The sequence below is a fragment of the Cajanus cajan genome, chromosome 9 (assembly GCF_000230855.2).
Source record: "Cajanus cajan strain Asha chromosome 9, NIPB_CcT2T_4, whole genome shotgun sequence".
Classification (NCBI taxonomy): Eukaryota; Viridiplantae; Streptophyta; class Magnoliopsida; order Fabales; family Fabaceae; genus Cajanus; species Cajanus cajan.
This window is the reverse complement of record NC_138525.1, coordinates 51434110-51535799: the sequence shown is the minus strand read 5'-3', so window position 1 is coordinate 51535799 and position 101690 is coordinate 51434110. Positions and strand designations below refer to the sequence as shown.

At 31.4% G+C, this 101690-nt stretch overlaps 5 protein-coding genes and 1 pseudogene across 10 annotated transcripts; 3 read left to right on the top strand and 3 right to left on the bottom strand.

Annotated features, from left to right (window-relative positions):
• Positions 1-2975: 2975 nt before the first annotated feature.
• LOC109816066 (putative wall-associated receptor kinase-like 16 pseudogene) lies at positions 2976-7025 on the bottom strand (annotated as a pseudogene).
• Positions 7026-18047: 11022 nt separating this feature from the next.
• Positions 18048-22071, top strand: LOC109816078 (two-component response regulator ORR3). 2 transcript variants are annotated; one of them, XM_020380945.3, is made up of 5 exons: positions 18048-18575; positions 18732-18829; positions 20057-20134; positions 21298-21371; positions 21741-22071. In XM_020380945.3, exons 1-5 carry the CDS (start codon positions 18446-18448, stop codon positions 21973-21975), a joined length of 615 nt encoding a protein of 204 aa, XP_020236534.1. In that variant the 5' UTR covers positions 18048-18445; the 3' UTR covers positions 21976-22071. The 2 variants fall into 2 exon arrangements, with proteins under 2 accessions (XP_020236534.1, XP_020236536.1); XM_020380947.3 differs by having other exon boundaries at positions 18056-18575; positions 21304-21371.
• Positions 22072-22265: 194 nt separating this feature from the next.
• Positions 22266-28019, bottom strand: LOC109816077 (protein disulfide-isomerase). 3 transcript variants are annotated; one of them, XM_020380942.3, is made up of 11 exons: positions 27769-28019; positions 26565-26595; positions 26192-26479; positions 25922-26110; positions 25709-25834; positions 24968-25105; positions 24758-24877; positions 24460-24577; positions 23198-23310; positions 22757-22950; positions 22266-22616 (listed from the first exon to the last, which is right to left on the bottom strand). In XM_020380942.3, exons 1-10 carry the CDS (start codon positions 27924-27926, stop codon positions 22762-22764), a joined length of 1470 nt encoding a protein of 489 aa, XP_020236531.1. In that variant the 5' UTR covers positions 27927-28019; the 3' UTR covers positions 22266-22616; positions 22757-22761. The 3 variants fall into 3 exon arrangements, with proteins under 3 accessions (XP_020236531.1, XP_020236532.1, XP_020236533.1); XM_020380943.3 differs by having other exon boundaries at positions 27763-27889; XM_020380944.3 differs by lacking the exon at positions 27769-28019 and adding an exon at positions 26728-26750.
• Positions 28020-32641: 4622 nt separating this feature from the next.
• On the top strand, positions 32642-53812 carry ALDH3H1 (aldehyde dehydrogenase 3H1). Of its 2 annotated transcripts, none has more exons than XM_029274923.2 (10): positions 32642-32881; positions 49209-49277; positions 49359-49455; positions 49581-49787; positions 51755-51870; positions 51973-52077; positions 52155-52327; positions 52432-52522; positions 52864-53013; positions 53426-53812. In XM_029274923.2, the coding sequence occupies exons 1-10, from the start codon at positions 32657-32659 to the stop codon at positions 53657-53659; spliced, it is 1467 nt and encodes a 488-aa protein (XP_029130756.1). In that variant the 5' UTR covers positions 32642-32656; the 3' UTR covers positions 53660-53812. The 2 variants fall into 2 exon arrangements, with proteins under 2 accessions (XP_029130756.1, XP_020236515.1); XM_020380926.3 differs by lacking the exon at positions 32642-32881 and adding an exon at positions 46596-46975.
• Positions 53813-60267: 6455 nt separating this feature from the next.
• LOC109816057 (aspartic proteinase Asp1) lies at positions 60268-63816 on the top strand. Its single transcript, XM_020380922.3, has 9 exons — positions 60268-60626; positions 61205-61322; positions 61421-61647; positions 62136-62366; positions 62468-62606; positions 62716-62910; positions 62993-63065; positions 63163-63241; positions 63329-63816. The coding sequence occupies exons 1-9, from the start codon at positions 60433-60435 to the stop codon at positions 63432-63434; spliced, it is 1362 nt and encodes a 453-aa protein (XP_020236511.1). The 5' UTR covers positions 60268-60432; the 3' UTR covers positions 63435-63816.
• On the bottom strand, positions 63436-89672 carry LOC109816056 (P-loop containing nucleoside triphosphate hydrolases superfamily protein). 2 transcript variants are annotated; one of them, XR_002241233.3, is made up of 26 exons: positions 89319-89672; positions 89133-89230; positions 87453-87542; positions 85440-85492; positions 84766-84831; positions 84641-84694; positions 83958-84017; positions 82986-83064; positions 82651-82718; positions 79299-79361; positions 79075-79179; positions 71778-71882; positions 71572-71679; positions 71286-71432; positions 70895-71077; positions 70532-70702; positions 70002-70238; positions 69743-69883; positions 69537-69653; positions 66539-66589; positions 66381-66428; positions 66067-66309; positions 65185-65913; positions 64256-64345; positions 63866-63936; positions 63436-63781 (listed from the first exon to the last, which is right to left on the bottom strand). XR_002241233.3 is itself a non-coding variant. In XM_020380920.3 (26 exons), the coding sequence occupies exons 1-25, from the start codon at positions 89549-89551 to the stop codon at positions 63916-63918; spliced, it is 3360 nt and encodes a 1119-aa protein (XP_020236509.1). In that variant the 5' UTR covers positions 89552-89672; the 3' UTR covers positions 63436-63781; positions 63870-63915. The 2 variants fall into 2 exon arrangements, 1 of the variants encoding a protein (XP_020236509.1); XM_020380920.3 differs by having other exon boundaries at positions 63870-63936.
• Positions 89673-101690: the final 12018 nt, after the last annotated feature.

Here is a 101690-nt window from a genome sequence, read left to right as displayed (position 1 = left end):
TAAGACGGATTGACTTATAAGCTAAATTTAGAGCAACTCCTTTGTAGTAAAGTCTTGTTCTCTCTGCTTCATTTTCTATTGTGCTTGTCATCTGGAGCATTATGTGGAGATAGTCTTCATGCAAAAGCTGTGGAATATGAGGGTTAGGTCTTCTCTTCTCTTGCTTTTCTTTTCCCTTATGAATTGAAGGATGATTCACTTGGAGTTGGCAATAATGATATATCGTAACACTTAACATTTATCCGTGTTGTGAAAATCGGATCAGATCGGTCAATTGGATTGGGAATGGTGCCCACCCAAAATGGTTTATTCATCTGATTGGGAAAGTAGTTGAGCCGTTCCATTTTTGTGAAAAACAGGTGAACCGGTTTGGGTTGCATTCACATTAAAAATGAAAACAATGTTGACAATAGTGTTATAAAATCTAAAATGGTTTCATGGTTTAGTGTATGGGTGAGCATTGAGAGGGTTCGGACGAGTTTGGGTCCGCTTTGCCCAACCCGAACTCTATATGACAACATTGCTCGAGTACAAGGCCATGTGTATTCCACTTCCATGATTCCACTCTTTGTAGCTACACACGTATAAGGTCATGATTCTACTTATATTTCCCGCATTGTCTACAAGCCTATAACCACTTCGTCATAGTTTTAGTATTATACTGCATTAGCCCAAGCCCCTGTATTTATAATATGTATGGCCGTTCGGTTTTGGTTTGTGTACAAAACAATGTTTTCAGAACCGAAGTCTTCCATTTGTAACAGTAAAAAATCGATTTTCTTAGCCCGTTAATCCAATTATCCGACCAAAACTGTCCAATAACGTGATTTGCATTATTGGGTTAAGCGGGTTCATGCGGGTCACAGGTTTATGCTCACCCCTAGTTTAGTGGTCAAACTGGAGGTTGATTTGTTGAACTGGTTAAATTGTCTACATTAAAAATGAAAAAAATAATATAGTTACCACAATTTAAAAAAAAATAAAAAAAAATTATATATGTATAATATATTTCTAACACATAACATACAAAAACATAGTGATAATTGGACTCTATTTTAATGTGGAGGGACGAGATTTGATTTTTACAATATTGGTTGTCAGTGGATTCCACATTAAGATAGAACCCAATTACTACTTTGTTAGACAACTTTTGAATGTTATGTGTTACAAATATATCATAAACATACAATTTTGTGGTTTGACTAACTAGTTCATTTCAGTTTTTACATCATTGGTTGTCAGTGGGACTTGAATCTCGTCCTTTCACATTAAGATAGAGCCCAATTACTATTAGTCAACTTTTGTATGTTATGTGTTACAAAATATATTACACATAGAATTTTGTTTCTATTTTTTTATTTATCTTATTATATTAACTATATATTTTTTTCATATTTTAATATAGACCAAATTGATCGGTCGTAACCCTCCAATTTGACCACTAAACTATCAAATCACTGTCTAGACCAGTTTGATGATTGGTTCATTGATTTATTCTTTACCATGCATCATGCCAAAATAATGTGCATTTCCTCCTACCCACCTTTCTATGTAGTGTATGTGAAAATTAGGGGTGAGCATCAGTCGGCTTCAGAGTAAGAAAAAGCTTCATCTGATGCAAGTTGAGTAACAATTTTTCTGGATTGACCTCGACCGTTTGATCCTTTGGTTTAGGTGGGTTTCTTATGCAGCATATTATGGGTTCATCGGTTGGGTATTATAAGGTTGATGTTTCTAGAACCTTAAAAGCTCCATTAATGTCGCCAAGAGGAAACCTTTAAAGGTTTGTAATTGCAGAAATAGACAATACAATGCCCTAATCTATATTTTGGCCCACTCTATTAAAATGCCTTGGTAACGGTTGTTTGGATTTGTTGGAGATTGGTGGTTTGAGTGGCTATAAATTTGGAGCGGGGTAGGGGAAGAGTGGAGAGCTGGTGGAAAGTTGTTGGCATTGAGAAAGGATGAAGGGATGAGTTAGAATTTGGGAATGGGTTACTAATGCTACAGAGGGAAGGGATGCATGCAACTTTGTGGTAGAGAAAAGGGACAAAGGAGATAAGCAATGATTGGGAAATAAAAAATTAACACTGGAACAAAATTATAAATTAGCACATTGTTCAATACAAATATACTACTCCATATAACAAAACATACTGCAACACATTACTTAATGTAGTTGATTGAAATATTGAATTACTATTATAAAATTTAAACATAAAAAGACTTCTTCAGTCGGGTACGGGTTGTCACGGTTTTTATTTTTCTAACTCACCCATATGACATTACCCATTCTAAATCGTTTTTTTTTTTTTTTTTTTTACTTCATTCAACTCGAGTTCCAAAATCGATCGTCTAAAAATCTTTTTCTGAATTCAGATAACACATGTTGCAAATGAATTCAGAGATATTGATCACCCCTAGTAAAAATCGTTTTAATTGTAAAATAAGGCCTTCCTTTTCCAAAATATTAATATATACTCATTATTGGAACATCTTTTATCCATCTTTTCCTATTTTCTTCCTACTCTCTCATACTTATATTTTAACATCATATACCACAATGATTATTTCTCCCTCTTTATTTGCCATGGCCATTTCCTTAGTAACACACAATGTTAAATGCCGACAATATTTTTTTGTCCCTAATCCTTCCTTCTTTTCTTCCAACTGCAAGCAAACTCATGCCACCTGGTGCATTTAATAGTACCCTCACCCTCACCCCCATAATACCATTTCGAAGTCTTGAAGAAGAAATAATACCTTTTGGAAGTCTGGAAGAAGAAAATAAATAAGATTGAGAGAGAACCTATGAAGTCTTAAAGTAGGAAGTTAGAAGTGTACATATTAAGATATGAAAATGAACTTAATTGCACAAATGAATGAATGCAAATTGACCATAAAACAAGTAAATTAATGATATAATAATACAGGAAAGATAAACGCTACAAACTCAAATAGGAAGTTTATTAGGTTTATTTAAACATATAACATGTTATCATGCCATAATCAACGTGCAACATGAAGACAATCCGTACTTGGCCCATTATATTGTCATACCAAGAACTTCCATCGCTACTGCTATTGCCATGCAAGCATTGTGACTCCTCCAAATCAAGGTTTGTATCAGTCGATGGGTGCTTCCCTCTTACCCATATCTCCTCAAGCTCCATTTCCACTTCCTTCATGCTAGGCCTCTTTTCTGCTTTAAGTTTCAAGCACTTGCTTGCAAGAATAGCAACTTCATTTATCTCTTTCTTATTTTCTTTAGTCATAAGACCAAATTCAAGAATTTTAAACAACCTTTTGTTTTGCAAGTTAGAAAGAAAAAGCATGGCAAGATTTCTTTCATCTTCTGACCATTGAAATGAAAGTGCTTTTTGTCCTGTTAGTAGCTCTGCAAGCACTACTCCAAAACTATAAACATCACTTTTCTGAGTTAATCGACTTGTTTGCATATACTCTGGGTCTAAGTAACCTAAAGTTCCTTGTACCAATGTGGCTAACTCTGCTTGGTCAACTGGAACTAATCTTGAAGCTCCAAAATCAGATACCTTGGCAGTATAATTGTCATCCAATAGAATGTTAGCACTTTTGACATCTCTGTGGATAATAGATGTGCAAGCATCTGAATGCAAATATGATAAAGCTTTTGCTGTCTCTTTGGCTATTCTTAGGCGACACTTCCAAGGTACAATACTTGCCTTATTTTCATCATGCAAATGATGATAAAGGGTACCATTGTTAACAAATTCATAGACCAATAACGGGACTTCAGTGTCTAAACAACAACCTATGAGTTTTACCACATTCCTATGATTGATTTGGGACAGAATAACCACCTCATTAATAAATTGCTCAACTTGGCCCTGGTCCACTATTTTGGACATTTTTATAGCCACAACCTTGTTATTTGCAAGGATTCCTTTGAAAACTGTACCATAACCTCCTTTGCCAATTATTAAACTTTCATCATAATTGTTTGTGGCCTTGTTTAGCTCTTCTGCTGTAAAAATTTGTGCAATTTGGGGGTTGTCTTGTTGTGTAGAGAGTCGTTGTTGCAAAATGAAACCACCATATATTTTGCCGAAAGAATTTTTCTCTTTGTTTAATAAGTTTCCTTTTATGATACATTAAGTATAGCCAGGAAAGCAAGAGCAGAGCTATGAAAGCTGTACATACACCTGCATTTAAGTATATATGGATGAAATATATCAAAGAATTGCACAATTCAATAATCTACTTATATTGAGTAATCATTTCTTGAAAACAAGACATCCTTTATACTAATTTCCTTAACATTCTTTCTGCTCGACTTGCAGGCTTTTACATTAACTCAACAATCTTACTTTTGATCTTAAATCAGTGATCCCAATTAAAGGAACTTTTAGTTTTCTAAATTATATTCAATCAATATTATATGCACACTGGAAAAATAAATGGGTCAACTTGAAATGTTGTAATTAGCATAAGATCATACTTAAACATCAATTTAAAAGATTTAATTTAATCCTTTATAACTTGTGGTCTATATTGGGTTGTCTAGTAATAAGTCAAGTAATCCATTTTGTTAGATTTAAATAAAATATTCTTTCATCAATTTATATCTTTTTATAAACTTATATTTTTCACTTCCTATATCTATAAACACATACATAACATGCAACATTTTTAGTTGTTCTTATACGTAGTAACCGGAAACCTTGGTAACTTACCAATAGCAAACTTGGTTAGAGTACTTTTCCTCTGGATTGGCTAGCATCCTTTGTCGAAGTTTCCATCTCCATTTAGTCCAGGAAGACAAAAGCACTCATAAGATCCATTGGTGTTGCGACAATGATTTTCTGTTATGCAAGTATGACTTTTTGTTTTACATTCATCAATATCTGCAAATTAGATGATCATAAAAATAATACTATCCTTTAAATAACAAAATTAACGAAGGAAATATTGCTTTGGATCATAGTTTACTAAATATGAAATCTAATATGAAATCTATAAACACATACATAACATGCAACATTTTTAGTTGTTCTTATACGTAGTAACCGGAAACCTTGGTAACTTACCAATAGCAAACTTGGTTAGAGTACTTTTCCTCTGGATTGGCTAGCATCCTTTGTCGAAGTTTCCATCTCCATTTAGTCCAGGAAGACAAAAGCACTCATAAGATCCATTGGTGTTGCGACAATGATTTTCTGTTATGCAAGTATGACTTTTTGTTTTACATTCATCAATATCTGCAAATTAGATGATCATAAAAATAATACTATCCTTTAAATAACAAAATTAACGAAGGAAATATTGCTTTGGATCATAGTTTACTAAATATGAAATCTAATAATACTAGTCACCAAAATTTTCTATTTCAGTGGCGTAGCTAGTGTGTCTTCTTAACCACCATGAGTAGGCATTATATCACTATTATTCACTTCAAAATAAAACAATAATAAAACATCGGTCGTGTATATATTTTTTAAAATCTTGCTAGTCATTTTTTGCTTAATGGAAAAATAAATGACATATTTGGTAAAACAAGAGTGTTAGAGATAATATAAAACCATTTACTCGTTCGGAGTTGTTAGACCGTGAGGTATAAAGTATGAGAGATAGACTTGTCCATTGCCAATGCTCTAAATCCACGGACTCAAGAAATTATCCTCTTAGATATCATGTAATATGATTAAGGTTTAAATATATTTTTAGTCTCTTAAATTTAAGATAAATTTATTTTAGTCCCTCAAATTTAAAATTGTTAGTTTTAATCTCTATAATTTTCAAAAATCTTGTTTTAGTATTTCAGATCACTAATAACATATCTAAAAATAAAAAATTAAGACGGTTGTACAATATCAACTGAATTTAATATGATGTTTTTACTATCAGATACAATAATAGATAGATTTTATGCAATAATGTTTAATAAATTTTTTAACAAAATTTGGATATAAAGATTAAAATAACATTTTTTTTGAAATTATATAGACTAAAAATAATAATTTTAAATTTGAGGGATTAAAAACAAATTTATCCTAAATTTGAGGGACTCAAAACATATTTAAACCTATAATTAAATTACATTGCGGTCAATAAAGGTAGATTTTTATTTTGTCTTCTTTAACTTTTTTTTAATCTTTTTTATTCTTGTTAAAAAAATCATTTTAGTTATTGACATTTAAGATTTTTTATTAAGTGATAACTCGAATCAAGATTGATAGAGATTGGAGAAGTAATCTTATATTGTTTAAATGATAGAAACTAGAATGGAAAAAAATTCAATATATATGAAAGACCTGGTGAAATTAGAAAGTAAAATAAAAAATAAAAATATAAGACGACCAAATTGATAATATTTATATATTATAAGAATTAAAGAATCATTTAAAACAATATAAAATCATTAATATGTCTTTGCCATGTAACACAGTTTTATTATTAATTAAAATTTATTAAAAATTATTAGAAATATTTATAAAATATTTATAAAATATTTATAAATATTTAAATTTATTAAAAATTTATTAAAAATTTATTAAAAATCATTAGAAATATTTATAAAATAACATGTAAAAATGGATGAAAATTTGTAATTTTTAAGGGAGACTATTTAAAAGAATTATGTTAGAAAGCATATGGAATATGGATAGCATTTGTGAAATTCAAAATAAGGAGATGCACAGGTTAATTAGTGGTTGATAAAATTCATTATTACCTTGGCAACCATTGGGATGGTATGGGTTTCCATCATAACCCTTATTGCATCTGCAGCGATATCCATAACTGATGCCATTGTCGTCACAATAGCTATTGCTCCTGCAAACACTTTTTCCTGACCCATTCTGGAAATCCTCACATTGGTTTCTTCCAACAGTCCAATCAACAACCATAGGGATCGTTTGAAAGGGAAGCTTCTCTAAATGATCGATGCTAAAGTTGTAGGAGCCATGTTTGGCCACAAAGGAATGTGTACAAATTCCTACGGTGGGAGACCTAAACCTAAACGCTTCAATGGATATATTCTTCATTTATGGAGGAATATCCACTTCACAACACCCTATCCCCAAACACCGTCCATGGGTTGCAATATCATAAGGGAATTGTGTGCATCTTGTAAAGCACCCGGTTGAGTATTCTACGCCATTGTAAAAGCTATTGAGAGATAGCCATAAGAGTCACAACCAACACTTATGAACTTGTTTTGTGTGGTGGAAATGGTAAAACCTGGAGTGCTAGCTAAGAGTGGGAATGTTGGACTTGTTTTTAGATTCATCACTGCAAAGTACTTTTGAGACATAAAACGACAAGTCCATGTGGCCATTTATGGTTATGTCTAGAACTAGAATTAATGTTACTACCGATATATAAAGCGTTGTCTTGGCATGCATTTAAGTTCCAATTTCTCCTCCAAGAAACAGTTCTTACCAGTTTTATAAGAAGTGCCTACACCGAATGGATATGGAATTGAAGCGTTTCCACACGTGTCCATGCAGCCATGCAGGGCCGTGTCACGTGCGGTTGCTTCTACGTGTACCAATGACAGCACCACCAGGGCCAGTTGCTTGTGCATGGGTTACTAGGAAAAATGATGATACATGGAAAGATTCATGTGAATGAGTAAATAATAAGAAGATTAAGAGAGCTTAAATAATGAAAGTTTTAAGTGAGGTTCATGCATGGGAGAAAACGTCGAGGTGTAAACTTTTATGTTAGGATGGCATGCAGTCAAACATCTACGTGCATTTCTATATTACGGGGAAACTATCGCCTTGTTCTTATGTGACTTGCTTTTATTTGCATGAAGGTTAATGATTATTTTAATTAGCATTTATAATAAAATGATGCAATTGTTGTCACGAAGTTGTAAAATGTCATTAGGGTTTCATATCGCGATTAACAGTTCCACTAAAAAAGATGAACTTTTATTGGATTGCAAATTATCATCATATATGATCGCATGTTTTGAACTTCTTAAAGTAATATATATTTTTTGAATAATCATAATATTGATATAAAGTAATAATTAATATCTATCAATGATATAAGTGTACATAAATTGAGTATTTTCTTCTTAATATAATTTATAATACTTATTTCAGGTTCAAAATTAGTATTTCACCTGTAAGTAACTTAATTAAAGAACAAAATGCACTGTTACTTGTGCTATTGATTCTTAAAACAATATTATCCCGAAGCATATATTGGTGCTTGGCTTGACGAGAACTTCCAGGATCCACATATATGATGACAATCGACACGCTTATACTTTAAAGGGATTAACTAGGCATTGGCTGGAAAACCTTCAAATTAGTTTGGTGCTAGCTAGCTTCAAGCGGCAAAGATGATTCTGCCGAGCAAAATCAAGAGAAATTAATGTGCCACCATAAGACAAAATGAGACACAAATTTTGTGCGAAAATTAAATGATTGTTGGGACTTGGGTGAAAGGGGATTTGATTTTCTGACGTGCTCTTCTTCTAGAGAGTTCAACATATTATTAGGCCCAGAATATAAATTTTAAAGTGAGATGTTTATAAAATCAATAATATTATCTTTTAATAAAAATAAAAATATGATAGAGACGAGTCTTGAAAAATAATTATATTCTTATATATTTTAGAAATAGACCTTCTAAAGTGAATTTTTAAGACAAAAAGTAACTTTTAAATTATAGAACATTGAAGAATTATATAAATATTAATACAAAATATTTTTTTTTGAAAGGTCTAAAGTGAAGACTTTGTTAATCTACTCCTTGAGTCGATCCTATACTCTTCCTCACTTGAAACTAGAAGTCGAACTCGATGTAGTATGTGTAGTGGGAGAAGTGCTCTCCACTACCACGATTGAGAAACAAGAGACTAGTGATGGCCGTTAAATCTAATAGGTTGGCGATTATTATGTATAGCTTGAAATGATTCCATATATAGCTAATTTAAATCATTCATCAAATTAATGATTTAGTTAATATTAATCATCTATAGTGAGAGGTTTGTATTGCTTGTATTCTAATATAAATAAGTGTATAAGATTATAACAATTCAATTAAAGTAAGAGAGTGAAGGCAATCCTTAGAGAGCATTGTGATGAGAGATAAAGAATTCATATTGAAGTTTCTTTTTTTGTAATTTTGTTCTTTTCTTGATATTAGATATTCTTCTTAGTATTAACTATCTTTCATATAATTATATTTCTATGTCAAATATGATTTTACCATAACAATGGTTTTTGAGCTTTTGAAAAAAAAAATATCTAGCCCATCAAGAAAAAAATTAACTCACTAACATTCTTAGAAATGAGAATGGGACTTTAGAACCTAACTAAATCTGATTAATGGGTCTTTGAGATGAAAATTGTTAATAACTTATATATACTATATTTTAATTATATTACTAGTTGATATGAGATATTCAACACATCACCCTATGCCAAGGATTAAAAATCTTAAACATGAAGTTTATAAGATGAAAAATTTGTGGTTAGTTTAATAACAATACAATGGCAGGTGATCCCATTGGACCAACACTAATTATTAGCTAGGATAGTACCATCTTAGAATGTGAACTTAGAATCTGATTCAACCTTATAAAAATGTTTAGTTTTTTTCTTTAATAACTATATTATTGATACAAAATATTTATCAACTTTATCGGTGATTAATCTCTATTGAGAAATCTCACCAAGCCATATATAATGAGATTTTCTTACAATTATGTATATTTGGACCAAACTCAACCTTGCAAAAATAGTTTGTAAAAAATAAAGATTGTTTTCCATTTATATACTCTATTTAGTTAAATCACTAGTTGATGTAAGACATTCAACAAATGCTCATTACCTTGAAGATCTGACATTTCAAACGTGATTTTGGTTGATAGCCTAACGCTACATTTATAATTTAGTCAACGAGAATATGTTATAAATTTAAAAGCTCAAATAAATTGTAACTTCCATATGGAGATGAGAAAATAATTTATTTATTGATGCTACTATATATGTATTTGGAGGCAAACATATATTCCACGCATGTGCCTTTCGAGGCTGATCTTGGTTTACTTTACATCTTTTGCTTTTATTATAAGTCTCTAAGTTAGGAGTTAGGACCTCAAAATTAGCATGTGTGTCTTTCCTCCTATGGGATAATTCAACTCTGGTGGGTTTCGTCAAATTAAGTTTCAAACACAAGATCTTCAAAGGATCATGCGTAACTTAATAAAGTAGATCGATCGATTTGTCCCTCCATAGAGTGGGGCTTACCGATTTGAAATAAAGTAAGGAATGGCATGCACGATTGTCATCAATTAGGCGATGATGTTATTTTCCCATTATCTAAATTTCAATGTTAAATTACCAAAACAAGACGATTATTAGTTAGGCAAAGAACAATGTCAGTAGTTTTCGTGACAGTAGAAAAATTAGGTATTGAATTTGATTTTTCTATTTGCATCCTGAAGAACTTATTTTAATGGTCACTTCTATAACAAATATTTGTAATCAAAATGAATGTACATGATAATAATATTTATATATATGTATGTTAATGTGTCATAGGTTTAGTAGGTTAGATATTAACTAGTCATACCACACTACACGTACAACTCCTCAAGCACTAAGCTCAAGAGATGAAAGGTGGTCAATTGCGAGAAGACTATGATGATATCTATAATGGTCCTTTCAAGAGTCACGTTTACTAGACATATATATCATCAATATGATTGAGGATGATGTAGGAAGAGTGGTGGTCGTAAACATTCGAGAGATCTTAGTGTTTGAGTCCCCATCTCATCGAGAAGGTTCAGATTCAGACAATGGGCAAGTTCCTGTTAACTTTATTTTATACTCGAAGAGTAACAAAGGTGATTGTAGCAAATGTATTTCTACCTGTTTGTTTTACTTGTATCCTTTTGTCTTTACAATTAATTAAAATGTCTTAATTATTTTTTACTAATATCTTAACTTCGATAGTTGTTTAGATGATGTTAGAAAGCAAAAAGATGTTCCTCTATCGATCCTTAAACCTGATTTGTTTCCTCTTCGGTGTTTGGTGTAGTGGTAATGACTATTAGAGAGAACTTTGGATAGATACAGTTGGATTGCTATGTCATAAGTAGGAGCACTACCATCCCTTTTATATATGCCCAAGGGATGTTATTTTCTTTGATTGATTTACATTAATAATGTGGATTGGTTTTACATTATTTCAAGTATTTAAATGCTTTTTATTATTTTAGTTGGGATTATTATTAGTTATCTGAATAGGTTAATATATATGTTTATACATGAATCTACAAATACTTCAAGAGAAAGCAACATCAATTCTTATTTGAATGATTTAAGAGATTTAATTAGTGTTCCATTGATTATGAAAAATAAGCAAAGTTTTATTACTAATACACCATGCAAAACTTTTATGATGACAAAAAAGATGTATACTCTTAAATTTGAGGTTGGTTATGAAGCTAGATGTTATTAGAATTTTAGAATGAAAAATGATGTGTTTATGAATTTTTGTGATGCTTTAAGGAGTATTGGAAATTCGAGAGCAAAATTTTTTTTAGAGAAAGTAATTGCAATGTTTTGTCATGGTGTCTCATATCTTGCGCCATTGAGTTGTTGTTGAACGTTTTAAACACTCTTTGCATACTGTAAGCTATTACTTTAGAAGCGTTCTAAGAGCACATTGCAAGTTAGGCACAACATTTATTTGCCAAAAAAATCGCAAATGCACATCCTTAAGTTTTAAATGTAGAATTGTATTGGAGCTATTGATGAAACACGTGTATCTACTTGGGCTCATGCTTTTTATCAAACTATTTTTTGCGGAAGAAAAATTCTTGCAACACAATGTTTTCGTGGTGTGTGATTTTGATATGCTATTCTCTTTTTTTAGTTTTGGTTGGGAATAGATAACAAATGATGTAAGAGGAATTTTAGACGCTTTAACTCTTGAAAATAATTCTCCAAAGCCCTATATTGAGGTAATTTGTTTTTAATATTAATATATCTCTCTTTAACTTTTATGAGTTATTAAATAAGTGCATTATTTAATTTATAAATCAATTTTAGTTTATTGACTTTAAATTTCTAAATATTCTTAGTTATCTTGTTTTTTCTTTCTATGATCAAAGGTGATAAAGGATAGCGACAAATTAAATTAAAATTATTCAACTATTGACATTCTTCATTGAAGAATTTCATTGAAAGATGTTTTAGAATATTAAAAGCAAGATTTTTTATTCTGAAGTTGATGTCAAATTATTCTATTAGGAAACAAAGTGCATGTTTGAATTCGCGTCCGTAGTCTACGTTTTGACAAATTTGACACAAAAGCAAGAAATGATTGTTTCTTGTTTTCACTTTTTTTACACTAGTCGAGTCCAGTAAACGTGAATCCAAACACACGCAAAGATTACTTCCTATTATTTGTTGCATTATACATAATTATATTAAAATGAAACTAGATAGATATATATACACTTTTTGACCAATATACTTGGGAAGAAATAATTATGGATGATCAAGATTTAAGGGTAGATTATGAAAGTATTAATATTAATGATATTCAAGTTATTGAAATGACACAAGTTCAAGAAATTATAGCAAATTATATGTGAAAAGTTAGCATATATATATAGGTCATGAAAAAAATGTTATGGTTATTTTTTTTTAAAGACAAATGATATTGATTATATTTGTATTTATTTTGTGAGTTTTTAAATATAGTGTTAGTTATATTTATATTTATATTTACATTTATTTACTTTTGAAAATAAAAAATTTAATGATTTTATTGAAAATAGTTAAATGAAACACGTTTTTAACATTTTTATTTTCTAAAATAGAAAATAAAAATTCAAATCAAACATATTTTTTAAACTTCAATATTTAAAGATAAAAATAAAGAATGAAAAAAAATATTTTCTGAAACAAAAAATGCCTTAGCTTTTCTACCATAAAATCTGTCATGAAGTTTTTGTAACTCAATAGAGTTATAATGGAAAATCTTTTTTGATGTATGTTTTCTCTTGTGGGTTTATATTATGCCAATCACATACTTTTTCTATTTTGAGAGACATATGGCATATATTTATGATATGCTTAAATATTTTTAAATTTTTTTAAATTTAGAATAAATATGTTTTTTTCTTCAAATATAAATTTAATTTTTGTAATTTAAAAAATAAAATTTATTTTAATCTCTCAAGATCAATAGTAGTATCATTAATATGGACAAATTGAACTAGCTAATTGTAAAATATTAACCATGTGCGATTTTTTTTTAAAATATATAGATTTACTAACAATATTTGAATAGAGAAACTAAAATATATAATTTTTTAAATTAAAAATTAATTTAAAATTTGAGAGATAAAAATAAAATTATTTCATATTTAAGAGATTAGACCTGTATTTAAATCTATATCTTATTATGAATTGTATTTGGTTTATGAATAAAGAAAATAAAATAAAACGAAAGAAAGTGAGTAGAATATAAGATAATTATTTAATTGCTTGATTGCAAGAAAAAGAAAGAACAATTAAAAAAAAACATAAATGACCCTAATGAAAAAATCGCGTATAATAATTTTGTTTGTATGTGATATAATTATGAAGGTTATAATATAATTTATATTTTTTACTATCGTTTTTGTTTCTCCAAATCGGAGAAAATCAATTTTAGATGGGACCCACGGTGTTTTTTTTTCTTTTTCTTTTTCCTTCCTCTCCCATTTTCATATGTACTAAAAGAAAGGAATTTTATTGTAAAAACGAGGATTTTGTTTCAAAAAAATATTATTTAGTATCTTATCCAGTACTATGATTTTTATTTGAATTATGATTTTATTTGATATACAATTTTTTTTATTAATGCAAAAAAATTTACATATATTTTTATAATAAATTAACTTAAGAGTTTTATTAAAATTAAATTATTTTATGATTATAATTATTAGTGTTAGGTACTAACAAACAATTGTTTAAAAAAAATTATATATCTAACTTAACCTCACAAAATTGATTTAGACAAAGATTGTTTTCTTACTTATATATATCATATTGGTCATATCATTAGTTGATGTAAGATCTTCGACACACTTTTTCCACATTAAAAATTAGATATTTTGAGAGTAAAGTTACTAAATTACATATTTACGGATGATTCAATAACGATTTGATAATAAGTGATTTGATAAGTATAAGAATAATCAATAATCACTAAAATAAATTTTAGTATTATTTTAAGAAATTGAATAGTAAACTTAACCTCAAAAAATCATCTTATATTATAAAATTATTTCTAGCTTATATACATTATATTAATTATATTACTAATCAATATAAAATATCTAACAATGTTGTTTAAGATAATATATAGACTAATAAGTTACTTATTAAAGTCAAACTATGTTTTCAAAAAGATTGTTTGATAGAAGATACGAGACACACAAAGAGGGCCCAAATAAAACATATTTTACCTTCATTTTTTTTCATATAATGAAATTGGGTTTAACCTAAGATAAAAATAGAATAAAATAGATTACATAGTTTGACCATGGCAAAGTAAAAAAGAAAAGGTAAGTACTAAGTGACGTTAACAAAAAGAGAGGAGAGAAACGTGGGAAAAAGAAGGTAATGAAGAAAAAAAGGGTTGATTATGTGATCAAACGGTTCATGAACAAAGCCTTGTGTTGAGTCCCACTGCCAGACCATATGATTAGATTTAGACATGGAAGGAGAAAACACGTTGCAGACAACAATTGGGTGTGAAAGAAAGAGGTTTTGAACAAAGGGAGTGACACCTATAAAGTTTGAAGAAAACCCCTTGATGGGAACAGATTCGCAATTCACATGAGATCTATTCTAGATCACTAGGGAAAGAGGACCCCGCAAAGATTATATTGTTTGGACCCACTTAAGATTTCAAATATTTACTCCTATTATGGTCCCAACCATTGCCTTTCTTTCTTCCTACTTTACTCCTATGGATTAATACTAGCTACTTCACCATCAATTTTTCAAACCATTTGCATATTTTTCTTTTTAATGACTAGAAAGTATAATTCTCCCATATCTCTCACTTTATATTTAGTGAAGAAGAATCAAACTTTATCTATTCTTGATAATTCAATTACATGTTTTTTAATTTTTTATGCATGAGAATACAACTCAATATAGAGATAGTTTATAACAATTTACACACTTTGTTCAACCAACTAAACTGAATCCTCTTAATCAATTATAAACTAGTAAACAATGTAAATTGATTGATGAATTATTAATTTAATTTTTTCTTACATGTATATTGATGACAATAAAAATCAAACTTGAATAATAATAGATGTATTTGACTTATATTAATAAAAAAGAATATTTTCAAATATTTCAAATAAACTCGAATACAAATTGATATATAAGATAGAATAAAATACTCCACAATTTTTTTTTATTGCTCAAATTTGATAATTACTTGAGAAGAGTTAAGCACTCTAGCACAATTGTATTTGTCTAATAAGTGTGATAACAATTTATTTAAGGTAACTTGATAATAGATTACTAATTTATTAACTAAATTTATTCCATTTTATTAATTTAATTTATATATACAAAACATTTTTTATCGGTAATATTTTTTTTTCTAGTTATCTAAGATGATATTTTTGAGAAAAACTATTATAGTAGTTAAACACAATATTCACAACAAATATTTTTTATCAAAAGAAATTTCTTTAGAGTTGAATATATATGACTACTATGAGTAATAAGATTATGCTTCTCATTAATGGAGTTAGGTTGTGATAATTTGAACTCGAATTGATTAATTAAATTTAAATAACTTTACATTATTATCGATCCATCCATTATGTGATATATACTAAAAAATTATTCAAAATAAAATTATCATGAAATAAAATATTTATGAAAGAAATGAAACCTATATATAGATGGATATATTTTTAGTAAGTGATGTATTTAAATCACTTTTTTTTTTCATAAGTTAAGATATGTTGTTTTTCAATTTTTGAAGAAGTTAAATAATTTTTTTAAATAGTTAAAGTGCATAAAATTCATTTTAATTTTGTTTTATTTTATTTTATAAAGTGTGTATTAAAAAGTTTATTTAAATAAAAACATAGCGTGTCTTTGATGGGTTGTATGAGTAGAACTAAGAACCTTATTCCGAAACAAAAAGGAAGGATTAATAAGGACAATAATTTGTTGGCTTTTTTATAAGTCATAAAAGTTGAAGTAACACATTGACCATAAAATCGTTGGCTTCAGTCTTATTAGGCGATAGATGTCAACATTGCGTCCAATTTCAGGTAAGCACAATACCATAACCATATCCCTTTTAGTGATACCCGCGTGATCTTTTTTCAAATTAACATCTTCTTAATTATTCACCTTCTCCTAATTTTAGATGCCAACTAGTTACCTATTACTATATTAGATTACATGAATTAATTAAAATATATATATATTATCAACTTACAACACTTAAAAAACTGTATTTACTGTATTTAAGTTTTGTTGTTATTATGATAATCAAGGGAAACATGACAACAACAAATTTTAGTAAAATATTTGGTTCAAACAATTAGTCAATGGGGTGATCTATAAGTAAAGGACTAAATTATATTATAAGACCTTATTTAAATTAGGATTTTGTGCAACTTGCTTTTTCAATTCATGTCCATATTAGGCACTATCAATTAGTTGTTCAAAATCATACATTTTGTTAGTATTGAGCTCAATAAATTCGCATAGACGGGTATGAAGTCACACCCATTTTGTTTAATAGTATTGAGCTTATTGTATCTTTTCAAATTTTACTATTAATAATAGAAATTTTGGTTAGTACTGAATAGAGCATTCCTGATTATGCTATGTTCAAGTAATTATAATATCATTCATTTTATGCTTATCAAAAAATTAAACATAATAAAGATTTAAAATTAGTTGTTCATAATGACAATAGTTACAGGTACTAGTGAAAAAAATATCTCTAAATAAATTTTTTAATTACATTAAAATGGATTAGAATATGATACATATCTATTTCATTTCTAATGCCTAGCTATCAGAGTCCGACTTTTTCCCTACATATAGAAGGCTCTATAGCATGTGATACATATACAGAAAATCAATAATTTCTTCATGTTTACATCATTGTGATAAGAAAGCCATCATATATATTGAAAAAAAGATCACCTATTCCTAGCGAAATATATACTAAGCTAAAGTATCTGTTACTTGTTAGTTGGAGGACAGTCTTCCCAACCTATGCATGCTTTAAGATTTAAAAAACTAATGCATGTGATAGCAGTGAGTATTAAAAAACATGGAATTTTAAAGTGAAGATAGAAATAATTTGTTAAGACAAAGGAAGAAACGAATCATGCTGCACGTTTATGCATAATAAATAAATTTTTTATAACATCTTCCTTTTAATTTTTTTTTTTAATTTTCTCTTTATATGAAAAAATATTGAATGCTATTTATATCTTTAATACATTAAATAAATTTATTTTTCTATCTAATACTTTCTTTACAAAGTAGTAAGACTTTTGGGTGTACATATAATATCCATAATAATGTTCGAGTAAGATAAAATCATTTAAAAAAAATCATGCACATAATGCACTATTGTCATCTAATTATAAATTATTATAAATGATAAATTTATTAACTTTTATAATTACTAGCTTAAAAATTATACAAACAATATACAACACTAAGTCCAAACAATTCAAATTAATTAAATATCTACACACTCAATTAGATAAAACCATATATATGTAGGAAAAATTGCATAAATATATAACATTTACTCATAATAAATAGTTGTAACAAATTTGTTAATTATAATTATTACTTCTAAAAACTGTTTTAATCAATTAGTGAATCTTCTTATTCAACACACAATCCAATAAATTAAAATACAATTGAGGAAATTGAGGTGAAAAGAAAAGCACTTTAATGAGGTAATAAGAAAGAAGGGTTGCCTTAATTTTCAAAGTCTTTGATAAGTATAGACCAATATAATCCTATCCACACCCAAAATCAACCCTTTTTCCACCATGATGATGATGGAATGGGAACAAAGATCTTGGCTTTTTCCCCCTTAGCAATCAAATAAAATCCAATTGAAAGTGGAAAGAGAGAGAAAGTTAAGATTGGTAGTTGTATTAATGTGGTAGAGAATCTAGGGTCAAGATCATAGCATGAAGCACACATAAGCTTGTTTCTGTGCCTTCACAGTAGTTTTTCCTCTCATGCATTCACTTTAGTAGAAAAAGCTAAAGACAATTACATGCCACCTCTCATTCTCTTTCACCACGTTTCTCTCTCTCACGCACACACATGGTTGGTAATGATAAATATAAAACGAGTTTTCTAGTAGAAAAGAGTTGAGGGATAAAAAGATAGTTTATCTGAACACTACTGAGATGGAGCTTGTGAATAATAGCCAAAAGCTAAAACAGCAGCACCAACAGCATTTTCATGTTTTGGTGGTAGATGATAGTGTCATAGACAGGAAGCTTTTGGAGAGGCTCCTAAGAGATTCTTCATGCAAAGGTAGGTAGTAACCATGTTCTGTATTATGGTTTTGGCCTTAATTAATTGGAACATTATTAGTCTCTTCTCAATTCTTGCCATTTTGTGTCTAATTAATTAAATATTCAATTTATGATAGTATATATGTGGTTTTGGCTTGTTATATATATGAAGCAGCTACCTTCGTGGATTCTGGAGACAAGGCTTTGAAATATCTTGGCCTGCTTGGTGATAATGCTTCCTCAACTTCTAATTCAGAGTCATTGCAACAGAACGTAATAATCTTCTTTTTCCTTCACTTCTTCTTGTTCTTCTCTTTATTGTTGGGTTTTTTTTTAATGAGGTTATTTACTACATTTGACATTTGAGCTGATTTATTACTTATTAGTTTTAGGCTTGTAGAACAGGGTTAGTCTTTTGTTAAAAAGAAGAATATGCATAAGTTTATAATAAATTTTAATATTAATGTGATCATTATAGAAATGAATGAAAAATAATTTTACATAAATTTGTATGAGACATTTTCTTTTAACACTTTTATTAATGTTTTTTTTATTATTATTAGTTGAAAATCACTTATTTATGTGTCTCATTACTAAATTAGGAGAGAGACTTTTTAAATGAAATACCAGACTTACAATATTTATAATTTTTAATAAATTTTGATCAATAACAAAAAATATATTAGAAAGAGAGAAATGTGTTAGAAAGAGAATACTTATTTACAAAAGTTGCTAACATTAGTCGTGTTTACGAGAGAGAAAACATAGAAATGATTATAAATAACATATCAAATTAATTACGCAAGATACATCATCTTAAATATAAAGTGACTTTATAGTATTAAATATTTCTCTTTCATCGTCATCTTATATTCATTTTAGATCTCTTATATATTTCATTGATTAAGAGTTCTTTTGAATAATAATTAAAAATAAAATTATGAGAGTGAAAATTTAAAGTAGACAATATTTATATTAATATGGAGTTCTGTGTGTAAATACTTTCTAAATAACATGATAAAAATAAAATATAACTCACTCATCAAGATATAAATATATTTTCTCACAGATAAATACTATAAGATACCCTTACACTTACATTGACAGTAGAAATTGAACTTGTATATAAATACTATAACATAACCTCACACTTACATTGACAGTAGAAATTGAACTTGTATCATTTTGGGATATGAGTAAAAAAACTTCTTGAAAAATGCGTTAAAAACTTAGGATATACAAGTCATTTGATAAAAAACATATGCATTTCTATCTAACGTGGTACTCTCGTGGCAGTTTGATTCAGCATAATTTTCTTTACTAGAAGCGTATCAACTATATATACTATTCTCTTTTCATGAAATGTCTCTTTTGCTGACCCATCATGGGCATTTTTTCTCCCAAGCTACATTCTGATGCTATCTAGTTTTAGTAGAAGTATAATATCTTGGATAATAATTCTATCTATAAACATGTGATGTTGAATCTTTTGAATTACAGGGAATCAAAGTGAATTTGATCATGACAGACTACTGCATGCCAGGAATGAGTGGCTATGATTTACTAAAACGAATCAAGGTCAAAATTCAGTTCTCATTCCCCTTCCCTTCCCCCGTGAATCATTCATCATGTTTTTCACTAACGTGCAGAATGCCTAGGACCCGTTTTTTAATTAAACGGGTACAACAAAAAAGATTAATTGTTTTGATTTTTTTTTCTGCTAATATATGTTAGAAAAAATTTAAACCTCACATTGACTTTAAAGAGTATATAATTAGAAAATAATCTTCATTTTATGAACTGATTTTATAACAATGAATTAGGTCTATAACTCTTATTCTAAAATGTTATTAGAATTATTTTAGTTTCACCAAAAGGTTTATTTAGTTCCTTTTAACTTAAATTATATGTTATTTTTAGTTAATTAAGTTTTTAAATTTTTAACAATTAGGTAAATTTGGTTCATTTGTCAATTTTTTCATCTAATATCCCTAATTCTCATTTTTTTATCTAAATATTTGGATATTTATGATGAAGTTTTTTTACAAGGTAGTAATGATGAATTTAAGATATGAAATAATTAATTTTAAAGCTTCAGAGTAAAAAGCTTCAGAGTAAAAAAAAATAATAACTTAAAGGTTGGAAAAGAATTGTAACATGTAATTAATTAGAGTTTTTCTTATCAATTCTAATATTAGTTTTTTTTACAGGAATTTTAGAGTTTGAAGATGCGAAAAGAATATATATTTTTATTTTAGATGAAATTTGAATTTTAATGAGTAAATTTTGAGTAATCAAAAAAATGTTTAAAATAATTTAACATTTAATTTATAAATATTTAAGTAAAAACAAATATAAAAATAAAAAATAATCAAAATATAAAATTTATTTAATTTTAAAATTCTAAAAAAATAACTAAATATTTTAAAAAATAAAACGCAAATAATTCAAATAAAAAAGACTACAAATACAATTAACCTATAATCGGACAAGTTTTGTTTTTTAACCTTGGTATATCAAACAAACTTTATATATCTGTACCAAAAAAAAAACAAATTTATATATGGTAAAAACTTGATATTTAAGACTAGGCAGGCTGGAATTTTCAGCAACACGAAAGATAAAGAAAAGGGGAAAGATCAGATTTGAGGATCAAAGTTTACTTTTTCTTTTTTCTTTTCTTTATTTATTTGTTCTTTTTGTTTTCCTTTTTTTTCTTCTTTTGTTGACATTTGTTACAGCTGCAGGGATCTTCTTGGAAAGATGTACCTGTCGTCATAATGTCATCAGAAAACGTACCATCGAGAATCACCATGTAAGTTTTTCTTTTTTTAAACATTCTATATCCTTGCCAATAGTCGAAAGACAACATCTAATATAAAAAAACAACAATCTTTAAATAATGTTGTTACAATCTTCTAAAAATAAATAATATTCAAAAATATGTTTTCAAAACTCCAAAAAAAGAAAAATGAATATATGACATTCTCAAGTTCATATTTCATGAAATAATTTTTTAATCCAAGTAACAAAACAATTCTCATTGTTGATAAGAAATATGAATATTTTTTTTATTTGTCTATCACATCATTTATTATTTTTTTTAAAAAAATATTTTTCTTAATTATACAAATTGTTGTAAATAAATTGTTTATTTTACCATACTGAGCATGCTTTTGGACAGGTGCTTGGAAGGAGGGGCAGAGGAGTTTCTATTGAAGCCTCTTCAGCAATCAGATTTGAAAAAGCTTCAGCCATGCTTTCTGAAATCCTTTGAACAACAATCTGCTGACAGATCCGTAGCTTCTCACAATGACAATGATAACGAACGAACGGCATTGTCTCCGGAACATGGTTTTAAATTGCAGTTTGTATCTACAATTGCAACTACAATATTACGATTTTGGAACTCTCTATAATTGCAACACAATTATATTTGTAATTGCATCAAGTACATCTTCCAGAAATACACAGTTACTATAACCACACAATTTAAAATTGTGCTCCTCATTAAACCGTGTTCGGTTTCAGCAATTTTCCTCATTAAACCACAAATTTCCCAAGACACTGTAAATCACAGCATAAAACAGTTTGTTTTAGCATTTAAATCAAGTTGTTGAGGCATACGATCACTAAGCTTTGCCAAACACGGCCCAATTATTGCAAGAAGCAGAAGCGGGTAAACAGAGAGCAACTAAGCACGGTTAGATAATCATATTCATGCATGCCTCCTTTGACCAGAAGAAATCAACACATATTGAGAACAATTCACAAGGATATCAAAGAGATATGGAAAATTCATTGGTGATCTAAAGGATCTACTGGTTTAACAAGGATTAAAGGAATTTACAGCCACAATTTTTTATTGTCAAGCTAACACTACCCCAAGGAAAAAAAATCTACTTAATTCAGACAGAAAACGTATAAATGATAACAAAACTGAAAGGATAAAAGATAAGCAAAGAAACTAAGATCCTTAATTTAAACCTACGAAGATATGAAGATCCTACACATAACTTAGCGTGTGTATAAATATCCTCAGAGAGGAACAGCTGCATCCCTGCAAAAAGGGAAGACATTAAGACAACTAAATCAAAATGTGAATGAGGAACTATGGAAGACAGGTTTTATGGTAGGTTATAACTTATAAGCCAAACAAATGAGAAATGGAAGATGAACTAATGATATACACATATTTACCTTATTCAAAGCTCATCTTTTACTTGTTCTTGCTGATCCAGTTTATCTCGGTTCTTTTCAACAAAATCTATAATGTCTTCCTTCGTCCTATTTCCATCATACTGTGATATCTTTCCACTTGATGACCTGAAGTACATAGTTGGATAACCTTGTACATCAAAAGTCTCCCTTGGTATATCATTGGCAGTTGCATCCTGGGAAGGAGGTGCATGAAATAGTTTAGTAAAAATTATTATAAAAAAAGAATTATATTTCAACAAAGTTTATTTCTATAAAACCTGTATGCTATATTAGTTATTGTTGGAATGTTGGGTGGTTATTAGTGTATGAAATCCTTTTCCATTGTTCTGTGATTAAGCTACTTAAACAGTAGTGAAAGGTGATTGATTAAAATAAATATACGAAAAATCCTAAAAGATAATATAAAGATACGTTTCTTACCAGTTTTGCAATAAAAACATCAGGGTCACTTTGATATGAAACAGCAACTTCCTCTAATATCGGAGCCAACGTTTTGCAATGACCGCACCAAGGAGCATAAAACTCCAGCAAAACTGCAAGGTGTTTGATACAATACTTAACAAATTCATTCTCAATTGTTAACACACGAGAAAAACGAGATACAATAATTTAGATGTACAATACTACAATCTACACAATCATGGATACATAAATGGTATCAGACGGACATGTTCCACAAACTAAGCATGTGTTTGACTTCGCGTTTTATATGTAATGATTTTTGCATCAAAGAAGAAAAAGACACAGAAGCTTACATATCTTAGCATCTGGTTGACACGGATCAATTCATTTTAAACGCATGTCTAAACATGCAATAAAGAAAATAGTAATTTCAGCAGTTTATTTTTCAACACAAACATATGTCACAGAGAAACCAAGCAATTTAAATTATCAATTCTTTAAGAACTATAGAAACCTTGTATTACATTAACAGGAAATGTTGTAAGCCACTGTCAAATCCAGCTTCAGACAGTCGAGGAATTCCACTTTTAGATGAAAGCTTTTAAATTTTAATCACAAGTAGATAGAAGTTTGGTTAACACAATCTTGAATCCACCAGAGATCCAAGTGTAACAAAAAACGCCACAGTACTAATTCTTTAACAACGTAAATCCTCTAGATTGATAGCGGTATTAATCATTATATCATTCTAGCATATTAACCATTCTATTTTGCCAAAATCTTTAGTTTTAGTAAGGAACAGTCAAATCAGTTTATATTAAATTTTTTATTTCAAAGACCAGAGTTTTTCCTTTTATGTTAATAGAATAACTAGGGAAAAAATGAGTTGAAAAAAGATCATTACTTTAACCTTGAAATGTCCAAGTAACAGTTTTTTTTATGCAATATTAAATATTAGGAAATTGATCAGAGTAATAGTAATGCTTTGAATAAGATTTTACACACAAAATGTCACACAAGGCCTTTTACATTTTTCTTTAAAAAATATAAATACTATTAAAATAGTGTGCAAATATTTGTGTTTATCTCCAGCTTTTAATTTTGTGAATTATGTTTTCTTTCATATTCCCGCTTTTCCTTTTCCTTTGTTTTTTCCAGTCACATTTCCTTTAATTGGAAAGACTTCTTTGCAGTCAACCAATGTTAAAGAGAAAGGAAAATTTGAATGGTTCTATTATGTTGCAAACGTAGTTATCAATCCTGGATAGTAAAGAGTATACCATTTGTCCCTGAGTTGAAAACAATGTCATGAAGACTGTCTGCAACTACCACTTTAACAGGTTCATTGTTAACTTCAGGAATAGGTTCAGACTTCTTATATGGTTCAACATTTCCATCCTGAAATTATACAGAGAAATAGTTTGATTTGATGAAAAACAAACTGAAAGAAAAATAACATCAAGGATACAATTATTTTAAAATTAAAGATATTACTATACCTCCTAACTACTAAAAATAAAGATACCACCAAATTAAAGTTAGGCCAAAGATATATATTAATAATTGAATGAGCATCACCTTGTATGCCTTCAACCAAGTTGCAATATGATCAGGTTCCAAATTAGTTTTCAGAAACTTCTTCCCATCATTATGTTGAATGACGATTAAAGGCACTTGGTTTTCCTTAAGACCAAAATACTGCCAGGACAAGCCAAATTCATGATGTCAAATATTGATATATGCAGAGAATAAATATAGAATCAGAGTGCAAACTCTTTTGATGCAAACCTGGAATGCACCTTGACTAGCCTCAATGTCTCCCACTAGAAAGCTTATGTCATGTTGTCTATATTGCTCGGCAGATTCACGGTATTTTAATTTGAGAGAATCAGCAGTGTCAGCAGTGAAGTTGATGAACATCATTGCCTAACAATTTCAAAATATGAATTTAGAATTCTAGAACACTAGAGAACTAAAGAACTAGTTAAAATTATCTTCATCTAAAGTAGCTAGTGAAAATAGAAAATCTAAATAAATATACATATAATTGTTGCAATGGAAAAAGTGCATTAACAAAAAAGAAAAAATGAATTCTATCATGAATTGTAAAACAATATGTATATGTATAAACGTGGGATGGCAGAGTAAACTAAAACCAATCCTATTTTTCAAGAGTGATGGTCTAAACCTACATACATTACACTTGAAATAGATAATGAAATAAGTATTTGCCCACGAAAATTTGGATGTTATTGAATTCATAAATTTTTCCAATCCAACATGATAATAAATGTGGATATAAAATAGGGGTGAGATGAACAAAAGCAAAAGAGAATAATAAATATTTAGAAACAGGGGTAAATGTCATGAAAACAAGCAAATTATGGAAAAGTAGAAGGTAATCCACAGGAATGATAATAATAGAAGGGGGAACTCGGTAACAATATGAAACACTGCTACAATATAAAATTAAGAAGAATCCTCTAGCTTAATATTGAACAAATAAAATAGTGCTGGAAAGCATATTACCTTCACATGTGGATTGTCAAAGAATTTGACAACAAAGGGGTGATTGCTTGGGTCATTGTTAAAGACAGTCACAACGGGGACACTAGATTCTTCAACAAATTTCTCTAAAGCTTCGAAATGGAAATCCTACAAGCATCAAACAGTTATCCACAGCCAAATGAGAAACACACTAAACTACATAAAAGAAATTTATCTGCATAAATCAACAATTACCCGGAAGTCAACGAAAAGTTCATCAAATGGCTTGAATAATCTAACTATTGGCCCAGCCACTGATGATTCTCCACGTGGAAGGTGTTTGGCATCCAAGGTGTGACTAAAATCATATTCAGAACGCAATTTCTCTGCCAATGCAATAAAGTTCTCAAACTCCTCCCCAGAAAATTTTGGGAAAACCCCAACCTGATAATGTTGGAAAATAAGATTTTAGGCCGATACAAATCAAAGCTAAACATAAAAGCATGATGATGGAAGATCACTTACAATAACAACTTTATTTTCGCCAATCAAAACTTTAGCATCATCAGCAGATTTAATTTCTGTTGTTGCAGGACCACTTTGCTTCTTCAAATAGTCAACAATGCCGTCTGCTTCACGGGGACCTTTGTAATCTTGAACAACCTTGCCCCCATTTCTCAGAATCTTAATGGTTGGAAATCCCTGAACCTGAAATTCGTTTGCAATTTCTCTGTTCTTTTCTTCATTGGCATCAACTTTAGCCAAAAGAACCGGAGGATCATGGCTACTCAAGATAGAAGCAGCTTTCTCATACTGCAGGAATAAAATATAATAGAAAATCAGCATTCACATATGTTACCAGGTGAACTTAACAAAAATAAAATCTGAAAAACACTACCTCTGGAGCAAGCTTCATACAGTGGCCACACCTAGAAAGAGAAGAAAACGAAAATGAATTATATATCAAGAGTTATGAGTAAAGAGAAAGAAAATTGTTAAAACACAGTTTCAGTGAATAGATAGCCCAGAATATTTAGTTCAATGACTGTGAGCTCAGTTACCCCTCTCACAAATTTCTTGTTAGAAATATATTACTAGCATTTCTTGTTTAGTTATCCTCTTACAAATTTTTCTACTACTTTATAAAGAAAGTGCCAAATAAAAAATAAAAAAGTAAATACATTTTAATGTGTTGAAGATGAAGAACACGCTCAATAAGACTGAAAAAAGCTTCTTCGAATATAAATTAGAAGTATTTTTGAAAAAATTATTAAAAAAACTTTTAATTTCTAGTAAAAAAGCCTTTTCAAAAGCTCTTTTAAATTTATAGCGAAACATGTCTATGAAAAAGATAAGAAGGATCAGTGAGAATATTTTGCAAACTAATGTAAAATTATTCCTTCTCATTAGAAAATCCAAATAATCTTGTGCAGCACTAAATTAAGTAAAATGTCAGTCTTCTTAGGCACATCCCAAAGATTTTTTCAAGTTAGCCAGATATAAGCTTAGAAGTATTTTTAAAAATTATTATTAAAAAATATTTTTATTTTAAATATAAAAATTCTCAAAAATACATCTAATTTGAATTTAAACAATTTTCATAAATCCCAAGCGTGTGGTTCAGTGGTAGGGGTTTATTCACGCTTAAGCAAAGTCAGGGATTCAAATCCTGCATTGTGTATGCAACCGCGTTAAATCTTAGGAGCGATGGATACTCCAGGAAACGAAAAAAAAAACAATTTCTATAACTTAAAATTTTTTAAATTATTTAAATACAATTTAAAACACTTTCCAAAAAATTTCTAGAAAAATAACTTTCAAAAATATTTAAATTTATATAAAAAAAAAAACTTTAATTATTCAGGTAATCATGCAGCATAAATTTAAACAGAGGTTTTGTATCATCCCATAGTGTTCCCATGCATGGCAAGGTGGGGTCCACCACAGCATATTCATCTTTTTTCCATACTCGTGGATCCCGATGTTCAATTATAAGGAATAGTTACTCTAATTTAAAAAAGAAAACAATAGTTGAGATCTGGAATACGAATGCGGTTGATGAAGAATGCGAAAAAAAGAAAAAGGTAGGTAGATACCATTACCAAGGTGCGTAGAACTCGACGACGATGAAGTTGTGTTTGGTGACGGTGTTGGAGAAGTTGGAGCGGTCCAAAGTGAGCACGAACTCCTTTTGTGCGGAGATCGACGCGAAGAGAGAAAGAAGGAATAGGAAGAAAATGGAAAGCATATTATCCGCCATTGATTTGATACACCAAACACTCAACTGTGAAGCGCTCGCAACTCAGTTAGCGGAATATGGCATTGGCAATGCATGTGACTCATCCAAACTCACGTTTTTGTCCCTTTTCTTATATTTATTTTCAATTATTTGTCTGAATAAAGGTGTGTTGATAAATTATAACCTTAAAGTTGGAAGAAAAAAAAAACCATCTAAAAAAAATTATGAATTTAACGGAATAATTTATAAATTATTTTTTTATCAGATTTTGAAAATATATGTTTTAGCTTGTATATATAAATATATATTTTATGATATTCTAATATTTTGTTTTATTTTATTTATTTATAATTGTGAAATTATCACGTGTATGTATATTTATATTAATTAGAATAATTGTTTGTTTTGCAAAGTGTTTTACATTGCTCATTTTCTCTCACACAGTTATTTTCATTTAAAAGTTCTCTCATCTCATCGAAGAAATATACTTTACGTTTTTAACATCTATCTAAAAATGTATTTTATGTTTTTCATATTAAATGAAGGATGAGTTATCTAATAAACGGTAATTGAATATATAAAATATATATATATGTTTTAATTTTAAAATTTAAATATTATCTCTTTACATTATCTTTATATTTACTTTAATGTTTTTTAACTTTATATTTTTATTTCAATATTTCTTTTAAAAATTATTAGTAGTTAAAAATACTTTATATCTAGATATAAATTATTTATTATAAATATAGAATATAATTTAAGTTTAAAAAAATTATTTATTACAAATTTTAGTTATAAAAAATAAATAACTATCAATTATGTTGTACAAGCTAAAATATTAAATATGTTTATTTATGAAAAAATATATATTTAAAAAAATATTTTTGTAGCTATTTGATTAAAGATATATAGATATAATTATCAAGTTGTGTAAATTTATTTTTAATAACTTATAATACTATTATCTTTAAGAAAGAAACCAATCAAGTGATCCACTCACTTGCAAGTACATCACCATCATATGCTATTTAATTTTATTCCAAAATGTGTTGTTTCTTTTATTATGAATGAAATGTCTTAAGTTTGTTTCCTTAAAAAGATATTTATATTACTATTAACTATATAATAACTTATAAATGAGATGTTTAATATTTTTATTATATTTATTTTTGTAATAATGTACTTTGAGTCAATAATTCTCTTAGCTAGTTTATGTTCTATATATGTTTTAGGTGAGTTAGAGAATCCCAAAATATGAACCCTTTCTTCTTATTCTTTTTTTAGTTTCAGGAAAGTCTTCGAGTTGGGTTGTTAGGGGTTGGATTCTACTTCAAACTTCTAGAGCTAATGATCTATGGTGTAGTGCGAAGCTTCATGAAGCTCGACTATTTTATTCTTCCTTCCTCTTCTTCATTTTTGGTGGTTTGGAGTCAAGGTAAAGGAAATTTGGAGCATTTTGTTGTTAGATTATTGTGTTGCATGTTGTTGTGCTTACACCAATAATGAGTTCATGTGTTGAATTTTTGAATTACATGATGAAGTTGTTAGGTTAAGGTGTTGTGAGAAGCATGTGAAGTGAATTTGACGATCTTGAATGATCCTTGTTGCATGTTGTGTTTCTGGTTGGAAATAAGTGTAAAATGTTGTATATTGTGGATTTGATTGTTGCATGCTTGGTTTGGCTAAATTTCAAGTCTTAGAGTGCAATTTTCGTAATCTACAAGTGTAGAATCTAAAGTTATGTTAGGTGTGCCTTTAAACGAGGGTCTCTATTATGCTCACACTAGGTGCAAGATTGGTGGTGCCGGGTGTGAGGAGAAAGACTTGCCTCAGGTTGAAGTGGCATCAGACATGAGGTGAGAAAATTGACTTTGCCTAAATTGCCACTGAACGTGAGGAGAAAGAATCACCTCAGATTGGCATAAGGTTAAGTGTGAAATTTTGCCACACCAGGCTTAAGGTCCTAGGGGTTCCCTACCTTAGTCATGCTAGGCACGGGTTGAGTGGTGTCGGGTGTGAGTGAGGCAAAGGACTCCTTGCCTCAATGATGTCGAGGCCAAAGTATGTTGCACCGGGCATAGATTACATTATGAATACTTGTTTCTTGATGAATTGTATGGTGAACATGGATAGAATTGTTAAGTCTATTACATGTTGTATATTGTATGATGATGATAGTTCTATATATATTGATTTGGGATAATATATGTAGATGTTTGTATGGTTGAATTGTAGTTAAGCATTTGTATGTTATACTTGATTGAGATGTTGAGCATTGATATGCTATTCTGAATGAGTTGATAAACATTGGTATGTTGTAATGTAATGGTTTGATTTGATCTCTATATGCATTGACCTGGGTAATGTATATAGATTATGTATGTTGAGGTGTTGATGTTAAGAATGTTATGGGCATTAAAACATGTTGATTGGCTTAGGACTGGAGGAGAGGTGTTGTTTTTGAAAGTTGAAGATCTCATATAGAGAATCTTGTTATGACGCTTTAAGAGGTCATTCGTTGAAAACCCTTCTTAAATAGGTGTAAAACTATTGGAGTAGATTTTATTGAGTCTTCTCTAGGTCTTTAGTTAATATTTGAGTAAAGTATAAATTCGATGGATACAACTCTTAATTGATTACTGGAAAGGTTGCATGGTACCTTGAGAATAGTCAATGGGGTAATTCCATATGTGACTTGATAATGTATGTTAAGGTCATGGTACACCTATATCTAGCTATACTAGCCTTGATGGTGGAATCAGCCTTTTCTAGTGTAAGTGGTGACACTTGAGAAATCAAAGGAGGGATTGTTATCCCATTTTAATTGTCAATCTAGCGGGTGCATTGGACATGAAAACAATCAGGTTAGTATAATATGGTCAAGTCACTTAGACTACTAAGGTGTTTTAGGAGATTTTCATAGGTGAATGCATGACGATGCATTAATTGTTGTGTGTGCATGTAATGTGGTGTGAGTTGATTGTTGTTCATATACACTGGATGAATATCATGTTGTATGGTATGATTGTAGTGAATGTGTTTGAATTGCTTGGTGTTTAGCTTTCAAACATGTTGATTGCTTTGTTGAATTGGTGACTGTTGTGAACCATGAGGTGTTTATAGTTGATTTATAATGGATGTTGATAGTAGCATGGATTTTTTTTTTTATACTTGTATATTTTTGAAATCTAACTTACTCTTGTATGTTTTTCTTGTGGTTGGAACAATGATAATCATGATTTTTATGGAAGTAGGATAGGATGAGCTGGAGTTGAGCTGTTAAAGGCTTCTACTAGGTCATGTTGTTGGTGATATAGTCTTTGATTACTTTTGTTGGTCTGTATAGACGTTGCTTGACTGAAAACTTAGAATTTTATTTATTTGGTACTTATCAAATTACTATACATATCCTTGTATAGTTGTTTTAGTTGTATTTACACACACACACACACACACATATATATATATATATATATGTCATAGTGTACATATTTTGATATTGTGAGTATATAATTCTAAGTGGTTTGTTGTCTTTCTACTGCTAGTAGTAGATGTTTCATAAGTGTGATGACCATGACAAGTCATTACAATAATATAGCTTATTATTTATGAATGAAACTTGGGGTGTAAGTGAGTTAGATTTGGGTGGATCTATTACTCGATCTGATCAAAATTCAACAGATCATATTAGGTTGATTTGTGCATTTTTTTTTTTAAATTTAACCCAACTTGATCACAAATAAGTTTGTGTTGGATTGAGTCAATTAAGTCAATATAATTAAATTTATTTGTTTTTATGAAAATTTAAATATGGTAGAATAAATGTAAATCATTTAACATCTTGCTCCAAATGTAATAATATCAACACATAAATAAGGATACAAACTAAATTTCAACTCAAACTACTAACATTAATACAAAGTAAATATATTGTATTATTACAACGCTATCAACCCAAAAACAAAAAACTTGTTATTAAATAATAGTGATAATGAGTATTGTCATCAATAAGTGACCATCTAAATACTAACTTATTATTATTATTATTATTGTCGGGTCGAATAAAAACACAAAACACATTATCTAACTTGTAAAATATCAACTTTTGATGAGATCAAATCAAGTAAAATCAAACTTAATACTAAAAAGATCTAACCTAAATTCATTAAATCAATTTGGATCGATTCATGAATTATTCATACCCATAATTAGATTGAGTAAATGAGTTAAAAACAATTCACATTAAACCAATTTTTGTAAAATTGAGTAGAAACCATAGTAATTACGATGTGACCAATGACTACTTGAATATATAACGAGTAATGCTACACAAGCCGAAACTTATTCCAAATTATCATCCGAATTATTAAAATATTATTATCTTTTAATAAATTTATTATAAAATAATTATTTAATTTAATATTTTATCATTTAAATCAATTTTTTAATAATTCGGAAGAAATTTGGGCGTCTTCTTTGGGAGAGTGCAGCATTTTCCATATATAATATAGAGAGAGCGCACAGACAATTCCAAGAAGGAATCTGAACGGCAAAAGCAGAGTATATGAGACAATAGACACAGCACCCTCCGTCGGACCACACTATTATAAGCTGAATAATTATAAAGTATTACAATAGTATTTTCTAATAAGAAAATAATGATTTTGTCATTGCATATATGTCTAGACTGAATGCTAGGTTGGTGAAATAGAAGAGTTGTTCTGTGTGGTCCAAGTTGATCGTGCATCATGGCGTCTACCACGAAGAACAAAAGAGTGTTTGATTGGGAAGAAGCTTCAGCTATGGTTAAGGAACTGAGGAGAACCTATGATTGTGGCAAGACTCGGAGCTACGAATGGAGAAGTTCCCAGGTGAAGGCCCTTCTCAAATTAGCCCAAGAGAAGGAGAAAGAGATCGTTCAAGCTCTTCACGCAGACCTATCTAAGTCCGAAACCGAAGCCTTTGTGCAAGAGGTACTCATTCTCACTCTCCAAATCAAGATGAAAATGATAGATTGAAAAGAATAATATATTAACAAAATTTTGTAAAAATGCTATTGTTTAATTTTAAATAAAAAAAATACTCATTGAATAAAATATTCACCGAAGAACATGGTTGATTAAAAATGAATCTCTTTTTCAATTAATTTTTTTTAATATATAATATTTTAACTTGAAACCCTAAACCCAATTCTAAATTTGAGACTTTGCTTCAAAAATCGAGTTCAATTTCAATCGGAAATAGAGCCGTCAAAACTTGTATGTTAACCTAGTCTACAATGAATTTGGGCTGAATTGGGCTGAATAATTTTTTTCCCAATTTAGTAAGGTTGATGATATATACACCTCCTTTTTTTCTATAAGTACACTTCCTTTTAAAAAAAATAATTAAAATTTTAATTAATTTTACACCTATAACATTTTATTTAGTACCTTTTTCACATATTTTTCCTTTTTTTTATTTTAATTTTTATATGTACCCCTTTACCTTTCTTTCATCCCACCTATTTTGTTAATATGTGAAAATTGAAAGAGAACAAAAAGTGTGAAAAAAAGAAAGTAGCAAATTAAAAGTTGAAAGTACAAAATTAGAAAAATTAAAAAAAAAAATTACAATATTTTATAATTTTTTTAAAAAAAATAAAGGAGGTGTACTTGTAAAAAAAATAGAAGTGTATATATATATCATGAGCATTTTAGTAATGAGAAAACATGGTCAGGCCAGCCTAGATTGGCCCAAGGGTCTACTTATTTTGTTATTTCATACATTTGTATAATTTCAATAATTTCGAGACATTTAGGCTTGTATTATGAAGCATCCAATTATATATTAATACATTAATTAATTGACAGTAGAAAATCCAATAATATATATATTTATCGTGCGAAAATTTTAAAACTGATCATTTCAAATTAACATGTCAATACTAGATAGATTTAATAAGAAAAATATGACAAGACTTTATGAGTTATATTATATCAATATTTTAACATATATATTTCAGTGATTAAATATTTATTATATAATTATAATTTATAATAAATTATATATAAATAAAAATATTTAAATATATAAATTATATTTAAAATTAGTATAAATAAATATTTTTAACATATATATTAGATTTTAGATAAATAAATTTTTTTTAATAATTGGAATGACTTGACACATCGCTACACTTTCTAGTTCAACAATTATAACGATGAAAAATACAAATTTAACTAACTAGGATTATCATGCATGTATGCATGTATGTATGTATAGGAGAAATAATTAACTGCAACTAAATGTTCCTCAATGGAACTATAACATGAATCATGTGCATATATACATATATACAACAATCCAACCGAAAACAAACCCTAGTTGTTGATCAAGTAACAACTAAAACTAGTTACATTAGAGTAGCTGAAAATAGACATCACCACCCTCCAACATGGTCTTATGAAGTGCTCAACCTCTAGTCTATTCTTGTCCTAATTGCATAACAAGTATGATTATCATAATCCAATTACAAGGAAAATGTAAAGATAAACTTACAAAAGACAACATAACATGTGCAAAAGTACGGTACAAATATACCATCAACACTTATAGAATCAACACAACAACTCCAATTATCAAGTTTCAACATGTCAACACAACATATAAATCACACAATCAAACTCATAATGTTTTCAACTTAAACAACAAAACAATATCTCAACTTACAACACAAATGTACAACTGATCAACATATCATCTTAGTATATGAACATCATGAACTTATCAACACATTATATGCACAATATAACAACTCTATGCGTTGTCACACATTCAACAAATAGATATCGTACCACACAACTAAGAAGTCTAAGTGGCTTGACTTAATCGAATCAACTTAACAACACGATCTTTTTGGGCTTGCAAGATCAACAATAAATTTGGATAAAAATTCGCAATACAACATGATTTCTCAGATTTTGCCAGTTAAACTAGGAAAGATCAGTATTCTTGTTATGGATAGAATAGCTTGGGTGTAAGTCTACCACAAAGTTAGCATACATAACTAAGCCTATATGGATTAGTCTATTGACTACCTTCTAAATATTACGTCTCTTCTAGTACTTAGTTAGGAATTTTAACTCTCGACCTTATACCTTACTCAATTGGTCACTTCATACACATATGACTCGACCTTGCCCCAATACAGATTGGTCGCTTCATGATTAGTATGGCTCGACTTAACCTCCATACACTATCAACTAAGGACTTAAAGGAGATTCAATACTCCACTTCAAGAGTCAACTACTCAAAAAAGGTTTTTTCAACAATTAGACACTTAGAGCACTACAACACGGTATCCCCACAATGGGATATTCACCTTTTAAAATAACATCTCTTCTTTAGTCTTAAGTCAATCAACATAACTCAATTACATGCATCAAACATTCACCACATAGCTACTTTTAACACTACTCTTCATACAACTCTACTACAATTCAACTATCATCAACTTACAAATTAAGCAACTTAAATATCAACATACATGACCCTAGATCAATGCATAAGGAATTAAAGTCATATAACAACATAATTCATGAGTAATTCAACCTACTAATATATTATTCAATCCACTTTAGCTCGTTGTTATTGAGGCAAAGAGCCTTTAACTTGCTCAAGCAAAGTGCAAATCCACCCACGCTTAACGTGAATGAGGCAAATAGCCCCTATGTCAATCATGTCTAACACTACTAAACTCACGTTCGATCTCATTCAGGTAAAGAACCTTTTCTTGACTTACACTCGGTGTCATTCAACCTGTGCCCAACATCGCCTATGTAGAGAGTTATTGTCTTGATCATGCCTAATGTCACTCAAACTGGGACCCGATGTCACAAAGGCAAAGAGCTCTCAAGGTAACCATGTCTGATGCCCTTCAACCTATGTTCGATGTGACCAAGTTGGAGAGTTCTCCTCTAACCCACGCCTAACGCTACCAATCTCGTGTTCGACATCAATGATATAGAGAGCCTATAGCCTATATCAGACCTGACACCATGAAGTTGAGCATGGCATAATGGTGATTGATGATCTTGGCAGAATCATGATTTTGGCCCAATTCACTTGAAACTTAGAAATTTCTAACAAGCAACAAGTAATATACCCAATTACAACCTACTCATCTCAAATTTATCGAGATAAGCAACATGCAACCACTGTATAGTTCGAATTTAATGATTCTTCTACAAGACACCAAGATGCATATTTTAAGCGAGGATTCAATAAAAAAATTCAATATAGAAAATCCAAGAGCTTCCCCTACCTTCGATCTTTTTCAATTCATCCAAGAGTTTCCAGACATTTACCAAAAATTTGGACATGATGTCAAAATTTAGATGTTGATCTAAAAAAATCTATATTATTAATTGATTCTAATTAAATGTTTGGTTAACCTAGCTAATAGAAGTTGGAACTCCCTTCATTTATCATGTCCCTTCCCATTGAATTGAATGCCCCATGAACCATGGCATGAAATGGAGATTCTTCTAAATCCTGCAAGTGAAGGCCAACCATTGCTTCTAATGACACAGACCAAAGAGGTGAAGGTCGCTTTTGTGATAACGATAATCAGAAACTTTAATGGTGTTCAGAGAATTTAGATATAGCTTCTTAAATATCATAAATACACTTTTATCCTCATAATTTACATTATTCTCTTATTAAATGAATCATTGATTATTTGAGATGAAATTTCAATTATATAATTAGAGAATTACAAAATAATACCCACAATTTTTTACTTTTTTATTTTTAAATTAATTTTAATATTTTAAAAAGTTTATTAGTTAAAATTAATTTCATATCATAATATAAACTATTTATCATAAAATTAAAATATAATTTATACAGTTAAAATATTTATTTATTACAAATTTTAATTTTAATGTAATTTTTATATGTAAAGTGTATTTCTTTATCATAATTTTTCGTTATATAAAATAAGAAGTTATCTTATACATTTTACATGATAAAATACTACTATATATACATTAGAATAATTATATTGAATAATAGAGCATTTTCAACTGTTATTTTTCGACGATAATATTTTTAAGAATTTCTTTTAACTTCTTAATTTTTTTTATATTATTTCATTTTCTAAATTGAATTATATTTTTAAAATAAATTATTAATAGTTAAAAAATGATTTTATATGAGATCATAGTATAAATTATTTATCACATATATAAAATACAATTCAAATGTTAATTTTTTACTATATATTTTAAATATTAATTATAATATAATTTATATATTTGAAAACATTTATTTATATACAATTTTAATTATATATAATAAAGTTGATTATATGCATCGGACAAGTTTACATATTTTAATCTTGTCAAGAATATTTCTTAATAGAGATTTATTATAGTGTTTTGACTTTGACTTGGCCAAACAAATGTTTAAAATTACAATTTTACATACACGTTGTTTCAATTTAATTTTATATAATTGACTTTTATGTTAAATTCACTTGTATAATTAATTCTTCTATATGTTTTAAATGATATTTTGAATATAGTTGTTTTAAATATATGTAAAATATATTAATGAATAACATCGAGTGTTTGCTTAAAAAGCGTTTTAAAACTGTAAATATTTATGTTTGGGTATGAATTATACTTTATTAAAAAAAATTCATTCATAAAATTCAAATATAAAACTTAATTAATTAAAGATCGTCTGTCAATTTTTTTTTTTTAAAGACTAAGTTTAACATCATTGGTACGAACAATTTAGTAGTATTTATATTACTTGTTTTGATGTCTGTTTTAAAAACCCTTTTCAAGGTTTTTATTTTTTATCTTCTTATCTCGTTCTTTTTTCTTTTCTTTTCATATGACTTAAAAATTTAGCAACGTTATTTTACTCTTCTAAGTTCTAACTGCTTATTCAAGATTCCACCTTATTCGAAACTCCTTAAAATACCAATGTATTTCTCAAATTATTATTACATTTAAAAACCCAAAGCATTAATAATCTCCTTCCTTCTCACATTGTGAGCATTACAGGAGAAGCAAGTTCTAAATTTTCTCATTGCTAACTCTTTGGCTAAAACTATAGTACAAGAAATATACAGTATAGTGGTTTTGAATATTCTCCCTACTAACCTTGACAAATATAAATCATCTAAAAAACAAAAATGAGAGACTCGTGGTCCTCCTCTAGTAATAAAGATCGCCTACTAGAATCCACGATATCACCTATGAGATTCATCATTTGAGATAATCATCCTAAACAAAGAATAAATAAATATATCCTTGCCTCACACCAATCTTGAAAGAGTAAGGTATCAAGCCCTTCACCATTTCATAAAAGATGTAATGATACAACTTGATTCTTACATTATATATAATATAATAACTAGTAGTGAAAAATATCTAATTTAAGACTATAAATGTATAAATATTATAACCTATATTATATTATAAGTATATAAGAAAAATCAACTAAATTAGATGCAATATAAATACAGTAATCTAGTAATGTAACTTATACATATTAAGTTGTTAGTCAAGCAACTATAATGTCTATACAAAACTATCGCCACAGGGTAATCAACAAAATGTCTTCTAGCTCTTATGCCACTGGGTAGCATCCATAACAACTCTCCAATCCTATCATTATCTTACTCTCATACCACATATAATCATCGCAGTCCACACCACATAAAAACATGTAAGGGTAAGCTAGAGTAAGAAGAAATAGCATAAATACATCACAGAAACATCACATCATCATTTCATCTTGAACAACACAGCAACATAATAACACATAACACAACACAAATTAGCACAATGCAACTCTAAATCAACACAACATCACAAATCATCTTAACTCAACATAGCATATAAACAACATAATCAATTCAATACATCATATGCTCAACATAGCAATTATATACGTCATCATGCATTTCAATTAGGAGATCTCATATAACATAGGGTGAATAGTTTAAGTGGTTTGATCCTACCAAATCGATAACACAGGGTGATCTTTTTGGGTTTGCTAGATCAACAACAAATTGAATATAATTCCACAACATAACAACTCAGTTTCTCGAATGTCGCCACTTAAACAATGAAGTATAATACTAATGTCATGATAAAATAATTGGATACGGGCCTACCACGGTATTAGCTAGTTTAACTAGACCTCTTATGGAATTAGTTCACCAACTATCCTTTAAATACTACAACCTTCTAATATTCGATTAGGAACTAAGTTCGCAACTTCATACTTTATTTAGTTGGTCACTTGTAATTAGTATAGCTCGACCTGACCTTTATACTATGATCGCTTCATACACATATGCCTCGACCTTGCTTACACACGGTACCACCAAAGTCCTAGAGGAGAACAACACAACATCCACTTCAAGAGTCAACTTCCCAATAAGGATTTTTTTAATAAATTGGACTCTTGGAGCACCACAACACAATATCCGCATAATGAGATATGCAACTTTCGAAAACATCTCCTCTAATTCTAAGTGATCAACACAGTTCAACAACACAACAACGCATTATATTTTCAATATAACAACAAAATCAACACACATCTTTGCAACTCATATCTCAATATCACAACTCTTTTTCAACTCTATAATCAACTAACATCTCAACAACACATGATGCATTCCACCCACTACACATCCAACATACAACATGGTCAACACCCAACTCACATTGCATATCTAGTATTCATCTAACAACTCATAACACAATCATCTTATACTATGTCATCTCTACAACTGATGCTTCATTTTGTCATATAACAATTCAAATCAACAAGAAAATGACACTTCATCAACCATACCATCAAGTTTTACTTCAACAACTCACGTCCAGTGCACTCACCTTGTGCATGGTGTCATCCAAGCAAGGAGTTCTCCACCTCACACACACCTAGTTTTACACAACCTGCGCATGGCGTAGCTAAGGTAGAGGTCCTTGGGATAAGGGTGGGTATACAAATCAGTCCGGCCATTTAAGACTCAGCCCGTGAAGTTTGCATTTTTAACGGGTCAAATAAGTTCGACTTGTGAAATAAATAAATTATTTTTTGTGGTCCATATTTGGCCCACAAAGCCCATAGACAAACGAGTCAGTATGCAGACCCAATTATTTTTTATTTTTTTAATAAATATTGAAAAAATCAATGAGCTTTATTTCTTCTGTTTTAACCTATGAAAACATGAAGGAAAAAATACATAAAAAATTGATATAAATATATTTGTAACAACATCAAATATTGTCAATAATAAATCAAATTATTGAAAAGCAAAGTTTATGTATACTAACAAAAATATCAAAGTTATGAAAGGAGGGGTGCAAGTTGGGAATGCCCAACACAAAGAAGAGGAAGTAAGGAATGCACAAAAAGAATATTAGGTTTTTAACTTTTCACATTTACACATAAAAAATTAGCAATATTGTTTTAATATCTATGGAATAAAACGCACAACAATAGCATTATTATTCTTACATGGGTTACTTGTAGGGTTCGTAGACTAAGTCTACAAAGTCCATGGACTTTGCAGGTCAGGCTAGAAACTTTGTTATACTTGTATGGATTTTAAAAAATTGGCTCTATATTCGCATGGACTGCGGGCTAAACGAACCGGTCCATGGGCTTGAGTCCATATACACACCCCTACCCTAAGACTTCACGCTTGGCTTGGTAAAATACCATGCCCAGTCCCATCTTAGGCAAAAAGTCTATGCCCAAGTCTTGTTTGACATCGTCACCACGATGCCCAACAAAATCCAAATAAAGAGCTTTAGTTTAGCCATGCTGGGCGCCTCACAACACTAGGTCCGATGTCACCAAGTTAGAGAGCTCTCAAGGCTCCCACACTTGGCGCCATTCAACCATGTCCAAGGCAATTCCAACTTGAGACGAGTCTTTCTCCTTGCACCTGACACCACCAACCATGCGTCCAACGTGATCGAGACAAAGAGCCTTGAGTTAGAACAATGCTTGGCCCTTTGAAGGCACGCCCGATGCGAATCAAAATTATGCATATGCGAAACTTAATTTTGAACTATAACCTGAAATCCATAAAAATCTCCCACACATGCAACACAATACAACAAACATATACATCACAATCAACTAAAAAATGTACACAAACTCAAGATGCAACTACAAATCAACTCAATTCATCTCATTCTTCACAAGGAACCCAAAACCCCAACTTTCACCTCAACTTACTCAAATTTGACCCACATAGAGCCACGAATTGAAATGTTTTTGTGCAACATACAACAACACAGGCATCAACATCTCATCAACTTCACTAAAGCAAGAATCTAGATTTTTTTTTACCTCGAGTAACTCGGCTCTGAGGTAGAAGAAGAATGACCAGCTCCACAACAAATTCAACGATTTGATTTGAGGTTTCCTCCACCTTAATCACAACAATGCAACTTAGAAAATAATCAAGGAAAAAAAAAAGAAGAAGATTGGGAGAAAAATAGCTTATGAACTAGAGACCTACTCTCTAGAATCCTCTCTCTAAAAACTTGAGGGAAATGAGTTTATGAGACTATTTAAAACAAAAACCTTATATATTCTTCCATCTAGGGTCAAATTGGGTGTCTGTCCAAAGAAACCCCTCTCAACATCATTGAAACTCAAAAGAGATTCTCAAACCCCATGAACTCCTTCTACACAAACATCTCAACTTAGCATCATAATACAACTAGGAATAATATAATACTATCGTAACTCATGGTATTACAAAAGATGTGTTACAAATAATTTTTGTAAAAGTCTCTTTAAGCTCAATGTCTTCAAGAGATTTCTTTAAGGTGTGTTTTGTAGAGAATATAGAAATAGAAAAATATATATATAAAAAAGTGTAGAAGAAGAAAAATAAATAATAAGAAATAGAATAAAATTATTGAGATTATTTAGTTGAAGATAAATAAAAGAGAAATAAGTGAAAATTAACTTTTTAAAAGATTATTTAATTTTAAAATACGAAATAATAATAATAATAATAATAATAATAATAATAATAATAATAATAATAATAATAATCATAGGGGAGGTCAACTTAATTTTTTTTTTGACAAATTCTAGTATCACAACTATTATTAGCTCTTAAATAAATGACAAATAATTGATTAAATATTTTAATAATAAACTTAACTACTAATAACAGTAGTCTAAAGTCTAAACTATCTATTTAATAATCTACCTCAGAATTCATCCTTTATTGGTTTGAATACAAAAATGAAAAATAAAAACACTTTCTTACAAAGTGCAAAGTTTAGAATATAGATCCAAAACACAACGCTTGTAATTGTCCCCTCAATTGTTTAAGATAAAAGGATTGTTATATCCTCCAAAATAAAACATCCGAAACAGTTTTTGAATCTTTAAAATTTTGACACCTTTCCATAATTATATTATAAAATAATTATTTTATTTAATATTTTAAAACTTAAATTAATTTTTTATGATTTGAAATGACTTTTGGAGCTTCATTTTGGACGAAATAACGTTTCTTTTAAAATAAAAGTCATTCAATTTACTTGTGTTTTGTTTTATTTTTTTATTATAATATTAGTGAGAGTATTTTCTAACTTCGTTGGAATTATTATTATTTTTTTTGGATTTCAAGATCTTGAATATCTTCCTTAAGATTCTTTAACTTTGAGATTTGAAGATTATGTATATTATCAAACTAAATACTTATGTTTTATTTTAATAATCATTTAATATTTTTATATACAAACTAAATAATATATATAATTTTTTTTATAAAATAATTTAGAAGACTTTCTTTACTTTTTACTCCACCATAAATGTAAATTAATTTTTTAATAATAATAAATGCTTGTTAGTTTTAGACGTGTAAGCAATGTATGATTGACTATTAATTAATTAATGTTGTCTTTAAAAACCACAAATAAATAGAAATGTGTTTTCTTAAGAAAAAGGTAATCATCTGTAACTAGGGATGACAACGGAGCAGGGCGGGTACGGGTTTTATGATACTCATTCTCGTTCTCGCGATACAAATTCATTCCCTTATCCGTGTCCGTACTCGTTGGGTATGTGATTTTCATCCCCATTTTTGTTCCCGTCGGGTATCGGGTATACCCGTACCCATACCCGTAAAAAATTATTTTTATTTTTTTACAAAAAAATATAATATTTTTAAATTATTTTCCTATTATATTATAATCATAATTAGATTATTTCTTTATATCATATTTCAATCAAGAGATTTCTTAATAATTATACAACTATAAATATTTCACATTATAATAAATAATTACATATAATAAAATATTAAATTTTTTTAATATAATTAAATCAGGTACGGGTACCATTACGGGTACGTGGCAGGTATATATATACCCATACCCGTACCCGTATCCGGTTTAATTTATTGGGTTTTACCCATACCCATACCCGTACCCGGTCAAACCGAATATTTCCGGTCAAAATCGGGACGAGTTCTGGTATATCATACGGGTACGAATTTATTTACCATCCCTGTATGTAACCACACATGAGCCATCAAATACTGCATATAAATATCTAAATATTAAAGTTATCAAATTATGTAAGAACACATTATTAAATGCAGGCGTAAAATTTATTTATATGTTATATTAAAAACTCATAAAAGAGACTAGTCGTTTACCAAAAGGAGAAAGAGAAATGTTAAAAAGTATAAACATAGTTGTTAGCACAGTTTCTGTAATGTTCAATATATGTTGGGAATGACGTATATAGATGGCTTCTCATGGAAGCTTATAACTGCTTTTTGTTTATAACTAGGAGATATATTGTTTATAACTGCTTTTTGTTTTTAATTCTTTAAATAATTTTATTTTTAAATAATAAAAATAATGTTAGAAATTAACTACTCATGTAATTATTTAAATAAACCAATCATCTCTAATTACTCAAAATTTCAATTTTTTAACCATCTTCATTATTTAACTTCAATTTTAATTTGTTTTTAAATTTTTAAATAAAATATAGAAACACAAAATATCTCGACCTTATTAGTAGGAATGAAAATAAGCCATGTTTAAAATATACAAGCTGTGCCTTGTGTTACAAAATTAAAGTTTAAATCTAGTCTATTATCTATTATAAGCTTTATTATAGATTTATTCTAAGCTTTTTAATGTTTGACCTAACCTATTAATTTATTTATATTAATAATGTTAATTAGGTCAATAGATATCATTTTTAAAAAGTGAACAAATTTATTTTTAATATATAGTTTACTCAATTTTATTGAAATTCAAATTTTAAAAGAAATATAACAGAAAAAGTGAATCATTTTCTGTTGAAGGAACAATTCATGCATAGTAATGTATGTTGATGTACCTGCATATATCATAAGTTTATAAACTCATAATGAAAAAAATAGTTATATAAATTTTTTTTAAATATTAATAATTTGTTTTTACTTTATAAATTTATTTGTTTATTTATATTTTTAATATATGCATATTAATTTTTTATTATATTATATAAATAAAATTATTTTTATAATATAGTAATTTATTCAATATTATTAAGATTTAAGTTTTAAATAAAATATAGGAAAAAAAGTAAATCATTTTTTGTTAGAAGAATAATTCATACTTAGTCATGTATGTTAATATATATTCAAGTATAGGTTGTAAGTTTATAAATCTATAATTAAAAAAATAAAATTTTATAAAAAAAATATTTTTATATTGATCATTTAATTTTTTTATAAATTTATTTATTTATATTTTTAATATATATATATATATATTTTTTTTTTATATTATATTATATAATAAATAGACTAACCTATAAATATAATAAACTTTTTATAAGTTTAAACTTAACCTTTTTATATAAATATATTTTTAAAAAAAATTTAAATTTAAATTTTTTTAAAATAAGTCAAATAAGATCTGACTTTAAAGAGATAAGGTCATATATCCATGTTTAGAACTTGGTTTATACACATATCAACTAGTAACCTAATTTAAATATGTCATTTTATATATACTTATTGTTAGATATTTTTATCTTTTAGTTTTATTGATATTTACTCATGTTTTATTTAACTTTATTCATTTATGTTTTTCTCTCTTTTGTTTTATTTTTAGTTTTGAGAAAATATAGAAAAACACTTTGTATTTCTTTCTACTTGTATATATAAGAGAAATGTTATAAATATCTTTTTTAACATAATTCATTATTAATTAAATTTTATTGAATTAATTTTTAAAAATATTAAATGAGAAGTGAAATTTAAATTTATATTTTTTAATAAATTTTAGTCAATAACAAATAATGTGTTGTACCGTAAAAAAAAGTGTCAACAACAAATAATTTGTTTTTAATACAAAAAATTTAAATTTAAATTTAAATGTATTATTTATTTTTAATAAATAATGATGGTTGTAAGGAATTTAATTGATAATAAAAATTAATTAGCATTGAAGTTTTAAACAACTGAGTTTTTTTTCCTTAATTTTTGAGATAACACAATATTTTTTTTTTTTTGAAAGAAGATGACACTATATTTATCATGAAAAGGTTAATTCAATTTTTTTTAAAAAAATACAAGGTTCAAGTATTTTTATATATTAAAAGATTACATAACATGTTTATTATAACTAATAAATTAGAGGTGTTAGATACGTAAAATGATATTTAAAGAAACAAAAGTTCAACCAACAGTTTTCTTTTAAAATAATTAACAATTTATAAATTTTAATAATGAAATAAATATTAAATAATGATAAAATTAATAATGAAAAATAAATATACAAGAAACATTCTTATGATAAAGGACAAAAACTTTGATTTTATGTGTTTTACTACATTTTAAAAATAAAATCAAATATGAGTTAAAATTAAAAAAAAATCATTAAATAACCAAAATAATAATAACAATAAAGTCGTACAAGCAACTGGAGTAGGAGCACCAAACAATTCCAAAAGTCCAAACAACCCAAATGACGGAAACCAAACGTTAGCAGATTCGAAGGATGGGAGAATTTACAAGCAACTTTCTTCTCCTCCCACGCGCTTCCATCACTGCGTCAACAGCACTCTCCTCTTCTTGTAATCAACATATTTAAATATATTATTTATATTTTAAATTACAATAATAATTTACATTGATATAAAACCATGTTAAATTATTATTAATTAAAATAACAATGAAACTTAATTTAGAAAAATAGATAAAAGATGACACAAGTGTTAATAAAAATCAAATACACAAATAAAAATAAAAAAAAATGTTAGTTTGACATAATTATTTTACCTCATAATAATGATATATGAAATACACGTTTAGAACAGAGTGTTGATAATATTAGTTATGAATGAGTTTTGGTGGTTAAAGAGTAAATAGCAAAATGTCAAATTTAATCATCAGCATTTAGGAAAGCAAAGTAAACAGTAATCAAACTATCACTAAGCGTTGTCTTTTTATTGAAAAAGCACTTTGGTTTGGGTTCTAAAATGACAATCCAAACAAAGAATAAAATTTGTGAGAAGCACGTTAGTTCGTTATGAGTTTTTTTTTTTTTTTTTTGTTTCGGAGAGGATTAATAGTAATGACTAATCTCCTCGCTACTTTGAAGACATCTCGAAGGGGTGGGATAGTTAATTATGAGTTTCAGTGTCCTGAGTTAGCGAATCCAATGGCAGCTATAAAATGGGAAATATCGGCACTAACCAACGAACGATTTATCATTTCACCACTCAACTGAACTCTGCACCACATCCTCTTGTTGTCGGCCATGTCCACGTCGACAGACAAAACGACGTCGGAGGAGGAGAAGAGAGCGTTCGTGGACGCGGAAGCGGCGTCGCTGCTCGTGAAGGAGCTGCGCGGAACCTTCGCCTCCGGCAAAACGCGCGGTTACCAGTGGAGAGTGTCGCAGCTCAAAGCGCTCGCTAAACTCATCGTCGAACGAGAGCAAGAGATCGTCGACGCTCTCCGAAACGACATCGCCAAGCCGCCGCTCGAAACCGTCGCTTACGAGGTCTTGTCGTTTCTTCAGCAATCGCAGTTACTCGTTTGCGTTTTATTCATTTTTTAAATTTTAATTTTAGTTTTAATATTTTTGGTTTGACCTCGGTATTATTCCGAGAATCGTTCGCAGGTGAGTTTTGTGATGGGATTTGGAATATAGAGTTTGAGCTGTTCATTTATTAGGGTGACACAGAGTGACGAGTGTGACATATCAATAGTATATCATATCGTCGCCTCAGAAATTCTTTCTGAACAATGCTTATGTTATGTTAAGTTACTCTGTGTGTAAGTGTTGACGTGTTGTGTTGTGTTTTTTTCGGGATTTTAATTTTGCTAAAGGGGGTTTATTGGTTGGTTGGTGATTTGTGTCTGAGGACTGCGGTTTGAGTTTCTTTGTCTATGGTGTTGGAAACGTTGCCGTTTGGGGCATGGGATGTTTGGTGTGAGCATTAATGGCGTCTTACTTTTAGCGTGGGCCAGTGTTGTGGGCCTGGCAACTTTGCCTGTGAATCTAGGATAGGTGGCTTTGATTCTTCAATTCGTGGACTTTATTAACGGCAGCACTTATGGCTGATTATGGACAACCAACAAGGGACTATGAAAGAATGTATTTATTACATCAGAAATTTAGTATAAGTATTTATTGCGTTAGACATATACTAGGAGTATTTATTTGTTGGTTTGAGAAGCAACTTATGCAAAGTATCGAAATTCAGTACTGTGGATGATAAAATAAAGTTGTCCTAAAGGGAGATCTCACTAAAGATACTTAGTTATATTTTTTTTGTTGAAGATTAGTCATTGGTAAGATAAAATGGATGGATATACCCGTCCCAATAACATGGTGACATAAGAAAAAATAATTAAGTTGAGTTTATTAGACATACATTAGAGTGTTAAAGTTATCAAATTTATCATATATAATAATTTGTAATTAGATGAGTATATATACTATTATTTTGGGGCGAGGCCACAACTATTTTCCATGGGCTTGAGTGATTGGACTAAGATTATTATGGACAATGAAGTTCTCTTTGGAGTACATGTATTATTCATTCATAAATCATAATTGTTTTTCTCATAATAACTTTATTTTTAGTTGGTTAAGTTAACTTTTAGTTTATTGCCAATGCCGGTGCCACCAAATGTAGAGTAGTCGAAGTGTTTACTTAAACTACTGTAACAGGATATGTAGTTGCAGTGCACCTCGTCCTTGGTGCCTTCTGGTTTCTGCGTTTTTTTTTCTTAATATAAATTTTGTGTGTTTGTGGTGTGTTGTTTAGGTGGTGGTGCGGGTTTTGCCTTTTTAGTTGATCAGATGCATTTCCATCCTTTCATGAGGTTGACTAATAAGATTTCAGTTTAGCTGTGAGATGCCACTTGCTATTATGTATATAATGGAGTTACTAATGAACATTTCCACTAATTTAGTTCTTTTCAAGGACAGTTCTATTCACACATTGTGTGATTGTTTGAACAGGAAAATGTGTGCCAATTAGGATTAGCTAAACTGGTAAGATTGAAATGTATATTTATGCAAACGGTTCAAGAACCTATGTAAGCTGTCTGCTGAGACTTTTGGCATGCCTTGATCTAAAATAATGCATCCTCACATCCCAAACATACTTATTGGTGCCAAAAACACAAATGAAAATCTTTGTTTTTAGAGAAGAACCAGGGGTCTGGGTGTATTGCACCGTTCTGTTTTAAGTTATGCCAAATGTATGGCAGACAATTCATAATTATAGGTCTCCGAATTGCAATGATAATTTTTGTTGGGTATATGCATATTGAATTGATTATATCTAATTTGAAATTTTTGGACTTTGACTATTTAGTGCTGCTGAGTTCTTCCTAACCTGTTTCTAAAAATGTCTCTGCTTGTTTTTGAATGTTATTGAAGTGTATAAGGTTTTGTTGAGTCGATATGTCTGTGTATGGATTGGAGATCTCCGATCATGTGCAACCAGTGGTCCTGTGCATTCAGTTATTAATACCCCTTGGATAGGAAAAGACCTAAATCTATTTATCCAAGATACTGGAAATTTTATTACAGATTAATCTAAGACATAATATTCACTTCTAAGTAAACATTATAAGGACATGAATCTGATAATGTGGAATTAAAACCAAATTTTCTGACTATTTCTTATTAGGTTGTTGAAGGGTTGATATAATCAACAGAATGGTGTTAAGTATGATATTTTCCATCTTCTTGTAACTGGGGATAGTTTGTTATGCAGATTGCTATGTTGAAAAACTCATGTAAAGTCGCACTCAAGGAATTGAAACATTGGATGACCCCTGAAAAGGTATATTTTATGTGAATTTCTTTGCTGATTTTGTGTGACATTATTCTTTTGATTTATCTCATGAATTTCCCTTTATTGCAGGTCAAAACTTCAATCACTACTTTTCCTTCTTCAGCTGAAATTGTACCTGAACCACTGGGGGTTGTGTTAATCATCTCTGCATGGAACTACCCTTTTTGTATGTTAATATTTAATTTACCTTGTTTCATAAGCTTTTGAGCTGACATTTCGCCTTTTTGTTTCCTCCAAGCTGTATCTTGAAAATCCATAATGATGATAACATTACTTTATCTATCTTTCCAGTGTTGTCACTTGATCCAGTCATTGGAGCTATTGCAGCTGGTAATACTGTTGTTTTAAAACCATCAGAAATTGCTCCAGCCACATCATCACTGATGGTGAAACTGCTGGGAGACTACATGGACAACTCATGTATTAGAGTTGTTGAGGGAGCAGTTGATGAAACATCTGCATTACTGCAGCAAAAGTGGGACAAAATTTTCTATACAGGTTCTTGTTTGTTTCTCTTCTCTTGATGATTTAGAATCCTGTAATGAGTTTGGTTCTCTCATTGACTAAATTTTCCCTATAATTGGTCTTCTTTTATAGAGGCATGTTAGCTGTGTGACATGCTTTCTTCAACACTCATTATTTGGTGAAATCTATGTGAGTCTCACTAAATGATTTTTACCCCGCATGGATCTTACTAAATGAGTGTGTTGCAAGTATGTCTTTAGATAAGTTATTGTACATATGCAAATTTTGATATTCCTTTTGGATAATTCATCAAGTGCATTACTTCACCCAGAAAAAAGTAGAAGTATACAAAATATTTCTCATTCAAGTTATATTCGTATTTCCTAACTTAAGGATCACAACTAACCAAGTTATGTAAGCAGAATTTTCTGTTAGAATACCTAGTTTCATAAAATTTTGATTTTGTTTTTGGTCATGAAAGATGTCAGTTTAAGTATAACATTTGTTCTTTAAGCTCCTAAAAATTAACAGGTGTGCTACAAAAACTTGAATGTGTATTTTTTTATTTGTTAGCCATTGGATGGTTTGATACATGCTATTATCAATGATCATACATATCCAGTATTGCTTATTTCTATTACCTTAATATCTGTTGAAAACAAAACATGAAAAACAGGAGTGTATGATTAAGAACAAATAACAAATTGAAATAAAAAAATCTGCAACTTGACACATACAAAAGGAGCAAAAATTGAACTTCACATGTACAAAAGGAGCAAAAACATATATGATATATTTGAATTAAGAATTCAATTTTGCACACATTGAAAGTGTTTACTTCAAGTGCTTAAATATTAAAATTGACCAACCCTTGATTGGATAAACCAAATAACAAGTTATGACTAAACTAACAAGCAAATATTATTTGTTTGTACAACTTACTTTTTTTGAACATTAATAACTTTTAATCAAAACTTACAAGCAAAACAGAAAACTGCAGAAATTTTAAAATATTTAATTATGACAGTAGAAAAATCTCAACTGCCAATATGTCTGATAAGCATGAATGTTTATATTCCTCTAGTTTGGTGGAGAACAAGGGAAGTATTTCATTTTTTAAATCATTAATATAGAAGTGTTCAGATTATATTTGTAGGCTTCATAGGCACCTAATCTATATACTTCTAGAAAGCTGTTTCTTGAAATGCTTCTTTCTTTTCTGTTATTTGGAATAGAAAATACTTCATTCTAAATAATGATTGGAAAGATTGTTATAATTTAATGATCGCAGTACTGCTTGGAATTGGAATACATCTGAGATGGTACTGTTATTGGACATGAAATAGTAATAGTTGGCACAGATTACGATTTTGAGCAGTATATCTGCCTCTTGAAATATCTTTATAGAGGCATATGGCCATACACCTTGTTGAATCACATGATTCACATCATTTGTCAGGTTCTGGTATGCTATTTGCTTGGGAAAATAGCATAGGAATTTATTGACCAACATATTGAAGGTGTCTCAGTGGATGATAAAATAAATTGAAGTACGAAGCTTTTTAATAGCTGTATCTAATTGATACATATCTGGAAATTTGGATGAGAACATAGCTTATAAGTAGTATGGCTCTTGACAGTTCTCTAAATGCTGCAGGATAATTGATGATTAGAGATAGGTTAGTCTAGAGTCTCTTGACTCCTGAGCATTATTGTACTTTTAAGTAGAACAAGGAATAAGGTTATAGTCTTTATCCATGTTCAATGGTTGTGATGTGACCGAGTGCCCTTGTACTTGTTTTAGACTTTCAGTTGCATTGACTGTGCTTGCATCTGTGACATGCTGTTTAGACTATTGGTGTCAGTCCCATATAAGAAATCCAGTTTGCTATAAATATGCAAGGATCTGATGCTGGATTTTCTTTAATTTTTTGTTTTATTACAATGATACTTGGGTCTGATACTATCCTTTACTTAAATTGTAACTATTGGAATTTTAGGTAATGGACGAGTGGCACGCATTGTGATGGCTGCTGCTGCAAAACACCTTACACCAGTTGTGTTGGAGCTTGGAGGAAAATCTCCAGTTGTTGTTGATTCAAATATCAATTTAAAGGTATACTTTTGTCCTGTTTTATTTGTATCAATTACTTGCCATCACTTTGACCTCTTTGCATCTCACTTTTGACCTAAATTAATTTGAATTTGAATTGGCAAGGTAGCAACAAGACGAATAATTGCAGGAAAGTGGGGTTGTAATAATGGACAAGCTTGCATTTCTCCAGATTATATTATAACAACAAAAGACTATGCTCCCAAGTTGGTAATAATTTTTTCTTAAGTGTAATTAGAATTCTAAATTTGTCTGTTTGTTTAGTGTTTGGTGCCTCCTATTTCTAGGTCGATGCCCTAAAGGCTGAATTGGAGACATTTTATGGAAAGAACCCATTAGAATCAAAAGATTTGTCCCGTATTGTGAACTCCAACCATTTTGCCCGCTTGACAAAGCTCTTGGATGATGATAAGGTTTCTGGTAAGATTGTTTATGGAGGGAAAAAGGATGAAAGCAAATTGTAAGTTCTCTATATGCTTTCCGGGGTACTTTATTGATGAAGTATTGATTTAGTGAAATGCAATAGATCTTGACCCTAGCATTTCTTTTTCCTCAAAATTTCAGGAAGATTAGCCCCACTGTTCTATTGGATGTCCCACGGGATTCTTTGATCATGACTGAGGAGATATTTGGTCCTTTACTTCCCATCCTCACGGTAGGAGTTAAGACACAATTACAACGTAGTAACTGTTTTTGGGAGATTTTCTTCAAAATTTCGTTAGTTTCTTTGGTTGCTTGCTTTTACGGTAGTGAGTAGACGAGTAGTCTAATGAAAATATATAGGCCTAGTTTTTCACATGGTTCAGTAAACACTTGTTTTTGTCATGTCCACAAACCATCTAAATAAATAAATAGCTGGTAATATTCTGTCGACATTTAAAGAATTGAAGTCAATTGTTAAAATCAACCTGGAAAAGGTGATTGTAAAATGTTTATCAATAAATTAAAGCCACAGCCAATCAATCAGAATGCTTTATTTTCCCTTGCCTGTAACAGGTTGACAAACTCGAAGAAAGCTTTGACGTGATCAATTCAGGACCAAAGCCTCTCGCTGCATATATATTTACCACTAACAAGAAGCTCAAGGAGCAATTTGTTGGGACTATTTCAGCTGGCGGTTTGGTGGTTAATGACACTACTTTACATGTAATTTCTATGTCTACCCTTTAATCTCTGAGCATTTGTGTACTTCTCTGATTCTTATGTGCAAACAGAACAACAAGAATAGGTGATCACTAATCTGCTTCAAGACTAAAAATAAATTTGACTGAAAGCCATGTGACATTGTATTATTGTACAAGATTAAAGAAAATGACGTGAAAATAATTTCTTATAGTTTTTTCAGATTCCATTATCTATAGTAAGTAGCATCTTATAGATAAAATGTGTTCTTTGCATCCCCATGCATTTTCTTTTATTGGTTCATATCCAAATGAGTTTCTTCAGGTTAAATGTGGCTTTTCCGTCTACAGATGCTCACATTTTCATTTGTGGTTTTAAAATCTGAACACTCTTCATCTGTGTTTCTGTTTTCCGTTTGCTTTTTTGCCTGTCACAGCTTGCGGTTCATACTTTGCCATTTGGGGGAGTTGGTGAGAGTGGAGTGGGTTCATACCATGGGAAATTCTCATTTGATGCTTTTAGCCACAAAAAGGCAGTTCTTTATCGCAGTTTTATCGGTGATGCACCAATAAGGTACCCACCATACACAAATACAAAGATGAGATTGCTGAAAGCTCTCATTGGTGGTGGCATACTTGGTATTATTCGTGCCCTGTTTGGTTGGTCCTAGTCTTTAATTTTATTTAGATTGGAACCTTGATGCTATTAATACAGCTTTTATACTGGCTTCCTTGTATTTTTATGTCCAGTTGAATTTTTTATGTAATACTCATCAACCATGACTTGTTGTAGATGAAAGTAAATTACTTCTGTATTGCTATTCTTTTTCTTTTGCCATATGTTTTAAGATGCCATGCTATTACCGATATTACTCGTGTTGGTATGTTTCCAGCATGCCTGCCATTTAAAGAAATATGATTCATTGAGTATCATAGTTGTGTTGAATGTTGATCTCTCTTTGTAGCTAGTTTTGTAACGTCTTTTGAGAACGGCCTTAATTAGAACTAAAGTATGATATTTATTGGGGCCTTTCCTTTCTTTAGACAGGGTTTTATGATAAACCTGCAGGCTGCAGCAGTTAAAACAGGGTTACTTTGACAGTGCAAACGATTATGCGTAAGATACCGAGAGTTGAGACTCTGCAAATACAGTCCTCTGAAATGTATTTGACTGTTGCTCCAAGACTTATTAAAAGAGTTACTCACCAATAGGATAACATTCAACTAAATGAACTTGAAAATAATTTGAAATCTAATTTAATAATTAGCATAGATTAAATAAGTTGAACTTGAATTGAAAATTAAACTTTATAAATAAATGAGTTATATTTGAATTACATTTGATTTGACTTATTCGAAATCATGACTAGGCATATACACATATATTATATATATAATTAACTTTAGAAATTTATCTTGACTTCTCTTTTTTTATTTTTAATTTATCTTTTTATAATTTTAGTTTTAAATTAAATTTTAATACTCTTTTAAAAAAAATTGTGAATAATTAAAAACATTATATTATAGTATAATTAAAAACAACATTATGAATAATTAAAAACACACACACATATATATATATATATATTAATAGTTATTTTGAACAAGATTTTTTTAACTATTTTTCAATGAGTATTTTTAGTCGATTTTCTTTAACGGGAGTGATTTTAGAGATTTTTTTCAACTTCTAATCTAATCTCCTTCAAAAAAAATTTAAGTCTTGAATTTTAATTTTTTTTTTAAATATCAATAATTAAAAAAGCCTTGCATTAAAATATAATAGTTATCTTTTATATAGAAATTATTCTTTAACAGAGACATTTTTAGCTAATTTTCTTGGGGGCATTTTTATTTTTTTGCTAATTTTCTTGAATAAGGGTGTTTTAGAGATTTTTCTCAACTTCTCATTTATTTTAATTTTTTTTATTTTTAGTTTAAAATTGAATTCAATATTTTCTAAAGATTAAATATATTTTAAGTTTGTGTAAGTATATCTTTGTCTCGTTTTAGTCTTTAAAAATATTTTCATTTTTAAATCTTTTACATTTTCTTAGTATTCTTTTTTAATTTCTATCATCAACTCTATTTAATTTAGTGCTGACATAGCTAACAAAATAAAGAATATTAAGATAATTATGGCAAAAACTTAAATTAAGATAAATAGATTATTTTTAACTGCATAATTTAATTAAGTAATATGTTTATTATTTTATACAAATAAGATAATTACATATAATATAATATGATATAATTTTAATTTTAATGTATTTTATGAATTATGAATAGTGATTTTTCTACTCTCCTCGTTCAAATGCTGCACACATATAAGTAACGGTTTTTATTTTATATTCAGGCTCAAGTTGCAACTGAGAAAATAATACAAAGTAGAAAAATGTTTTTAAAGTTATAACAATATTATTAAGTATAAAATAAAATTTGAAAAAACTAACAACAGAAAAAAAAACGTTGTTTAAATCATAGTTTTAAAAACCGGACCGGTCATCGAACCGGTTAAGGTACTGGGTCAGTGGGTCAAAGGTTGAACTGGTGGGTCACTAGTTGAACCGCATGACTCGATTTTTATTTATTTTTATTAAAAAAATATTCATATTAAATATATTTTATACTTATAAATTTTAATAAATTCATATCTTATTTAAAATTTCAATTTTTCTATCTTATTTAAAATTATTTTTATTTTTATTTTGTAAAAAAATACATAAAAAAATTACATGTTAAACGGTATATTAATACAAATTAAAAATATAAATAATATGTACATATATAATATATTTGCAATTAATATCACAAAATAATATATGTAATATTTACATAGATATTGCATTATTAAATATATAATTTAAAATTAATAATATACTATAAAAGTTATTTAAGTTGTATATATTGCAAACAAATATATTAGAACAAGTAGTCATTATTATATTTAATAAGACTCCTTGCTTTTTCATTAAGAGATTCAACTTTCATTATTATTTTTGTGATTTATGGTCCCTTAAAAAAATTTAAAAAAAAAAGAAAAAAAAGTGGTTGAACCGGTTTGACCCACCGGTTCACCGGTTGAACCGGAAAATTGACCGGTTCAATCCGGTTTGAAACGGGTCGACTGCATAACCGATCCAACTTCAGATTCGGACCGGCTGGACCACCGGTTCTCGGTCCAACCGGTCCGACCGGCCGGGTCGGTCCGGGTTTTAAAACACTGGTTTAAATATAATATTCATTAATGTGAATCATAATGGTCAACTTCCATAGTATATTGTATGTGAAATAAGAACTAATTATCACAAAATATACCACATCAAAATGTAATTATATATAAGATAAAAAAATTGTAGTTGTACTTAATTCATAATCTCTACTATACTAGTCTTTTAGTCTTTCATACACCACATTGATATAGAATGTTTTAAGAATTTAGGCATGATATGTTTGTTAATTGTTGAATTGTGGAGGTATTGATGTTGGGAATGTTTTATGCATTTAGGTATGATTTGTTGATTAATTTAGGACTAAAAGAGATGGTGTTTTTTAAAGATGGATATCCCATTGTGAGGATGCCGGTATGGTATTCTACGTGCCTAGTTGTTAAAAATCCTTGTTGAGTTGTTAACTCTTGATGTAGATAGTTGAATCACCTCTCGAATTTTAGTCGATGCAATATGTGGGGTAGATCGAGGCATATTGACTATAAGTAACCAATGTGGATTTGTGTTTGGGAAAGGTTGAGACATACATGTATAAAATGACCAATCGAATAAGGTACAAGGTCAGGGGCTTAGTCCCTAATTGAGCACTAGAAGGGCGTAATATTTGGAGAATAGTCGGCGGATTAAATTCATAAGAGACTTAGTTATGCAAGCTAATGTTGTGGTAGACTCATACGCAAGTTGTTATACCTTAACAGGAATACTATACTTTTTAATTTAAGTGGCAACATCCGAGAAATCATGTTGTTATGAATTGGTATCCCAATTTGGATGTTGATCTAGCAAGTGTAAAAAAATCATGTTAGTTCAGTATGGTCAAGCCAATGAGACTACTCACCTTTGTTGTAAGAGATCTTTGGAGGTGAATACGTAACGACACATGTAGTTAAGGTGTTATGCATATGATGTGTTGCTTTTGGTTGTGGTGTTTTCATATGCTTTGTTGAGAATGTTGTTGAGAGGCATTGATGTGGTGAAATATGAATTTTCATATGTTGTTAAGTTGGTTATCTTCTAAGATGTTGAATGCCATCTTGAGGGATTTTGTTGTGGTGCTAAGTTGTAGACCATGGTGTGATCTCGTTGTATGGTTTACACGTTGATGTTTTTGATAGTATAGTTGTATTCTTTCTATACTTATTGTATGTTTATTCTTTTATAATTTAGTTTATCCTTGTATATTTTCTTAGTAATTGGACTATAATGATTATATTTATATGGGAGCAGGAAAAGGATAAATTGTAGGTGGAGTCTTATGTGGCCTTGTTGGTAATGGCAGAGTTGATTTTTTAAGGCTACTTTGACGTATCTGGTGTAGTTGAGTTGCTTGATCGACAACTTAGTATTAGTATTCAATACTGGATTATTGTACATATTTGATATACTTGTGTAGTTATTATATACCTTTAGTTGTTGTTTAAAATTTTACAATATATATTATTATACATATATCGCAATATTGTTTATATATTAATCCTAGGTAGATAGATGTTATTTTATTCTATTAGTAAAAATTGTTAAATGTAGGGACAATGACAGGTCATTGCAGTTACAATTTCATGGAAATAAGTTAGTTGTCACACATAAAGAATTGAAGAAACTCATGGTCACTTCATATAAATTTTTTAAAAATTGAATAAATTTCGTAATATGCTATCGATCAAGGATAGTAGGTAGCCCAACATTTTTTTCCCTTTTCCTTTTCACATAACCATTTCCAAAAGTCTAATTCTAGATCATATGGTTGATTAAATTCTTTTTCTAACTTTTCAACATGTTCTAACATAATATATGTTAAATTATTCCTAGTTGGAACATTTAGGCATATATTACTTTGACAACTAATCATTTAATCAGAATGCATTCTTTAAATTTCTTAAGTCTTTGAGGGAAAGGCCTAAAGTGCAACATTTCTAATTCTTTCAACAAACAAATTTTTTGTTCTTTTATGCCTTCATTTACACCAAATTTAGAATATGAACATAACACCTCGTGTAAATATTTTGCCACCACACACTAGTCCATCCCTTACATCTAACATTTTTTTGAAGGAGTGAAATTGCCCCATCATTTGAACTAACATTATCAATTCTCATAGTAAAGTCGTTTTCAATAGCATATTCTCTTAAGTATCTCTCAATTTCTCTTTCAATGGTTTCACCTTTATAATTTTTAATTTAGAAAAATTAAGCATTCTTTTTTGCAGTGATCAATGGAATGGACAATTAAACATGTGTAGGACAAATTTTGGTTTGAAGTCCAACAATCACTTATCACACAAACATGAGAGCTACTTGATTTCATCTTCAAAGGCTCTAGCATTTTCTTTTCATCTAAAAATAATTCCTTGTAATTGTGACCAAAGTTTTAAAATTCATATTGGACTCCCGAGTCTAACCAGGAACTAGACCTAGTACCAATTTGAGCCAACTATTGGATTGAATGTGTTTGTGTCCTGGTGATGACGTAATCAAACCAGTGAAAAATCGAGTTCAACCCTAGTATTTTTTTTTATCGAACCAAAAATGATTTGTCCAAGAGTTCCAAACCTACAAGCTTGTCACAAGTCCTCCTTTCAACTATTGCCAAAGCATGTTGTAAGAATTAAACCCTCAACCAAGAACTTTTATAAGGTTACCTAAACCACTCAACCACATAAATTTTTGTTTACATATATAACAAACATAATAATATATAACATATAATTAATTATATTTTATTTATAACAATTTATGTAGTTCAATTTATGACTCATCAATTCAACTAGTGACCTATTGACCTAATATCTCTACGAATCAATCATTAGTTCAAGTTTTAAAACATTGAGTGTGACCCTAAATGAACAATAAAGTTAGGCTTCAATCGACTAATCATTTTATGAAAATTGTAACCTTCCACAACAAATTAGGGGTGACAAAATGGCCCAACCTAACCCGTTTAGGCCTAGCCTGCTAGTGGCTCGCGAAAAATAGATCGGGTTGGGATAGGCTGGCCCGCCAATCAAAAATAGGTTGAAAATCTTGGTTTGTCTTGTCTAAAGACAGGCTGGCAAGCCAGCAAGCTAGCCCGCATTAAAAAAAACCTGGAAAAATGAGGTTTTACAAAATTCAAATTAGTTCAAGCTCTTAAAATTGAAAATGCATATTGTATGTCTGCTTAACAAATTCACATTACAAACTTAAAAATTACAACTTACAAGCAAATCAAATACAAATTAGAAATTACTAATAGTACTTCACAAATCAAACACAAAAACAATTACTCTTTAACATCTACTTCAAGAACATTAGATTCTTCCTTATAATAAGTTGTCTCCACTACTCTCATTATACATATAAAAAAAATATAAAAAAAAGTTGGCGGGCCAGTTTGTCCAGTCCCACCATTTGGCCCGAAGAGTTGACAAGTTAGGCAAGACAGGCCAAGCGAGCTAGCAAGGCGAGCCAAGCGGGTTGGCGGACCATAATGCTTGGCCTGGCCCATTATTTTTTGGTGGGCCCGCATGCCTTAACTCATTTTTCCATCCCTACAACAAACCCTTCTACCACTAGGAAGATTAGAATTTTTTTTAATAAATATGGAATAAGAGTTTAGAGAGATTAATGATTAAAGAGATTACAAGAACTTTAACGGCTAGAAATTAAAATGTGACACAAATAGATGAAGTAATAATATAATGTAATTATCTAAATATGAAAATATAAATAATATTTTGTTAAATTTCATAGATTGTAAACAATACTCTAACTACGAAGACTAAATTACAAAAAAAAAATCTAATTATATTGTTTTAAATTTAGAGACCTAATTAAAATTTTTCAAAAATTTAAGACCAAATAATACATTAAAACTAATTATTATATAAAACGGAAAATTACCATACATAATAATCTTATGACTAGATAATACATAGCCTATTAGTTACTAAAAAAATTACTATTTTTACATCTAAGAATAATGAGTTGAATAATATAAAAATAATAATTATTAGTTAAAATTAAAAAAAAAAATCATAAAGCATTAAATCACGTTGGTATCTGCCAACTGCCCCCCCGACCAAAACATGAGCCAGAAAATAGACACGCAGTGAATGCTCTATTTCAGTGTCCAAAACTTCTTCCCTTTTCATTTCTTTTTCTGTTTCATCACTTGTTAAGGTTTCAGTCACAACCTTTCCCACAATCATCATTGCAAACTTTTCCACCCTCTCATAAACTATGGATGTTAAAAGCAAAGCAATATCATTGCACTTGCCTTTGCTATTTCTTCTATTTTCTGCCATTTTCCCACTCTCTTTCTCAGCTTCCAATCAACCCCGCAACGCCAAGAAGCCCACCACCCCATCTTCTCATAATCATCGCCTTTCCTCCTCAGCTCTTTTCAAAGTTCAAGGAAATGTCTACCCTCTTGGGTATGTTGTTATTCTATCCTATGATTCTTTTGTTCCAACTTCTTCTTCATGGAGTATCAACTTGCTTATTCTTCATTTTTCTCTCAGTCCTTGTTTAGTATAAATGTGTAATCAAAGTTTTAATTTTTTTTGGATAACTTTGTTTTAGTTATACTGTTCGGTGTTGAGTTATGCTATTTTTCTGAATCATTTTTTCTGTCTCCTATATTTTAAAGAAGAAAAAAAATGGAATTCTGATTTTGATCAGTTCTTATAGAATTAGTTCCAGATCTAGTTTTCTGGGATTATTCATATCGCTTATGCCAAGTATCTGCTGTTTCATTTACCTACCATTCAATTTCTAATTTATCAAGAGAAAGAATAAAAAGTAGGTTTGACTCGCCCTTTTTAACTTTTTTATGTTCTGGGGGGTATTTCCTTTCACAAATTGGACCCCATCTCACACAATAGGTCACTTTTTGGAAAAAAAGAAAAAAAAAAAAAAAAGGAAAATTATAGTAGAATTTCTAAAGTGAAAATTTGGTTTAGTTTAAACTATACTGGTTCCATGAAAAATACCTGTATTCCTCTCTATGCAGACATTACACAGTGTCCCTCAACATTGGCTATCCCCCCAAGCTTTACGACCTTGACATTGACTCAGGTAGTGACCTCACTTGGGTTCAGTGTGATGCACCATGTAAAGGTTGCACCAAGGTATGCTAAAACTAAGATTAGGACTTTTTCTGAAGTATGAGCAGTAAAATTATTCTATCCTCAGAATTAGTTATTCTACCTGGTGACAATCTTTGCAGCCTCGTGATCAACTTTATAAACCCAATCACAACCTTGTGCAATGTGTGGACCAATTGTGTTCTGAAGTGCACTTATCAACAGACCATCATTGTGCTTCACCAGATGACCAATGTGACTATGAAGTTGAGTATGCAGATCATGGATCATCTCTGGGTGTGCTAGTCCGGGACTATGTTCCCCTTCAATTCACTAATGGCTCTGTGGTGCGCCCTAGGATAGCCTTTGGGTGAGCGTTTTGTTTCCATCCTCATGATTAACAGTGGTTGCATCTGTTATTTGTTTGGATATATATATCCAAAAGCACTTTTAGGTGGAAAAAATAAGGAAAATCAAAATAACATTTTCACAAGTTAAAGCTAACTTGTGCATAAGTTAAAAATAAGTTTTAATAGAAGTTAATAGTAATGAGCTTCAATAAATTAGCTTATGTATAAATTAATTTTAGTTAATAAAGAAGCTTATTTCATTTTTCTTTCCTATTTTTCTCTTTGAGAAGTATTTCTAGAGAAGTTACCCAACATGCTCTTATTGGTGAAGTTGTGATGGAAAAATATAAGAAAAAAAAATGATTGTGAAATGATGCTTTAGTATATAGGGAACCGGAGCAGTATTAATCTACACCTAAGAAAAGTTACCACGGCTTCAACTTGGAGCTAAAGTTTGCCATTCAGCTTTCTGAACAATTAAGAGTTGATTTGTCTGATGCATGGCTAGGTGTGGATATGATCAAAAGTATTCTGGTTTTACCTCCCCAACCACAGCAGGAGTCCTTGGCCTTGGCAATGGCAGAGCAAGCATTTTGTCTCAGCTTCATTCTTTGGGTCTGATCCGCAATGTGGTTGGCCACTGCTTAAGTGCACGAGGAGGAGGGTTTTTATTCTTTGGATATGATCTCATTCCCTCATCAGGAATAGTTTGGACACCCATGTTGCCTAGTTCTTCAGAGTAAGTTCAAATTGATGTTATTGCTCCTTCTGAGATGGTTCTGTTTCACATGTATTGGCACTCGTGAGAACTTGAAATTTTGCAAACAATCATTACTTCAGGAAACACTACAGCTTAGGACCAGCAGATCTGTATTTCAATGAAAAGGCTACTACTGTTAAGGGTCTTGAACTTATCTTCGACAGTGGGAGCTCTTACACATACTTCAACTCCCAAACCTATCAAATTATTGTTGACTTGGTAAGATGGAATCTGCAGAGTCTCAATTTTAGTAATCAATTTCATTGCTTATATGGCCTAGAGATTTAGCCTGCCATCTTCGGTTAATAATCCTTGATCCATAATTCAGGTAACTAATGATTTAAAGGGAAAACAGTTGAAAAGGGCAACCGAGGATCCATCACTTCCAATTTGTTGGAAGGGTGCAAAGTCTTTCAACTCTTTAAGTGATGTCAAGAAATATTTCAAGCCCCTAGCGTTGAGCTTCACAAACTCCAATAATTTGCAGATGCATCTACCACCAGAAGCTTATCTAATTATCACTGTGAGCACTTTTAAGACTGAACTTCTCTGCCTCAGTAGTGAAGGCAACAAATGAAATTGTCTAATATTCTGTCCTGTTCCAGAATCATGGTAATGTGTGCTTGGGGATTCTGGATGGCACTGAAGTAGGACTAGAAAATCTTAACATAATAGGAGGTAAGGCATGCCAAATCTCAACAGAGTGTAAACAATTCCACTTTTGTTTCTCTTTTATTTGATAATATGAAGGTAATACACTTTCTGTCGCTCTCAGACATCTCTTTACAAGATAAAATCGTGATATATGACAACGAGAAACAGCAGATTGGATGGGTTTCTTCAAATTGCGACAGGTTTCCCAAAAAATTTCTCTTAATTTCTTACATAATTGTGAATGCCACAAGTCTTACAAGGATTTTTTTTTTCTTGTTCATTAACAGTGTTAATAGTCATTTGGAAGGTGATTTTCCACACCCATACGCAGCCAATTTGGGTCTCTTTGGGGAACGTTGCCCAGCATCTTATGAAGTAACAGATGGTCAATGAATTATTGAGAAGTGGGTGCTCGGATGTACATTAGATAGCATATATAAAATTCCATATGGTACAACATATATATACATACATTTTTTTTTGGTCGCCTTACTACAATATTTTATGCTTCATAAGCTTCATTTTGTGAATTTGTAAATGGCAACTTCCAAACAATACAAGCTACAGTTACTGATCCTAGCTAGAGAAAAATTCTTGAAGTTGAAGGGCCTCAATTCCCGTCAGTAGCAAGTAGCTATTCACTAAACAAGCGGATAGGCCTTCAATGCTTCCATACACCATTACAAGGATGATTGAGAATGATTGTCAGTGTTTTGTTATGTTTACAAAATATACTGTACCTGCAATAATAGAGCATATTAAGTTAACACCTGAATTAGGAACATAGTTTCTGGATTGCAGTTTTATGAATTGATATTTGATACCAACTTCAAAAATCCCGAGTACAACACTCACAGCAGCCAACAGCATGATGTTACAAGTTTTGATTTGCATACTGCAAGTTGTAAAAGAAAGTTCATCAGTCATGACAGATTGGTCGCCAGAGATTAAGAAAATTTCTCAACATGAAGTAGGAAAATGAGGTTACTCTTTGTACAAGAAACGTTATTTTGGGTATTAGAAAGTTGCCAATTTTAAAACATATCTAGCAATAACTCATCCGAAATAGCATCTAAGACGGAGTTGATGTTTACTTTTCCAGAATATGAATGAACATAAAAGATGACCCTGGAATATGTATCAAAATTTTCAAGGGACACAAGCATTGACAATGCAAATTTACTGTTGAAAGGCAGGCAAGTGAGAAATATCACCTTTGCATGGCAAATCTTTGTTATTGCCTCAATATGAAGGTTTTGAAGTTCTTCAAGAGCCATGACATCCAGACCAGCGATATCTTCACCCTATTAAATAGTTAAAAGTGATATCATTTGCAATTCTTTCTCTTTGTGTAGAGAAATCAGAAAACCAAGCCTAGGCATATGTGATGCAAGAAACATGGCCACCTACGAAATTAACCCGTGCCATTTATAATTCCTACCCTCCAAAACAAAATTCTATTATGAGTGCAAATAGAAAATTGCAAACAGGGAAATCAGGTTTGAAAGACCAAGCAACTAGCACCTGTCTGTAACCATTCTCTATGGAATATAATCTTTCTAATTAAATCATACGGTTGAACAGTATCCTGAATTTCATTTTTCTAGTCTTCTTGATACCCTTTCGTTACTCCTGCCGGCCATTGTCTTTAAAAATCCAGATATTAAAGCATTTATGTTTTTCACTTTTTAAATTCCTGTTTTCCTTAATTCAATGTCTACATTCCCAACATATATACGAAGAATCTCAGCCGCAATTGAATTTGAGGTCAATTCTTTCATACCCGTATGTAGTTGTGCTCGTAGTCTCATTTATCCTCATTGAAAAGTTTATCCACATTTTTTACCAGTTATCGTTGTCAGAAATTACTTTTTGTAAAAATTATAGACTTATCGAACTTGCTATTTAGTTAATCATATTATATTCATGAGAGTACATCTCAATGATCTTCCCTTTCCAGTCTACCTAATCTCAATTTTCTCTTTCTTCATCATCTCTCCTGAAACAGTCTCCAAAACTCATTTTCTCACCCTTGATCTTAGTGCAAAGTCAACCAGAATTTAATCAATGCAGATTATGAGCATGATTCATATTACCATGAAACATAGATGAAATATTTAATTTGATAATGAGAATGGCATACCTTCAATATAGAAATATGACTTTCAAGTTCTTTGCATCTTCTTCTTTCTCTTTGATAATTAGCCCTCAGTTCTTCTAATGCAATCATATCTTCCATGCTTCCTAAAATTTCATCCTCTTTGCATTGTTTTCTACGAGAGTAGCCATTAGTTGTTGGAAGTCCATTTTTAACCTTGGTTTGTACATCATTAGCCATATGAACTGTTGACTTATCCTCACCATTAATGCCATGCTTTCTCATCTTGGCTACCAACATCTGCATGTTTGTAAGCTCATATTCCAAATCTTGTTTTTGGTGTTTTATTTCATCTAGTGTCCTTCTCAGGTCAGCTATTTCAACTTTCATAGATAGAGCTGCTTCTAATGCAGCTTCTTTTTGGAATCTAGCATTAAGGTCCTTCTGCAACTCCTCAATACGAACTTCATTCCCCAGCTTTTTCGATTGCGCATCTCGTTGAAAACTATTATTTATATTTTGTGAAGACGTTGGAGAAAAGCTGGATTTGCAAGAGGCCACTTTTGCAGCTGCCAGATCACCAGTCAGTTCTGCATTTTCATAAGTAAGTTTAGTCACTTCTTCAGCCAGGTTTCGGAGTTCAACTGCTGCAGCTGCTGCCAACTCTTTTGCATATGAAGCTTCTTCTGCAAGTTTATGACTTTGAATTTCAAGCCCGTCTTTCTCTTCCACCAATCTCGCATTCTCTTGCCTTAAATTATCTATTTCAGCTGCCTGCACAATTTAATATTAAAAAAGAAAATCACTTCTACTGAAACACAAACAATCAAAAACATCTAGGAATCAGTTCTCATGATTATCTATTATGCCAATAGTTTGAGTTTCCTCCAGCAGAAAGTGCCACAGAGAGAAAGAGAGAGATATAACCTGCATAAGAATTTGAGAATTTATATTTGGATCACTACTTCCTTGCTTCGGATGCGCTTCAGAGACTGTTGCATTCAAGTTTTTGACTGACCGTGCTTCATCGGTCTTTCCCAACACATCCCTAGAATAGCCAGTCTCACTAGCAGCAACGTGCTGAAAATTAGTTGAGGTTTTATCCAACAACAAATTTATCTGTTTCTTTAGTGAAATAATTGTCTCTTGCATCTCAACATTCTCTGAATTCTGTAGAAGTTTAGCAAATGTCAGGAATAGCAACAATTCCCCTTAAAAGGTCATACAATTGCATAATATACCTTCAATTGCAGTTGCTCTTGAAGTATCCTGTTATCTGCAGACTTGATCTTGAATGCTCAATTAACATGATAGAACATCTTAGTATAATACTCAGATTTATAATAGCTAAACGCAATTTAAACCATCCTAAAACTATCAAGAGGATAAGACAACGAACCTCAAGTTCAAAAATCTTTTCATTGAGTTCAGTGGTAAGCTTGGATAGAGCCTACATCAGAAATTAAGTAAAGGTAGGTTGAAGCTTAGAAATAAAATATACCCCAATTTTTATTTTAGCAAAAAAAAAGGAAGTTTGTTAATACATTGCTATATATAAACTATCATTAACAACCATGCAAAAGGAGAAGTCATCACTATTGAAAACTCTAAAAAAACCTTGGGTACGATAGGCTTTATTTTTTAGGAAAAATTGCATTGACCTCCCCTGAGGTCTTTTTAAATGACACACAGTTCCTTTAATCTTTAAGAGAATACTAACTTCTCTCATTTATTTATCTAAGTGATTCATAGAACTCCTTATATAAAATAACACTATTTGTGCATTATTAAAAGTTATTAATGCAAGTGCCAACAATTGAATGAGACTCGATCTCTTACTCAATTTTAACTCCCAAATTATATCATAAATATCATACTTATTGTGATTTAAAAAATATACCAACTTTAAAAAAAATTTATAAAAAAGACAGCATTGTATGTAATTCAAAAATGAATGATAGATGCATATATAATTGGCAGAATATAAATTAACTTTTTTTTTCTCTCTCATTTTGACTAATGATATTATTGTAAAGGAAATGAGTGGTTTTGAAAAATTAGAGGGAAAGTGTGTGTCATTTAAACAGACTTTAGGGAAAGTGAGTACAATTTTTCCTATTTTTTACCCAAAAAAAAAGTGGGGAAGGATTTCTCTACTAGGGAAAAGACAATTAATTATAGGTCCTCGTTTGTTGAGCTTAGGACCCTGCACTAGAAACTCAAACAGAAGCGGTACCAACTGGGTTAATGACCGTGGGCAACTACAGAAATTTCTATCAAAATTTATTAGTCTAGTAACACCCTCTCTGTTGCCTGCTTCAATTACCTGGGTGCAATCTGCTAGAATATATGAAAATATCTTATAATAGATTATGCTCAAGGATTAATTTCCCTATTTCCTCTTTATCTTAGAATTGGTTGCCATATTTCCTTTTCTTATCTTGATTTGTTTCCCTGACTAGCTACCATTATGATTAGTTTAAATAACTAAGTAAGGGTCAGCGTTATAGCATTCTAGGTTTTATGAAGAAATAAATACATTAACATAGAATCCATCCGTTAACAGATAGCAGCATTGTCAATAGCACGCTTTAGCAGCGTAGAGATGTGTACAAGCCCCTGGATGCTATATGCACATCCATAGCATTACACTTCACTGTAGCATTTCTGGAAACCACAATAGCAGCCAAAATAGCTGCATTTCACGAAGATATAACACCACTATGCTGATGGTGTCCAAAATCCAGAATGGCCTCCAATATTAATGCTAGGGGGGCATTTTATAGAGATAATTTTGGGTTAAAAAAGGGTTTCAGCTTCTAGAAAACCCTTGCAAAGTTCATAACAATCATGCCTCACTTGTCTCCTCTCCTACCTTGCAACTACTGCACGACCCATCAAACAGCTTTTATAACTTGTCTCCTCTCAATCTCAGTTTTTTTTCTCTTGTAATCTTGTTCCCGTTGTTCTCTTATTCTCATCAATCTGTGTCTTCCATGTTTTTGTCTCTCCAGGTTTTTTTCTTCTATTTTCTCCTGTTTTTGTTCCATCAGTCTGCGTTCTCTGTTTATTGTCTCTCTAGTCTAAGTCTTTAAGGTCCTTTTTTGGTAATCTATCTCCCAAAGACCCAAACTGCATTTACTCCTTTTTTCTCTCTATCTCCCAAAGACCCAAACTGCATTTACTCCTTTTTTCTCTCTTTCGTTAAACATGGTATCCCTTGTTACTATTTACTTGTATGCGTAAGAGCTGAGACCTATAACTCGTTATTGTTAATTATGAACATGTTAAGATTTTTTAGCATTGTTTTTAATTTTTTAACATTTATATGTATCTAGTATAAATAATATAAACTGTGTATAGCGTTTTTGGGGTCAGCCCCTACGCACCACTATCCGGGATTGATAAATGATAACATTAATATAGTGTTTCCCTTTTCTTTCTTCCTTTATACCTAAACCCATAATTTCACCATGGTCTATATGTTTGTTGCACAATGTCATTTAATGTCAATAGGTTTTGAGATGGAATATAACATGGAGTCACAGCCATCTCTATTATTTCTGTGGTTTGTGGGTGAAATCTCCATCACTTCCACTGTGTATTGGTTGCCCAGTTCGATAGGCATCAATGGAGCAGGGGATGTTGGAAAGTCTCGACTGCCACAATTACTAGGGCACAAGATGGCAGTTGGTTTTAAGATGGAATCCAACTCCCCAATATTTCTTATTGTTCAACTTCACACTGATCTTTAAGATTATGTACTGTTAAGCCACGATATAACAAATTATTCCAGAAAAAAAAATACTGAAATAGTAAATAAAGAATTCTGAAGTGAAGTGCTATAAAGGAAAGACAAGAAAGACTTAACTCCAGAGCAAGAGATGTCCAAAACAGAGGATAAGTCAGAGTAAATTGAGGGCCACAAACATAGATTGTTGGATGTGAGAAAGCACAGATGAAATAAAGATGTGGGGGTTGATGATGACAATTACTAGTTTCATAAAAGGGGAGGGGGGGGGGGTTAGGGTAGGGGGAATCCATTAAGAAGCTTAAATAAGATAAATGATCTGATCATGTCAGTTGACTGTTTTTTTATTGCTGTTCTTGGATTAAATTTCCCTGTTAACCATGGATAGTAGCACACTGCATTATATATAATTCTTTGTTTTTGTTCACCACGATGCATGATAACATGAAATATATACTTTGGGATTTTAACAATTACACCTATAATGATATTTGGCAGCAATAAACTTCTTATCACAATGCAAATTTATATAGCATGAAAGAACAGCAAGATGCTACAAGTTTTTAGATAGAATTATTTTAATTGTTCTTCACTGAATATAGCTGTATTTATAAGGTGGCTTTGAGCAGATTTTAATTTCAGTTACCTGAGACATTTCGTTGTTACTTGGTGCATGTCCTAGTGATCCAATCATCCGTTGCTCTAGGATACGGATTTGATTCTTCTTTTGGCTAATTTCACCCTTCAACTTGTGCATGTCTTCCTGTCATTATAACCAAAATAACCCACCCTGTTTTATCATGAAATATTAAATTTGGTCTTCATTTGTCAATCTTAAATAAAAAAGCTCACTTGTAGTTGAATATCTTCAGGCTTGTTAGCTGCCTGTTCAGACAGTCTTTTCAGAGAACTAATACAAAATGCCACCTCTCCAGCCAACATTTTTACTTGTTCACGCAGAAGATCCATTTGATCAGTTACAGTAGTCCCAGTCTGCAAGATAGTCATTTAGCATAATTATGGTTCACATCCATAAGATTCACCAGTTTCAAGATAGATGTATCATGTGTCTTTTCAGAAACATTGATCACACTAGTATTTGAGATCTCACCGGAGGAAGTTGACGACCACCAACAGTTACACCGAACAAATCACCTGCTTGAGTTCTTCCTGGAAAAGAATTGAGAGCTGAAGCATTATCCTTTTTGCTAACTGAATTCCTGCGTGAATCTTTCATGACATGAAGCATGACTCTGTTTGGAGTTAATTTTGAAGCAGATGCAGGTGAACCATTTGCAGAGCCCTCACTATCAACATTTGGCAATGATCCATCACCGTTATCAGGTTTCTGCATTAGCAGCATATATTGTCGGTTGGATAACAATAAATATAAAATACTATTTTCACATAAAATTTAGATAGAGCAATCCTAATTGTCAAATACAAACAAACCTAAGCTTGGCAGAAATTCCCAAATTTTTCCTGTGTTGGTCTTAATTACAGTACATATCATTTATGAATGGGGATTTTTGTATTATTATTTTATACATCGATACTAACTTCTATACTTATCAATCAGTTAATCAATTATTTATAACACAATAAATAATATAAGTTCAAATAAATAGGAAAATAGCTTACTCTCAGCTTCAACCAACCAAGCATTCCACGCCTTTTGCTTCTTTTATAATCCTTCACCAATTCATCTAAATTTGCAATGTCATCCTTTTCTTCTGCTGAAGGAACTGAAGCATGGCTCCCTGTGTCATCATTAACCCAGGACTCACGTTTTCGATCTGGTAAATATGCTAGCTGCATTCAAATAAGGACAAACATTAATCATTATCACAAATAATATTTACAATGTTACTAGCCATTCCAAGAAACTGGAAATTTGTATCACAAAACAACACATTAATTAAAAGACATGGCATTACAAGATTAAATTCCAAAGCATATAATTGAATGCCACACAAAATGGAGTTCCCATGTAAATAAACACACCTCATCTTCCCCAAAAGAATGTCTTCGCCTATGGCTAGGCCTTTCTGGAATGCTTGAAGTCATTGCATTCTTTGTAGAAACTAAGATTAATTTGGTTAGTCGCTGAATTCTTCCCATCAATGCTGCTTTAGCCTGTTCCTCCTCTTCCAATCTCGACTTCAATTTGGATTGACCAGCTTCAAGCTATTACATAATGAAGTAATGCTTATTATGGGGAAGTGAAGAAAGAAACATCATACCATTTATGGATATCAGTTTTGATGTGCAATGATAAATTAGCACTGCATATTTGAGAGTCAAGACACGACATTTTATTCTGGCATATTATAAAGTCTTCCACCAAGTATAGTGTCCTTTTCAGATGATCTAATTTATATGCATCAGCACAAACCTGAAGCTTCAAATTAACCAGATCTTCTTGTGAAGATGTGGCCATATTGGGATTCTCAACCATTCCACGCTTCAGTTGCTGAAGCTCCTGCTTTAACTCAGAAATTTCCCTCTGATACTTCTTGATCAGAGACTTCTCATCCATAATCTAGTACAAGGGAATCAGCTAAAAGTTAATAGCATGAAATCACTATGTCTAGAAGTTATCACATTATCAACATTTCATATAAACTCACCTTATTTATGTCTAGAAGTTATCACATTATCAACATTTCATATAAACTCACCTTATTTTGAGAAGCTTTGATTTCAACATGCTTACTCCGGTGTGCAAACTTTAATGTGTTGTGTGTCTCTTCACTACTGCTAGAAGCAGGAGTAACTGTGCAAATGAGCTTCAAAAGACCAAACCATAGTCGAGTCATTTTCAAACATTAGTTAGCCATACAAATGTTTACGAATTACAACTAGCATAAAGAGCAATTGTACTGACAGAAATCCGTCCATGGCCACTGAGGGATGATTGTAACAACCGAGTGAGCTTTGAATCTCGATAAGGAATATGAGTTGCCTTTCCATCTGTTAATTTAGCGATCACCTGCAATGCAGAAACAAGATAGAGAAATTAATTACTTTAATAAATTCAAGTCTTCAAGAATGAGAATGTTACACACCCTAAGAATAAAACCATCAGTGCATCCACATACAGTTCTTTAAATGTAGAGCAAACTACAAGCTGTCAGATAACAATACAAATGCAACCAAGACTTGTGAATTTTAGCCTTCTAGTATAGACTTGCTGACCTCACTCATGCCCTCCAAACAATTGTTAAGAGACAAAGGTACTAGTTAAATCATTCAGTGCATAGGGACCAAACAAGGATTTTTAAAAGCTAAGAAATGATTGAAGGAAATTCACATGAATCTTAAGAACAAGTTATTACCAAAGCTATTGCTAAAGAGGGAAAAAAATGTAATATTTAATTAATAAGCAACTAACCTCAAAAGTAAACACAAGAAACATATTCATCAAAAAAAAAAAAAACACAAGAAACATGTACAGAAACTATCATTTGAAATAACTACAATATTATGTGTATAAAATGAGATAAGAAAAACCAACATTTAAAAATTAAGGGCTTGTTGGGAGTGGTTGTGAGTTTTTGATTTTCAAAACAAAGCACATTTTGCTAAAATAGAGCTAAAATGGTTTTTAATTTTAACTCATTCAAAACACTTACTTTTACATTCATTTAAAAAAAATGATTTGAAAATTTGGTTAGTTTAAAAAAAAAATTGTCACTAACATTTGACAATGACCCCTCGTGCTACTGCCACCACTGCCACCACCATAAAAACACGCTTAAACTAATTTTAACAAAATAGAAAACTTTCAAAGTGAGTTAATTTTGAAACTAAATAAAATAAAAACTAGTAATAGTTTGTATTGGAGTATATCTTTACTTCTTCGTATTGTATTATTTTTATTCTTGTATTAGTTGGTTATCTGTTAGTTATTTTTCTGTTTTCTGGTTTGGTTACCTGCTCAACAGGTCAATGTATCTATAGCTTCCTTTGAAGCTATAGATACATATAAATAGACAAGTTGTAATGTTAATTATAATTTCTTTCTTTACTGAATTGCTTCCACTCAATCTCTCTTCTTCTCACAACTCTCTCATCACAATTCTTTCTGTTACTCAATATAGTATCATAGAGCTCATCGATCCTCCTCCATCTTATCCCTTTTAATCCCTCCTCCCCTCTTTCTCAGCCCCCTTCTTTCTCGTTGCCGGTCTTTCCTTATGGCCGACGAACCACCATCGTCCTCCTCAACTGCACCACCACACTTTCAAGCTGCCCCTGTAAAACCCTCTCTATCTCCCTCCCTCACCTTTGCCCATACTATTTCTGAGAAACTTGACACCAAGAATTATCTTCTTTGGTGTCAACAAGCTGAACCCGTCATAAAAGGCCATCGTCTTCATCATTTTCTGGTCAATCCTCAAATTCCTCCGAAATTTCTCACGGTTTCCGACAGAGATGAAAATCGCGTCTCCGAAGAGTATCTGGCTTGGGAACAGCAAGACCAGTTACTTCTCTCCTGGTTGCAATCCTCCATGTCCAAGGACATGCTCACCCGCGTCATCGGTTGCAAGTCCTCATTCCAGATTTGGGACAAGATCCATGCGTACTTCCATGCCCACACAAACGCTAAAGCCCGCCAACTCCGCAGTGACCTTCGCAGCACCACCCTTGACAACTGCACCATCTCCGATTATCTTCTCCGCATCCAATCCCTAGTTGATTCTCTCATAGCCATTGGTGACTCTATCTCCTCTAAGGAACATTTGGATATTGTTCTTGAAGGTCTACCAGAAGAATACGAGTCACGGTCTCCCTAATCAGCAGCCGCTTTGATGTTTTGTCCATCGAAGAGGTTGAAACCCTCCTTCTTGCCCATGAATCCCGCCTTGAGAAATTCAAGAAGAAGAATCTTATCTCCGTCAATCTTCTTGAATCCTTATCGGGCTCTAACACCCCTACCTCGCAACCCCAAGCCAACCTTGCCCATCAAGATTCTTGAATCCTTCCGTGGTGGTCGACCTGGTGCACGCAGTGGGCGCGGTGGCCGATCCAACCACCGCTATGGCCGTGGCCGTGACTAGGGATGGCAAATAAACCCGTACCCGTGGGTAATACCCGAACCCGTCCCGACTTTGACGGGGAATACCCGCTTTGACCGGGTACGGGTACGGGTAAAACCCGATAAATTAAATCGGGTACGGGTACGGGTACGGGTATATACTTACCCGCCCCGTCCCCGTCCCCGTCCCCGTCCCCGTCCCCATCCCCGTCCCCGGTTAAATACCCGTCCCCGGTTTAATTATTTAAAAAAAATTAAAATTTTAAAAATAATGTCTCTAGTCTAAAGTGACTCACTCCAGCAACACGATTATAGCAAGTTTAGCAACACGAATCACACGATTACACTCCAGCCTCCACGAGTTAGGGTTTCACACTGCGCACTCCAGCCTCCGACGGACGAGCCACTCCAGCCTCCGACGGACCAGCCACTCCAGCCTACATTTTCTCCCTCCGAGCGGCTCCCTCACCACACTGGTACGTCTCTCTCTCGCTCAATCTCTCTAGGATCTCCTTTCGCACAAGCACTCCGTAGTTGGTATCTTGAGCCTTCCGACTCAAGTATATAATCTGATTATCTGGGTTTCTCTCTGTTTAAATAGGGGAACTGGAAAGAAGTGTACTTTTGTTTCCCTCTCTTTCTTCAGTTTGTCTTGCCCTTTCATGTGAACTGTTAAGTGATATAACCTGTTTCACAATTTCTCACTTGGACAGTGAGAAGGATATGGTTCCAGTTTGGTTTGGTTAAAATGAAATATCAAATTCGAACTAAACTGACCTTTGTAGTTTGGTTTGGATTGGTTATCTCGGTGTTTTGAATTTTTAAATATATTTTATATGACTTTTAATTTTTTAAATAACTAAGAAAATAAATTGACACAATGCTGAATCTAATAAACACATGAAAGTTTTAGTTTGCTGAATCACGGCCGTGACTGAGAATCACGACCGTGATCTTCTCTGGAGCACATCTATGAAGGGTCAGTGGCGTTCACGGGTGTGATTGGGAGTCACGGCCGTGATTTTCTCTGGTGAATCACGGGCGTGATTTAGAATCACGGCCGTGATTTTCCCTGTAAAAATAAGTTAAAAAAATTTTTGTAAAAAAAAATTATTTTTTTTACGGGTACGGGTACGGGTATACCCGATACCCGACGGGGACGGGGATGGGACAAAAATCCCATACCCGACGGGTATGGGGACGGGGACGGGTATGGGTTTTAGTCGCGGGGACGGGGACGGGTATCATCAAACCCGTACCCGCCCCGCCCCGTTGCCATGCCTAGCCGTGACAGGTTTTCTGGTACCCAATGTCAGGTTTGTCATTGCTATGGTCACATTGCTTCCACTTGTTATTATCGATTTGATAGCAACTTCGTTCCCACCCTACCCCTTGATAACACCTTCCCCGCCAACACCTCCATCACCCACCCTGTTTTTGGCTACACTACCTCCCCCTTTCAATCTCAACCTGCACCTCACCCTGCTGGCCTCTCCAATGGCATTTTGGGGCCTCGACCACCCAATCCTAACACATCCCAAGCCTACCTTGTCTCTCCTGGGAACCTTCACGCCCCACCTTCAACTTTGGCAATGGCTTCTTCCTCACCTGGCGCCAATATATGGTATCCTGACTCTGGCGCCTCCAATCATGTTACCAACGTATCTCACAATATACAACAATATACCCCTTTTGAAGGGCCGGATCAGATTGTAATTGGCAATGGCCAAGGTCTCCCCATAAACTCCTCAGGTGTTACTCATTTCTCTTCTCCTCTCAAACCCCACATTTCTCTTACTCTTTATAATCTCCTTTATGTTCCCACTATCACCAAAAATCTGATTAGTGTGAGTCAATTCTGTAAGGATAACTTTGTCTTCTTTGAATTTCACTCAACCTTTTGTTTGGCTAAATCACAGGCCAATAACGAAACTCTCCTCCTTGGAGTTGTCAGTCCTGATGGCTTATATTAGTTTCCGTCTTTGCTTCTGCCAAGACAACCCTCTGCTCACACTGTCTCTTCTCGTTCTGTTTCCTATGCCACTTGGCATTCTAGACTGGGACATCCCCATAATGATGTACTCAAATCTGTATTCAAACTGTGTAACTTTCCCATCATTAATAAAAGTATTTCTGATTTTTGCACTTCATGTTATCTTGGCAAATCTCACAAATTACCCTCTCAATTATCTAAAACTGTTTATCATACTCCTTTTGAATTAATCTACAGTGATCTATGGGGCCCTGCGCCTGTTTTGTCTGATAATGGTTACCAATATTACGTTACATTTGTTGATGCTCATACTTGGTTTACTTCGATCTTTTTGCTCAAAAGTAAAGCTCATACGCTTGATATTTTTAAACAATTTCACGCCATGGTTCAAAATCAATTTCAATTACCTATTAAAGCAATTCAAACTGACTGGGGTGGCAAATTCCGCTCTTTCACCTCTTACCTGGCCCAACATGGTATTCATCATCGCATCATTTTTCCCCACGCTCACCATCAAAATGGTGTTGTGGAACGCAAACATCGTCATATTGTTGAGTTAGGCCTTACCTTGCTGGCCCAAGCTCACCTTCCTATGCACTTTTGGGATTATGCCTTCCTAACAAGTGTCTATCTCATCAATAGACTACCTTCTTCAATCCAACAGGATGTTCCTTTCCGAAAACTATTTCATCAGCTCCCTGACTACAACTTTCTCTGTGTCTTTGGCTGCTCGTGTTTTCCTCACCTTCGGCCCTACAATAAAACCAAACTTCAATTTCGCTCTCAAGAATGTGTGTTCTTGGGTTACTCCACTTCGCATAAGGGTTACAAATGTCTTGCTCCATCTGGTAGGATTTTCATTTCCAAAGATGTCATATTTTGTGAAAATCGTTTTCCCTACCCAAGCCTGTTCCCACCATCCACTCCCAGCTCACCCTCCTCATCCATCTCTGTTCCTCTTGTTATCACCAATCCACAGGCTCCTATTACCTCTACCTCTCCTTCATCCTCGCCACCAATTTCCACTGATTCTTCACCTTCTCGGCCTAGTCATACTTCTCCCACGCCCAGTCCCTCTTCCTCCACCTCTTTACCCACTCATGTTGAGGCTCCCCCTGTCAATCTTCATCCCATGACTACTCGGGCTAAAGCGGGTATTGTCAAACCCCGACTGCAACCCACTCTTTTACTCACACATTTTGAACCCAAGAGTACCAAACAAGCTCTGGCTAGTGACACCTGGCTTGCTGCCATGAAGCAGGAATATGATGCATTAATGGCCAATGGCACCTGGACTCTAGTATCACTTCCCTCCCACAGAACAGCCATTGGTTGTAAGTGGGTTTTTCGTATTAAAGAGAATCCTGATGGAACTGTTCACAAACATAAAGCTCGCCTGGTTGCCAAGGGTTTCCATCAGCAATTTGGGTTTGATTATACCGAGACCTTCTCTCCGGTTGTGAAACCTGTTACCATCCGTCTAATTCTCACTCTTGCTCTCACCCATCACTGGTCCATTCAGCAGCTGGATGTCAACAATGCCTTTCTCAATGGCAATCTTGAAGAAGTTTACATGTCCCAGCCTCCCGGTTTTGAGTCCTCGGACAAATCCCTGGTCTGCAAACTTCACAAAGCCATTTATGGTCTTAAACAAGCCCCGCGTGCCTGGTTTGATAAACTAAAAGCCACACTGTTTCATCTCAACTTTCAGATCAGCAAGTGTGATCCCTCTCTCTTTGTTTATTCCCATGCCAATAATGTCATCTACATTCTTGTTTATGTAGATGACATTATCATCAATGGCAATAATACCACTTTCCTAAGAAATATTGTTTCCCAACTCAATTCCGCCTTCTCCCTCAAGGATCTTGGTAGATTGGATTATTTTCTTGGTATTGAAGTCAAACCCAATTCTGATGGCTCGCTCACTCTGACTCAAAGCAAATATATTCGTGATCTCCTCAATCGCACCAACATGGAAAACTCTAATTCCATTACTTCACCCATGGTCTCTGGGTGTAAACTCTCTAAGTCTGGTTCTGACAAATTTTTGGATGTGTCTTTATACAGGTCTGTGGTTGGCGCCTTACAGTATGCCACAATCACTCGTCCTGAAGTTAGTTTTTCGGTCAACAAGGTGTGCCAGTTCATGTCCAATCCCTTGGAGCACCATTGGTCTGCTGTCAAGCGTATCCTTCGCTACTTAAAGGGAACCATGTCCCTGGGTCTCCATCTCCAACCTGCTCCTCCTAACTCTCCCTTATCCATTCATGCCTACTGTGATGTTGATTGGGCTTCTGATAGTGATGATCGCCGCTCTACCTCTGGTGCCGCCATCTTTGTTGGACCCAATCTCATCTCTTGGTGGTCAAAGAAACAAACTGTTGTTGCCCGCTCCAGCACTGAAGCTGAATACCGCAGTCTTGCTCTCGCCACTGCTGAAGTTCTATGGATTCAAACCTTACTCTCCGAATTACATGTCTCTCATCATTCCCCTATAATCTACTGTGACAATATGAGCACAGTTGCTCTTGCGCATAATCCTGTCCTTCATGCTCGAACCAAACATATGGAGTTGGATCTCTTCTTCGTTCGGGAGAAAGTAGCTGCCAATCTTCTTCACGTGGTTCATGTTCCGGCCACTGATCAATATGCTGATATTCTTACTAAGTCCTTATCTCCGTCTCGGTTTTGTGAACTTCGGTCCAAGCTCAAGTTGGCTGATTCTTCGCCTCACCCTACTTGATCTTGCGGGGGGCTATTGGAGTATATCTTTACTCCTTCGTATTGTATTATTTTTATTCTTGTATTAGTTGGTTATCTGTTAGTTATTTTTCTGTTTTCTGGTTTGGTTACCTGCTCAACAGGTCAATGTATCTATAGCTTCCTTTGAAGCTATAGATACATATAAATAGACAAGTTGTAATGTTAATTAGTCAGTGCAAATATAATTTCTTTCTTTACTGAATTGCTTCCACTCAATCTCTCTTCTTCTTCTCACAACTCTCTCATCACAATTCTTTCTGTTACTCAATAGTTTGAAATTTTTAAAACTTACAACTAAAAACCACCCCAAACAAGCCCTAAGATAGCAGCCATTAAAAGGAGTTCAGAAAAATTAAAAGCAAAAGGAAAATAGCATATCATTACCGTTCCAAGAGTAAGCAAGCTTTTATTAATATAGGAACCTTCTTTCCTCCGCAAACCAGTTGTTTCGGTTTTAGAACTTTCAGAACCTGCAAGATCAATTAAGTGCTGCAAAAGGAAAAGGAAAGCAAGGGAGCTTTTAGAAGTGGTAATAAACTAAAGGCAGGAGACATTTACTGGAGCAATATAGTAATATAGTATAATGATCCTGGTCTTCTGAGCGTTACCAAGTGGGACAATGTTACATCCTCTTCCCCTAGATTTTCCCCTCGCGAACTGCTTTCAATAGTCTAATAGAAATAATGTAATCAGTAAAGCAGCATGAACTGTGTAAAGAAATAGAAACAACAATAAGGTAAGACCCCAGTAAGTTATGATTGGAGAAAACACATTCATAATGAATTGCGTTTAAAATATAGCTACTCAAAAGCAATTAATGCAATTCAGGAAATAATACGGCTCTGAAGCCACAAAAAGTAGTTTTAGGAAGAGTGCAAATAAGCAAAAGAAAAAGAGATAAGTTAATATCTTTTACTTAGACATTTTGATTGACCAGTAACTAGGTGGAACCAGAAAACGGATAGGGAAGAAGAAAAGAAGTAGGAAGAAAAAGAAAGGAGAAATGTGTTGATATGGAGTAAAACATAAAAAAGTAAATAAATAAAATTGCTTGAATTGAGAAGCAAACGAGTAATTTTTTAATGTAACGACTAAAAGGTTAAGATTGTACAAATAGTGCAAATATAGGGACTAAAACGTACTGTAAAGTGCAACACATGTTAATGTGATATTAGCAACACGTAAGTGCCATGTCATCTGCCGTTAACAGCGTTAACTTCATTAACTTTTTCTTAAAGGCAAGAACCAAAAAGGAATTGGAAGCACTTAATATAGGGACTAAAACAAATAATTTTTAAGTATAGAGCCTAAAAAATAAAGTGTATACAGTTATTGGGACCAGATGGGTAATTCAACAAATTTTTATGACTGGCTAATAGCCATTAACTAGCTCTATAATTATACCTTAATTAGCTTCTGAATGCATTAATAATAAGCTAAATTTTATGTTTTAGGTTAAATTGTTTGAGAGGATATATTTATATTAAGAGGAGAGGGTTATGGCTTATTATTTTGATACTTAGTATTTACACACAACTCCACAATAATGAGATATTGTCTGCTTTGAGTTTATACCCTCACAAGTTTGTTTTTGGTCATCACCCAAAAGGTGTCTGTCTTTATGCAACTCATTATATCACTTCACATTTTGTTATAAAGTATTGGTTGTCATTGAATCCAATTGTCACTGAACCCAACATGGTATTTGTCTAAGAATATATTTATATCAAAAAGAGAGGGTTATATCTCATCATTTTTATAAAAAGCCCTCACAATTTAACTTTTGGTTATTATTCAAAAAGTCTCTCAACAATAAAGTATGTGTATGTTTTATAAACTGTTATTTCTCCTTTTGTTTTAACGATGTGGGACCTTTTATGAATCCCATCAATTGCATGGAACCTTGTTTGTATCCGAATAAGTTTTTTATTGTGTTTTTAGATTCATTTTAACCTTTTATTTTTTTAAAATGTTCATTTTAGTCCTTTATCACTTAAATTTGGATCTATTTGATCCTTTTCAAACAATGACTATTTTTAATTTTGATAGACAATTTTGAATCTTTTATTGACGGATTCAAAACTCAAAACTTGTCTCATTAAATTCACATATATGAAAACTATGAAATTCAATCAAAGTTTGAATACAAGAGCTATAAACCAGTAAAACTCATGTGAAAAATATATCTCACAAACCATTAGAAAATAATGTGAAATTAAATTTTTAGAATAGATTTTGTAACGTTTGGACTTATTTATATGCAACTTTCATCATATTTATAACACTATTTAATTTTAATTTCAGTTGCGTTCAATAGTTTTTATATACGTGAATTTAATAAGACAAATTTTAAGTCTTGAATTAGTACACAAAAGACTCAAAATCGTCTCTCAAAATTAAAAATAATCATTGATTTAAAAAAGACCAAATAGATCCAAATGTAGGAAATAAAGAACTAAAATGAATATTTTAAAAGATAAAGGACCAAAATGAATCTAAAAATTAAGATGAAGAACCAAAAGTATAATTTAGCATATTTTTCATCCTTTATCTTATTTTTAGTATTCATTTTACTTTAGTCATTTATCTTTTAAAAGATTCATTTTGATCCTTTATATTGTAAATTTGAGTCAATTTGATCATTTCCAAAATAATGATTATTTTCAGTTGTTAGACATAATTTTGATTAATTTTTTAATTTATTCAAAACATGAAACTTGTCTTAATAGATTCACCTCCATGTAAATTATTGAACCCAATACATGTTCGAACCAAAGAGTTATAAACATGATGAAAATCACATGAAAATGAATCCAAGTAACCAAAAAAAAAACTAATATATTCTTTTTTGGTTGCTCGTGGGGCTTATTTTTAACACGATTTTCACTATATTTATATTCTTTTTTGGTTTTAAACATTAATTGAGTTTCATAGTTTTAATGTCACTGAATCTAATGGAACAAATTTCACATCTTAAATTAGTCAAAAAAAATTCAAAATCAAGTTCCAAAATTGAAAACAATGGACTAAATTGACTTATTTAAAAAAATCAAGGATCAGAATGAATTTTTTGAAAGACAAAGAACCAAACTAAATCTTAAAATTAAAAGAAAGGACTAAAAGTATAATTTAGCCTTAATAGTGTTAATAGGAAAGACTAACGAGTGTGTATAAGAATTAAGGAACCCTATTTCTCTCTAGCAGCCTCTTTTTTAAGATTGTAAAAAGCAAAATCATCCTCCATCACCTGATCCTCTCACTATTCTGCTTATATGTTCCCAAAATATGGAATTCCTGATAAATATTACATTTTCCCTTTATTAACCTTTCTCCTTCCCTTTATTCAGAACTTCAGTCTTTTTTCTCCATATGAAGCACGGACACTTCAAAATAGTTAACCATACCAGTAACCGGTGTCAAATACTTTATATTGATGCTTAAATCCTCCTGACTGCATTCTACAACTTTTTACATTTTATAATAATACCAATGGAAATACTTTTTACATACTAATGCGAATTGTATTTTGTAAAACATTGATTCTTGCTTTTAATTTAGGATGTGGGTTTTAATTTTGATTTTATATTACTTTATGTTATACCATAGTTGTGTTCCTGAATATGAATTTTAAAATATCTCATGTTTATGTATGTGTCCTATCATATCTGTGCTTCCTCTCCACTACCATCATTTTTCTTATCAAGTATTCAGAAAAACAGGTGTTGGCATCGAGACAACAAAATAAATAAGAGGTAGAAGATGACTATAAATCCAACCACATTCCCCTCTATTCAGTTGGTGCTGCTACGCTATGCTAATGTATCTATATTAGTATTCTAATAAGGACTTTCAGCAAAAAACAGAAAACTATATTATTAGCAAACATCAAATGTTAAAACACACATGTCTATGCTCTGCATTATTTCAAATCTTAAATATAAAGAGATTATCTTGACATACCAAGGTGAAAATAGTGTGGCTTCGACTGCTAAATAGATTGAAATTATTTGAACCCACATGTCTATGCTCTGCATTATTTCAAAAACTGTACGTTAAAATGCATGAATTGGAAGAAAAATGCATCTAAAAATACAAAAACGAAAGAAAATATCAGACCATTAAAAACACTCAGAAGAACATAAAATTTGCAGTAGGCAGGAAATTTTAAGTACAAAAGATGGTCATGCTTCAGTTGGGGCATTATGTAAAGAATTGAAAGGAAAAACAAACATGAATGCTACCAATGGTTGAAAATGAGAACAAAGGGAAGACAATCCTCAAAAAGTTTTTTATACCTTCTCCTGTAGCAATCAAAGAAAGGGCATGAGCAGGGGATAGCACAACTTCCTCTTTGATTCCTTCAACATAAGTACCCTGTCACCAATATATTATAAGACTCAATTAAATGGCATATCAAGCCTTCTTTATGCAATGTCTAAGATAAGAAAAATAAGAACCAATAGTTGTTTGTGTGTAACAAAGAAGAGTGCTAGCAACACACTCTTTTTAACACACTTCATTATTGGGTGCTACTGTGCTAGTACCAAATATGGCTTGCTTCAAGCTGTTACAACTGAAGTAATGACATTAAGAATTAGGTTTTAAGTAAATTATGGACATATGGTTTATGTTGATATCAACTTGAAGTAAGATCACTTACAGCAGAATTAAAATTGATTTAGAAATTATCTTCATACTAGAACTATAAGTGCATGGACCTTACAATTTTTAGAATTATGGTTGTAAAAATCACATTAGGTACACCTTATTGATCTGATATCTATCAAAGTATATAGTAGTTATAGTTTGTGTGTATATGTAACAGAATCTGTTAAAGAACTTAGTTACATGATGAGTCAGCATGACAGTTAGTCATTGAGCTTTATATATGCTGTTACATTAACAACTATCATATTGAATACAATTTTCATTTTTCTCCAATACAGTTCTTAGGGTTCTCTCTGTTTTGTTTACTCTCAATATCTTTTTAGAGTCACAATTCTCTCCTTTCCTCCTTCCCTATTTAAACCTTATAATTTCAACAAGCAAAAACATTCAGACTTTCAGAGTTGATGATAAACTGGCCCTGTAAAATTTACTTTGTGAAACTTTTTACAGTGAGCTAACAACAGGGTGCGCTTTTAAATAAAGGAAAGGAAAGTCATAAGATTCTTGACTAAGCTACTGCAGACATGAAAAACAGAAAATAAATAATGACAGTATGATCAGTTCTTGACTATCCAATAATAATTAATAAATATAAATACCTGAACATCCTCTCGTATTCTTAGATTCTGCCCAGTTGGATCCAGCAAGTCGTTAATGACCTATAACAATAGCAGATAAAATTTAAATTTGAAACTCATTAACATATAAATACATCAAACCAAGTATATACATAGCAATTTGAGGGGAGTAAAAAATAAAGTATATAGTTCCAATAAGAGCCTGTTTGCGTCTCTATTTGCAATGGAGTTTCTGCAAGGCATTTTTTTTTTCTTTGGGAAAACTGGGTTCCAACTTCCTACAGAGGTTTATGCACTGGAAAAACATAAAAGTGTTTGCTATTCTTATGGTTAAAGCTTAAAAGTCTGTTTTCAAACTATGCTTCTACTTGTATAACATGATCACTGACACTGTCACATAATGGTCTACCAAAAGTGTTTGCTGACCATGAACAGCCATCCTATGTCAGTTGCAAGCATTTCATATCAAGTTTATGCCACCTCTTCATTTAAACAAACTTCATCTTTTTATTCTTTTTGTTGTCATAACTAATATAGATTGTGTCCCTCATGCTGCCTGGACCCACTATTCTCAGACAATAATGGAGTTAATCTGGTCATCATTCTTGCTAATGCAAAGATGAGTTCCACCAATATAGGTATAACAAGCATAGTAAAGATGAGAGAGAGCTCAATAAAGCAAAGTATTAGTACATGATGCTAACCTCATTGTAAATCTCAAGATATGAGACACGTAGTAAGAATTCTCGTCCAGGAGTCTGAAATGACAAACACAACCTGTTAAGTATATGAACGGATTTAAAGTCAAGTTTGGAAAACTTAACTCTACCTCTTGTATAATACTGAAGACATCCTTCACTGCAAGTGGGATAATTCCAGGTGATTTTTGCTCCCCCTGCAAAAGTATATAGCAAATTTAGAATGTATACAGATCTGGAAACAGAAAATTTTTTTAAAAAATTTGAAGGGATTCCCCAGCTACTCTAGAGTCTAGAGTCAACCAACAAAAAAGTCCTTAAAGACGAAGGAGGACTGTTGATCTGCAGAATGACCACCTTGTTTTAAAGAACTTTTTTTTTTCTTGGGAAACAGCTTCATGCTAAATTCTAGAAGAAAATTTGATCAAGACTTATCTGTTATACATGTGTAAAGGGCAAGAGCAAGATTATATGACTAATGATTTACAACTATATCATCATATGACCTGGCGGCTTTATCTTTAATCCCTATCATTTCCGTTTCTGACATCTACACAGATATGCTTTGAACAATATTACCATCATGGAACAGATGATTCAGCAAAAGTTGATTGTCCATGGAAGCTATATCATTTTGTTTGATGGAGAATATTTGTTTGAAAAATATAGACATGTCTCTTATCGTTTGAACTATCCAACATTTCCATGTTGCAAAGCTCAGAATTAAAAAATGCAAAGTTAGGTGCCACATACAATGATACTTCTATGTAGATGAATAGATGATTAAACAATTAGACTAGCTTACATGCATGGTATGAGTCTTTCCACTACTAGTAACACCATATGCAAAAACGGTACCTGGAGGTCAGCAAAGCAACTGTCAGCCAATATTGCATTAGGTGCCATGTCTGGCTTGTGTGAAAGAGATAGAGAGCGGTTACCAGCATAATTTGCAAGAAAATAATATGATTCCACCTCAAAACAACAAAATAAACTATAACACCAAACATAGCCATATTTAGGAGGGACAAGCATCCCTTCTCACAAAAGTCTAATTACGAATATGAACTGCAGGTGGCAGGCTATTCCATAGTTAAATGAAGCACTGCCTTACTTATTGATGCCAAAAGAGTTATAAGGAACTTCATCTCTTTTTAATTACTCAAGAGGAACCAAAAAGGTAAGTGGATAGGGCAAGGAACCACGGTCTCATTACTTTACCATATATTATACAGTTGTCTCATGAGTGATAATCTGATAAGCATCTACACACTTGGGGATCCCTCTCTTAAAATCTAGCTTTTAAGGGAGAATTTTCCAAATGCTTAGGTGCTATTGGTGTCAAAGCTGGTTGTTGATGTCTCAGAAAAAAGCTACCTACAGATGGACTAACCAGAAAAGCTTGGTTTATTGCCGTGGAGTGTCAGCAGTCAAGACATCAGCTCTCAAGAGCGGTGCTATGATAGAGACTTGGGTATTATGTGGTGCCTAAGTCCCAACATCGACTAGTATGGGATGCTCAGTAGAGTATTTAGGTGCTTGGTTCTCTACCCTTAACAGCTAGCTTTTAAGGGGAGGTTCCCCGGATGCCTATAGAAAAAATACATTTTTTGTTGAAATTAATTGAGCACCTGGAAAATGGGTAATCTTACCTATATTCTTCAGCCATTAAGTTCACCACTTTATGTATCAATATGAGCCAGAAAATAGGGAAGGTCCCCAAATCACACGACTCATGGGAGGGTTTCCCAAATGCTTTTCATAAACTACATTTTTTTGTTGAAAATAATTGAGCACCTGGAAAATTGTTAATGTTACCTATATTCTTCAACCATTAAGTTCACCACTTTATGTAACAAAATGAACCAGGAAATAGGCACTTGACTTACTTCTGCTATCAGCATGCTCTATATTGTGCTTTATACAGTGTACATTACTCATGCGCAAGTGGAACAGGAGTTTTATTCTTAATGTTGGATCGAGCGCTTACCACTAGGCCAAAAGCTATAGCTGATAGCGCAGCAGCCCAAGCGCCATGATTCGATAGTGACTTGGCCCACCTAGCCTCCGCCATGGGACAATTGATGCAACCCGCAACAATCTCCCCCTCAGCAATTGCCCCGCTGGGTATCGAACTCATGACCTTGGCTCTGATACCAATTGTTGGATCGAGCGCTTACCACTAGGCCAAAAGCTATAGCTGATAGTCAGGGCGCAACTTTTTTTACTTAAGAGCACAGTAGCCCAAGCGCCATGATTCGACAGTGACTTGGCCCACCTAGCCTCCGCCACGAGACAATTGATGCAACCCGCAACAATCTCCCCCTCAGCAATTGCCTTGGGTATCGAACTCATGACCTTGGCTCTGATACCAATTGTTGGATCGAGTGCTTACCACTAGGCCAAAAACTATAGCTGATAGTCAGGGTGCAACTCTTTCTATTAAGAGCGTAGGAGCCCAAGCGCCATGATTCGACAGTGACTTAGCCCACCTAGCCTCCGCCACGGGACAATTGATGCAACCCGCAACACTTAAATTTGATTATATACCCCAACTAAGTTACCATCATCAATTGGGATTATTAGTACTCAATTGCTCATGCAGACAGCGTATATGTCGTATACATTTAAATATGTTAAAAACTTAAAATTATAACTCAAAAGGAAAGGAAAGTAAAAATAGATAAATAAACTATTAGAAATTAGTCAAGCCACCTATTCCAATCATTAACTTACTACAAACCTTCATTCCATTAACTTCTTCCTCTTTCAAAAAGAATTTAATATACACAAGTATAATTAACACCAAAAACATTACCGTTAATCCCTTCCATAGCACCACTAACAACTTGCTGAGCAGCCACATCATAAACATGCCGAGTTGTCGTTGCTGGCCCAAATACCTTATCTGCCACACGAAAAATATAGTAACAAGAAATAACATAGAAAGAAAGCACAAAACCAACCAGTAATTTATTACTCTGCAATTGAGTAAAACTGGTGTGACTCAGTTCTAAAGCCATAAGTCACAAACTCTCAAGTCTCAAGTCTCAACTCTATGGTCTTACCATTGACCAACAGCTTCCCGAATTAATGGAACAGATAAATTGTTGTGAAATTTTGTAATTTTAAAGTTGCATGTTTTATGAACCAATGTCCCTCCAAATATTTTTAAATAACTTATTTGGTAAGCATGTTTGGTATATGAATTTATTTTAGTAGCTTCAAGCTTATTCAATAGTTACTTAAACTAGCTTATAAACTATTAGCCTCTTTTTTTTTGCTTTTTCATTTTTATCCTCCTAATTTATTTGAAATCTCTTTTTTACCTCAAATAACTAATTTTTTTAATGTCATTTTACATTTACCAGCTAGCTTATTTCAAATTTTTAAACATATATTTAAAAAATAAAATTTTGCATACGATGAAAATTAAATCTCCTTATCTAAATTAAGTATTTGAAATGCAAAAACTTTTAATTAATTTATTCAATCAAAACATTTTAAAAAAATGAAGAATATTTAAATCAAAACTATTCAAATTTCAAGCATTTCAAATTTCATAAAAATTTTAAAATTTCTCGTTTAAACACAATCTAAGTGAAATGTATCTTCAAAAAAGAGAAAGAAAAAAAAAATAGAACATTGACAATGTCTTAAATTTAAGAATATTTTATTATTACATTGCCAAAAAAAAATTATGTCTACATCAAATTTAGCAACTTACTCTACCAAAAAAATGTAATGTTCATCTTCCAATGAAAATGAGATTTTATATTCATTTGACAAAAAAAGTTAAAATATTTTTATTAAAAAGTTGTATTAGTTTTACTTTTCTTAAACTTTATCATTTTTTTTTGTCATTGACTCTTTTAACTTTGCTATAAATCTATGAGGTGCTTTTAAATCTTATTCATTCATGAAGTCGTTTCAAATCTTATAAATTTTTATGACAAATATATAAAAGCATCTATATCATTATTTTATATTCTATTTTTTTTTTCTAATAAACGTATCTCTTAAGCATAAAATAGAAAAAAAAAATATATATTCAAAGAAAAAAATAACGGTTGACTCTTTTAAAAGTAGCTACACATTTTTTCCACTAAGGTACAGAGTGTTTTGTTTTCCTACTAGATAATCGCCTCGAGGCTTCTTCAAAAACTAATCTCTCTCATAACCTTAACTTAATTAAGATTATTCCTCCGGTTGTTTTTTCATCAACTCGTGACCTTGAAATTTAAAAACCAACCGCAGCACGGATCAAACCAGCCTTGCGTGTCTACTTTTACGTGCAAATATTTCATTACGTAATTAAATTCAAGTTAAACTTATCCATACAGTAATTTGGTTTAATTTGATTTTTGGTAATTACCCTGTCACCTCTATAAAGAAATTATGATGAAATATTTTTTATTTTAGCTTTAATTCAAAATATTTAAATAAAATACAGAGCAAAGTTGGAAGCGACTCTGTTAAGAAAAATGAGAATACTAACCAAAGCCATAAGCAAGGGAAGGATTGTACTCATTTCTAACTATATGATCCCCATCCGCATACCACGCCACTTCGTCCCCTTTATTAATTTCTCTCCCACTGCGCAAACACAATAAAACTAAAATTAAAATTAAAATTAAAATTAAAAATTAAAAATATATGAATTCAAAAAACGAAACGGACGAACCTGAGGGGTCGGAACCGGACAGTGACAGTGACATTCTCCTTGGCCTTGCTGACGTCCGACGCGGCGGCTGTGGAGACGGAGGCCTTGGACAACGACCTCGAGGCGGTGGAGGAGGAGGACGGAGTGGTAGGCCTTGCGGCGGGTTTGGAGGCTGCCGCCGGGGATTTCCGCGAGCGGAGCGGCGAGACGGAGGGTCTATGGGAGGAGCGGGTGGAGGCGGCGGCGGAAGACATTGACGGAGAAAGAGAGGTGAGAGGTGGAACGTGTTAGAGAGAGAGAGAGAGAAGGGTCACGTGCCGGCCATGGAAATGCAGACTTTGGAGTTTGGACTCTGTCTTCTCCCTCCAAAAAGAGGCCAATTTATTTTGATTTTTTTATTACTTTTGCCTTTTTTTTTAAAATTTAAATAAAAGGGGAACTTTACTCCTATGATTGTGTTACAAAACTAAGAACATTGTATAGGGGACCCGAAAATCTGATTAATTTTATTTTTAATAAATTAAAAAATAGATGAATTTAGTTATGTATAAGCGTAGATCAACCCTTACTGCTGAAGTACACGCTTGGAATTTATCAATTTAGTTATTAGTTTTATTTTATAATAATATCATTTCTAAAAGAAATTAATAATATCATGAAATTATTGACTATTTATCATTAATTAATTTTGTCACATAAATGATTAATAGTGAATAACTTAAACATAAAATTATAGGTATTATTTTTTTATTAGAATTAAAATTTCACTTCAATAATGTATAAGATGAAATTCTAATTTCATTGAGAACAAACGATATTTAAATTATGTAATTGTGTATTTAAGTTTTGCTCATTAATAGTGTCACGAGATTATTAATCTTATAAATTTGACTTATTTTGTCTTAAAAAAATAGTTTTAAAAAATAAATATCAATGTAAAGAATTATCGATGTAATAATTAATAATATCTAATAATAATTAATTTCATCTCATAAATGATTAATAATATAATGAAATTATTGTAATGTCTAATAATAATCAATTAGTTAAGATATAAAATTAATTATATAAACATTATTAATCATATCTAATTGGTAATGTTAGAAGTAAAATCATATGTATGTTAATTAGTACTTAAAGAATATGAGAAGAGAAAGAAAAAAAATTTATAAACAAATTACATAAATTAACATTCTTATAAACAAATTTTGATATAATGCATATTTATTGATATTTTTGATCAGTCATTATAATCTTCGTGTTTGAAGTATTGTTTACTTTGATATTTATTAGACTGTCACGATTTTATCCTTAAAAAGATATTTAGATAAATTAAAAGAAAATATATTTATAAATTGTTTAACCTCAATTTTTAAGTGGTATAAAATTTATAGACATATAAAAACAATTACCGATCCTACAATAATGAGAAATCACAAAAATAATCTGCTAAAATTAAATTAACAATAAAAAAAATGAGTAATTTAACATTAAATTATATGCTCAAATCATGTTATCATTATTAATCATATTTTTTTTAGAACTTTACCCTTAAAATATGCATAGTTGAATTAATTATGGGGTTAAAATGCGATGCGAGTGGGCAAGCTAGGGCGTGTGTGGTGTGGTAATGGTGATATTGTTTGTTTAGAGTTAAGAGGGTGTGAGTTACGATGATATGCGAGTTTTTCTACCACAATAGATTTAAAATAGTTAATAGTGCTACACCACCACACCACAATGCCCTTTGTTTGTACTTGCTAGACAAAGTGACCCCTTCAACTGTACCAATTAACTAATTTTCAAAATCTAATTAATTAATTTCGCTGTACGCTACCGGAAACGGACATAGATCAGGCTCTGTCACGAATCACGATACTTTTGTTTTCTAATGCAAACATAAATTTTATATCTATACTAATAAAGGATATATGTATTTTTAGTATACTTATTTTATCTCTTAATTTTTAAGATGATTTTTTTCTCAAGCTATATTAACCTTTAAATAATTACTGCATGAAATTGTTCGCACAATTTAATAGTTAATCACTCAGATATGCTTAACTTTAATTATTTTATTATTTATTTTAGTTTTATGTTTTAAATGATATATCCGAAAATATAAAATACCTTATATGCGCTAATATTATTAAAATAAAATCATCTTGTTGTGGATTAACAAAAAATTGAAAGGGTAAGAAATTTTGAAATTTAGATTAAAAAAGAATGTTTACAATTTTTAGTTTAATTTTTCCTCGATTAATAAAAAGTATTTTTTATTCACATTAAATTTCTTCTTTATTTTCTTTTTTTTTTTCATTTAAAATTTTTTTTGTTATAATATTGTAAGTTGTAATAGTATTATAATTATTTCTAGTCGTTTTATGTATTTAAATTGAGTTATTAATTAATGTTGAGAAGTTTTGGGATAGAATCTCTTAAGAGTTTTAGTGGTATTGAAAGGGAGGGGGGTTTCTCTACAAATAAGACCATATAAAGTTTTTATAGAGAGAAGATCTCTAGTTCGTGTGCTATCTTTTTTCTCAATCTTCTCCTTTTCATCCTCCGATTCTCATTAGAGTTATGTTGTCGTTGGATTCAAGTCTAAAGTAGTTGGAATCTTGCGGCTAATTCATCGGAGTAGTGTTGCATAGTCTCAATCTTTCTTCTCTTTTACCTAAGTCCCAAGCTACCCAAGGTAAGAAAAGTTAGATTAGATTATTGCTTCTAATGAAGTGTTGAATCGTTGAATGATGCGTTGATTGTATGTTGCATGAATCCCTTGCAATTCATGGCTATTAGTTGATCAAATCAAAGTGAGTTGTAGTGAAAGTTGGGGTTTTGGGTTCTTGATGAAGAATGTGGTGATTTAAGTTTATTTGTTGTTACATGTTTTTGTGTGTGTAGGATTTGAGTTTTTTGTGTTGAGTAGAAACATTATTTCTTATTGCATGTATTGGATTCCTACTAAGTTTCGAGTTATGGAACCAAATCAAGTTCTACATATGCATGATTCTAGTGCCGTGTCAAGGGCGCCTTTGTGGAGTCGCGTGCAGGACCAATGGTGTTGGACGTAAAGAAATAGATTTGTCTCGGGTTTGGCATGGCATCGGGTGTGGTTTGAATGGCGTCAAGCGTGAGAACCTTAAGAGCTCTCTGACTTGGTGATGTCGAGCTCAAAGTTGAGTGGTGTCCAGTGTGACCAAGTCATAGCTCTCCGTTTTAATTTCATCAGACATTAGTATTACGATGCTTGACATGAGTTAAGTAGAGACTCTCTGTCTAAGTCAAGCAAGGGTTGAGCGTGGTGCTTTATCACACCAAGCACGAGGTCTCAAAGACCTCTACCTAAGACACGTCGGGCGCGGGTTGTGTAGCGTTGGGCGTGGGCGAGGCAAAAAGTCCCCTACTTGGATGACGTTGGGCGCAGGGAGCATAGTGCCAAGCATTGGTTGCTAAAGGAAGATATGTTGATGTATTTGAAGAAGTGTTGAATATTTGTTGAATTAGTTGTTGAATGAATAAATGATGAAAAAGCTACAAAGATGAAGTTGTATATGTTGTTTGATTTGATGAAATGTTGCATATTGTTGATTGAGTTGTTAGTTGAATGTTGAGAAGAGTAGTGCATTGTGTTGTTGTGTTGGGATTTTCATAATGTTATATTGTTGTTGAGATGTGATGACTAAGAAGTTGAATTTGAGTAGCAATGATTGTCAATAAAATTGATGACAATTATTTGACATTATTTCTACTGATTTGGTGACCCTTTAAAACAACATATCTTACATGATTGTATAGTTGTAATTATGTAATTATATTCTTAATTAGTCCAATTGTAGGTTAGTATTTTTTTAGCAAACTTCAAGGTTAGAAATCAGTTTAGAATCTTATTATTTAATAAAGAATTCTCTAGAGGAGAACACATAATTTTTTACCTCAATTTCTCTGAGTTTTACATGGTATCAGTCTTGGTTTCGGTTCAAACCTAGTTTTTTTCCATTGCATTCCCAATCTATGTGTTCCTAGTTCTAGTCTCTTGCACGATACTATTCATAATGCACATTGTTCATACGCTCACTTTTCACACCGCGACATAATGTCTACTGACAAGTATGATGTCCTCCTTGTTCGCCTTAATGGAAATAACTACTCCACCTGGGCATTCTAATTCCAGATTTTTGTCAAAGGCAAAGAGCTTTGGGGTCATGTTGACGGAACTGATTCTTCTCCTAACAAATCAACACACACAAAGACACATGCCAAATGGGAGGTTGGAGACACACAAGTTATGACTTGGATCATCGACTCAATTGAGTCTAATATCATCCTCAATCTCAAATTGTTCACCATGGCAACAAAGATGTGGGAATATCTAAAAAAAAATTATAACTAGAACAACACTGCTCGTAGGTTCCAACTTGAACATGAAATTGTCATTTTTCAACAGGATAGTCTCTCAATTTCTGAATTTTATTCAAATTTCATGAATCTTTGGGCTGGATATACTGACATTATTTATAAAGATCTGTCGACTGAAGGATAAATTGTAGTCCAAAATGTTCATGGCACCACAAAATGAAAACAATTTCTTATGAAATTGAGATATGATTTTGAGGGCATTCGGACCAACCTAATGAACAAGGCTACTATCCCTTCCCTACATGAATGCCTAAATGAACTGCTTTGTGAAGAATAATGTCTCCTCACTTAGATGAATATAGAACAATAAAAATCTGCCTTTCTGCTTGTGGCATATGTAGTACAAAGCAGACCTCGAGGACGAGACATAAGTATTGTCCAATTTTTTTGTTGTAAGGGCCTTGGCCATTTTGCTTCTAACTGTCCTACAAAGTTTTACAATTACTACAAAAAATAAGGTAACAACATCAAAAAATGTCAAATCCGACCACCATAGAGAAATGCAACAACCTTCACTACCTCTATTGGTTCTTCTACTACTTTTATTTCTGTAAATCAGAATCCACCTACTTTTGTGCCTACTTTAACTCCTGAAATGGTTCAACAAATGACGGTTTCATCATTTTTTGCTTTGGGTCTTTCAAGTAAAGCTGCTCTCCTTGGTATTTTGACTCTAGCGCATCCAATAATATAACCAACAATGTTGTTGCCCTTTCCAATGTTACCAATTACTTTGGTAATTTTCAAATACACACTACAGATGGAAACGATTTACCTATCACAATAATTGGTGATATTTCCTCATCTCTTATCAATGTTTTATGTTTCCCCTGATCTCACCATTAACCTTATTTCAGTTGGTCAATTAGTTGACAATAATTGCAAAGTTTAATTTTCAAAATCTGGTTATCTTGTGCAAGATCAACACTCAGGGACAATGATAGCAAAGAAGCCTAAAGTTGGATGTCTTTCTCCTCTTTATTCATCGTTGTCTCAGTTTTCTTTTCTACCTTCTATTTCTTCTAATTTTGCGACTGTTAATTTCCAAATATTGCATAAACATCTTGGTCACCCAAACTCCAATGTACTTCATGACTTGATGAAATATGGTGTTCTTGGCAATAAAAATTTCACATCTCTTAGTGTTGTTCGATTTGATTATCCTTCTTCTAAACTTGGTAGTAGTAAAATTCTATTGTTTCCAGATCATCAATCAAATTCATTCATCCTTTTGAAATGATTCATAGTGATTTATGCGAAATAACACCTTTTATATCTCATGCACATTACAAGTACTTCATTACTTTTATTGATGACTATAGTCACTTCACATGGGTCTATATTTTGTGCTCTAAAGCTGACACATTCTTTGTATTCAAATTCTTTCATACCTATGTTAACACTCAATTTTCATCAAAAATCAAACTTTGCATTTTGACAATGGGGGGAATACACATCTCATATATTTCAAGAGTTCTTGTAGGCAAATGGTATATTATCCCAGCATTCATGTCCTTCCACACCCTAACAAAATGGGGTACCTGAATGAAAAAATCATCGTCTTCTTGATGTTGTTCCTACCTTAATGTTGGACTCATTTGTGTCTTCCCATTTTTTGTGTGAAGCTCTTTCAACTATTGTCCACCATATTAATTGATTGCCTTCTCCAATCTTAAAGAATGATTCACCTTTCTTAAGATTATTTGGTAAGCCGCCCACTTATTCCATTCTTCGCACCTTTGGTTGTGTTTGTTATGTTCATCTTTAGCCACAAGAATGCACCGAGCTCACAACTTAATCTATTAAATGGGCTTTTCTTAGTTACTTAGCCAATCAAAAATGTTTTATATGCTATGATCCTCATACACATAGGATTCAGGTTTCTATAAATGTCATCTTTCAAGAAGATACATATTTTTTTCTACCAACTAAGACACTCACTCTTCTACATCCAAATCTATTTTGCCATTGTTTTCTAATAGTTTTGCGAGAGAATGACCTTTCTTGGTCTACCAAAGACATCCAACTGTTCCACAAATTTAGTCTTTCATCACTCCAAGGCCCTTTCTCAATCATACTCTGGCTGCTGATCCAACAAATCAACTAGACCCAGTCCTTTTATGTTGCAGTAATTGCATTCGTAAACCACTAGAAATGTATGATTTTTCTGAACCTTTATCTTTGACAACAACTTTAGCATTTGTTCATATTCCTTCTTCATATAACCAATGCCATATAGATTGTAGCAAATCCTGTATACCATGAAAGAACAAAGTATATAGAGGTCGATTGTCATTTAATCAGGGAAGCCTATGACCGAAGAATTATCGCTGTATCTCATGTCCCAACATTTGTTCAAATAGTTGACATCCTCACCAAATCCTTGACACATCAACGACATAATTTCTTAATCAGCAAATTGATGCTTCTAGATTTACCAGCATCAATTTGAGGAGGGATGTTAATAGAATTGATGATAGATTATTTAACATTATTTTCGCTAATTTGCTGACCCTTTAGAACAATATATCTTACATTATTGTATAACTGTAATTATGTAATTATATTCTTAATTAGCCTAGCTGTAGGTTAGCAATTTTTAGTAAACTTTAAGTCTAGAAATTAGTTTGGAATCTTATTATTTAATAGGGAATTCTCCAGAGAACAAACAATTTTTCACATCAATTTCTCTAAGTTTTACAATAATTGAGTTATGAGATGTAGAGTTGTATGTTGATTTTGTTGTTATGTTGAATATGTAACAAGTTGTGTCGTTGAGTTGTGTTGATCACTTAAGACTAGAGGAGATATTAAAATTGCTTTTAAGTCTATTTACTCAAATCAAAATTTAATTTATTAAAATCAATCATAACAAATAATCAATTATTCATATAACCGATTATTGAAATAATTTAATTTGTATAACTTTTTCAAATACATCCTAATTATTGCTTCCACAACATATATCTAACCAATTAATGTGAATTCAATCATATTCTTAATCTCGTCTTATTCAATCATACTCTTAATCTCGTCCTATTTTAAATATTTTTTACTCAAATAAGATTACTTATAATAATAATAAATGTAACAATTTGTCATGCTTCCTATGCTGGATAACATAGCTACTAGCAATAAAAACAACTAACTTAAGATTATAGATTTATAAATATGAAAAAAAAAGGTGTACTATACTGCATTTGTTTAAAGATAAACAACTCTATAAATAAGTGCAATATAAATATAGTAAACTTGTAAATACAAATTATACAATTTAAGTTGTCGAGCAAACAACTTTACAATATATGCACACTCACCTAAAGGTAGTCAACAAAAAAAATCCAACTTTTGTACCACTGAATGGCCTCTACTATAACACTTCAGACTTATCATTGTACTACTCTCATATCACATATAATCATCGTAGTCTAAACTACATGGAAACATATAAGGGTAAATTAGAGTAGAAAAGAAACAACATATATACAACATACAACACAAGATATATCAACAACTTTAATACATCACCCCATCTCATCTCAATTTCAACGTTATCAACATAGCTTCTCGTTATACTACAACACAATATCAACTTAATCATCACAATAATTTCAACACAGGTAAATTATCATAGAAACACAGTATTTTCAACACAATAACTACATGCATTTCAATACAATACAAAGTGAGCAATTTAAGTGGTTTGACCCTACCAAATCGATAACACATAGTGATCTTTTGGGGCTTGCTAAATCAACAACAAATTGAATATAAATCCTTAACATAACAACTCGATTTCTCGAATATCGCTACTTAAATAAGAAAGTCTAGTACCATTATCATAGTAGAACAACTAGATATGAGTCTACCGCAATATTAGTTAGCTTAACCAAGTCTCCTATTTTCGATACTCGGTTAGGAACTAAATTTTTGACTTCGTACTTTACTCAATTGATTACTTGTAATCAGCATAACTCGACCTGATCCCTATACTGTGGTCACTTTATACATGTATGTCTCGACTTACCAACACACGGTTCCAACAAAGACTTAAAGGAGAAACAACAGATAATCATAAACTTCAAATTTTAGCTTCATAAAAATAGCTTTAACTTTTTTTTTTTAGAAAAAAAAAGCTATTTACAAATTAAAATTATTATTCCAAACACATTGATTTAAATAACTTTTTTCTTAAAAAAAAATAATTGAAACGGGAGATTATATTTTCTCCCAAACACTTTCATAGTGTAAATTTGGAACTTCTTTCTTTATTAATGTGAATCAATCTTCTCTTTCCACATTCAAATGAGCAAAATCAGAAGAAGCCTAGTTGCTTTTTGTAAAATGCAGAACAATCTTTATGTGGTAGACATTCAAATACGTTCTTAGTTGCTTTTCCATCGATATCGTTGTGATTTTTGTCTAAATGTGAATCATAGACGCGAAACTAAACATGAAGTCTTTTGTTAAATATTTCATTCATACACAAAATTTGAAATTAAAATATTTTTTAAAATAGAATAAAATGTTAATTATTAATTTTTTTATCTAAAATTAATTCTTCTAAAAAAATGAAAATTTTATTTACATTAAAATTAATCGACAGATACCTACCTATCTTAAAAATAAAAAAAATCAGCATATTTTGAAATTTACTTATAAAACATTTTGATGAGATATTTTAGAGGTAATAAATATTTATCCAGAAATGTTTTAAAATATAGATAATAAAATAATCAGAGTAGCGAGAGATATCTTATCCTCTATATATTATATAAAAATTATTATAATATTTATCTTGAACGTGTTTTTAGTAATCAGAGTGCTTTGCCGTAAAAAACATTAATTAAAATATTTTTAACTATTTTTTTAATAAATGTATTTTTAGGAATCTTCTAATCTCTCATCTCTTTTAAATTTTTTTTAAAATTTCAATAATTGAAAACAATCTTATAACACAGTATAAATTGTTTATTATAAGTATAAAATATAAATTATGCAATAAAAATATTTATTTATTATAAATTTAATAATTATAAATTTTACGTATTCAAAAGTATTTATTTATTATACATTACACTATATAAAATACACATTTATCATTTACATTGCACACATAAATTCAAATGTTATTATTTATTGTAAATTTAATTTATATAAAATAAAAAATGATTATGTGTCTTGTACAAATTAAAATGATAATATATATATATATATATATATATATATATTAGAATAAACGAAATTATTTTGAAAAATTATTTTTCTATGGAAGTATTTTAAAATAATTCTTTAATGATTGTGGTTTTAGAAATTTTTTAATTAATAAAAATTATATTATCATTCATATTACTTTTCTTCTTCATTTTCTTTTCTTTCATTTAAACATTTTCTTAATTATTATAGGTAATCTTATTTGGGTAAAAAAATCAAAATGGGATGAGATTAACTCTTTTACCAAAGGTTTTATTCTTACACAAAATTTGAACTTAAATGTTTTTTTTAAAGAATAAAAATGTCAACTTATTAATATTTTTTAATCTAAAACTAATTCTACTAAAAGAAATTTAAAAAATTATTTAGATAGATTTATTAAAAATTCATTGAGGGAAATTACTTTGCTGAACAAAATTTTCACATTGACCAATAAAGGATAAAACTTGCTTACCCAAAAGGTTTTGTTGAACAAATCAATCATCTTAAATCCACACAACCTCTTGGGTTAGTAAATATTAGCAAAAATTCAAGTTGTTCATTATTTTTGCTTAGCGAGATCGATCTTACTGAGCGAAAATCTATCCTTTTCTCTCTAAACCTTTGACTTATGAGGGTTGGTTGAGCAAAAATACGTATTTTGAGAATTTTGAGGTCCAAAATCACTTCCAAACACATTCCAAAGCATATCAAATTTGTGCAACCTCTTGGCTTAACTAACATGGTTTGCTCAACCAAAATCCAAGTTGTTCATTATTCTCGCTTAGCAAGATCAATCTCATTGAGCGAAAACCTATCCTTTTCTATCTGAATCTTTGGCTTATGAGGGTTGTTTGAGCAATGATACCTAAAACAATCAAACATTTTGAGGTTTTTGGGTCCAAAATCACTTCCAGACACATCCCACAATGCATGTCATCCGCAAATTCCAAACCAACACCAACACATGCTACAACAATAAACCATAAAATCTCCCTCATCAGGTAGGACCCAAACCAAAAACCCCAAACATGGATAGTGGTGAAAAGTTGGAGTAGCATCAAAAATTCAAGTTAATATGTTAAAAATTACATAATAAAAAAACTACATAATAAAAAAATGATAATAATTAAAGAAATTACATAATAAGAATTACCAAAAATTACAACAATATATAATGAATGGTTGATTTTTAAAATAATTAAAATAACTTTGAAAATTATATTGATTGGGATGCATCTGCTAGAATACAAAAATTCTTTTTGCAGATGAATAAAAGAAATAGTAGAATATAAAAAAAATTGCAGATAAATAAAAAAATAGCAGAATTTTAAAAAAAAATTGTAGATAAATAAAAAAAATAACAGAATTAAATTTTTTTTTGCAGATAAATAAAAAAATAGCAGAATTTAAAAAAAAAAACTCTTTCTTTTCTTATTTTCCATTTCTCCAATTCCTTTCCCCTCATGTCTCTTTCCTTTTCCATCACTCTCACCCTTCAATCTCTCTATCTCTCTCTTTTCAATCTCAGGTGTGTGTGGGCAACAGGGATGTGCGCGCGGGCGTGCCCACCGTCAGAGTGCGCGCGGGTGCCGACGGGTTCGGCCAAAGTGCGCGTGCGGGTGCCGAGGGGTTCAGCCGGAGGGTTCTGGCGCAGGACGGAGGGGGTTCGCGCGCGGGCTGTCGGGACTGGTTGTCCAGAGTCGCGCATGCGGGGCAGAGGGGTCTGGCCGGAGACACACCAATGGCGACGCGCGACCGCCGACACGGGCTGGTGTCAGCAACCCTCCCCGGACGAACGAAGATGAAGTGAAGGATGTTTTTTCTATTTTTTTTTATTTTCATAACTTTGGTCCATATTCCACGTAGATCCAATTCAACCAATCAAATTTCTCTTTTCAGCTCTAAGCACCGTTGCTTGTAGAAGCAATAGAGAAAAAATTTTAAGCAACTGGGTTCCCATGTAAGATCATTCCAATGAGAGTTTTTTGTAAGTACCGTTGCTTAAAAATAAGCAACACAGTAAGCACCCCCATTGGAGGTGCTCTAGAGCATCTACAATGGGAGTTGCTTATAAGCAACTCCCAACCACTTTAAATGGGTTCCACAGTGCCACGTCACTCATAAGCAACTCATACTATATTTTTACAATTTTTTCTCCAATGAAAATTGCTTATAAGCACCCCTACTTTTTTAGAATTCATACTACACTTTTTGACACCTCACACTACACTTTATGATAAATTTTTATAAAATTAAATATTATGGATAATATATAAATATGAATAACAAACAAAAAAAATTACATAATAAAACAATTACAATAATTAAAGAAATTACATAATAAAAGAAATTACATAATAAGAATTATCAAAAATTACAATAATATAGTATGAATGGTTGATTTTGTAAATAATTAAAATAACTTTAAAAATTATATTGACTGGGATGCATGTACTAAAATACCAAAATTCTTTTTGCAGGTGAATAAAAGAAATAGTAGAATTTTTAAAAAAAATTGCAAATAAATAAAAAATAGCAGAATTTAAAAAAAAAAATTGTAGATAAATAAAAAAAATAACAAAATTAATTATTTTTTTTGCAAATAAATAAAAAAATAGCAGAATTTTAAAAAAAAATTCCTCTTTCTTTTCTTATTTTCCTTTTCTCCCTTTCCCTTCCCCTCACAACGTCTCTTTCCTTTTCCATCACTCTCACCCTTCAATCTCTCTCTTTTCAATCTCAGGTACGTGTGGGCAACTGGGGTGCGCGCGTGGT

Bases quoted from the DNA above. Each gene is read 5' to 3' on its own strand.
- LOC109816078 (XM_020380945.3), top strand. From the start codon at position 18,446: ATGGAGCTTGTGAATAATAGCCAAAAGCTAAAACAGCAGCACCAACAG. The intron at 18,830-20,056 runs GTAATAATCTTC...TTTGAATTACAG, and splicing joins CAGAGTCATTGCAACAGAAC to GGAATCAAAGTGAATTTGAT. The intron at 20,135-21,297 runs GTCAAAATTCAG...CATTTGTTACAG, and splicing joins ATTTACTAAAACGAATCAAG to CTGCAGGGATCTTCTTGGAA.
- LOC109816077 (XM_020380942.3), bottom strand. From the start codon at position 27,926: ATGGCGGATAATATGCTTTCCATTTTCTTCCTATTCCTTCTTTCTCTC. The intron at 26,596-27,768 runs GTAATGGTATCT...TTCTCTTTCTAG, and splicing joins GTCGAGTTCTACGCACCTTG to GTGTGGCCACTGTATGAAGC. The intron at 25,106-25,708 runs GTAATATGCTTT...TGAAATTGTTAG, and splicing joins TTGACAATCCACATGTGAAG to GCAATGATGTTCATCAACTT.
- ALDH3H1 (XM_020380926.3), top strand. From the start codon at position 46,730: ATGTCCACGTCGACAGACAAAACGACGTCGGAGGAGGAGAAGAGAGCG. The intron at 52,078-52,154 runs GTAATAATTTTT...TCCTATTTCTAG, and splicing joins AAGACTATGCTCCCAAGTTG to GTCGATGCCCTAAAGGCTGA. The intron at 52,328-52,431 runs GTAAGTTCTCTA...TCAAAATTTCAG, and splicing joins AAAAAGGATGAAAGCAAATT to GAAGATTAGCCCCACTGTTC.
- LOC109816057 (XM_020380922.3), top strand. From the start codon at position 60,433: ATGGATGTTAAAAGCAAAGCAATATCATTGCACTTGCCTTTGCTATTT. The intron at 60,627-61,204 runs GTATGTTGTTAT...CTCTCTATGCAG, and splicing joins GGAAATGTCTACCCTCTTGG to ACATTACACAGTGTCCCTCA. The intron at 62,367-62,467 runs GTAAGTTCAAAT...TCATTACTTCAG, and splicing joins ATGTTGCCTAGTTCTTCAGA to GAAACACTACAGCTTAGGAC.
- LOC109816056 (XM_020380920.3), bottom strand. From the start codon at position 89,551: ATGTCTTCCGCCGCCGCCTCCACCCGCTCCTCCCATAGACCCTCCGTC. The intron at 85,493-87,452 runs GTAATGTTTTTG...GCTGACCTCCAG, and splicing joins TGCTATGGAAGGGATTAACG to GTACCGTTTTTGCATATGGT. The intron at 71,680-71,777 runs GTCAGTACAATT...GGTCTTTTGAAG, and splicing joins GTGGCCATGGACGGATTTCT to CTCATTTGCACAGTTACTCC.